Source organism: Callionymus lyra, chromosome 1, assembly GCF_982586985.1.
Source record: "Callionymus lyra chromosome 1, fCalLyr1.hap1.1, whole genome shotgun sequence".
Classification (NCBI taxonomy): Eukaryota; Metazoa; Chordata; class Actinopteri; order Syngnathiformes; family Callionymidae; genus Callionymus; species Callionymus lyra.
In genome coordinates, this window is record NC_141818.1 from 27155146 (window position 1) to 27299324 (window position 144179).

The window sequence follows — 144179 nt, forward strand, 5'->3', positions numbered from 1 at the left end:
AGCTAGGTATGTTGGACTGGAGCCAGGATGGCACAGATGAAACGTTAGATAAACCGTTAAAAGATAAGTCTCACTTTTCTTCACCACTCAGAATGATTCATGTGGTCAATGTTTGCACAACAACAATAACCTAAAAAAGGTTAAAAAAAAGATCAACACAAGTAAATTCAAATATTTATCCAAGTTCTTATTTCCATTTGGGTATAAAACAGTCTTCTGTTTTTAACCTTTTTGCTGTTTGTATATTACCTACTTTGTCTGGACATACACAGTCTTTGCAAATCTACTAAACTGCATTACAGGGGAGGGATTGTAGGCTTTTAGTTTTCACAATATCAACATTCAATGACCTTGCAAAGTTAGTTGAACTAAACTAAATATCTCGACTTAATGTAATCTGTTGCTTGAGACTGGCCAACACGTCCTCACACCCAAGTCGGACGTGTTGCATTGGCACTAACATGTATGTTGTCAACATGTTGAAGGATGGGGTTATTGTCACACATGTAATGGTTCAGTAGGTGTGCAATGTAACAGAGATCGGGATCTTTTTTCAACTAGTCCTCCTGGTCTCACTGCATTCTTTTTCAGCTCGGGATTCCTTTCTGACCTTTTCTTCGCTGTAAGAAATTCGAGTACGGCCCATCAGGACTCCTGACATCCATCACTTAATCTGTGAATAAGGCTGTGGACGGCCTATAATGATGATGAACCCAGTAGACCTTGAACTCACTTCAGCCACCACAATGTCTGACACAGTTTAGAAGAGGCAGATTGACTCCTGATGGTCTGACTGCTGCAGAAAGAAAGCAGTTGGGGAGGGGGATGGAGACGTCACGTTTTTTTTTCCAGGAGGAAACCAGTAGTCGTTTTCATTGAGGGGAACATTTTTAAACTTCTCTGGGTGGGGCTATGTGAAGGGAAGGAGAGGGAAAACAGAAAGTGTGTGTGTGTGTGTGAGTGTGTGTGAGTGTGAGTGTGTGTGTGTGTGTGTGTGTGTGTGTGTGTGTGTGTGTGTGTGTGTGTGTGTGTGTGTGTGTGTGTGTGTGTGTGTGTGTGTGTGTGTGTGTGTGTGTGTGTGTGTGTGTGTGTGTGTGTGTGTGTGTGTGTGTGCAGTGAATTCAGAGCTGGGTGGGTCTTCTGCGTTTCACATTTCCCAAATAACTCCCGGGCTGCGCGTCAAAGCATTCAGGTAACTTTTATTTGTTATTAAGTTCTTTATTTGATGGAATAAGCTTCTTCACTCTCAAACTCATGTGTGCACTTTTACTTGTAAGAAAGAAAAATAGTTTGGAAGTTCTCAAGTCATCGCCAAAACTTTGCACAAACCTGATGAAAAGCCGCGCTGTAAACTTTGATCTCGGACCTCAGACGATGTGTTTTGATGCGAAACGGCGAACATGTTTCTGTTATTACAAACATATGTCGCGATATGGCGCTCTTTTTCCGAGTCGACGCTTTTTTTTTGGAGGCCTGTGTTACGGTAACGGAGCGAATCCCATTTGGGAATAATATGTGTGTCTCAACAACACGTTTCTCTAGACGTTCATCGTTTGAAGGCGACGACGCTACGTGTTGAAGTTGCTTCTCTTCTCCAGTTTCCACCTATAAAACAGGCTTTTACGTGAACAGCGAGGTAAAAACTAATGAACTTGTGTTTAGGCGCGCGCGTCTGTGTGTGCGCGCGTGCGCGAGTTCCTCAAAAACCAAGGCTGTTGAATGAAAACAAATGTGGGAAAAAAAATATTGACATCCTTCCTTTTCCTCGCCTTATCTACTCTCAGAGGTGCACGATGTTGATCCTGGCTGGAATAGTTCTGCTGCACATCACCTCCATCATCCTGCTGCTGGTGGCCACCATAGACAATGTAAGCGCTCGTTTGCAGCAAACACACACACCAGAAGGAGAAACACCGACCCATGCCTGGGAATGAAGACGTTTTCATGTTTCTTTTGACGTGTCCAGGCCTGGTGGATCACTGACACCGTGTCCACGGACGTGTGGGGCAGGTGGGAGCTGACAAACGCAGCCTGGCACTACACCAACCTGAAGAACTTCCCAGAAGGTAATCGATCAGATTGATCATCTATTAAATAAGATTTGGGATCCATGTCAGTCCTACAGAGGCTTTGCAGAAGCCAAGGTCTCAAGCATGCAAGTTGCCACACAATTCCATGTCATTCATTTTTTCTCTTTGGTAGTTACAATGAAAACAATTTAAAGTGTAACATTAAAAAAACAAACAGCTACACCACTGCTGACGGTGTAACTGAGGTCTCGACTAGTTGTAATTTGATATTTGACAGACACTTGAAAACGAGAGCAAATAAGTTTTGTTGCCTTAGGTTAGGCCTGTGGCCCATTTTTGTCACGATCTGAAGCAGTTTTGCTACCTAGTTTTTATGAAAGACACACAACATTATAAGAGTCAAAATTCAAACAAGCTTGTTAATGCCTCAGCAAGTTCTTGTCAAACGCCAAAGTTTAGCTACTTATTCATTCAATGAATAAATGTTGTTTAAAAAAAAAAAAAAAAGATATATAACTAATAATACATTTGACAAAATGGAAAACATCTGGAAAATGAAACTGACTAATGGATCCATTCACATCTGTATCTAAATGTTGTGTTTATGACAACAAACTCTATTGAAGTGGCTGAAAATAAAGTTTAGAATATATGTCTCCTGCATGAAGAAACTGTTGTACATGTTGTGGATTACACAATGATTCAAACGAACTCATCCATGATAAACACCTTTTATATCTTTCTTCCTCTTTTGCAGATTACCTGCAGGCAGTTCAGGCCACTTCCGTTCTGGCCTGCATTTTTGCCATCCTGGCCTTGTTTGTGTTTGTGGCTCAGCTCTTCACACTCCCAAAAGGCCAGCGCTTCACGTTCACCGGCATCTTACAACTCATCGCCTGTGAGTACAGCATCTATGTTCAACTCGTACAAGAATGCAAGTTACTACACTAAAGAGAAATGCGAAATCTGGTTTGACTGAATTGGTTGACATAGCTTCCGAGAGTCAATACGGAGCTTGTTCCACTAGTTTGGCTTCAGGAAACCACCATATTGTTACCACACTAAATATAAAGTTTAAAAAAGCTTTTCTTTTCCTTTGAACAAGTTTATCAATAGCAAAAACATTCACAATCCTGTGATGCTGTTGTTGAGCATTCATCTGTTGGTGTCGCCCGCAGGTCTGTGTATAATGATCGCAGCCTCCATCTACACGGCCCAGTTTCACCTCAACGAGCAGGGAGGATACGGACATTCCTTCGTCCTGGCGTGGATCTCTTTTGTCTTCACCTTCATCTTAGCCATTACCTACCTCGTCCTGAGGAAGAAGAGCGAATAGGCCAGGAGGACAGTCGGGTTTTGTGTGGGGCACAAAAGTGGGGCATTAGAGTGTAGAAAATTTGGATTTGTTAATTGAATCGAATGCCAACAAGAGCCATGTGTGTTAGAAAGCGTAAGGTTCTATGAAGTGGACTAGATGGGGGTTTGTAACTTTTATTCATCTATTTTTGAAGACATTCGCTCATTCCTTTTGTGTAGCTAGAATTGTGTTTACTGGAGAAATGTTTGTCTTGCTATTTTTTGAGTAGAAAGTGTGAAGGCTGTTGAAGGGTGTTCCTGAACAGTTGTCAACTATTCTCTTGTCTATCTTTTTTTTTTTACAACACAGTATAGTTTGTTGTTTCTCCTACATGATCTTTATAACGTGTGTAGTCGGCTGCTATAACTAAGTTCAGACAATGTGTGAATCCATAGTGAACCTGAGGTGGAGGACTTTCATCCAAACATTTACTAGTTTTGTACAATTATCTGGGATTGAAGCCATATTACTGATTTAATAAATCCAAAACAAAATGACTTCTTTTATTGAGAACAGAGTTCCACACCGGTGAAGATAAGGAGCAAAGTCATCTAAGTAGACGCACATAAGTAGAGGCGTTTAAAACATGCATTTGAATCAAATAACCTTTTTTCTGATGATGATTATTTTGTTGCTCTAATCCAAATGGACACCTTGCTCATGCATCTTGGCACTTTCCTGGTCGGCAAACCATTTTAAACATACCATGCCAGAGAAGTACCACTCTCCTCATCTTCAGTAGAAAATGACCTTCCTTAAACTATAATATGTCATAGTCTTCCTCCACAAAACACACTTAAAACCATCGAAATACCACTGTACTGCTCGTTTGCAATGTTCATCTCGTATTGAAGCAGCGACATTATAACTTGTTACGAAAATAGTTAAGTCTTAGCAGGAGCTGGTAGGCAATCAGCCTATGGTAAATCTCACGCACGCGGAAGGCTAGACTTCTGGCACCATGAGAGATAACTTCCACTTCAAACAAACTTAAAATACACAGAATTATTTAATTTTTTTCCGAAAATTCCTCACTTTGAGGCTTCAGTTGCGAAAGGAAGTGACGACAACTGAGCCAGTTGCTTCATTAAAATGGATGTACATTTTTGCCTGTAACTCCAAAAAAAACCCCAGACAAATCTGAAAAAAAAAAACAATCCTTCGTTGACATGAGAGTGAGTAGAAATTGAGTGAAATTCGAATTTTGGGTGAACTCTCACTTTAATGTTGTATTGGTGCTATGTAAACATTAGTGCTGACATTTGGAAAGTAAATAAGTCCTAAAACAGACCAAGTTCCAGGGATAAGTTCATAAAGGAAGAACAAAACAACAGTTGTCTAAATGCCTTGTCCAGATGGTGTGATGCGCTCCTGAACCACCAGGTGAAGCAGGTGGTTCTGCTCAGCTGTCAGAAATGGCCTGAGTAGCAAAAGATAATAGTGTGAATAGTATTCGATGGTGAGGGTTAATAAAGACTGAATCAACATTAGAGAAATTAAAATTAAAAGAAAACAAAAGCTCACCACAGTTCAGTCTGCAGAGACTTAAGGGACTCTGTGTCCTTCTCCTGACACGCCATCTGCAAAACAGATCTACTGTAACACTCTTGAATAATAGCGCACAGCAGGTTTACGTGAAGAAATGCTTCATGGCTGCCACGGATCCAAAAAGCATTTCCTCAACTTTTGTCAAAACAAAGGAAACAATCTTGACGGGAAAAGTTGAAAATGGCTTCAAGTAAATCATCTGATCTCTGAAGAAAGTTTGCGCAGGTACAAGATCCCACTCACCACGACTGACTGAAGGAGCAGGAAGACATTTTCAGGCAGGAAGGACACTGATGGAAAGCAAAGTTACATTCAAGGAAACCACTCTTATTCCTTCAAAGCACATGTATGGTTCAGAGTCAAGTGTTGAAGTACCAACCCTGGCTGTGGGTGTCAAAAGACTCCCATGCGTATCTCTCCAGTGTTTGTGCGTGTTCAGGTAAAAGCTTCTGTGGGGGAGGCTGCGGTTGACATATTTACATTGTCAGAATGTATTCCAACTTACATACCATCAGTATAACGGAAGAATGCAAATAAACTTTAACTTAACTATTGTAAATAAAAATAAAAAAAACATTTTTCAATTCCATAGTGGGTCAGATGTGTGCTTTTAAACAATCAAAATACAAAAAACATAGTTAAAAAAACACTTAACCTCAAGGAGCATCAGAAGTAAAACTCTGGAGATCTCACTTTTTCCGACCATGTCAAGAAATGCACCTGGAAGGCCACAATAGAAAAAGGGGATTAAGTGGCACGACAAAAGCTTTTACAGATGTTTAGACAAAAGTGTCGCACCAACTGGAGTGCTGGTGCCTGGCAGCAGCAGTCCTTTCTCCTGACACATGACCTGCATGTCTGTAAACACAGACAATGCACCGTCATAGTCGCCTGCACACAAAGACATAAATTAGCTCAACGAGTGACAATCTGTAAGTCTTGTATAAAGCCAACAGGGACTTACGTGTGAGAATTTTACATGTTGCCATTTCTCCCAACGACATCAGGGCTTCAATTGGTGTCTGAGACTGCAACTCTGAAGCTCTCTGGAAATGAACTATTGCTTCACCAGGTCTATTCATCTCCTGCTCGAACCAGGTCAACAGCAGCATCAGAAATACCACAACAAATTTAAATCAATTAACATTTTACCTTCAGTGCGTTTCCTAGTTCTAGACACAGACTGGCTGCCATCACAGGCTGGTTCATCTCTATGTACACCTATGGGACAAATCATGAGATTCGTTTGGGGAATTACATTCCAACCAATCTTTCTGCACCTTAAAGGCAAAGCTGTAGCAGTTGAGCGCCGCCTGAAGATGCTCATCAAAACCTGGAGCCTGCAATGCCCAGTTCTCCTGCTCAGATGAAAGAAAGAGGCGGGCAGCATCGGTCAAAGCCAAGGCTTCTCCTGGAGCATTGAACAGAGTCTGCTCACATCTGCAGAAGAGAACCACATCAGATTATAGGAAATCCATTTGCCAACTGCATATATATAGTTTCTTAAATGGGAAGATTTAGGGATGTAACAAATTACCGATATGAATTGGAAATCAGTTTTGATTTAAAAGATGTGAGTGCACCGATACACAAGCCCCTGGACCGATCTAAATGTACCACGAATCGGTCTATGGCACGTTTACAAAGTATATACAGCTGGAAGCTCTGCTTATTCTCTTTCTTAAGATCAACATCAGTTCTTCACGATCATCAGCGCATAACTCTATCTCCTTGCTCCCTCCTCCGTCTCATTCTTAAAGCAACAGTAACACGTAAAACAACGGTATCGAATTTTACTTTAGTTTGTTCAAAAATGTTATTTAGAATTTGTGCAGACCTAAAAAAAAGAGAGACTGAACTATAATTTCTTTCTACTACATAGAAAATATTTTATATTTTTCAGCAAGTCAGTCAGTTATAGACCTGCACATTGTTATAAAATGGGTTAAGTTTAATAGCAAATCATTTCATTTTGAATGTCCAATTATTAAGTTTTCTGATTTGTTGAAATGATAATAAAAATAATAATGATACAATTTGTATGATGTACATAATCTTACATAAGAAAAGGGAAAAACAAACATAAGTCTGTTCATCAGGACAAACTGCAGTTAATATAAAGTACAAAACATTGTTACGATGAAGTCAAATACCAGCTGTTAAATGCAGAAGGAGTGGCAATAACTACAGAAATTGTATTATTTTGTGTATTTGTTATAATTTTCGACTTCGGTAGCATGCTCATTGTTCCCCGATTGTTTCACATCCTTGTTGAAATGTACTTGTTTAGTTCGCACTAATTTGTGTCAGTAGTGAAAATTGAATATTAAGTTTGTTTTTATTGTCAGAGAGGCTTTCCAAAGTTCTTAAAGCGTAATGTGTTAAGAGTAAAAAACACAGTGACATGGTTCTTTATTCACATGTCAAAAACAACAAAAATACTTGTTTGCTAGTCTTTTATTAAACTTATCACTTTGAAGGTAAACAATATCACATTTTTGGGATTGATTTAGGATCATTCATAATGTAAAATGTCTAATCTAAACAAGGAACTATATCGGATTACTCTCTAGGCAATTGAATCAGGTCAGCTGGACTTGGTTTTTGTCTGTGTCTGTGGGCTAGTCAGACTTGCCTGCTAGTCTCTCGAACTGATGAAGCCATTGGATAAGGAGGGAGACGTCTTTACAGAAACAAAACAAGTTCTGTTCACCCGATTCAATAGAGATGCCTTTGACTGGGACAAATGAGAATTTAATAGTTTAAAGAGCAAATAATGTGTAGATTTGAGTGTCTCTTAAATAAATCTTGGACTCATCTATTGTACTCATCAGATCATGTCTGTGCAAAACTCTCTTTTATTGTTTATTTACATTAGAAAATGTGATGGTGATAAATTGTTAACTTGCTGTGATTGGCCAAGCATCAATGTCTGTCACTGCGCATCATCAATCCCAGAAGTCTGGAAAGCTGGAGTTTGACATGAATTGCCCTTTCATTGAACAGTGTGCGGCTTGATATGTGTCATCCATGTTACTGGCATGATTAATAATAGCAACAGTGAAACGTGAATAAAATACATTGTGATAGTAGATACAATAAAAAGGAATATAACACATTGGTTTATCTTACCGAGCCATGGCCAGGTTACAGAAGGCAGCATACTGTAGACAGTCTTGTTGCTTCAACTCCTTGGCCAATTTTCCTGAGACATCCAGAAGAAGCAGGTTTAAAGAGGAGCGAGCTTCTGTGTTGTCATGCCGACGACGCACTTACCGAATTGTTCACTAGCTTCTGCTACATTTGGCTTGCGTAGAAAACGCCTGTCAACACACCATAACATACCATTAAACAGTACGATAAAGCTCTGAGCACCAGCATCATGTTCCATCAAATGACATCTGCTGAGACTCGTCATCATCTCACATCAACACTAGCCAAAACAGCAGCTAGCGGATGTAGCGTTAGCAAACATTACTATTCATTAACATATGGCAGCAACGTTGCTGTAGGTAGGCTTTATTCGAGCTGAAATTGTATAATATTGCCAAAATGTCAAAATAAAAAAACGAACACGCTTACTTTTTCAGTTTATTGGACACGGCGCGGTATCTGGCCAGGAAATCTCCTTCAGCAGCCATGACGATGACAAGCTAAACAACAAACTGCTCTACCCGGAAGTCAGTCGGGTAAGACGGCATGTGATTGGTGCGCGAGCTACGGGGCCAGTGATTGTATTTGCCAGGAGAGAATTGAGGCGGGACTAAAATAAACCTAGGAGAATTATTCGCTATTTATATTAGTTTCACTCAGTGGCCTTCTCTGCTGGCCTAAACATGATCAGAAAATAATTAAAACATTTTAATTTAAAAATAAATAAAATAAATAAATAATTTCATTTAATGTTACATAAATATGTATTCAATTATTTCTCATAGTCTTTTCTCTTCATTTAATTTCTTTCCTCTTGCTTGCACTGTTTCCAGGATTGTACGTTAATGTGATTCATCCAATCATATTTGAGCTGTCATGTGTTGCCAGAAGAAATCTAGCCGAGGCCTTCAGTCGTTTCAGAAGTGGCTCTTGTCCGTTGAAATCAACGGCAGCCAAAGGATTGTGTTAACCAATCAGATTCGAGTTGGCAACAAAATGTCAGCGCTTTCAAAGCTACCCTTCTCACAGCTTCCATGATGCTGAACGCACTGAACACGTGACAAGTTCATGTCCTCTGATTGGATAGCACTGAGACTCGTCACGTGGAGCTGAAACTATTATTTGAGTTAATTTAACTGTTTGTTTTTCAACACACAATGGCTGAAGAGCTTCTGGTCGCAGATATACTTGCAAAGCAATTTTTTAAGAAGGATATTTCAAGAAAAGCAGGACGTTGTTAAGAAAGTTATGCTAACTAAAGACGAGTCTTTCATGAGTTTCAAATTATTTATTTCCTTCATGAACTACGTGAGTAAATGCATTTTTTTCTAAATAATGTTTGTGCTTTATGAGATCAATAGTGGCGCTCGTGTGTGCCGCTTCAAAGCGTGTCTGTTTGCTTGCTGAAGCGCATAGTCTGTGTGTGTGTGGGGGGGGGGGGGGGGCGATGCAGAGCGTATGTTGTGGCCATGGAAACCACACAGACTGTAGTCGGAGTGATATTTTGATATAATGGACTAATGTTGTGTTCATTTGATGATGATCTAAACGTCTTATTGACCTATAACAGTACACGGTCAGATCCCTGATGTGTATGAATAACCTTAAAGTAGTTGTTGAGAGGTGGATTCATTCAAACGTGCGCGTGACGTGGGCCGAAATGCAGAGGACTCAAATGCGGACTTGTGCTCAAAATAAACTCTTCAATCAAGGGTCAGTGTCTTGCTTGAGGGGGGTGAGGTCCGGAGGACGCAGGAAATGCCGAAGTGCTGGTGGAGGGAGACAGGGCCGGTGCGCAGGTGGTGGTGGCCCGGGGCCGGAGTTCTGGTGGTCGAGGTTGGATAGTCTATTCGGTTATCCTGTGAGGAGAGGTCGGAATTACTATGTGGGCAGGCAGGCAAACAAGTTGATTGAGAAAGACTAAAACAGGCTAGAAGACCAACCATAACCCCTGAGTTATCTATCATAACCTCAGGTTCTATGAATTGGTGCAAAGCCCCCCTAACAGCTTCGCTATTGGTTTACCCCGAGGCACCGCCTCGTCTCTGAGAAAGCTCGCCACCCAGCAGGGGGCAGTCCACTTCCTATAAAGGCGGGAAACACCCGCCGCACTTCCTCCAACTGAAAACTCAGCGAGAAGGGCGGCCGCTGGGCGACGATGTTAGAGGGCTTCGCACCAATTCATAGAACCTGAGGTTATGATAGATAACTCAGGGGTTCTACTTCATTGGTGCTCCACCCTCTAACGGCTTCGCTATTGGTTTAGACCCAAGGCGAAGCCTGACGGGATAAATGTACCCCCAGCTGGACGCCGCTCCTGAAGCAGCATCGCTAGGGCCCTGCCAGCCCAGGATCCAAGTCTACTGGGGCCGTGGGCCTCGAGGGGGGCACGGCAGCGCTCAAAACCGTATGAGCTATTGATCCCGGCGTCACGTCGAGGAGATTAGGCGTTAGCAAGGTTGACGTGGACGCCCAAGAAGCAGCTGAGCAGATGACCTCTGCTGCCACACCCAGTGAAGAGCCACTGAGGCTGTCACACCACGGGTGGAATGTGCCCTCAGTCCGCTAGGAGCAGATCCACCCGCTGCTTGGTAGCCCCGGATAATGGCCGATCTCACCCAATGAGAAACCTCTGGGAGGAGATCGCCTCACCCCGTCGGCATCTACTGCGGCAGATGAATAGGGCATCAGAGCGCCTAACACAGCCACCCGCAGCAATGACACCGAAGACTCCTCGACGCCAAGAAAGACTCAGGGCTAGTGGAGAGAGCACAAGCTCACTCGCTCTCTGCGTGGTTGTTAGTGTCAGAAGGAGCGATACCTTGAAGACAAGATGTCCAGTGGGACTTGGTCAAGAGGCTCGAAGGTCGGGCCTGTGAGAGAGTCCATTGCAAACTGGAGATCCCACTGAGGGCTGGAAGGCCTTGCAGGAAGTCGAAGCCTGCAGGCACCCCGTAAGAAAAAGGCGCCACCAGAGGGTGGGCGCGAGCCGAAGCACCCTCAACCCGACATGCCTCGTTGCTATGACTGATGCGAACACTCTCAGTGTTGCCAAGTCCGTCTGCTATCCAGCAAAAGTTGCAGGAAGACAGGACAGCAGAGACCAAACAGGAGCTGGGGTCGAAGGACCGGTCTGCACACCAGCGGGATAAAATCCCCCACTTCGAGGCATAAAGCCTGCGCTGGAGAACGCCCGGGTCCAAAGTCCTGCTCAGCTCGTCCCGTGCAGGAGCCACGCTTGAGAGGCCGGCCCAGGGCAGCGGGGGCCCAAGGGATGGCAAGGAGCGATACCTTGAAGACAAGATATCCAGTGGGACTTGGTCAAGAGGTTCGAAGGTCGGGCCTGTGAGAGAGTCCAGTACAAACTGGAGATCCCACTGAGGGCTGGAAGGCCTTGCAGGAGGTCGAAGCCTGCAGGCACCTCGTAAGAAAAAAACACGCCACCAGAGGGTGGGCGCGAGCCGAAGCACCCTCAACCCGACATGCCTCGTAGCTATGGCTGATGCGAACATTCTCAGTGACGCCAAGTCCGTCCGCTATCCAGCAAAAGTTGCAGGAAAGACAGGACAGCAGAGACCAAACAGGAGCTGGGGTCCAAGGACCTGTCTGCACACCAGCGGGAGAAAATCCCCCACTTAGAGGCATAAGCCTGCGTGTCGACGGGTCCAAGTCCCTCTCAGCTCGTCCCGTGCAGGAGCCACACTTTGAGAGGCCGGCCCAGGGCAGCGGGGGCCTAAGTGATGGCCCACGGGTCCCCGAACCAAGAGCATATCTCGGCTCTCCACTGCCTCGGACAGACCCCATTCGTCGTGAACGGCCCCCACCCGACAGTCTGTCCACTACTGCGTTCAGCTCGCCCGTACATGCTGAGCTCTGAGAGAAAGCTAGCGGTCTGCCCACAGCCAACTTCTTTGCCACACTCAGAAGGGCTGGGGATCTGGCTCCACCTTGGCGATTAATGTACACCACGGCGGTGGAGCTGTCGGATAGCACTAGGACGTTGGACCGTGACAGTTGGGGAGAGAGGTGAAGCAGGACGTTGTAATTGCCTTTAGCTCTAGCCAGGTTGTGTGACTGTACACTGGTCTACCCGCTGGCGTAGGCCTGACCCGAGGTGCCTCCCCAACCTGTCAGAGAAGCGTCTGACACCTGAGTGTAAGAAGGACGCAACCCAATGGAACTCTCCGTCTGAGGTTGGCTAGAGAGTTCCAAAACTGGATGTCCTGCAAAACCCGAGCGGGAAGGCGCACTTTCCGACCTCGTTCCCGCTTGAGGTCTAGCTTGAGACGACAACCAGCAACTGTGTTGTCAGTCGGAGAATGGGCTGGATACGCACGTCCGGGAGGCGCGCGTATCCCTCCTCCGAGTTCAACAGTACCCCCAGGTAAACTAACTGTTGAACTGGAGTCAGAGCGCTCTTGCTGAGGTTCACCGTGAACCCCAGGGTGGCAATATGGCTCAACACCTTCTGTGTGTGAGCGTAACTTTCTGCCTCTGACCTGGCAAGGATCAACCAGTCGTCCAGATAGGTCAAGATCCTTACCCCACTCACTCTTAGTGGCTCCAGTGCCGCCTCCACACACTTGGTGAAGGTCCTGGGTGCCAGAGAGTAGCCGAACGGAAGTCGAGTGTATTGAAACACACGATCCTCGAGGGCGAAACGCAAGTACTTTCGATGTCTCTTGACTATCGGTATGGGAAAGTACGCGTCGGTCAGGTCGATAGATGTCATCCAATCTCCTGGACTTACACCTGAGAGCAGATTCTTGACCGTCAACATGCGAAACGGGCGGGTAGCTATGAATTTGTTCAAATAGCTGAGGTCCAGAATGGGCCTCGAACCCCCAGAGTAAAACCCTGTCATCATCTCGGCTGCAGGAACCAGTTTTATGACCTCCTTCTGCAGCAGAGTAGACACCTCGTTTCTCAAACAGGATAATTTCTCCTGCTCCGCCACACGAGTCCAGAGAATCCCTGAAAAATGCGGGGGTTGACGGGCAAATTGGAGCGCATAGCCCCGTCTGTTTACTCCCCCCAGCCATTTGGAATGAAGTAAAACCAGGCGACTCCAAGCCGAATAATGTTCTGTCAGAACCACAGCCCTGGCGAACTTTGGGTTGTCCTTCGGCCCGCCCCGTGAACGTCCAAGAGCGGGCCGTAGATGAAAGGGCATCACACAAGCCGCGTCTCTATCTCTTGAATCAACAGAGCATGCACTCGAGTTGGATTCACTAGAACCCCCACTCTCATACATAAAATCCGGCTCTGTGGGAGAAACGCGCAAGGGCGCGTGAGAAACCTCAGATGCGTGTCGTGCGTGTTCCCTTTCCCCCCCGGAAGTCTTCCCAGCTCCCTGAGCACTTCTTAGTGTCACCGGAGCTGACAAAACCCGCGATGTGGAGGAATGTGCTGGAGAATTAAACCGGAGCTGCTGTGAGTTCAGAATAGGTCGCGCGCGCGTCGCCACCGCATCACTCACCAAGTCCAGTACATTCTCAAGCTCCGCTGGCGGTCCTGACCTGCTCATCACTTGTGAGATCCGACCGCCACGCACCTCTCCAGTTGATCGGAAGGGGCGAAAGCTCCTTGCCCTTGCCTGGTCTCAGAACGGCGAGAAAACTTGCGCGTAAAAGCACCATGTTGCGTCAGTTCCATGGCATTTTCTCTTTTCCGCCGCGATACGTGACGTCCTCCACGGTGCCAGTGCTTGTTGACAGCGCTGTGGGGGAAGGAACAACCTCCGGTCAACAGACATGTCCGGACCAGTTCCACTCACCTCAGCTGTCAAGCTCTGTCGGGCACGAGCGCTGGTCGACGCGGAAGTAAACACAGCTGACTCAGCAGGTCTCGCGGACCTCTGCACTTCTGTAAATAAAACACATGTGGTTGAGTCTGCCCCTCATTCGTGTGGACAGACTCCGTTATTACAGTCTCGGCATGACCCGAAGGGGAGGGGTTTAAAACCTCCTTCGAACTGTGTTCTGAGAGGAAACTCACGAGAACGGCAGAGCGTGTTAGCTTAGCATTAGCGGCGAAAGTTTCTAATGACGCTTGTGAATACGTCACACTCACAGGCAGAAACACATGCACACTACTAACATCTCTCTCAGAACGAACCACAGAAACGTCATACGTTCTCTTGTTTTATTTCCGACACATGCCCTTGAATGAATAGGGGGGAGGAGCCCTCGGCCGACGACTCCGCTGCGGCTGCTGCCCCCCGGCTCACGCTGCGGATCTTGGTGACGCTCACTCGTCACCCGCCGACGCTGTTGCCGATGTTGTTGGTGCTGCTGGGGTGGCTGGTCTCTGGTGACGCTTCCCCCCCAGCACCAGATAATGAGGCAGAAGAACGGGATCTCCGTCTCCGAGCGCCGTATCCATGTCGCGCCTTGTCATCACGCCCATGCAGGTGATGGCGGAGCTGCGACTCCTGCTGCGCCGCCTCCTGCCGGGCCATTCCTCTCCATTGTGCGTTTGTTCCATGGCGTTTCTCCGCCAAACGTGACGTCATCCATGGCGCTTCTCAGCCAAACGTTACGTCATCCATGGCGCCGGGATTTTTTGACAACGCTCATCGGCGGTCAAACCCCGTCAGCGCATGTCAACACGGAAGTGAAGTAAACACAGCTGATCTAGCCAGTCTCGTGGACATTTGCTTGTCTGGAAACAAACACATGGTTGAGTCTGTCCTTCATTCGTGTGGACAGACTCCGTTATTACAGTCTCGGCATGACCCGGACGAAGGGGTTTAAAACCTCCTCCGAACTTTGTTCTGAGAGGAAACTCGCCGTCTATGAACGGCGGAGCATGTTAGCTTAGCATTAGCATGTTAGCTTAGCATTAGCGGCGAAAGTTTCTAATGACGCTTGTGACTACGTCACACTCACAGGCGGAAACACATGCACACTAACACCTCTCTCTCAGGTGAACCCGTCGAGTGCTGCTGGAGGGCCATGTGTCTGCAAGAGATACTTACCTGATCGCTCTCGCACACCTCATGGTCGACTCCATGCAGCGAGCCAGTCGTCCTCCTCGTCGCGGTCTGTTCATGATCGAGGGACGACTCAGCTCGACTCATCAGGGCCCAACACGTTGGAACGTGAGCTTGTCGAGTGCACCGCACAGGACTGCCATGTTGTTTGTTTTTCTTAAACAACATGGCATTAACCTGTCTTGATCATAACCATGACCTGAGGCGGCGTGGGTCGACAAGCCTCAAACGCTTCCCGTCACTGTCAAAAGCCGTGGGAAGCGCTCGGAAGGCCACATAATCATCACGTGTGATTTGGGCCCAGGCAAACGAGGCAGACGTGTGTCTCCCGTCTTCAGGGAGTCTTCGTGCACACATTGTTCACTTCAATATTCATCCCCATCATTACATTCCACTGTCAGGAGCTTTCTCGCTGAGTTGTAAAGGAGGAAGTGCGGCGGGTGTTTCCCGCCTTTATAGGAAGTGGACTGCCCACTGCTGGGTGGCGAGTTCATTAAGCTTTCTCAGTAATTGTACGTATGACGTGAAATTGTAATTTTCATATTTCAACTAAAGGTTCAAATTTAACGAAATTCATCTGTTATGTGTGACTGTACTTGATCTATGACTGTGCCCTGTGTGACATGGGACTGGGACTTTGGTCTGGCTTGGGTGGTCAGGGTGGGTCAATAGGTGGGTTGTGGAGTCGTGATGTGCGGGCATTCAGAAACTTTGGATCACCCATGAAAGACTATCGCCTCACAATGTCTACTGCTGGCACAAGAGCATGCTTCTGTCCTCTGGCTGCTTCGCTGGCAGGTCGGCTTTCCGGCTCCCTCTTCTTGATGCCTAGGTGCCTCCTCTGCTCACCACCTCACCTGTCTTCAGCTGGGCCTCATCTGTGTGTGTTGCTTAGGTCTTCCTGGGGTTGGCCTACCTGGGTGTCGAGGTACAGAGGCGAGGCCTTAGCTCATGGGTCCCTTTGTGGTGCGGTCTTGACCCTCTTGGTATTTATTTTTAGATTTTGTACATTTGTTTTGAATTCCTGGGCCACCATAGAGATCCCAGGCAAGGATACATTTCAAATAAGAAAGCTAAAGTGTTTTGTTAAATCGATATTTTTACTTGTTTATAGACTTGTTCAACATTACAAGAAAACTCAAGAAAACTTTTTCACATTCTCATAGACAGATTCAAGGTCACCTTCCCCATGGGCATCTGGAGACATCTGAAAATTAAACAGAAAGAAAACCATCAATGAGTCGATGCGAATGAATTTCCAGCAGCATCCAGATCCTCCCAGTGGCAGTTGCAGGTATTGTCTGGCCTATTTTCTTTATGTTCTCTGTGTATTCATAGTATATCAAATATATTATATAAATACATATTTAAATTGTCCAAAAGAGTAAATATGACTGTAAATTAGTTTATATATTGTACTATTCTCAGTGGCTTCTGATCCTGGGTGAACTAATGTAAAGTTTTAGCATGATCAATGTAGGAAAATACTAATAATAATAATTTTGGAACACGGACCGCTGATAGATAAACATATCTTTTGCTAAAACAAACCTTGAATTATGTAAAAGTCAGCATAGCTCACTGACTATGCACTTGCCACTTATACAAGTGCCAGGAGACGTCAGGGACAAGACACAGATTGCCACTGAGGGCCATATATGCCAGAGACATGCCAATACCTGCCACTGTCACTGGGACGATCTCACTGTCACTGACACTTACTGCTTTGGGGGTCTTCTTGGATTTAGGTGCAGTTTGCTCCTGGTCTGGCTCAGATTTGACATCCATCGGGTCAAGAACAGCATAAACAGACTGGGTGCAAGGATCTAGACTCTAGGAATAAATTTGCCAGGTTAAATATGAGAGAAGTGAACAGAAAACCATAAAAGATGATCATAAATATCTCACCGCATAGATGGACGATGAAGCTACAGCGTCATTGTTTTCTTCCACAACATGTCGATCAGGCCTGTTAGCACGTTTCTGCTCATAGGATATACAGACAAGGGGATATGTTTGAAGATAATCATGTGATTTCAAGTCAACATTTCCAATAGAAGCACTTCAAGTCTACTTAATCCAAACATGCTTTCTTTCTGAATATATACAGTATATATATATATATATATATATACATTTTTTATATTTAAATATTTAGTTTGAAAGGTAAGGAATTTCTTTCTGTATTTAAAAGACAGGTGTTTTCCTTCCCCCTACAATTAATAATCCTTCTTTTAACCTACAAAGCTTTGCATGGTCTAGCACCAACTTACATCACAGATCTAATCTAAACATATTCGACCTCTAGGATGTTATAATCCTTAAACCCAGATGTATTAGTAACACCTGGAACAAAAACTGTATCCTATTTATGCAATGCCATCAATTGGTACATCTTTGCGATTTCTTTTTAAATTTATTTGAAGAAGTCACAACTTACCCAACGTCCTCTGAAGACATACAACGAGCCAAGGACATTGAAGACCAACAACACGGAAACTACCAAAATGGTAATAATGCACTCAGTGAAGTCCTTCTGTGCCACTTCCTTGTAGCCGCTGTCTGTCGGAGCCGAGCAAAAGTTACAAGTGTCAGAATCCTTGCTGTCCTGAGTGGTGTGTTCTTAAATGTTGTTTTTGTGACAGATAGATAGGGACACAAATCACATTAGTTTTGAGATTATTTTGGGTGTATAGTCTGGATTAAATCAAATTGTGATTTAACATCACATCTCTGCATTGTGACCACATTCGGTGAGCAGTATATGATTACCCGTAGGTTTGGTTGAAGGCACATGCTATGTTGCCATGGTTATGGACTTGGTGTAACTGGCCTAACCAGTTTTGTAAAAATGAAAAGCCTGAGTTTTCCCTCACTTTCTCAAAGTAAGATTCTTTTTACATGTGCGTCACTGCTTGACAGTTTTGACCCACCAGTCTGAAGGTTTGTCCACTCTACTCATTTTCACAAAGTGTTTTTCAGTTTTAGTGTGATTTGACCAACAATCAGACAAATGTTGATGATAGAACTTCACAGTGTTTAATGGTGGGTAAAGAAAGGTGCCTCTTGACACCACAGTGGTTCAAGGAACTTAAACTTGAACTTCTGCTGTTGGTTGCCTTTTTAGGAGGAGGAAATAACCAGTGGTGGTTCTCTTTAATGACCCTTCTGAGCAACATCAGACAAGAAATCGTCTCATAAATATATATATGCAGTTATGGAAGTTGTTCATCTTGACCCGGAAGCAACACAATGGATAAAACAATAAAAAAAAATGTCTGGCCTTTGAGTCAACTTGACCCTGAGATAAAAACAAGGGTTAAACCATTAGGAACTATGCAGATGAATGTCTCACTATCAGGCTGTTGTCATCTCTTCTCTGCTCTCACCTTTAAGTCTCAGGAACCAGTATGCTTTGGCTGTCTGGTGCTGGCAGTAGTACTCTCCTGAGTGTACTGGCTTTTTCAGCTTCAAGATCCCCGGAAATTTCTTTGGCATAGCAGCAGTTGAACTCACTTTCGATTGATGGAATTGATAAGACTGCGGATCAAAACATTTGAGGATGGTTTCAGTTCTGTTGGGTGGCTTAGTGAGTTCATATGAAATAGATAGTTCTTCTGTAGTAAAAGCCACAAACACACGACTTTCCAGAATCAAATCTGCTTCAGAATCGGAAAGAAAACGCGTTGGCTCCTCTCCAGATTCATAAGACGCAATGTCAATTTGAGCTGTAATTCCACGCCAAAGGGCAGGAAAGGAAAACATGATAAAAAGCTTTAAGAATCCACGAAGAAACATGTCTGCCGTCTTCACTTGTCTCTTCAAATGTGCTCACTTACTTCAGCTTCCTCTTTATCACAACTCTTCCGCAAAATCAGAGGTTCCTGTATGTCAGGAAGCCAAACTGTCACTGCTGTCATGAGTCCACCTGCTTCCTCACATTAGCAGTTCATGATTGTTTTTTTTTCAGAATTATTTTGACTTACCCTAAAGTGTCTTTTCTTTCTGTTGCTGCTTCACTCTGAAGCAGAGGCCAGGCACATGGTTAAACAAGCAGGGAAGAAGAGAACATCTGGGCTTCAGCTAGTAGAAAATGAATTGGCTTTCATATCACTCCAAACCTTTCATTAACAAAGTCTCAATCTTAAAAAAGATGTTCATTGTACAGCAGGGATTTCAAACTCACACCTAAATTGGCCAACAACTGTTTTTATGGTCAAGTTCGCGGGCCGGGCAAAATGTATAGATACTGAACTGTAATAGGATATATGAGATTGGTCATGATCTTGTCTGTATTTGTCGATTGGTCTATCTTTTGTTATGACATGTATTCTTTTCTAATGTGAGTTATCTTTAACTGTTGACATTGAAACTATGCCCAACTTTTCTTTAATCCAGGAGTTTTGCATGTAAAAAAACCCAAACATTTACCTCGACGTTGAATTGATTTACTTTCAACCATCTGGGCCACATAAAATCACTTGGCAGGCTGTATTTTGCGCCTGAGCCATGAGTTATGAATGAATGTTTTTTTTCTCATCTGTGGCCATGGTGTTGTTGTTTGGATCTTAGTCATGTGACTTTAATGATCCACTTATGGAGATGAATACATTAACAGTGTGTTGGCACGTTGACTGGCTGTTATGCAAGGTTAAAGGTCAAAGTTTTAAAAGCCAAAACAGATGAAGAAGCCCATAATTCAAGTGTGGAGGAGCCGTCAGCAACTGATACAAACCTTATGCTGTGTGAGCTGAAAAGCAGACGAGACAAAAGAGTTGGCGTGCACGGCGAGCCGCACATCTGGAAGCAGCGGGATGAAATGATTTGAATTGTGATGATCTAACTTTAATCATAATCACACCGTAGCAGGAGGAGCAGACCGAATTAAGACGAGAGGGAATGAGAGAAGCCGAGCTCGACGTAAGACATCCAGCAACACTTTGGGGGAAAAGGTTTCAACTGTTGTGAGTATTTGCTTGTTTACTGACTTGTAACTCTGAAAGAAGTATTGCGGTGGCTGCAACAAAAAACAAAGAAGAGAGGTTGCCACAGGTCATCCAATACTACAACAATAGTAACTACAACCATTTCTATTTCAGTGGCAAAAGCAGGAGGACTGAAAAGTGTTTATAATCGCTAACACTGAGCTGAGATCTTTTCTCGTGCTTGATATTTACGATTACAAATGAAAACTACAAGAACGACATCAACTGCTAGCACCACCTCTAATAATCTCCACTTCTTTCTCACTTCTCCTGCAACATTTGCTCATAACCAATAATATTTAAGGAAAGAAAATGTCATTACCTCTACTTGCTAACATTTGTACTTAAGCAACAATATAAGTTATTGCCAATATAACTACTAAAACTATGAACTTTCTCAAAATTATCTCCACACAATGACATATACAGCTCACATATTTCCAAAAGTGCTACACACAAACATACCGACAACACAACACTGACAAACCAGTTAACTTCATGCACAAAAGATCACACAGCAAACCAGTGTCAAACAGAACCTCTTACAACTATGTTTATTTTAAATATGCCTAGAAATATACATTGTGTCTTTATCTCAAAACATTCAGAGGAAATGAGTGAAAGCCGTAATTTGTGTTGTAAATTATAGTGCGTTCTGTTCTGACATGCTATGTAAAAGTATTTATAATTACTCAGGTAAATTCAATTGTTTTTGCATTGGTACAGTGAATTTTATGCCATTTGTGTCAAACAAACAAAGAACATTTTGGTGTTGTGCAAAGTGTGTGAAAGGCTTTAAAACATGTGAGAACTATCGGACGAGTGAAAAAAACTGTAAAACAATGTCAACATCAACAAATTCAGTTACTTTGACTGGGTTTAACACTTAATACATTGATAAATGATTATAAACTGATTTCTAAATTGCTTTTTATTTTTTTTAATTCAACAAGCACAGCCAATTGATGTAAAACATTCAAAATAGTTAAGACAAAACACACAAACTGTTAAATCCAGTGGGTTTATTATTGAGCAGATAAATTACTTTACAATGAATTTGTTACATTATAGTAGGAATATAATCTAAAAATAAATATAAATCTAGAAATAATTAAGTATCATGTGTTCTCGGTGGTATGTTTCGGTATAACCTACTCTAACTATACCTAACCAAAAAGAACATATGAGATACATAGTTTGTGAAAATGCGTGGTGGGTTTAATGATGAAATGATGTGTTCTGCTGGTTAAATTGGCCAAAGTTCTAGATTGTTGTCTAAATGCCTTAGATGCTTACATTAGCACTGACTAACAGTCACACAACATCATCAGCCCGCTCTAAAGACAATCAACCGCAGCCTTTTTTTTTGTGGCTGCAAGACCTCCACCTAGGTGGTTGAAGTGGCAACCTGCCTGATGTTCTACCAGCCTGTGACTCTACCCACACAGGGAAGAACGGTCCACTGCCCCAAACCTCAACCTTTCTGACAACATCTTCATCTTGCTGTGGCCTATCTAGTATCCAGAGGCCAGGTCCATGTGTGGCCCCATGATTCTGTTTTTTCCTAAATATAACTTATGTCATAAAGTTGTATTTTTTTCTTTGTCTCTTTTAAGTAATCATGGCTGTTTCATCTCTGCTGCTGGTGCTGTTGACAGTCGTGATGGTTACCAGGGTCATGGTGTCTGCTGGGGAGAATGAACTGGATTACGGGTACTGGAACTACAGAGAAGGAGGTACATCCACACATGGCTGAGTGTTCCCTGATGTAGTACATTCCTCCAGGATTAGATGAACTGATGAAGTTACATGTGTCTCTATGAATAACCATAATTACATCATTGTGTTTTTAACAACAGTGGACAGAGTCAACGTGGCTTCGGTGAGAAGTGTGACTAGAGTGCTGGACGTCTGGGGAAAACGAATCTTCAACGAGATCAAGACTTTGCTGTACTCACAGCCGGCCGCACTGCTGCCGGACTACTCCAGGTGAACCAGCAACATTACATCTTCACATCGTTCATTCTTAGTTGAAGAAAAAAACGTTGCTACAGTCACGCAATCGCATCTCAGCAAGAACATCGCCGGTTACAGGCTGGGAGGAAGCCAACCTGTGACCTTTCTGTGGAGATTTTTAGTTCTCCCCGTGTTGCGTGGGTTTACTCCGGGCACCCAGGTTTCCTCCACAGTCCAAAAACATACAGAGGTTGATTGGGAACTTGGGGAAATTGTCCGTAGGTATGGGTGTGTGTGCGAATGGTTGTGTCTTTGTGTAACCTGTGTCCTGTTCAGGCTTTCCCCCGCCTCTCGCTCGACGAAACTGGGATAGGCTCCAGACTAAAGACTCCAGACTAAACTTTGTTTACTGTTTCCAAGAAACATGGTAATGTACAACATGTTTACTTTGAATCTGGAATACTTTAATTTAAGTTATTACAGCCTCAGTATTAAAGGCTATGGTTTAGTTGTTTTGGTTAATCTACTATAGTGTAGCTCTAAATTAAAATGCACTGCAGTGAAAATAACAGTTTGAAAGGACAAATTATAACGATAATGTATGTCGAAGGTTTAAAAAGAGGAACTTGAAATGAAACAACCTGTAATAAACCTTTTGTCCCGCAGGGTGCGCCCTCTGTCCGAGTCTGTCAACGACTTGTTCAGAGAAGTTTCTCTGCTGCATCGTCGCATCACTGAGCTCACTCGTCGCCTAGCAACCTTGGAACCCTTTCTCCGTCACCACGGCTACCGAGAGAGGGGAGAAGAGGGGGCGGAGGACGACCAGGCTCTGGTGTCGAGGAAAATGACTGGAGAGGGGGGCAGAAGAGACAAGGGTACCCAGGCTAGCCGGGTGGTGAGGAGGAGACGGGTGAGAATTATCAACCATGGGGGAGTCAGGGTGATTCAGAGTGAGAGGTAGAGAGTTGCTGAGTTTAAACGCGTTGAAAGTTTGTTAAACATGTTTTATTCATGAGGTTTCCCAACATATGAGGACAACTCACTGTAGATGATCATGTGCCATGTTACTTCTTGTTGTCAAGACAAAAGTTATTAATAATGATAATGATAATTATTATTATTATTATTATTATAATGAAATACATTAAAAGTCATTTATTTACTACGTTCACTTTTCTTTCTTTATTAATTTTCTTTTAATTATGTATTTAATATACTTATCAAGCAACATACTTTAACTTTCCGCTGACTACAAAGTGTGAATTATTTTGCACAGCTATTGGACCTAAACCTGTTTTTCCATTAGTATCATAATTTATAATATTTTATACAAACATACTTCTTATATATTTCTGAATTGTGAAGTTACACTAATAAGTGTGTGTCATTGAATAAAGCAAAAGAGGGATTCCTGGTGGCACAATGTCGAGTGTTGTTATGATTTACCTGGTTGAAGATGAAGATCATGATTATAGTTTAATAATATTAATGAATATGTAGAAAAGTTTCTGCGTCAAAAGGTTTCTTATTTTTTTCCGCTGCTCTTCCTGTTACACCATAATCAGCCTGAGTCTCTATATGAAGACAGTGTTGTAGTTTCAAGATTGGTCATTTGATACAGGGTCTTTAAGCATAATGGATTGTGATTCTCTTTCCTCTTTTTAATGACACAAATGTTGACGCGACTGCTTACCCAGAGATCAATGAACAGAGAATATGATGCTCATCCTCTTAACCTCCAGAGACCGATCATGTATATAATGTGTGTACAATTTTAGTTTTTTGTCTCAGTCTTGATCTGGATAAAGTCTTTGTCTTGACTTAGTCAACCACTGATTGATCACCCTGTGGAACGTCTCCCACTTCTTTTCATAACCATCCACTTGAAAATGTGATGAAGCTGAACGTTCAAGTCAGGTACGAAGGACATAAGGTTTGAGTTTAGCATCAATATACTCTCTCTTATGAGTCAACATGGGTCAGTTGTTGTTGTGGTAAAGTCCAACTTTTCCATATGTGCTATCTTCGGTGCAGTTCATGTCTGGGCCTCTAGAGTAGATTCAAACTTTGCTAATCAGTTCCAATCAACCTTTTTCTTAGCACAAATTTAACCTCTTTTTTTTTCTTCCATTTCCCCCTTAGATGTGAACACTTGCTGCTTGTAATCTTCTGCTTTTTCCAGTTCATCCTCCCTCTATGGAGTAAGCTGTACATCAGCCTCCTCCTCTTCCTCGCTGATCTTTTCCGCTCCTCTGAGTGGGCGATATGCCCAGGCTGTACTTTCCATTTTGGTTCTGTATTGTCGATGCATTGTTGCATTCAATCCAGTTAAGATGCTGTGGGAATACTGTATAAATCTCTGCGTGTTTCTACAACCCCCACCCCCAACCTCACCCGCCATTTGCTGCTATTCCATCACTGGAAAAAGAGCCAGTTGCTAGGTAACAGTTAATTGTCAAGTAGTAGTTAGATGAGATGATACGCGTCCTGTGGTTGATGCAGGACGTCGGCGTGTAAGTGGTGATGAGAAGCAAAGAAGAAAGTGTATTTTGGAACACAAGCAGAAGATGAAACTGATTAAAAGATTAGTGCTGTCAGTCAGAGCGTCGCCTCAGTTCCTCTCTCACTCTGGAAGGCAGATGAGATCATGCTCCGACTTTCTATACACATTAGTGCGTTTTTCACACCTGCTGGTTGCTTTAAATAACTCCTGTTGCTGGAGTCAACGCCAGCTTTGATCTCACTTGCTTGATGTAGTTTGCATCACTTCCTTCTTTCCTCCAGCATATTTTAGAATTTGTTTTTCTGCTCGCTCATCCAACATGCTGAGAGACCCTCACAGTTGTGGTTTAAAGCAGCACGGTGGTTCAACGCCTCCTCCACTGTCACAACAATTCTATTTGCATCCTCTTGAAGACGTTACATGTTTGTTTTTACCAGTAAATATTTTCATCCATGTGGAAGTTTCAGTTTCCTTGGTCGCTCATAGGAATGTCGCTGGATCCATTTGACTCTCACGCATGCTTCTGAGGGTTCGGTGGCAACATACAAAGACTCTTTGTGTGAGTAAACAAAAAAAGTTTGATGATACATAAAACTTTAAACAAGAAACAAACAACATAATAACATAGCGATTACACCTTTGGAGGAGTAGAATACTTTCAAGTCCCTAATAGTTGTTTTCACTCTTATCTGTGAACTTGGGAAAATGGTGCTGCTAGATTTATCAGGAAAAAGACAGTATTTTGTCTTCAATCCTGATATTAACTCTTGAACCGCTGCAACTTGATAAACATTCACAGCAAAATACTCAAAGTTTGATTCCATCTGACATCATGTTGTAAGAACTCACAGCAATTCATATCACCACCACCAGGACTATAATAACTCCCTCCTCCAGCAGTCGTGTCTAAAATAAGGCATGAGGGCCATTTGTGGACCTTGATAAGATATCATGGCTATATCAATAGGGGGAAATTCCACCTACAATCATTAAATTATGACCCACGCATCAAAAAAAAACAACACATTTAAACCGTAGGTTGTAGATATTGAGATAGATTGTATGGAACTGATTGACATACAGACAGACAGATAGAACTTTATTTAACAAACTCTAAATCCAGCAAGTCATAAGCTGGAGTCAAACCTAGGCCCTTCTATGAGCAGCACTGAAGACAAACACATTTTACATTTGAATTAACAAAGTAACAATTCCCAACAAACAAATAAACCAATCGATAACTTCTCTCTGTATGACTTTTCTAACTTTTCCAAACGAATAACAATGTTTCAAAGATACAACGGAAGAAAAGGGAAGCCATCACTCCTGTTTAAATAAAGTTGAAGGTGATGCACATACTTAACAGTGATTTATTGCTGTAAAACAAAACTGTACAATAAATCCTCCATGACTGTTGCCATAAAAACATGATGAATTGAGACAGACAGCATGGAAGCTCTTGTGTGCACAAACAGGATGGCTTTCCTTTATCATCTACTGACAGGGAATTGTTGTGTTTTGCATGTCACTGTACTTTCCTGATGTGAGGCAGTACTAGATTATCTTATTTTAATACTTTATTTGGTTCATCGATACATGAACCCACTCAAATATATGTTTAATTGAGTATTAAACAGTAGCATGGTTACCCTTTGGAGCTAAAAGCTCCTGCAAAAGTTAACGATAATTCAATGACTGACACACACCGTGTTTTTCGTTGTATTTTTAGTTTTCACAGAAATAAATAATATAAAATAAAATATATATAATATAAAATATAATAAATAATTAACACAGATTAATCATGTGCAAAACAAGTCTGTACTTTTTCAAATATCAGTGGCATCGAACAAATGAAATCAGTTGGTTAATAATTAATTTCAACTTGGAATGTTCATAACCTGTGTCAACTGCTACAGGCCCGGTCAGCAGATTCTTCTGAAGCCCAGACTGAGCAGCTAAATGCTTTGACTGAGGACACATCAGACTAGACACAACCCATAATAGGCTCTCGACATAAGCTTGAAATTCTCATAAGAACTTGCAGTGTGAGCAGTCGAGTGTTCACCAGACGTGTGTGAGCAAATTCCTGGTGATTTTGTTTCCCCTGCAATAAAATATTGAATCAGAATCAACGTGTTTCAGACAACAATATACCTGGAAGTGGCACACAGACACAAAAAAACATTGTAGGATTTCTCATTATTTATTAATACTCAACACTTTTATTCCAAAGACAGAATAATAATATACTTCAGCACTTTTCACATCGACTGTGTTCGAATCTCTCTCTTTTTATTTGATTTATTTTTAAATATTACTAAATATTCAAACCGTAAATGGTCCCTCCACACAAGTAGTTTCTCTCCATACAAAACAGTCAGAGGATGAACTAGATCTCTGTCATATGTACATTTTACACAATCTGTACAGTTGTGCGATGGCATTGAGTTTCATGTCGTCAAAAACACAACCCCCCCCCCAAAAATACTATGTTGTAAAAAGGTATCAGATCATCTGTTGTGCTTTCAGTCTAGCGGTTTGTTCTCCCGTTCAGGGAATAAATTAAAAAAAGGAGATAAAAAACAAATCAATTCATCTACACCTGCACTTTTGTGTGTATTCATAAAGGGACACACACACGAACGTGCACAGACGTGTCCCAAAGTCAATAGAAAACAATTTAGCAAAGGGGATCTACCAATCAAAGATTTATCCCGGAAATCCCAACTCTGCCATTTTGTGCAGTTTATATCAAAAGTCCATGAGTGGGTCGTTGAATTTTTACATGACACGTGTACGAGTTTCTTCTCTCACACACTCACATGTGTGCACGTACAGAGGTAATCAAGCGAAGTGTATTTAGGCACGTACAATGACACAAATAATGAAGTGCAAAGTTGAAATAAAGATTCTTAAATTAACATAAATTGAATCATTTTCACAAACTATCAAGATTTCTTTTGTGATTTTCAACACTTCACACACACACACACCTAGAGAACTGTACGGACCAGAACCAATGAACTGTTTAAACTATGAAGATCCTTGGAAAAACTCCCACATTTGGGGATAGAAGTCTAGATTAATAACAGAATGAAAAGAAAAGATAATTCATGCAAATCCTCAAAAACACTTGAGACCCTCATATCATTCGCACTGACTTGTCAACCGTCAACTCTTTGAACCTCATTCCAGGTGTGAAATGAACGAATGTGTGTCTTGATGATTCAGATCCAGACATTTTTGTCTTTAAATCTAAATGCTAATACGATGCTTAAGTTGGCACAAGTGATTTGATATTGGAAGATGTTTCAGCATTAGCTTTTGTGACAAACAACATTAACACATTAACTTGAGATATGTCATTGTTTGTATTCATGTGTTTAAATAAGTTTATGTGGAGCATCAGGGGGATGAGAGGACTAGCGTCAAAATGTTTGTTGGGCTTTTCTTTCATTTAGAGGACTGTATTAGCTACATAATGTTTTGCTTGCTTGTTTATAATGTCAATTTTCACCATTCAATCGCTGCTTTACTCATTTCAAAATAAGTTATTGTTGATGTGCTATGTCATTACATTCTTCAATCCTTCGAAGAATAGAGAAATACTTTGTCGCCACTTTTTGTGTCATATTAGATCTAACATATATACATATATTATGTTCTTTGTAGACTAAGGAGACTTGTGTTAGAGTCTAACATTTAAAGTATATAAAGGTTCAGACACAACTACCCTGAATTACTCTCTAGTTCTCTTTATTATCATGGTGTTTCATTGCTTATGTATCCTGTCACTCACTCCAAATAAATGTTCATTAGCATGTGCTCATAATTATGTTGAGGCAGAGCAGTGTACATTACAAATTTCCCTCGCTGATCCAACGATGCACTGCAGTTGAAACTATGTTGACTGTGGTTTCTATGACACGTCTGATTGAGTGGCGTCAGTCTTACTCTCTTCCTGCATGTGTGTTTAATTCATCACATTCCATTCTTCTCATAGCAGATTCAGTTAATTCCTGCCTTTATCAAATCATATATTATATTAAATCCCACATAAAATCAAACCCTTGCCTCCAACTGGTCCAAAAACTCTGAGGCTAGGCTGTTGACTAATTTTAACATCCGCCCAGTTTTAGCATCATTGCACTGGCTCATGTGGGTTTAAGGATATATTTAACCCTTTGACTTATTACTTTTAAAGGTCATAGTTTTACTATTGTGCTGTTTTTAATGTACTGTGCCATTTTTAAATGACACTAAAAGGGTAAATAATGTGTTGATTTAAGTGTCTCCTAAACTGATCTTGGACCCCTATTGTTCTCATCAATATGTGTCTGTTTGCAAAAAGCTCTCTTTTAATTTAAATATTTACAATATAAAATGTGCTTAAGCCCTGCCCACAGAAAACACCTTTATGAATATCTGGAGTTAAAATCTTTTTTAACATAACCACAACGACTGTACTGTGATTGGTCAGGCATCAAAGTTTGTTACCGCATCTCCACCGCCAAGGGACTTGTGGTATAAACAAAGCGGGGTGTGATTACAGGTGGCTGGAGGAGCAAACCTCTTGTAACCTCTTGTTTGCTGAGATTTCAGACGGAAGATAATATAAAGTAATAAGTTCTAAACATGATCATGATGAGGGACTTACTGCATCTTGGAGAGGAAGACTTCAACGTTCAAAACATGTGAGTCAGTCAGGAGAGTTGAGTTTAATTAAAGCACCTTGTGACACTCTTAGTCTGAAATGTGCTGTATAAATAATAATAATAATTATTATTAAATAGGTTGATGGACAGGTATTGAGGAAATGAAGAGGATAATGAAGGTATTGGTCAAGGCTGACTTGCTGTGGCAACGCCTGAGTGGAAGGACTGCATGACAGAGAGGAAGATGATTGGCTGTGTTTGTAATCTGTGTGCCAGTGCTATGGCCTTAAACACTGTGGACGTCATTAAAGCTAATATTTTCATCAAGATGACGACCAGTACAATGAAACCTTCAGTTAATCTATAAGATCTGAACTGTCTAGGTCCCTCTCAAAGTCCAGCCTTAGAATTTGTTTACCTGTTGTGTCAATCAGCCTACTGTTTGTTATAAGCGAGATTAATGTTGCACCAGAATCTCATGATTGCATTGGAACCCAGAGGTCACTGTTAAGGCACATTAGCTGGAACTGAAACAATGAGAGGAGGTTCAGAGGAGGTGACAAGTCAGTCTGGTGATACGGATCATAACAATCTTCTCTTTTTGTTACCAGGATGTACTTGAGTCATGCCTGTCACTTACACGTCACAGCACTCAGAAATAAGAAAATAAAGAAATCAATCATGGAGGATAGAATTAATAGCAAAGAAGAATCCAAATCACAGGAATAAAAAAAAAGAAAAAGATTTGAAACCACAACTCGTGTCCTGTGATGTTGGCAAGCTAGCAAACGATCAACATCTTACAAATATGTAACATGAAGAATTTAAATAAATGTAAAATCCATCAGTGTTGAACCATTGAAACAAAATTCAGTCAAATTGTTAACAATATCAGCACAATTATTATAGTTACCCTGTGATTTCTCTCTCAATGTATTGTATTGTAAATGTTGCTGAGTTTGTTTTGGTTGTTAAGGAGCAGCAGAAGGAGCCACAGGTTGAAGCGAGACTGTTGGTCTCAAATTGTCAGTCAATCCTTCCTTCCTACCATCTTTCCCTAGATTTTTTTCTTTTTTTTTGTTGCCGGTGAGGATTGTCCTCTGTTTGTCAACAGCAAGATTTCTGGTTCTAAGTTAGGGTCAACTCTACTTACACTCTTCTCTCTTTCCTCGTCACTCTCAGACATCAGACTCGATACTGGACAGCTTTTCATAAACGTGTCCATTGCTGGCACCATTGAAGGGTCTCTGCCCCTGCCCCAGAACTATTGTGTCCCTGCCACCAGGATGTAACTTGCCACTGAGGCAAAGCTCTTTGGGGAACCGTGGTGCCACATTGGACATCACCCCAGCTGTGGCTGATGCAGGCAAATAAGAAGCTGCTCCAATTGAGCTTCGGAAATCCCCTCCAGCTCTGCTGTTGTTGAGAAGTTGTTGCTGCTGCGTCTGTGGCTTTTTGATGTAGTATGGTTTGGCACCGTGTAAAAGACACTGGTCGTCGCCGAAGGTTGGGATGAAAGGGTTCTGGTTCACCTTATCTGGGTAGAGAGATTTAGACAAGGAGTAAGTCCCGGCCCCTCTTCCACCACTGCCACCACCACCTCCTATCATAGCTCTATCTCTGTCCCTTAGGTCTCGCTCTCCAAATGACCGTCGATGGAAGCTCCCCTCACCTGCACGAGCTAAGCTAAAAGAGGAGCCTGATTTTGCTCGATCTCCACCTATCCCTCTGAACATCGAAGGCTCTCTCTCTCCTGAATATCTCTCAAACATGTGTGCATAGGGGCTTGGGCCCTCCATATAGCGATCTTTTTCTTTCAAACTCACACTTCTTGGCTGAACAAATTGCCCACCAACCCCCTCTCCAACCCTGCGTCCCGCCCCCTCCCTCTGCATGTCTACAAATGTGTCATAGGAGTGTTGCCTTTGTAAGACCTTGCCCCCAGGCCCTGTCTTTCTGCGTTGAGCTTGGGTTTGTGGAACGACCGGGGCTATGTTGAATTTTCCACCTGAGAACATCATGTTGTCCTCACTGATGTTATAAAGGTTGCTAGGAATCTTGCAGGAATCACTTCGTTTGCAGCTAGCAGAGCTGGGGCGACTGTTTGTCCCCACAACTCCACCAGCCAAACATACAGCACCTCCAGCACCGCCACTGTGGTGACACACACTGTGGCAGTTGCGACACTCCCAATCTCCTCCAGCAATACCTCCACCTCCTAAACCTGATGTCCCTTTCTCCCAGCAGGTGTGGGCCTGCTGTCCTGCAGTAACTGGTACAAGCCCAGCCTTAGAATCCTGCTTCTTGTTTTTACCTTTGAGAAAGTCATCCGCTGGCACTTTGCTTTTACAGATACCACCACCACTACCACCACCCACACCACTTCCTCCACTCTCACCCTCTTGCTCCCACTTGGCCTTGTCTTCCTTAGAGTGGAACTGCTCTGCATAGAAATCCCTCAATTTCTCCCTGTCTTTGCGAAACAAATAAGGTGAAGAATTACCCCCTCCAACTCGCTTCCTCTCCAGGGGAGGTGAGACCGTGCAGTGTGCCATGGGCCCATGTGGGAAGTGGTGGTGGACGGTGTAGTGGTGTGGTCTTCTCCTGAAGCTGCTCAGCTCTATCTCGTCATGCTCCCGTCTGACCTTCGCCGAGGCTGGCCTTTTTTTCAGGCTGTCCCTGTACTGTTTACGCCTCTTGGCGTTGCCTTCCAGGTTGCCATAGGTGACAGTGTGTGTGGAGATATCCGATACATCAGAACGAATATTTCCATCATCTCCCCCACTCCCACCACCGAACCTTTCATGACCACTAACGAGCCCTGTGCTGGATGCACCTCCTTTAAATGAAAACCTGCCATACACATTGCTGCCCTTGAACCCGCCCTGGTTGGACTCCGCAGTGGTGTGGCCAGCAATCAGGTCAAATTTATTGGTATTCCTGTGAGTCATTGATGGACGGGGCTGTGTGGTGAAAATGGGCGTCACGCCTCCCCCTAAACTGTCGCATTCAAACATGCCCCCATCCAAAGAGCTAGTGCTACCCAAGCTATGTGGCCTATTAGGTGGGGGGCCGGACATACCGAGAGCAGGGGCCGGATGATGATGCCGGTAATGGTCCTGGTACAAGTTGTTGTCCTTCAGGGGCAAGTTTCCAAAAGTTCTCTCCACATCACTGATGTAGTCACTGAACATGTTGTCCTCCTGTATGTACGGTGGAGCTGACTTGCAGTCTGAAGGGTGACCCACCAAACTGCGCCGATGCTCTGGAATAGCGGACTCACGGCCGCTGTGGCTATATTCCAGGGCAGCATGTGGAGAACCATTCACCCCCGGGACAGCAGTCATGTCCTTCGCAGTGCGTAGCAACCGTAAGATGTTGGAATGGGTGTTGTTCATGTTCTTCTTAATGGACAGCGAGGGTGATTCTATTGTTGATTTGTTTTCCTCAATTTGAACCCCATGGATGCAGCTGTAGATGCCCTGTAGTGGGAAAATTGGAGAAGAACAAAAAGGTGGAGAGACAAAAGAGAGGGTGAGACAGGCCATGGGTAGAGGAAAGGGAAAGTGTGAGAAAAGTACGACCAGCGAGAGGGATTCAACAGTTAGACATTTGTCAGTCGCACAGAAACACTCGTAGACCAGAAGGTTTTCATGTGGGTGGAGAAAGAGATCACGGATGACATAAATAAAGGACAGACAGAAAGAGGACGAGAAACAGAAAAACAGACACAGGCAGAGAGGTTAATGCATTGCCCTGTTCTTCTTGACCACCCTCTTGTTTACACACTATTAAACAGTAATAAGTGCTGAGTTCATAAATGATTTGCCTCTGGGGAGTGACAAGAGTGCTCCAGGCTTGTGAGAACTGCAGGAGAAGTGAGAGGCAGGATCGGAGCCAATCTGACAACTCGACCAGCCGACTCATGGGTTGTAACAGTGATCGATACCCAAAACCAATCTGAAAATTGACTTTTCTTAATTGACTAACCACTTCTGTGGTCGGCCTTTCTGTTTCTTTATCATCCAACTCACATCTGCAAATAACAAGAAAGTGTTGTTCATGTGGTTCAGTAATTATTCTTGATTAATAAGTGATTTGGGAGTCAATTAAATAAAGCTAAACCTCTCAAAACCTAAAGAATTTTTGTTGGCTCCACCAAAGACTAAAGACTTCTAATCACATCACATTGAAATTAATAGAAATCTGAATTTTAAGTTATTGAAAAGATTAAGAAAACATATATTTTTAGTTTTTTGTATGTCTTCACAAATAAATGGCATGGTCTTATTCAGTAATTTCTACTCAAGTTGTTTGGCTACACTTGGACAGTGACGTCAATCTGGGGGTAACCGATTGCAGCGACAGTCAAACTGAAAATGTCCAGCTCAGCAGACAAGATTTGGCATGAGTGGCAACATTACTAGACTTGTCAGAAACACTTTGTTAAGGTCACAGTTGCATTCTTGACGGAAGGTGTCCTTTGGAGCTTCTATTAAAGCTTTGTGACGGTCTGACTTCATTGTTAATGGCTGCTGTAGGGTAACAGCAGGGATATTTTTAGCTCACCTTCACGTCTATTCTCCCCTCACCTTTAGAAATACAATTTTCAGGATTGTCACTGCATTTGAGTATTTAGCAAGTTGTCACAAACAAGCCCCTCCCACCATCATCGCTGGAGGACCTGATTGTTTAGGTGCAGTTGCAGAGGAACATACACTAGGCTGCTTTAGGATTTATAAACCTCCCAAATGAAAGATCATCTAAGGGTTGGGTCTGTTGCAGTAAACTACTAGCCACTGATTAGCTTGACTATAAAACCTTTTTTTATTTACAAGCATTGGATCTTGAATCTTGTTGGCATCAACACAGTTAAATACATGACATTATAAAAAAGGATTCTAATACAAACTAAACAATTTGTGTTGAATTTGCTTATATAATAATATTTAATATAATGATACTATGAATTGTGGAAATGTGCCAATTTTTCCATTTAACAATCATATTGGGCTGCTCAATGAAAATGATTGCTATATATAAATATAAAAAAGGAATGAATGCATAAAATGAAAATTGATAGTTAATAACAAATTCGATTTGCAGCTGTTTGTAGGAATCATTTTTCTAGGAAGTAGGAATTGTTAGGAATTCTGTTTCATTATAATAATTGATTGAAACAATTATGAAACCATGTTACTTCTGCAACAGAGGATCTAGTTCATACATTTGTATCTGCTGTGGTTACAAAGAGAAACAGCTCCACTGAGTAACAGACGGGGCTGCGGTGCATTGTCGGCGGTTGCATTTGTGGTAAGTTCTCTGTGGCAGGAGTATGTGTGGGAGTGAATTGTATCACATTAGAGGCGAGTCAGAAGGACTGGTGTCCTTTTCTTTGTTGCGTAACTTTGAATGAACCATTTACAGGTAATGACAGGGACTCTGGTTAGACTGAACGAGAAGCAAACAGGTTACACCTCTACTGATGATTGTCACGGAGCTTAAGAGTCTGATTGTGGCCTCTCGTTCCGTCTCACCTCTGCTGCTTCAATTAGATGAGTCATCTGACTGTCGAAGCACCACACGATAAATAGAGTCAATTTGATCTGCTGCACATCAATTGTGCCACTTCAAAAGCTGTTTATCTCACCTGTGCAAGTAAACCAATGAAGCCAGTTTAAAGTTTAAGGTCAATTCAGTCAAACAGTGTGGGAGGAACTTTCTTCTGTCCTCTTTTTGATACACTTTAGGATAGAGAGTAGACAGTTTCATTATTGCAAAAATTGTTGCTCTATGCCAAGAGGATGGCGTTTCAAGTGCACATGATGGTCATATTTGCCTGTGGACCTGCTGTGTTTATATCTGCTTAGCACTGAGCTTCTCATCACAGCAGCTGAACACAACTGCAGGTTGATGCAAGCACATGAAGCGGCGGTCCAAGGATTTAAAAATGGCCAAACATGTCAGCATAGGGAGAATTTGGATCTCAGTGAACGCATGAGCCTTGGAATTCTGCAATGGCAATTTATCGGAAGATAAGTTGATAAAAAATTACTAACACAATTGAAGTCTTTGTAACAGTTCCTTTTTTTCTATATTCATTTTTTTTTAGAAACATTTTTAATATAGCATATATTATATTTCTATATGTTTTATCTTTTAAAGGTATTTTTTTCAATAGTATTTTACTAAACTTATGCCAAGACTGTACAATAAAACTGCACTTTTACTTGAGTATTACACATTTAGTCAAATTCAATTGTCTCCAGATCGGTCCTAAATTAATTTTCAGGAAACATTTTATAATTATAATTATTTTTTTCATCACCAAAAGTTATTGTGACTGAAACACAGCTAGTGGTTGGATAACAAACCAGAGCATTATCTTTGTCACTCACTCTGCTAATGGAGAAGGTGGCCCCGGGCTTGCCGGAGCACACGCCCATGAAGCAGAAGCGCAGCTGCCAGTAGAACCAGTGTTCACAGATGAAGGTGATCAATGACAGGATCATTGCCGCCCCAAGCATGTAGAAGACGCCCGCCATGTTGTCCACGTCCAGCTGGCTGCTCATCACCTCGTTCTTCTCATTATGGCAGATGCCCGTCAGCCAGAGAGCCTCCAGCTCCTCCATCTCACCTGCGTGAAGCCGACACAGGAGCGAGGGTTGGTGAGTGTCACACATTAAGATGTGCAGCAAATGTCACATTGCATCACTCTGAGTTGTCCTGGGCCAGCACAGGCTCCTTGTCATGCTTTATTTGTTGTGGGAGACCACGCTGCCTATTAGGCCTTCTCCATCTCCGTTGATGGTCATGTGATGAACATTTTCGCCCTCAAACATGTCGGCCTGAGCACCCGCTAGGATTCAGTCATGCAGAGATATTTGTACTGATGGTTGTTATTTTGTTCTTTGTGCTGCGGTCATATTTTCATGATGTAAATCAGTCTAAGCACAAATTCTCTGAATAAAAGTGAGTGACACGAAACCCCAACACTTTTCCTTCCGAAACTATCATCTACTTCATGTTGATTGACAAGTCGACACTTGACATGTAGCGTGTGCAGTTCTGGTGATTGTTGTTCAGGAGAGACAGGAAACATAGAAGACACCAAGCGTATGGGTATAAGCATGAGTTCGTCCTGATGTTTTCTGGGCTTCACAGTTACCTAATTCCCTCCCTACCTCATAATCCCGCACGACTTAGAGGACAGAGATTTCAGGCAGCACTCATCCCTGATTTGTCAAAACACCGGAGGTGATTCCAGGAAGCAAATTCCCTGCTGGAAGCCTGAGGCTGCAGTTGGTGATGCAGCCGTGGAATTCAATTGATTCACTGGAATCTCAGTCTCTTTTACAATGGAACACTTTGTCAAAACTGTTAAAACAATCTAGTTAAACTCTACTATTAAGTCATTTAAGAATGTTTTTTCACCTTTTTATTCTTTTCCATTTGTCCATTATGTGAGTATACAAATCATTAAAACATTTTCAAGTGCATCATTTTAAGCCTCTTTTCCTTCATCCCTTCTTTCTTCTGGTGGAACCTGCCCAGACAACTGTTGAGAATTATAAAAAGGTGTTGCCCATTAAAAAAAAGTGAAATCAAATCATACAATAATATTTATCAATCATTTTATCAACATTTTTTTCATTTTGTAATTTCATAATTTGTGTACATTTTACAAATTCTTTAAAATTAGTTTCTGTGAAATGTTCCTGAAATGTTCGATTAGATTTCAGAAGGTTTTGTAGTTCCAGGCTCTCCGGAGGTCTCCATGTTAGAAAGATTAAATATTTGGATATTAGAAATAGAGCTAATTGGAAACTGAGTCGGCTGAATAACAGTGAATGAATGATGGGAAATGCAAATACTTAATTCTCCGCTGTATTAACCTGGAAATGTTTTATAATCCTCATCAGATGCAGTTATTGATCATAGAAATGAGGCCAAGTGAAAAAACATTCAGAGGATATTAATGTCTATCGTAGCAGCTCCACATACACACATTGAACAAGAGGAATATCAACATCTGAGTCTCTACACAGGCTTAGGTCTAAATCAAATCAAAATCAATTTTGTTTTCTTAACAAGTCATGAGTTCTCACAATCAAGCCTTTATTTGTGTGAGTGTGTGTCAAGAGCCCTGGTGTGTTATTTCATAGTGAGCGCTGGTCTCATGCTTACGTCTGAAGGTGAAGTGTTATGATTTAAATGTCAACCCTGCAGTTTTAAATGTCACATGAAGTAACTTATAGTCTTTACTAAATATCGGAGCTATAATGTATACACTAGTACGCAGTCAGATGTCAAAGGTGCAAACATGCATGCAGACATACATTTAGATTAATAATCAATGACCCTCACACACAACAGCAAACCACAAACGCAAACGCATACTTAACACACACAGCACAAATGTAACACACAAAGAACAATTTGGATGAAGAACATTTAGGATGAAGAACAAAACTAAGCCAAAGGTAATGATGGAGTCAAAAAGGGAGGCAGAGAAGAAGACGAAGAGAAAGATGAAAGCAAAGAGAAGGACGAAGAAGGAGAGAAAGATGAAAGCAAAGAGAAGGACGAAGAAGGAGAGAAAGATGAAGGCAAAGAGAAGGACGAAGACATTTGTGTCGTCTCACAACAGAGTCCAGAGTCACGTTCAGTCCTCGCACCGACACAAGATGACCTGTCCCTGCCGTGAACAAAGTGTGTCTCCTGCTACTGTGGCAGCTCCAGAGTGTGTCCTCGCTCTGAGTTCTGCTCTCGGAGGCAGTGGTGCTACTGAAGTTCTGTGGCCTTCACCATGACAAGCAGCAGGAGGCGCTGCCTTCTGATGATAGAGGTTCAATAATGGTGACAGCATCTTACAGAGCAAAACTAACTGGACACTTGCAGGTCTGCAAGCCTTGTGGTGTTCCACTGCAGAGATATGTGTGAAGAGAAATGAAAGTCCATTTGTGTGTCCAGATGGAAGAGTGTGAAATGCTGTGATTCATGTGGTGTCATCTGAGGCAGCAGGGCTGGCACTGCTGAGAAAAAGGTAGAAAATGAAAAGAAAAATCTGGGGGTGTGAAGTTTAAGTGGCTTTATTTTATCAGGGATTAAGACGCTGCCCTCGGCCCATCTCATCACTCGTACAGTAATGAAGGAAGGCTCACTAAACTCTGGTGACTCATATCAGTGGCTGGGAGGCCCAGTGAGTCCACTTGCATCGTATTATGTGATCAAATTATTAATTGGATTAGAACGTCACATGAGTGAAGAAATTGCTGCAAATCCTCAAGACTTGGAGAGAAACTATTAAAAAAGCAGTTGGGGCTCTCATTGGGTTGGTGTGTGGTTCTGTCGGACTGAGGTGGATTTCGTAGCTTTGTGTTTGCGGATCTCTTGGAGGCCTTTTATAGGTTTTACATATCAGGAGTCACAGCTTGAATGTCTCGACAGAAATGTACTTTAAGGCAAAAAAGATCAGTTGAAGACATAACCCAGATGTCAATATTCGTATTATTTATTTGCCTCACTTATTGTACCACTTAACAAGAACTGACACACACATGATCATTTTGACCACCTGTATTTACCAGCCAAGAAAAACATCCACTCATATTCGATACGTTTAGAAGCTGTTGTAAACCTCGGTGCCAGAGAGAAGAGCTCAGAACAATCGATAACAATATTAGCACAGCTGTTTAAATAAAGTCTGTCCTCCATGGCGACTCATGTAAACCATGTAAACAAGCAGGACTTACCATCTCCAAACAACATGAGGATGGCCAGATCCACGGCTCGTTTCCAGCCAGAGTCCTTCTGGATGGCAATGCCGTAACCAGTGGAGGCGAACACTTTGCCACTTCCGATGGTGACCAGCTTACAGCCCTCATCTCTGCCCGCCATGTAGTTGAGCACCGCTGCGTCATAAATGAATGCATCTAGTTTTCTGTGGATAGAGCAAACACACAGTTAAACTTATGTATTTGTTCCATGAGATTTCAGACGGAGGAGAACTTTATAAAGTAATAACTTCAAAGGGTCGCTCCCTGGATGTCAAAGATAGATTTGGAAGAAGGTGCTTTAGAGCATCTATAAATAAATTCCAGAGGTGCTAAGGTGTTGGTGTATTTTGTGATTGTAACATTGTCAATTGGGAAGAACAATTGAAACTTGAGAAAAAAACAGAATTCGGGATCATCTTACAGCATGTTTACAGTTATTATGACCTTTTCCATGGACGGCTGCAACACAAAAGGTTCTTAATATGTATTTACGTTTCAGGGAATATTGATGATGGGAAGAGAAAAAAGATGACATATAAGAATGTTCTGAAGAATAATTGGGATTGTTTTAATTGGCTTTCAACAAACCTGTTCTATTTAGAACCAAAAAAGAGAAAATTGAAACCTTTATTGAATAAAACGCAAATAAATTAACATTTCTGTGACTGTGGTGACACATGTGTTGCTTGGAATTATAATACTTATACTTAATATCAATATATTATTTTCACAATAATGTATCAACAGTATAATTATTTTAATAAATAACAAAATGTTTCTTTTTTTCATTCACTAATTTGTTTGGCTTTCATATCATATATTTTTCAATAGTGGTCTAAATTTTTTATATTTCAGTTAATTTGTCTAAATTTAAAATACGGTTTAAAAAAAATTAAATCACGCAAATATTAGCAAATATCTTTGTGTTGCAATTAAACCTCCAGCTGCTAGGTCTCCACAGCTAAAGGAAATTAAATCCCTAGAGATCTTGGCTATGACTGGTCTTGAAAAGAAATGAAACCAGTAACAACTTTTTCATTTGGTCTGTAAATTCTGCAATGCTAGAGTCAACTACTCGAGCAATACTCAAAATGCATCATTGTTCATTCAGTCTCGTAATACATGATATTGTTTCCCCTGTATTGTGAAACATGGATTCTTATCAATACTATTGGCAGTACATGCAGTCTTTTTGTTGCATTATCCAAGATTTTTATTAACATTTTATGCACATCTACAAATATATATATACCGCATTAGCATTAACTTTATTTATTGGATATTGATATTATATTTTAGGTGTATTTCTATTCAGTTGTAGCTGCTGTGATGTTTGATATGCATGATATAAAACAATTGATCTTGAAAGACAGTCATAGTAGTGGACAGAGCACAGCAAAGCGATAAAGGGCTGTGAGCAGTGGCATTATTGAGAGTGTCGGTCCTCATCAATGTTTAATTGATCCGACACCATGAGTCACCTTCTGTAAGTGGATCTGTTTCCTCTTATCAATGTCAAGATGGGATTTAATAGACACATGAACATGACACTTGTCAACTTGGTGACAATCACAGACTTCCCGACTTGTCTGCACTTTTATCAGAGCTTTGACAGGAGAATGGAGAGAGATTTTCTAGTCAAGGGAAGTGGGTTGAATATTAGCTTTTGCTGCAGCAGCAGGCTCTGCTGCTATTCTGGGTGCCAATAAGAAGCAGATCCACTGGCTGCCCACCCACATCGCCCAGAATGTTCTCTCTTTTCCTGTCTCTCTCCTTTTATTCCTTCATCATCTTCTCTGTGTATTGCATCAGAGGACCTCACAGCTCCATAACACCCTCTCATTTCTCCCCGTGGAGATCCTTTCATCTCTTCTTCATATCCCCCGTCCCTCTGCTCACCCGTTCTTCAGACTGTACAGCGCCTCGTCTACGTTCTTCTGGTGGAAGCTGGTCATATACGCATGCATGTCCCTGTAGTTGTTGCGGATGTTGCGCTCCGTGCTGCCATTGGGCACTGTGCCGAAGCGGAAGGGCGGCGAGAACTCGTTGGGCTTCTGGAACTGTTTTTGTTCGGCGGGCAGACATTGTGGAGAGAAAATGACAGAAGAGTGCTCGTTAGCTTGGAAAAGGCACTGAGTCGCACCAAATAGCCTTTAATGCACTGCTGAGCACACACCACACTTTTGGAGGCGCAAACTTGACTAAATGCTCTGAGTGTGATCCACGGAAGCAACATCCAACACACAAAATGCCCAAGACCCATTTAGACAAACACTTTCTGTAGCACTGAATTAGGTCAAAATCCAAACCACTCTTAGTGAGAATATGAATGTTACAAGAGATTAAGATTAAGTCAGGACGCACACAGGAAGAAAACATCCGACACAGCGATCACTCATCTTACCCTTAAGTTTCTTTAAAAACAAGAAGACACATGTATGACCTGGATTCGTACCTTCTTGTCCGAGAGACCCGACACCTGGTCCACATACTCCTCCTGGATCATGAAGGCAGCTAGGTTGGCGGTGTAGGAGGCCAGGAAGATGACAGCGAAGAAGGCCCATACTGACACCATGATCTTACTGGTGGTGCCTTTAGGATTCTGAACCGGGACAGAATTGTTGAACACCAGACCCCACAGTAGCCAGACGGCCTTTCCAATGGTGAAGGATGGTCCTCCGGGTTCTGGAAGACACAAGCCACAAGTTCTTTGTTTTAGGGATAGAGTTTAAAAAGAGTTTTGATCTGGCGAACAAAGAGCTGAGCCAAAAGACCAGCCTGGTGCTTAAATCAGATAAAGTGATTATTGTTGGTGACTTTAACATCCATGTTGATATGGTTCATGATAGCTTAGCTAACAGGTTAAACTCTATCCTGGAGTCATTTGGTTTCTCTCAGTATGTACATGAACCGACTCACTGCTTTAAGCACACATTAGACCTTGTCCTAGCATACGGACTTGAAATTAAAAATGTTATTGTCTCTCCTCAGAATTCAGTTCTTTCCGACCATCAATTAATAACCTTTGACTTCATTTTAAATGAGCCAAGTCTACAGAGCAGGAGCACTCTCAAAAGATGTCTGTCTGAAAGTGTCGTTACCAAGTCTATGGAAATAATTCCCTCTGTGCTCAGTAAAACGCCTAGCCTCAGTGTGTCAAGAAACTCTACCCATAGTCACCCAGACATTGATAACTTTGTGGGCAGTTTTACACACTCGTTGCACAATACGCTTGACTTAATCGCACCACTAACTCAAAAGACTGTTAACAGAAGTAGTCTTGCTCCCTGGTATACTCAGGAAACACGTAAATTAAAACAGGATTCTAGACAACTAGAGAAGAAATGGCGTTCATCAAAACATAATGAATTCTACCAGGACTGGCAGGATAAGTTAAAAATATACAAGGCATCTCTTCGGAAAGCCAGAGCCAGCTACTACTCATCACTTATAGAAGCAAATAAAAATAACCCCAAGTTCTTATTCAGTACTGTAGCCAGGCTGACACGGAGCCATCAGTCCATTGAGCAGTCCATCCCTTCTCATCTTAGTAGCAGTGACTTCATGAACTTTTTTAATGAAAAAATTGTAACTATTAGAGGAAAGATTCAAGACCTCCTAGATTCTTCTAATACAACCAGTGCAGCCTCACCGGTCACAGACACTATGACTGATACATATTTTGACTCCTTTCTACCAGTGAGTCCTCGACAGCTGTCCCAGGTTGTTTCCTCCTCAAAGTCCACAACATGTCTTCTTGATCCTATTCCCACATGGCTACTTAAAGAACTGTTCCCCTTACTTAGCACTTTCATACTTGACATTATTAACTTGTCAATAACATCAGGCTATGTGCCTCAGATTTTTAAAGTTGCAGTAATTAAACCTCTGCTTAAAAAACCCACTCTCGATCCAGAGGTCCTCACTAACTATAGGCCTATCTCTAATCTAGTATTCATTTCAAAACTTCTGGAGAAAGTGGTAACGAGTCAGCTCTGTGATTATCTCCAGGACAATGATCAATTTAAGGTGTTTCAGTCTGGTTTTAGGGAACACCACAGCACAGAGACCGCCCTGGTAAAAGTAAGTAACGACCTACTGATGGCCTCTGATCAGGGCCATGTTTCAGTTCTTGTTCTTCTAGATCTCAGTGCTGCATTTGAAACTGTCGACCACCAAATCCTTCTACAGAGGCTAAAAAACCATATAGGCATTCGTGGAACTGCTCTTAACTGGTTTAAATCTTACCTGTCGGATAGAACGCACTATGTACATGTCAACCACCTCTCATCGACACACACTAAGGTCAGCTATGGTGTCCCACAAGGTTCTGTTCTTGGTCCAATATTATTCACAATCTATATGCTCCCACTAGGGGACTTGATTAGAAGACACTCTATAAACTTTCACTGTTATGCTGATGACACCCAACTTTACTTGTCCATGAAGCCAGATGAAAGAAATCAGCTAACACAACTACAGTCCTGTATTACAGATATCAAGTCATGGATGACCAAAAACTTCCTCCTACTGAACTCGGAAAAGACTGAGGTTTTACTAGTTGGTCCGCAACATCTCAGACAATCATTAACTAATGATCTAGCTTTACAAAATGGACTTGCTCCTGCTACTAGCACCACTGTAAAGAATCTGGGTGTATGCTTTGACGAGGACTTATCATTTAACTCACACATAAAACAAATCTCACGGACTGCTTACTTCCACCTTCGTAACATTTCAAAAATTAGGCACTTCCTTCCTTTAGATGCTGCTGAGAAGCTCATCCATGCTTTTGTAACCTCCAGGCTGGACTATTGTAACTCTCTTCTCTCAGGATGTTCTAAAAAATCTCTCAGAACTCTTCAGCTCATTCAGAACTCTGCAGCTCGTGTCCTGACTAAGACTAAGAGGCGCGAACACATTTCCCCTGTACTGTCTTCCCTACATTGGCTTCCTGTAGAATTTAGAATACAATTTAAAATCCTTCTCCTAACCTATAAAGCCTTACATGGTCTAGCACCAACATACATTAAAGATTTAATCCAAACTTACCAACCCTCAAGGACCTTACGATCCTTAAACTCTGATCTATTAGTTATACCACAAATCTCTAAATGTAGATTCGGAGCCAGGGCCTTCAGTTTTCAAGCCCCTCTGCTGTGGAACAAACTACCGGCTTCAGTCCGGAGGGCAGACACCCTCTCCAGGTTTAAAAACAATCTTAAAACCTTACTTTTCGATAAAGCCTATAACTAACTTGACTGTTTATCTTTAGCTGTCATAACTAACAAAACTGTTTATCTTAGCTGCTATAGGCTGAGAATGCTGGAGGAGTTTTAGACACCGAGCTCTGTATATCCTTCTTTTCTCGCCGGGGCCGTTCTGGCTTGGCCGATTCGGTTGTGAGGCGCCCGGTGGGTGGGGCCTGTGGGGCCTTGGGCCTGGTGGTGGTGACCGCTGGTGCCGCGATGGCCCCGTGTGCCGGCGGGGGGGTGGCCTGCTTCCGGGGGGTCTTTGGTGGTGTGTGGGGGTTGGTGCTGGCGGGGGTGGTTGGGGCGGTGGATGGGGGGTTGCGTTGGGGGCGGTGCTGGGGCTGGGGGGTTGCTGGTCCGGCTGACGGGGTTGGCGGGTGAACCGTATAGGGGTGGGGCTGGGGCTGGCCGGGTGTTCTGGATGGCCATCCGGCCCCGATGGCTTCACCTGGTCTGTGGTGGGGGGCTGTGGGGGCCTGTCTTGGGGTGGGTGTCTGCTGCAGCGGTGGCTGTGGTCCTCTACCCGCCCTGTGTGGCATGTGCTGTGGTCGGGGAGTTTGTCACCCTTGGTCCTGGGGGTTCTTGGCCGGGTTGGTCGGTCTTTCGGGGGCTTCCCGGGTGGGGGGGGCCACACTGGGCGGGGCCACGTTGGGGGGACGGCGGAGGCATTGGGCGGACCCATGTTAGCGTAGAGACCATGTACCGCCCATGCAAGTGATGCTGTCCCCCTGGGTGCTGCATGGTGGGTGGGGGCGGGGTCTGGGGGTCAGTACGTGTGATGGGTGGGGCCTCTGCACCTTAGAGACCGTGGACCGCCCATGAAATACTGCTGGCCCCCCAAACTTCCCTCATGACATGGGGGAGGTGGGCTGTGGCTGTTGGGGACGGTCTACAGTTTGAAGATTGGGGGCCGTTCCCGGACGGCTCCAGCCCCATTACCCCCGCCCTGCCCGCACAACCGTGGCCCCCCTGTGACCCGGGGGACTCTCACCGGAGGACCTGAGCCGGTGCCTGGCCATTGTTCCCCCGGACTCATGCGGTGGCACTCGACCGGGCTACTGGCCGTGTCCGCAGGGTATTGGGGGGGGCTCCGCTGCCGCTGCTGTGGTGGATCCCTATCTCCTTGGCTCGGTCCCCTGCTATGGACTTGGTGGCGGCCTGACGGTCTGGGGGTCTTCCGTGGCCCGGCCTGGCCCCGGGGCTCTATCCCCTGACTGGTTTTTCTGGCTGTCCCTCTGCCTCCGTGCCTGCGCCTGGTGCCTCCCCCTCTTTGCTTCCTCGGTCGTCCTCGCCTGTGCTTGCCCTCTCGCGCCCCCGGTGGTGGTCCGCCTTCTCGCTGGTGTTTGGGGTCGGCTCTGGTGGTTATCTTGCCTGCCGGGTCCTGGTCTCCCGCGGGTTCCTGCCGCGGCTTGGGCCCCCGTGTCTGGATCCTGCTGTGCTAGGTATGTGCCCTCTGGCCTGGCTATTTCAAACCCCCCCCCCCTTCCCTCTATATATCTTCATCCGTCACCGGAGTCTGTATACCTGTGTATTGTATACATTTGTCCCAAACCCACACCTTTTTATTTCTCTCCCGGAGCCCCAGGGATCCACCTCCAGAGCTGCTGCTGATCCAGGGATCCACCTCCAGAGCTGCTGCTGATCCAGGATCTTCACCACGTCATCAGATCCCGAGTTCTCTCCAGCACCCACATGGACTCTCCTACACTCTCCTCTTTTCTCTCACTATATCCTCCCTCACTCCTCTCCTTATCCATCTGTCTACCCCCCCATCCTTCCTCCCAGCCGGTCAAAGCGGCAGGCCGTCAACAATGAGTCTGGTTCCGCTCGAGGTTTCTGCCTTCTAAAAGGAAGTTTTTCCTCGACATTGCTCACTGTACAGCTCACTGTACAGTGTTTTGTTTCTTGCTCTTTGTTGAATTGCTGGGATCTATTTTTCCTTAATCAACTGTAGTCTTATTTCAACTGTATAGTGTCTTGAGATAACTTTGTTATGATAAGACACTTTAAATAAAATTGAATTGAATTGAATTGAAAAGAAAGCTCTTGATGAACTGGTTCGTACTTTACATCGTGCTCATGAACTTTGAGAGTAAAGAGCATATTTTACGAAGTGTGGCTGGATAAAGTGAGGAGCTCAGTCATCCAAGAGTGGCTGAAAGTCTTTTTCATATTGGCAGAGGAAAGTTAAGGTGCTTTGGAATCATATACAGATAACTACTTCCCTCTGGAATAAGTACACTGGGAAGTGGCCATTAGGCAGTCCTAGGACTTGCTAGAGAAGTTTTCCTGGGAACGCCTCAGTATTTCCATTCCAATAGATGGATGACCGATGAAAAAACAACAGGTAATCTTTTGAATATTTGATGGTTAGAAAGTGTAAGAGAAGAAGATGGTTCCACTGTCTTAAACAATCTTAATAAGTAGTTCAAGAAGTTTTGTTTGCGTTTCAAGCTTCTCGTACAACTGCACACTTACAACACCTTGTGTAAGTTCTCCCATCACTATATACAAACATGACTTCAAGGACAAGCTGAGTAAAACACCCTCAAATTTAATTTAACTTAATTTAGTGTTTAAGCCAGAATTCTGTGACTGTCCTTGTATTCATTACATCATTTCTCTGCCCGTGACACAAGCTTGTGATACGCCGTATGTCACACCATGTGAATATGAAGACAAATCTGCATTGTGTGTTTGTTTCTCGTTTGGCTCAATGTCTATGAATACAAGTCAAACTCAAATTGTTCCAATTTGTTCAAGCATACATGGAAAAAAGGATGTCTGCAGTGTATTTGCTTCAAATAGGCTGAAATGAACATTTATGGTTCTTGAGCAGCTTAAGGCAGAGGAACAAAAGCTTTTTCTGAAGCAGAAGTCACACAAATGGAAGAGGATCACCTTTAATTTGCAGTACGAACCAGTTTAACGTAGACATTAACTTATAGACCCGACTTTAGGGCTTCAAATAGTCAATTATGAGTTAGTGTTTCAAATGGAAAATAAATAGACGATGGTACAGCATCAATAATAGGTTGGTAATCAAATAACATCCAAGTCTCTCATTATTTATTTTTGATAAACATTTCATGATATTCATGATCATGTTGGCGTAAATACAATGAAATAAAAAAGAACAAGACAGTAGTTGAGTAAAAATCGGTTTAAAGATTTAAAGGTTGAATTAAGTACAATCTTGTTTAAATTTGATGCTGCCAGCGGTGATGACGGTCTTCTTTCTAAGGTACTTCTTTTTCTAAGAACTTTAATCACAAATAAACCAAGTTGAACTGCTACTACTGCTTATATTATTGAAAACACACAATTCAGGGCTAACCGGCTCTGTTGCTTAGTCTTTGTAATGTCAATGGTTAAATATAAAACAAAACTCTACTTTTGTTCGTCAGAAAGATGTTGGACGTGAGAAGGAAGTCAGTGCAGACCTGATGAAAGTTGGCTCATGGATGCAGGAGGCTGGGAACATGTCACTAATTACACGTTGTACAGTCCACACATGTGGTGACAGCCGTGTGTTCAATCATACTCTCCCACCTACTGCTGTGGCAGCTTGACAAGGTAGTCGGATGAAAACAACACCTACTGTAACTGTGAGGCAGAAAGAAAGCGAGGGGAGGAGTGGCGCTCAGCAGGCTGTAATTATGCAACAGCTGGAGCAGAAGAGGACAACCGCCTGCACCTGAAGACCAACACTATAGAAGAGCATTCACAGTCAAGTTACTGAGCGGCAAACAGCTGCTTGTTTGTCAACAGCTGACTTACCGAGAAAACACTGGGTCCTTCTTAGGCCAGTGCCTTTTAAGTGACAATAGCTTTAGCAGTAGTGAGGACTAGTAATATAGACTGAACACTAAAGTTATATTTGCTCTTGTCCCAATCCGAGAAATCTGCTCGGTACGTCAACATGTGACCACGAGCCTCGAATCGCTATCTATTTAGTCAACACTAGTAAAGCATATGAGTGTCAGTAAACAACCTGGGAAAGCAACAATCAATTTATCCATCTGCGTTGAATACAGAATGGAATTTATCTTCAATCAATTTTAGGAAAGATGAAGAGGAAAATAAATCATCCCGTCTGTGTACATTTCCTTCAAATATCAGGATGTTTTGTCTGTTTGCAATTAGTTGAAACGTGACACAAGTATTGGCCATGTGATTATACTGGCAGCTTCAAAGAGGAACCATTGTTTTGCAGGGACAAGCTGATTTATTAACAAACTCACAAATACGGAGCTCATGGCATGTTTTCTTCTAAACTAACTGGTCAACAAAAACCTTTTCTTTCCCTAGTCTACCTTGGCTTTATCCACTAATTTTATGATCTTTCATAAAATGTATGCTTTGACGCTTGAAAGGACATCAGATAAGGGTTTATAAATAAAGTTGTGTTTTTGAATCAACACACATCAATCATGCACCGACAACTGCCTTTATTGAAAACACCTAAAGTGGCGGCCTTCTTGGCATTAAAGGCTATTATTTGTGATTTCCATATTGGAGGAAAAATTAGTTTGAGACATGAAATTACACACATTTCAAGTTTTAAGAATGGCGTTGTTTATGACATTTCTATAGTCCTATTGCTCATTCACATTTGAGCGTACTTCTATACACATAACAATCTATTCTATACAAACAATTTCCTGAAGGAGACCTCCTGAGGGATCAATAAAGTTTTACCTTACCTTATAATGCCTCTTCTGTCTATATGTCATTTCTAGTCCTTAAACCAGTTCCTTTTAGTGAAGTAAAATGACTTCAAAATATCACTTAAAACATTTGAGTAATTCAGGAAAGTTGAAGTTTGACATTAGTTTCCCTTTAGCATAATATTGTGACCAGATGAACTCCAAGTTGCTTCCAAGTATGTGTGTGTATGAGTTTGTGAGTGTGTGTGTGTGTGTGTGTTTGCTCACCTCTTCCATCTGCCAGACAACGGTTGTATCCCACCGGGCTGAAGTACTCAAACACAAACACGGACACTGCTGACACCATCAGCAACATCACAAACATCATGACCCAGACGTCAGCGCTGAAGGGTTCTAGATAGAAGGGGAGAGGAAATGTCTGAGTGTGCAAGTTAATTTTCTCTCAAAAGGTGGTGAAATCAGCGCCAACAACCTATAGGGACAACAAACAAATATTGGACAAAAGGGAAGGTTGTTTACTTATGTTAAAACACTCCTTGACTTTACAATGCAACTAATGTGTTGATTTAAGTGTCTCTTAAATTCATCTTTGACCTCTTCTGTACTCACCAGTATATGTTTGTTTGTACAAAACTCTTTCTTAACTGAAACATTTAAATTAGAAAATTCCACACCCACACCCACTCTGCTGAGGTTGGTCAAATATCCAGGTTTGTCAGTGCACTTCATCAATCCCAGGAATGTGAGTTTACCACATGCACTCAAAAGTTTTGTATTTATGTAATGTATTGGTTTTATAAGCAAATTGATCAAAAATCTCACTTGGGCATTTGATCTTACCTAAAAAAGCCGATGGGGAGACAGTCCCATTGCTTCGGGAGACCATGACACTGATTCCTGTTTCTATGAAGGGAACAGAGAAGTCGATTACCTCCGACCTCTCCTCGTTGATGGTAAGTGAACCAACGGCCATGTGAGCATTCTTTAGAACTACCTGAGGATGGATTGAGAAGACACAAGAGGTAGAGGTCAGAGACCACATTGTGGGTTAAAAGTTGCCAGATAAAACAAAGGATAACTGTGTGGAGATGAAGGAAACAGCTTTGTCAGATCATTCAATCAGATTCTCATGGCACGTAGGTATATTTAGCCTGGAGTTCCTGAGACCTCGGGCCATGAATAAATTGGAGCGGACACACTGTGATGATCAGGGATAGGTATGCCAAAGTGAGCTCATTTCCTGTCTTACAACTCGACTTCTACTTCTTCATACTCTCCTCATGTCAGTAGTCATGTTTGGCCCAGCTCAAGTCATTAGCTGCTCGCTTAGGGCGTTTAAAAGTGTGAGGTCATTTACATGTGCAGGCAAAAGTGCCTCGGCGCTCAGTGATACACTTTTTAGGATTCAACAGTATGTTGAGCAATTGCACAGTCTTCCTTCCTTATCATGCAAATCTTATCTTTATTCATACAGAAACATAAAAGTAAATTTGTCTATGCTGTAATCAATTAAGCTGAACACAACATTGTTTTGTTAAGTGTGCAGGAAGAAGTAGGTCTCTCCCTCCAGCTGCGTTTCCTCCTCCACTCGCTCTTTCTTGCACTCCAGCTCTGATTAAGAGTCTCAGCACAGGTTTACTGGATCTGATCTACGCTCTCCTCGAGGCTGGTTTGAGGAGAACAAGTGTTTCCGAGAGGGACAATATCATTATTATCAATATTACAAACTCTGTTGCAGCGTAAGAATCTGACTCAAGTAAAAAGACTAGATATATTGTTCAACAGATGCACATATATATATATATATACACACGCACAAAGACGTCCTCTCTTTCTCTTGTGAAGTATATAAAACATCTATTTGAAGAAAATTATATTTCAAGATCAAAGTGAAGCAGTGTGATGTCATCAATTATTTAGGAAGCTGCAGGACTAACCTCAATGCCACAGTAGAGCTCATGACATCAACTTGCTCATTAACGTGGCAAAAATGTAGAACATTCATTTTGAAGAAGATACTTGAATCTCAATAAAAAATATATTTCCTCTAATGCCCTAAAATAAACCCTAAGTTGACGGGAGAATAGTTCAACAGTCATCTGACCACACTGGAAATAGTGCAGTTTATTCCATGGTCGCCTTCTAGTTTGCTGTACAGTTTGTTTTCTTCTGTGTCTCTCTGTTTTATAACAAATATCTTTCTCAGAAAAACAGGTTCAATAACTTAATCATTTTAAAGGTAAATCTTTAAATCAACAAACTCACCTCCCCCACCATGCCGTTCCACGTCCCGTTAATTTTCTTGCCGTGTTTTCCGTTGGTGACCAGGTATAGGTCGTAGGAAAACTTGACGTTCTTGGCGATTTTCTTGAGTATGTCGATGCAGAATCCCTTGCAACAGCGCTTGATGTAAATCCCTGAATCACCAGTCTGGTTGCTGAGTTGAAGCAGAAGATGGAATAAGTTGACTTGAGGTGAACAAAAAGAAATCATGTTTTTGACTGAGGCAAACATTTGAGTCATTGAATCTTTTTCTGGCAGCTTTAGGTCACACAAGTAACTAATTATCAAATTATAAAGGTCTTTGAAAGTTTTTCAATATTTTTGGTGCATTTTTTACAAACTCTTCTTTCTCTAAACCAACTCTTTTATTGTCCAACCATTGTGGTGCATGAAGGAGCTTGTTGTTTGTGTAGTCAACATTTAAACAAGGAAGTTGCAATTTAAAATAACTGCATTCAACTGCTGAGTTGAATAAATAAATATATTCTTGTTTAAAATGATGAGCAGGTTTATTCTTAAAGGACATTGAGCGCAGCAAGGAGAAAACAGGTCAATATGACATCATCAACTGGAAATTAGGAATGCAATATGAGGGAATAGAAGCTCAATATCTGGACCACGCCGCAGCACTCACGTAAGTTTGAGCTGTTTCCGACAAGGCACGGTGTTTCTCATGCAGGTACCACTGAGTGGGTCGACGTCTTCCACGATGACAAATGGCGCCTCCTCCAGGGTGACGATGGACAGGTGGTCCTCCTGCTGCTCGGCTGCTGAGTACAACTCAAAGCGCGGCCACACGTGGTAGCGCATCGTCAAAGACCCTCGCTCCCACTTACCGACCTGCACGAGTGGGTGCATGTGTAATTGGCACAGATCAGGAAATACATGAAAACTGGAAGGAAAGTTCAAAACAAACTGATATGTATTTACCCTGTCCCACTGTCTGTCCTTGTCGAGGAGCAGGATGACCAGTTTTGGGAAAATCTGATGTCCTTCTTCACTAAAGGACAAATTCCTGCCCTCAAACGTCACATTCATGATGTACCTGTGCGACAGAAACATCCGATTAAAACCTCTTGGAATCCAGGTTACGGTGCTGTTGATACAGATGAGTATGTCTTTAAATACTGTAAACAAAAAAAAAACATTATGTTTTAGTGAATACAACGATAGTATTTGTTTTTAATTTAGGAGAGGAACATTTGCTTTTTATTTTTCACATATTGAAAGACTTTAAGACACAGATATACTGAAGATAAATGTACCCCTCTTTATTCATGCTATAAAAAATGCCAAAAAGAATAAATGCCTTAAAAATATAAAAAACATTCCAAATTTCAGGTCCCTTAAGACCAAGTGAACACGAAGAAATGTTATTACATTTGAAAAAGTTATCTCTTTTTTTTAATGCTGCAAAAAGTTTAGGTCATGGCTGACCCAGTGAACACGTTACTAAATGTTACTAAAAAATATCCCATAAATGCCAAAAGGTACAGAATAAAAATGTGTGCTAGCAGCAGAGAACCGGGCATATAAGTACAATTTTTTTTTGTGGAGGAGAAATTGTTTGCCGTGTGTAACATGGGAATGATTTTGTACGTATTTTTCAGGGGAAACAAAAATGTATTTATGCACGCATGGCTGCAGAGTAGAATGTAGTGAGCAGAATAATAAACACCACCTTCAGTCGAATATACTGCATGTAAGTATGACTGCAAGTAGAGATAAATAATGTTTGTTCTGTAGCCTCACCTGGTTAAGTTCATGGCCGAATGAAAATATGCTGCAGCAATGAGGTGAACACTGGAGAGCTCAACGACATCTTCGACACATGGACCCACAAATGTCAATTTGGAAAATGCAGTTGCACAAAAACAAAATAATCGATACACAAGATCTATACATGGAGCTGAAGGATCAATGCATGGATGGAGGTGTCATTGTAAGAAGTGGACGAAGCATGGTGGTGACACAAGTGTATATTAGAAACTATTAACTGAGGATGGCTTCATATCAGCATTCATGTCAACCGGTGTAAAGAAGATAAGCTGGATTTATCTTTTTTAAGCTTCTGCCTTCTTCACTCACCCCGTCATATCTGTGGGTTGCTATCACCATGGAGACATTTCGCCTCAGAAACAATTCTCTGGAGAAATTCTTAGCTTTTCTACTGCTAGCAGTGATGGAGTGATGTGTTTTTCAGTGTTTTTGAGACAATTAATTTACTCAATAAACAATAAATAGAATATATCCGGGACCATATCGGAAACTAACTTTTTCTATTCTTATTTTTTAAACTCAGACTCTTGTTAGGGGCGATGAGAACCAATCTTATGAAGTTTTCTAGTCATAGCCAGATACAGTGTTAATTGAATATTTGTAATTGTGTATGGACATCAGTACTTTTGACAAAAACAACTGTGAAAAACACACTTTAAAATCATCTGTTGAGAGTGATGAGTAGGATCATGTTATGTTCTAATATAAGCTAATATAAGATAAGAAAGGTGTTAAAAGTTTAGTTAACTTATTTCATGAGGCGTGAGTAAACCCCTGCCCAGAGTTTCCACTACAAGAAACCTACTCCGGAATTTTTAACCAGGTGGGACTTTCAGATCTGACCGTAAACACATGAGTATTTGATGAATCCAAAAAGTGAGAGAACTCATGGTAATATATAGTTAGCATAAATCTTCACCACAACTGAAGCGGATATCAAAATAGTTTTGGGTGAAGTGGAGCTTAGAAATACTTTTCATTTTAAGTAGACTTGTTAAAAATATATATATATATATATATATATATATATATATATATATATATATTTTAGGTGAAACCTCCATGTTTTACATAAAACTGGAGGTAAATAAACGCACACAAGTAACACTTGAGTCACAGGAGGATTGATCTCACAGTCCAAAATATTGCCTGCTGACGAGAACATTATTGAGGAACCTCTCAGGAAATATACCAGACGATTGTTAACATGTAACCAATTATGAGCCAATATTCTCATGTTTATTATTCATATTTTAATAAACATTCATGATATAGAAAGAATGTTTTATAAATTAAGTCTATTTCATCGATAGTTCACATTCATGAAGAGAATCTGGATTTCATTGTCTGCTAATTTAACTAAATGTGATATATTTCATCTTATTTTGTTATGTCCAAATCACGTTTTCAAAGGCATATTGTTGACATAACAAAGCACAATATAAATGAAACTGTCAATTTCCAATTGTAACACATATCATTTTAATGCATTCTTAAATGCAAACTACAAACACTCTACACGTGCTCAAGAGAAAAATGTGAATGAAAGAAACTTCAGACTGAAAGTATTAAATTCTCATTTAAACTGATCTTGTTTCACTGCAATGCTTTATTTTTTAGAACAAATCCTGGCAGAGGTCTAGTTCTGAATGAAGTAAGAAAAAAGTTTGTTAAAGAGCGTCATAGTTCAACTCATGAGGACCATACAAAAAAGGCAAAGGGACGCATGCAGCTTCTTGTCCAGACTTTGTGCAGGTCTGATCCAAGGTGGTGTGTGTTCAGTCGTTTAGCCTCTGTTGCATAATCTGTGTGAAAGACTGTTGAGATCCAACTTGTGACTGCTGAAGAACTGGGACATATGCGGAGGAGATAGCTTCATCTACAGAGAGCAATCCATCCCAGTGTTGTGTTGTGAAATGTGTTGCTATGGATCCTACAACAGAGCAACTGTCGTAGATAAATTGTGTTGCCATGGTAACAGCGGTCACACAAGAAAGAGATGGTGGAATTTTTATTAAATTTTATACCATGGCTTTTTTTAATTGACCTAAATCGACCTCTTTTCGTTGCAGTAAAGAGTAAAACAAGACTCAGCCGCACATTCTGTCACATGGAGGCGACACAAGACACGCTGTGACATGACAGCAGGACGCGGCTCTGTTGACTATTTCAGTGTTATATTGATTTGGCCTTTTTGTGCAGTTTGATGTCTTTATGTTTGGTTTCTGACTCTCACTGAGCAGCACATCACCACTCGAACTGTTCCCTAAATAATGACATTTTCAGCTCCACAGACACGGATCAATTGATGCAAAGGACACAATCTGTCTGTTCACACTCAGGTTCCAATCTCTCAAACGTACATCTCTCAAATCAAATCTCTCATCATCCCCAATTCTTTTATCTTCAGCGGGGTTGCACATTCTGTCACTGCAATGCAGAGATGGAAAAAATGTACATCCAAGTTGTGCACACGTGCAGTAAGCACACACATACACATATGAGGTTTGGCTGCATGACTCATAATCTGGGATGACTGCAAAAGACCTGCCTCTGAGGAGCTACCAAACACTGGTGAAATGTCGACTTCACATTATAAATCTAGCAGGGTATAAGCAGACGGAATATGGCAAATTATGTTAATGCTTTGATCACGTGACTCAGACACTGTGTTAACCTCTCTAAAACAAATGTAACAAGGTCCTGAAAGCTTTGCTCAGCAGGGATGGGATGTAATTTCATTCAATTATAAGAATCTATTGATGAACAAAGAGATGCAAATAAGTCGGCACATGAAGAACCAAAGACATCATGATGTGTGATAATATCACTTAATATGTAATCATTGTCTGAATAAAGACCCTCAGAACTGTAAATAATAGCTTAATGTTCAACAACATACTGACAGCACAGTGTTCAGTGTTTCTCCTTCTGCACCAGCGTCTAACCCTCTGAAAAATGACAATTCAACTTTACTGTTGATCTTTATGTTTGTGGAATTTAAACATTAAATTTGACACGTTTGATTTAGGATAAGGAAACCTGAGCAGGTTTTTTCCTTTCTTCAAAGATTTTTGGAGAATCAAGTATTGGAGTTGGAGTATTGTATTATGAACCTAAGTTAGTGTGTGCAGCATGGTTTAGAGAGAGACTTTCCATATTTTTCATGAATAAATAAACAACCATTGGTTAACACAGCACATCTTAATGTTGAATTCAGATTATTCAAAACTCGTAGCATCCCCCACTCCCAGATTAGACCTTTAGTCGTCCTCTAACCTGCATCCATGGCCAGACAAAGTCAGGTGTCACAGATTCATCGAAACGCTGCAGGCAAAGCTCAGTGCAATGTTAAAAAAAATTGTGGGTAAAACACAGGATAGTTTTCTTTTGGAACTCTGACATCTATTTGTTATACCACAGAACTCTAAATGTAGATATGGAGCAGGGGCCTTCAGATTTCAACCTTCTCTGCTGTGGAATCAACAACTGGCTTCAGTCCCGAGGGCAGAGACCCTCTCTATGTTTAAGAGTAATCTCAAAACTTAACTTTTTGATAAAGCCTATAGTTACGACTGGCTCTGCCGGAAACAGCACTTTTTCCTTTGCTGCTATAGGCTTAGATTGTTGGAGGAGGAGTTTTAGACACCAAGCTCTCTCTCTGTATGCTTCTTTTCTGCATTAAATTCATCACCTGTTCACTTTTAACTCACACTTTTCTTCTCCATGTCTCCTGGAGCTCCAGGGCTCCACCTTCATCTCTGTAGCTGCTGCTGGAACCTCCTCCACCCTCCCATAGGGTCACTGCAGGAGAGTCTGGTTCTGCTCGAGGTTTCTGGCATCTATGATTCTGTCAAACTATGATTTACTCATTTTTGATTCGCTGGGACCTGTTTTATTTTCTGTCTTACTTGAATACTTGAAAATTGAAGTTGAGTGTATCTTAAACTTTTTTTTTTTAAATGTCAGAGAAGTGGATTAAGGTGAACATACAAAAGAAAAGAACTGGGACGCTGCATCGCTCCACCAAGGAGGTCACGTGTCACATACGATCAAATTAATCAAATAACTTCAATGAATAAGGCACTTTGTTGTGTCAGAACGTATACTGACAGATTACAACTCGCCATTTTGTGATCAGACTTCTTCTGGTTTATGCTAGTTCTGCACCGAGTTGGTAACGTTAGTATCAGCTGTGAAAAGCCATACAAGTGACAAAACTTTCAAAGCTTTCCTAAGAACCAACGCAGGAACAAACATTGTGAATATTTCAGCAAGCGTTGGATTGTTTACCCACTAATAGGGAAGTGAGCTGGGATTAGACCATCGTGGGACAGGTACATTTTACCCTAATACTACTGTGGTCGCAATAACTTGTGGGGTTTTTTACATTATGGGCTTTGGGGGATATTTTTTTTTAGTTTATGACACGTCACAATAATTTGAACAGCTCAACATGGCATCATGATATCACACAAGACTGGACCAAATTCCTATTTAATTGACTTTTCCATAATACAATAAAATGTATTCTCTTCCATACACAATCATTGTTGTGCAGAAATGCAAACACGATAGAGAAAATTGAAGAAGAATTAAAAAGATAGCTATGAGATAACATTAAGTCAGTAATAAGACTGCAACAAGATAATAATAAGGCAGTAATAAAACAGCTTAAAGATAAAAATAAGACAGAAGTAAAATAGCAATATACTAATAATAAAACATTAATAAGATAATAATGAGAAAATTATGAGAAAGATACAATTACAGAGTAATGAAACAGTAACAAGATAAAGTTAAGAAAGATACAGAGCGATGGCGGCCATAATCACAGCCGCATCTTGAAGAAAGTAAGAAGAAGATTACAAGATAGTAATAAGAAGGTTACAAGATAACAATAAGAAAGTAACAAGATAATAATGAGATAGTAATACAAATGAATATTAAGAAAGTAAGAAGATAAAAAAAAAAGAAAAAAATAAGTAAGTAAGAAAGTAATACGATAATAATAATATATGAATAAGAAAGTAACCATATAATCACAAGAGTAATAAGAAAGTAACACAATAATAATAATACGTTTTATAATACAGTAACAACACAATATTAAGACAGTAACAAGATAAGAACAAGACACTTACTAGACAGTAACATTTATCCTGCTTACGATTAAAAGTGGTCACAATGTAAACACTGAGTGTAGATGTAGCACAGATTTGCATCACTAGCACAAATGTGCAGAAGGTATGAATTCTCCATCCCTAAATGGGGATATGGCCAAGGTTTATATTGCGACCTTCAGGACAAGCTTTGAGAATCTGAGAGAGATTTGGAAGGACTTTACCAATAGTTGCAAGACGGACAGCACAAAGTATGGATGAGCTCCCTGAGACTTTACATGTTGGACTATTTGTGTAATAGCTGCAGCGTACATGCAACGATGTTGTTTACCTCATGCTTCCTGTAAGCTGTGTTAGAGGGTTGATGGACACACACTCTTTGTTTCTGACTCTATATTTATTTACAGCAAACAAATAAAAATACATTGCAATTGGATTTTTAGAAATGGTGAAAACATAGTAACATAGTGGACTGGAAGTTGAAATAGGATTCTTCAGAGCAATTTACTTTATCAAAAGAGATCGGAAGATAAATTTCAGGCTTATCACTTTCCGGCTCTGGACTCCCTCCAAGTGTGCAGCAACACAATCCTAGTCTCACTTTTACAATATGAAGAAGCTTCAGTCAGAAGGTTCTCCATCATCTCCGACATTAAGATGTACCTCACGGCCTAACGATTATTTGAAAAAAAAATCTTTGCAAAGTGGATGGTGCAAGTCTATTTTCGGCCATGAGGGATTTTAAGCACTCAGCAGTTATTTGAAATAGTTTCATGAATCCATGTTGTCCTCAAGCATGCAATTATATGTGGAACCTCTGATCAATGTAGAGGCTTAGCCTGGACTATGAAGTCAAACACAGATGAATAATTGAAGAGCGATGCGGCTTTGCTTCTGTAATTTGCCAGAAAGTAAAACAAGGAGGTTCAAACGACAACAAAAAGGAGGAAGTTTTGCTGTTGTAGGTTAAACCAAAGAGGGTGTTAGTCTGCTCTCGTGTTTTGTCTTCTTCCAAATGTAGGGTTTCCTCAGGCAGAATGTTCACTGCTAATGACTGCTTACTGTACACGTGTTCACATTTTAGCCGATGTAATGTAGCACTGGAAGGGTAATGAAAACATTTTCCAGCAGGAAACAGAACTGAACCTCAATAGAAGGTTTGATGCTGTGTGACAGTTTCTACTAATAAGACTCATTGTTAGTCTGCAGGTCTGTAAAGTAAGACGTCAGCTTTGTGAAGTGTTTTTGACGTCTATTTCAATACCCTTGTGAGACAGCTGTGATTCAATCACCGCTGGAAGACAATGACTTCTTCTGTGTTCTATTTATGAAAGAGAAAAGGCTTCTGACATGTTTAAGTTTGGTGTGTAGTTAACGGAGTAATTGTTATAATGCGCAAAATAAAATACAAATGATTTAATTGAGACATGCTAGTGAAAGCTTAAGATCACGTATGGAGAAACACCATCAGAGGAAAATATATACATACAATTCATATACTAATTTATTCACATGCATTATTTGGCTAATCTATAGAGTTTTGGTGGTTAACTGTCTCCTGAAGTACAAGCATGAAGCAAGACGGGGAGGCAGAAGAGATAATGTGCAAAGGAAGACGATTAACTGGGCATTGATAACTTGATCATGACACATTAGACAATGACTCAAAGCAAAAAGCTTTCAGAGAGGTAAAAAAAACAAAAGCAGATGGCCAAACTTCACAATGACTATTCATGTAGTTTTTTTTTTTTAATCTAGCTGTTTTACTCCTGTAGTAAAAGGCGCCACTGAAGAAAAAGGTTTTCTTTTAAAAAATATCTTACATAACAAATACAGCTGAAACTGTACAACAGCTGAAACGTTATTTTCTATTTTGTCATCATTGGTGTCGATATTTTAATGACGTGTCCATCCATTTGTGTACTCACTTCAGTATTTCTTTGGAGTGGCCAATGTTGGCGGTCTTTTTGTCCGGGGTGCCCATGCAGCTGGACTTCAGGAGGGTGTGTGGCCCGCGGTCCAGCAACATGGTGGAGGTAGCAGTGGCGATGACGGCAACTGCATCCCGAACTCTGGCCTCAATGTTGTAATCCCACTCATCGTAGGACACGGAGATCAGCCCTGGAGCGATGACAAGTCACACATGGAGAAATTAAAGATCTGATATGAGGTGCGGCTCTCTGAAAGTGAATCAATCAATCTCAATCAGCTTCTTCACACTAATACTATTGTTTTTCAATGTGAGACATTACTCTGCACCATATCACTGTCTGTCCGTCTGTCTGTCTGTCTAAAAACCATTACCTATCGGGAAAACAGAAGGGACATAGTCAGCATCTCCGGCCACCAGCGACGGCACGATCCAGGTGAAGCCGTAACCTGTCAGGCCCACAGAATGAGCCACCTCGAAGATGGTGGCGGCCTCTTCTTTCGTGCAGTAGAGCAGGATGACTGGACTCTGTAGCTTCTTCAGCTGGTTTTGGATCTTGGAGTCTCCGTCGTCAACAGACATGTCCAGCAAGAGCACTTCCTCCAACTCCCAGCCAACAAAACTGTTCTCTATGGTGCTGCGAAGCTACAAGACACATGCAATAATGAAGGAAAATAAACGCAATTATCCCCATCACACTTGAATCAGAGCAATGATTGATTAGTGAATCATTTATTTGGGAAAAGTATCTCAAGCGTGTGTTCAGTGAGTAGCAAACTCTCTGTGACATTTTTACTGAAACATCAATCTGGCTGTGCTTGTTTTCTGCTTTTTATTTCAGCGTCAGAGAGCAACTGTGACTGGAGGGCATGTGATATCTTGATGTAATTTGAAATGGCGGATCAAAGGTATCATTAAGGGCAAGCTCAAAAACACAAACTCGATGCATAGCAAATAAGTCACCGTTATTATTCATCATTAGAATTTGTTAACAAATAAATGTATCCATCAAATACAATCAAAACGAGTTGAAAATGAAAAGTAATGCTTATAACAGTGATTGGTAAAATTTAATATATATTTGATTGATTAGCAGAGCTGTGATGACCATGTGTGTCGTCTGGAATGGAACATTCTTCATTTACTGTACCTTTGTGACAAAGTCTTCATAGCCTGGATAGTATGTTGTGACGATAGAGAAGATGTTCCAGTCATACTCCTCCATGATATTCAACATCACAGTGGCCTGCTGCTCAATGGATGGACCAAACTGGAAAAACATTGAGTGGTCATCCTAGAATAGAGAGACAGACGCACACGGCAAACAAGGTCATGAGTCACACAGCGAGAGGGAGATGCTGAAGTAACAAGGCTGATCATGGAGCATGTCCAGCAGTTGGCAACAGCCTCAGGAAAAAAACTTGTTTGTGCTTCACAACTTACAAGGGCTCAAAATAAACCCAATTTCCGTGTGTAGCAATGTGAATGTGGAAAAAACATTTCATCGGTTTATAAATCATATTTTCACAAGCATTTTGTTCATAGGTAATTTGTTCATTAGTAATTTGTTCATTAGTAATTTGTTCATTACAAATCATCACAAAGTTAGTTACCAAAGTGTTTTATGTTGTTGTTATTTCTTTAACAAGCCGAAACCCTCAAGCAGAAGCAGACTGTGTGTAAATGGTCTTCTGTTTTGACCAGCTGAGAGGGAGAGGAGAGAAAAGGGTGATGGAGAGAGGAGAGGGAATGCACATTATAACAGCTCTATTACTCATTCCACTTAAGCTAATCACCTACAATCTTTACTAACCAATCCTCCTCGTACTCTACTTTTTCTTCTCCTTCATCTCAAAACCTTCTTGTGAGAGCAAACCTGCTATTAAGTGTTAAGATTTGTCAAGGGGGCAGCACTTATTGTCATCTTATCTTGTTCTCATCACATTCTTCATATCATAACATCCCATTCTCCCTATCATAAGTGCCTGAACAGCCTCTGAATCTGTTCAGGCACTACTGCTAAAGTCCTTCATCCCTCTGCTCAACCCCCTTCATTCTTACACATACAGTAAGTACGTCTATCACAGCAGGTGAAGGACGGAAAATTCAAGAAACAAACTTAGTTGCAGACATTAGTTTCGGTCCAGAGTTCAATCACTTGATAATGTTGCCCATGCTTGTATTGTTTACAGACAGGTTCACACGCATAGATATATATAGCTGGGATGGCACACTGGCAACACGAGTAATATTGTTGAAGTGCATGAACGTGCACAAAGTCATTTTAAGAGTAGACTGTTGCTTTGTGTTGGATTGCATGAAGAGTTTCTCCACCACCTCCTATTTCCGTGAGAGTACCAAATATAGCGCTATGTATGAATATTAACAGATAAATGTTATTAATTTAAATGCAACTTCATATGTGCCCTGCAGGTCGGGTTGGACAGGAATCAATGTGCTTTAATTTATTTTATGTTTTTTGAGGTTGGCCTTATGTTTGCTGTTTCTTCATTACAGAAGCTTCTGACTGTCATGTGAGGGGAACAGTGTCAGCCGGTGTGAATCCAGTGGGATGCTATCAAATTAAGCAACCAGCTACAGTGCCTTGCGAAAGTATTCGGCCCCCTTGAACCTTTCAACATTTCGCCACATTTCAGGCTTCAAACATAAAGATATAAAATTTTAATTTTTTGTCAAGAATCAACAACAAGAGGGACACAATCGTGAAGTGGAACGAAATTTATTGGATCATTTAAACTTTTTTAACAAATAAAAAACTGAAAAGTGGGGCGTGCAATATTATTCGGCCCCCTTGCGCTAATACTTTGTAGCGCCACCTTTTGCTGCAATTACAGCTGCAAGTCGCTTGGGGTATGTCTCTATCAGTTTTGCACATCGAGAGACTGGAATTCTTGCCCATTCTTCCTTGCAAAACAGCTCGAGCTCAGTGAGGTTGGATGGAGAGCGTTTGTGAACAGCAGTCTTCAGCTCTTTCCACAGATTCTCGATTGAATTCAGGTCTGGACTTTGACTTGGCCATTCTAACACCTGGATACGTCTATTTGTGAACCATTCCATTGTAGATTTGGCTTTATGTTTTGGATCATTGTCCTGTTGGAAGATAAATCTCCGTCCCAGTCTCAGGTCTTTTGCAGACTCCAACCGGTTTTCTTCCAGAATGGTCCTGTATTTGGCTCCATCCATCTTCCCATCAATTTTAGCCATCTTCCCTGTCCCTGCTGAAGAAAAGCAGGCCCAAACCATGATGCTGCCACCACCATGTTTGACAGTGGGGATGGTGTGTTCAGGGTGATGAGCTGTGTTGCTTTTACGCCAAACATATCGTTTTGCATTGTGGCCAAAAAGTTCGATTTTGGTTTCATCTGACCAGAGCACCTTCTTCCACATGTTTGGTGTGTCTCCCAGGTGGCAAACTTTAAACGAGACTTTTTATGGATATCTTTGAGAAATGGCTTTCTTCTTGCCACTCTTCCATAAAGGCCAGATTTGTGCAGTGCACGACTGATGTAGTACTATGGACAGACTCTCCCACCTCAGCTGTAGTTATCTGCAGTTCATCCAGAGTGATCATGGGCCTCTTGGCTGCATCTCTGATCAGTCTTCTCCTTGTTTGAGATGAAAGTTTGGAGGGACGGCCGGGTCTTGGTAGATTTGCAGTGGTCTGATACTACTTCCATTTCAATATAATTGCTTGCACAGTGCTCCTTGAGATGTTTAAAGCTTGGGAAATCTTTTTGTATCCAAATCCGGCTTTAAACTTCTCCACAACAGTATCTCGGACCTGCCTGGTGTGTTCCTTTGTCTTCATGGTTCTCTCTGCGCTTTAAACAGAACCCTGAGACTATCAAAGAGCAGGTGCATTTATACGGAGACTTGATTACACACAGGTGCATTCTATTTATCATCATCAGTCATTTAGGACAACATTGGATCATTCAAAGATCCTCACTGAACTTCTGGAGTGAGTTTGCTGCACTGAAAGTAAAGGGGCCGAATAATATTGCACGCCCCACTTTTCAGTTTTTTATTTGTTAAAAAAGTTTAAATTATCCAATAAATCTCGTTCCACTTCACGATTGTGTCCCACTTGTTGTTGATTCATGACAAAAAATTAAAATTGTATATCTTTATGTTTGAAGCCTGAAATGTGGCGAAATGTTGAAAGGTTCAAGGGGGCCGAATACTTTCGCAAGGCACTGTATCTCTGTTCATCATCCTCATCCTCGGACCTACTTTTTCCACTGCTAGAGACACCATCAGCCAGGAGGAGGCTTTTCTGTGTCCCGAGAAAACAGACATGCTAATTGATCTAAAGAACAACTGCTTATTTTCAAAGCATTGAATATTAGATTGTTTTGTTACTTGTTTTCAAGCTTTATGCATTCAAAGACAAAGGGTATCATTAAAGGTATTGAAAATATCAAGTGTCAATATTTTTCTTCCATAAAAAATAGGTAAGGAAGCCCAGACATGCAGTTTTCACGGTGGATTAATGAAGTAAAATAATGTCAACGAAGAGACATACTTTCTCCAGTAGAATCTGGGTCTCTCCCAACTCCTTTCCCAATTGCACATCCCCAGAAAATCTCAACCAAGGAGGAGATCAAGAGAAATGCTGACAAGGATCCTGACTGAAATATTTCTTTCTGTTTGTAAATGTTGTTCCTCATTGCATCACAATATTATGTAGCGCACAAGTGATAGTAACCCAAATAACTAGAGTGTGGACAACAATGTGTTACCAGACCATTGAGCGCAGCCACATTTAAAGACAACTTTTTTTTCAAACGCGTGTCGATACACAGATCGACGGATAGTTGAGAGCCTAGTTGCTCAGCACAACAGAACAATACACAGTGTGTTGATCGCTTCCTGCCTCATGATGAAAACTCAAGGCATTGTAACTTATTCATCGGGCTCAATTGATCACAAATATATATTATAAAGGACATAACTTCCTTGGAAATAGTAAATTGACACATCAGCGATGTGTAAATACACATGGTCAAAGGTTACAAGCACCGTATCTAACACTGGTAGACAGTGTGTTTTTCCACTACTTTCATTTGTGTCTTCCTATAACTGCAGTGCTGCTCATGTTGTCCTGTTGAATGATTCACAAGCTGTAGTTCCAGCTGCTCTCAGAACAATGAAAATTATCATCGAGCAGCGAACAGATGACTGGAAGGAGAGGAAAAGGAAGGTATGGACCAAGTATATGCAATTCACAGGTGAAGCGCCTCAAACCAAATGTGCTTTTATTTCTAACAATGGTTGTTAGGGTGAGGAGTGAAAAAAAAAATAGCTTGAAAGACAAAATATCTTCACATTCTCATTCACACTGCACTGTAATGATCACCACTTCTACCTTCACTATCTCAGTTTCAAACCAACTTGATGTTTTATTGTTTTGATGAAGTGTGTGTGACAAATGTGTGTGCGTCAAAGGAGCATGCATGTGAGTCAAAGGCTGCTAAAAGCCTGAGTAAACACATCATGTCATTTAGTAATTTAGTCTAAGGCCCCTAGCTGACAATAATACACTATCAATGTCCTTTTTTTTCTCACCCTATGAAAAGTGAAAAAAGAAAGTCAAAGAAAAGTGTTCTATAAAATATAGAACATCTTTAAACAATTGCTCATGTCCAGACTTCAATACACATTACAGACGCGCAGTATTTAAGTATTTGGATGTTTTCTTTTTACCTGTCTTTTTGGATGAAGAAAAGTGAGCCCCGGTTGTGGCCATCATCTGGACCCCCTGTAACTCCAAAAAGACACGGATGACTCTAAACTTCTCTCAACCCTTTACGACATGTGGGTGAGTAGAAAATGAATCGATTATCCCTTTAATTAATTAACTAATTAGTGCCCTTATACATGATGCTTTGAGTTGTGTTACTAGATGCATTGTGTTGTTTGTTCATCAGGGTTTAGATGATGTCATGCTTGGGATTTGTGAATGGAAAAAAGGAGCTTCATAAGATTGAACATTGATTCGTAAAAAACTCTTGAAGGAGCTGAATGTCCTTGAGAATGTAGTTATAATACGGTGATGTGACTGTAAAATTGGAATGATACCTTTCCATGGAGGCTTGGATCTCCACGATGATATCATTGCTAACTATTTTATTTTACTACTGATACCCTAACTATGACCACCAGAGAACTCAAACTAGGTCTGTTAAAAAAGAGCATGGAAAAACAACATGAAGACATAATAGTTAAGAAATCAAATAGAGAACAGAGATTGAAAGTCAAACAAATAAATGTTGTTTAATGATCAGTCAGAATATTTCATGACAGGTCAGAGCCATGTCATACTGACCTCAGAGACCTCACACTGAAGATACAAATATTGTCTCAGTGTTTGGTAACTAGAGCTCACCATCACTTAAAATGAAATAAAAACTGTTGTCTCATCCCAGAAAAGGGAATATATCACACAAGATAAGAGAAACAACAGAAGCATCCGAGAATGACGAAAAATAAGTCACATGGGGGGTTATTTATCGAGAGTCTTAACAGTGTTGACAAGAAACAAGGTAAAAATGAATCAAAATACATTGTGAGAGAAATACAATGAAACTTCTTAAGCTGCATGGAAAGACTTTTTGCTTGATACTTGTGAAGTCAGTCTCTGGACTGAATGCCTCTTTGTTTCCTCCATCTGTGTATTCACTGTGTGATGTGTAGCGTGTTTGACTGGCCTGTTCTCTCACCAGTCTCCATGGTGATGATGGCTTAGAGGCAAGTTTACAGCACAAATCAAGTTTCTGACATTGATTTAATTATATTGTATTAGTGTTACACTGCCTCATCTTCTCTTTTATCCTCCACAAATGCACTCACAGACAGTTAACATACTATTCATGCTGGCAGAGAGATCCTCAAAAAATGGGTTTGGGTTTGTGTGTATAGCTGCATTTATATGACTTCATGAATGATCCTCTGAATATGATTCCTTTTCAGATTATTATTGGAATAATGAAGCGTACAGACAGGAAACAAAAGTTTGAAGAATGACAATGTTAACACTGAATCATCAATTTATGCCAAGGTGTTTTATTTCTTGAATATGAAGTCGACTGTCGATGTTTTTATAGACATGAAGGGGCAGTTGTTCATAAAATATAATCTGGATAAAAATGAGACAGATTAGGAAATCCCATTTTTCGCTATCAGGGTCAGGTAAACTGTTTTTCTTTAAAATGTCAGACTAAGATTAAAAGGCACCCAGGCCAAACAAACTAGCTAGCAAGGTTTATCTTGAGACACATAGACAACATTTAGAATATTATTACAAATATACCAGCGTTAACTTGCAGTGTTTCAAAAGACGTCACAGGCAAGGAAACAAAAAAGTAGTAGCATCCCCAGTGACTATTAGTGACTCATTTTTAACAGGTGTGTATACATCAGCAGTGTCCCCCAATCACAGTGTGGATAGGCGCTGGAAGGCAGGAACCATGGCACTGCTACACACCTATTTGCATACTGAAAGACATAGATGAAAACTGGGGACAATTTTGAACAGCACAAACTGAAGGTTTGATCCAGATTTACATTAGGATATGATTACATGATCTTTCTTTCCCTTTTGAAAAGCACATTTTTAAGATTAACGCCGATTTGATAACCAAAGTCCAATCAGATTACCTTTGAACAATCACTTCTTTACCCACTTTTTGACTCTTCTTGACTCGTACCAGTCTGAGCTGGATTGTCTGAGAGACGTGTGCATCTGTTCTGTCAGTGTGAAGTGCAGGCGGTGCACAGAGGGGAGAGAGACTCAAGCTGGAGGGCTGAAAGGATTTGGCAACTCATCTACATGTCACGCCAATGAAAGCCTATCGCCAATTAGATTTGCAGAGGAAAAGCAGCATATCTGCTCCACAAGCCCTGGTGGGAGAGGATTGTCTGCTGGAGAAAGGGAAATCCACGAGTGAGAGAGGCGGTGGCGATTTAGAGATGGAATGTCTCGCTCCAGAAAACAGAAACACTTTTAAAACTATCAAACATTAAGAAGAACACATGTTGTTGTGAACACACTCAAAGTTCATGCTCGTCTTCATCCTCTATTCATCTCACTCATCCCGCCTATCGCTGCTCGCGCAGCTTGCTGTCAATCTTCCAGTTAGAGCTCGCTGTGCTTCATCAGCGTGTTTCTAATCAGACCCACACTGAGAATGAATTAATATCAAACTCTACTCTTTAATTATATATGACCCTGTTCACAGTGCCAGCTACAAGATTCGAAGAAGAAGAGTTCTTCTGCTGTTTGGTACAGAACCTTCACATGGACTGTCAGATTGCACTTTGAAGTGAGATCTTTTTAGGTCGCATCTTTATACTCAATCATAAGTTATTGATTATCCTCGACGACAACAAAGTTCATCACTGGAAAACACTAGAATTAATCACAGGTATCCTTAACACCAATGTGAAATCCGAACTCCCCTGACAAGTGACAACTCATATGTTTTAAATGTTGAATTGAAAGATCATAATGATTCTCCGTTTTGAACTTATAAAGTTCTCCTTCATCTGAAATCTTAGCAAACAAGAGGTAAAAAGGTCCATTATGACATAATAATGGGTTTCACTTCTTCAGCCGGCTGTAATCCTGCTCCGCTTTGTTTATACAACAATTTCCTTGCATTGTTTCAGCCAAACTGTTTTCAGCCCAATTTAAAATATGATCATATTCTTGCTGCCTGTGAAGTCATATTTTAATTGTTGCATGTATGGTGAGGATTTATTGAATGTGTTGAAAAGTGCAACAGCTAACTAAATATGAAATACAAATTCTATGTAATACACACGTGATCACACACACTTCCCTTGAATCACATCAGTATCAACAGTGATGGATCAGGATATCACACCAGAACACTGCTGACAGTCTAAAGAAGAGGTTGAGCCAATTAACCCCTGACCTTCGGCCTTCCAACTTCATATATGATTGTTAATGGGGATCTGACTACTCTTGTTGCCGCAGCAGAAATCGCAGGTAATTTATCATTGACCAGAGAGTACAATTGAAGAGTAATGAAGAGAAAGTAAATAGTGGATTAATAAACAGTTTGTCCTCAACATTGTTATCTTTGTTTTTCTTTCACATTGATATTCTGATGTGGGGCTAAAGCTGCACTGTTGTAAGGAGATGGAAAAGTTTGTTTTATTATTTCTGAATAATGTTTTCCCTGTGTGTCATCCAACCTATACAAGAAGTGATTTGTGGTTTCTTAAGAAAGTGTCACACTTGCACACATCCAGCTTAAAACCTAACACTAAAAGACATCTGCCACTACAGCAAAGCTACTCTTTTAGATAGAGGAACAATTTGAACAACATGAAGATTATTCAAAGATTGCACTGTGTACCTTCTAGATGTCTGTCACTTGTTCATTCCCGTCTTCATCACAGAGACTCACCATGACGTATGAGCATGTTTTACTATGTTCCAGAAATCAGTTCTACATTTATAACACACTGAAGTTGATAATGCCATCTTGACATATGTCAGCTTCCTCTCACTCGAAATATTATTGTTTCAAGGCAGAATAAATATTGTAGAACATCTGGAAACCAATGACGCTGTTCGAAGTTGGAAAACACCTCATGATAAAGTAAGCAGCCTTATCACCTGTCAGAGAGTAGATATGCATGTCTATTTGGTTTTGTTTTTAACTCATAAAATAGGGCTTGAAACCTGGGGCCTCCGTGTTCCAATTCAATGAACTTAAATACTGAAGTACATTTAAGGATAACATTTTTTTGAATGCCTGTTGACGTTGAATCAGCAGCAGACCTGAGCTTGTTTCTCCACCACTAGATGTATCCAAATAGAAACATGATGGGAATATGTTGGCGATTTGTAAGAGTCAAAATAAAATTCCTTTTTATTCTCTGTCAATACACGGAAATTCAATAAATGAATAAAAAATAAAAATTTTGTGCAGCGGGACATGACCCTGATCCATTGAACTAACATTGCCTAAACTGCCCTTTTTAATCAAAAGAGGAAGAATGGAATTACCTACTTAAGTATTTTAGTGACTGTGGTCTCTTACTTGGATTCATTTTAGAAACTGTGTCTTTTAATTCTTCATTATTTATGTTCAGAGAGTAAAGTTATGTCCTCTCAAGGATTGATGCAGAAATCGATGTCCTAGTTCTTCGTCACAGCGTTGCGTCGTCTGCTCCTCATACGTTCTCCCCCCAGTTCTCTGCTGCCTCTCTAACAAGTGCATGAGGTGACAGAGCAAAATGGAGTCAAGCACAACTGAGATGTGAGAGGCAGGGTTCAAAACCTTGTCATACAGACTTCCATGTCTGTGTCTGGTCGTTTGTCTGCCTCTGAGTGTGTTTTAAGCTGGCGATCCTAATAATATTGTTTTTAAACCGTCCATTAAAACATCCTCTTCATCTGAGCTGTGAGGACTGGTCTTCTTTTTTTTGCCTTTCTGGTGTGCACTCCTGGTACCGCTGTTACACTGCAACAGAGAAGAAATCATTCACTCTTGTTGTCCTTTAACAGCCTCCTCTCTTCCTGTGCCTTTTAACACCTTCTTCTTTAATCTTATATTTCCTCTTCATCATGTTTTGCATGTCACTCACCATATCCTATCTCTTTGAAACTGTTGCTTTGAACTCAAAACACTCTTACACCTCCGCCCCCTCCACCACGCTTGGTTTGCAAACCTGCCCAAGATTCTTTTCAGGGAATGAGAGATGTGGAAGAAGGAGGTTAAAAAAAGACACATGGAGCAGAAAGGTTGGGAAATAGAGGAAGATGTTTCCAATTCAAAAAGACATGCAGTGTTTCCTTGGCAACCCGGTTTCCATGGAAACCATCCTGCTAAAGATGCCATTAGTGTGAAAAATGCCAACTTACGCTTTTCTTGGTTCGTAAGAAGCGCATCATGAATTCATCCGCGACAGGGAGCACCTACTTCAGACCATCAACAGAAAACACCTTATGACACCTGGAGCAACTTTTGTGTGAGGATGGGTCGTAAACGTGGCTTCTATAATTTTGTCAAACAGTGTTTAAATGTTTAAACGACACGCTCCTTTTGACTTAACAGGTGGACCACAAAAACTGTGCCTTGCTGCACAGCTGAGGACACACGAGTGAACTCTGTTTTCATTTCAGGATCAAACCTCTGTTTATCCCTTCATTCATTGATTATTTCATTAAAGGACTCACATTTTTACTTTAAACCTCTGAAGGAAAAATTATCAATAATGATGCCATTGTTTAAGATAATTTAAGGAACATAGCTTACCTGTATCATATAGAGTCGTTTAATAACAGTAAAACTTGTATAAAAGGAAATAAATGTGTTTGGTTAATGTATTGAAGAAAAAACACAGCAATTTTTAAGATATATTGAGCCACCAAGAATAAAAATATTACATCGGGATCACACTCATATTGGCTAGGTTTCTCAGATTTTATCGTTTTAAGGACCTGAAAAGGTTGTAGATAATGGCATTTCTTATTACTGTCCCCTCACACTTATATTTCTCCTTCTCCCCATATCACTCCTAGCAGTAGTCACCATCCTGCTGTTCTGTTCTACGATGCCTCTCCTGATGTTACTACACACACTGACAGTCTTTACACAAAAATACATGTTTATGCCTGTGAGAACAACAGCTCCACCAGTAACAACATGCCTATAAGTTCAAGTTGTCACATTTCGTTCATCCACAGCAGCAAACTGAGGGCATGGGTCACACACAAACACACAGAAAATTTAAATAATAACTAAGAGTCACATTAACACAAGTGGACTGTATACAAACTTCTGTATACAAATTGATAGACAGTTAAAGGATATCATCTGCAATTAAGCTTTAAAAACATTTGGGGGAAATTTCACCGTCTAGATCAGGGTTTGGCAAATGAATGGACATTCAAAAACAAGCTTTAAAATATTCTAGTGAAAGAAACATTGCATATTTCATATATTTTACAATTTTGAATGAAATACATAAATGAAAAAGTGTTTTTATACCATAATGTAAATACATGTGCAAAATATGATACAAAAGCACTACAAAAAATAAATACCCATAAAAGGACAAATATAATGAATATAGGATAAAAGGATAAAAATATGTAAGGTCAGAGGGTCTTGTGTGGCTCTAGGGTTAAGGAGAGGCATGCTCTCATCAACCCACATTCACTGTCAGTGATCCTTTTGAGAATATTAGATTTGAAAAATCTGTAATATCACAATATACAACCAGTATACATATCAATTGAGGAGTACAATAATAAAGGTTTTCTAAGTAAATCAAATAAACAAACTGATACAATAAGAGCAAATCAACGGTTGAAATACAGTTAATATCATTAAATATTTCACCTTTTTATTGTTACAAAGCCACCTAAAGGTGAACTTCACCAATCCATATGCAGCTATAATGCATTTTAAAATGTATTTGATTGGTCTGAACAATTTGATAATTAAATGAAGAAGGTAATGATGATTAGATATATATCAACACAACAACCATTTAACAACCATTAACCACCAAAGAAGACATTCAGTCATTAATGGATACATCTTCATGTCAACACAACGGATGCTGAACAACAATCGTTTCAACTACGTCACACTATAGGCGAGGTTTGCTCTCACCATGAAATAATCATCTTGGTCAACATTGGTCATAGATTAAGTGCTGCTGGAACTTTTATCAAAGTAAGTCTAGATATACATTTCATAAGTGAGCTTTAACTTATTGTGATTTATTGGAATTCATTTCAGTTTCTATGGTATGGCTTGTCGGGTTGGGTGGGTCTGTAGAGCTAGAGGCTGGGGACACCCTGCAACGGTCTCAGGCTACCAGGACACACAGAGACAAACTAACACTTAACGACGCGTACAATTTAGAACCATTTGACCTCAGTTGGTTCTTAGATTATGGGGTTGTCGGGTCAGCCCCAAACAGGGAAAATACTCACTTTCTAATTATGGCAGAAATGTATATATATAACAACCGACACATGTAGCACAATACTGACACACTTTCTACAGTCAATGTTCAAAATCTGACATTAAAATAAATTACTGTTGACATTGATCTTTTTGTTTTTAACTCCTCAACGTAATCTTTCGGGTCGCTAAATGTCTTAAATAGTTAATAAGAATGTTCCACCTTCACTAATATCATTCTTCTCCTCTGACACGTGCCACCTTCAAGCCTGATAAAAAAGTCTAAATAATTTAACTCTAAATACTTTTCCAGCTCATCAGGGATATAAGGGTGAGAAAAGCTGGGAGCCGCACCATGTCTCAGAGAATAAGCTTACTTTGATGCTGAACAGGAGAGAGAAATCAAAGAGAAGATTAGTGTAGGGCTGAGAGAGAGATGTAGCAAGTAAGCAAAGAATCAAGTGAAAGAACACTGGAGAGAAATTGGAGGGAAAATATCAGCATGAGAACATTTGGGTGCACAAATACAAAGACTTGTTGGCAAAAGAAGCCTTCACTAATGCTCTGTCATTAAATGAAGACAATGTTTTCTGATGCTTTGTGTCACCCTTTCCTGCTCCTGAATTCAAAATCCCATATTCTAAATATAGAATGCAGCCTCGGGGGGAGAAAGCACAGATATTAGGTGTATGGGATTATGTGGGAGAGTCTCTCTAGAACCCAGCCAGCGTTCGGCTGTGTTGCTGTCACACACACAAGAAACCACTTCTGGTCACACAGAAGTTGAGTGAGCAGAGACAAAGTTGAGCTTGATAAGGAAAAACAAACTGAATCAGCCATCTTCTTTTCAGTGTGAGTCAGTGTGAGAGTGTGTTAGGAGTGTCTCTTGCTGCAAAGAAGCAGCTGCTCTGCTCTGAGCCTTTCATGGATGACGGAGCATCTCATCCAACCTCTGGAAATTATCTAGAAACCTGCAATAGAACACTAATTACAACCACTTTTAATTGCAGTTACACCTCAAAGCTCATGAGCAGAAAGAAAAGACTGACAAAGTGCAGCCCAGGGGCCACATGCGTCCAATGTCTGTATTCATCTGGCCCCTTGAGGTAAAAAAAATGAATAAATGAAACGGATGTTACTGTGAGCAAACTCATAGCCATCATCTCCGTTTGGAATTTTTTTGTTTTTGTTCCCTTTTGGTTTAAATGTATTTATTTCAACGCGGCTATTAGGAGTCCTGTCCAAAAGTTTCGTAAATTGTATTTATTTATTTTTGACAATTAAATAATACAAAACTTTAAGCATACAAGACTATAGGCATTGAAATTGTGCTGGGACAAGAACATTCTTGTTATTTCTGCCTGTATTCATGATTTCATTATTCAACAGTTCATAGTTAATTGACTTTGCGGTTGCTGTTATGGTATGCATCGGTGTTGTAATTATGTGGTTATTGTTGTGATATTTCTATTGTTTTTCACATTAATAATAAAGAGGATTTCAGTGAATCTCATTAAAGTAGAACTGCTTAGCAGCATCTTGGGTGAAAGGCTGCATAACTACAAACTTAAACACTAAATAATATTAGAAAGGTTGTCGTATAGTTGTCCTCTTCTAGCCACTAGATTTTTATTCAGTGGTTGTAGGGTTGAATATTGAACAGTAACTCGTTAGGAGAGAAGAAGTGTCGAGTGAACAAGTGAATGTCATTCTCTGCTACTGGAAATACTGAAACTGTCACAAATAGATGACACTCCTCTCTACACAAGCACATACGGTCAGGATCTCCAAGAATCCTGACGTATGGGAGGTTTAAATATTTATGAAGCTGAATCTCAAGTGGTGGAAAATGCCAGTCATTAGTTCGAGTAAGGGTCTCTTACACAGAAAGAGAAACACATTCTTACTTTGAGATAAGAGTTGTTCTGAAAAACGGCTGCCGTTCCCACTTCACGTTCAGAACATTAGAAAGCATCTCAGATTTTTAAAACATCCTCATATTCCTACCTCTGGCATAGATCCCTGTTACTGTTTTTTTTTCACCCAATAAATGATTTTTCCAGGTGCTCCCTTCAGGCAGGAGATCGATCGATCTATCTATTTGTTGAAATCATTTTTTTTAACCAAATTGTTTTACATTTCTTTATTGTACAGTTAATGATTCGATCAAAGAATATATTTTTTTTTTCTTCGCACATGTTCAAATTGATGTGGATAATTGGCCATGTTTAAAGAAAAAAAATGTAGATTTATATTATCATTGAAACATGTATTTTAACATGTTTTTTTAACCTCCCTGGCTTCCAGAAATACATGTGCAGTAGTGGAGGATGTTCACCTTAACCCAGAGACAACACAAGGGTTAATAGCTCAAGAAATAGAGTGGGAACAAGAGGCAGTGGTTTTGCAGAATTAACTAAATATATTCAACCATTATTATCTTTTAAGTAAGTGGAGATTTATAGATCACACAGACAGAATTCTGGAAGTCAAAGTGAAATGAGCTGAAGATAAGCATTTGCACTGTCAAGCCCATCTTATATACAAGCAGTTGAACTCAGATTACCTAACATTCCTCATTTAGAAAGCATATGAACTCCCTCTTTTTTATAAATCCAAAAATTCAGATTAAACTGTGACTCATGCTCTGCCAAGAGAAGCAGCCAGGCCTCAAAGGGGGTTAGCAGGAAAGCTGTTGTATATCTGCTAGAGTGGCTTCAACCTAGCAGCGCAACTAAGAGTAGCCTCCTGAAAAAGGAACACTGCTGAAGTTTAGATGACTTGGGTACATTATTTGTTTTTCATTTTAAGTGCACATTTTCTGTTCAGGCTCTCATTTCTACTCCTTTTTTTTTAGTTGTTGCATTTTACAACTAGAAGAAAAGCATCTGTTAAGGTGCCTGTCAATAGTTTATCATGTCTTTTGACACTGTATTGGCCACCAAATGTACACATACACGCACGTATGATAATTTGTGGGATGGTAGTTCACATCCTCTAGAAGATGGCATCAATGGCAGTCATTGATAGAAAAGCATTGATTTATTGCATCTTAAATGTAACATTTTAAATTAAGTGGGTGGAAATCTAAATCATGATTTGTTTTAAACAATCAAAAGATATTTCAAAAAATAATTGATGATAGCAAAAACTAAATAAATCAAAAAAAACGTGCAGAGTACCAATATAATCGTGACAATAAAGGCTTTGCACCGATGAGCTGCTTTCAATTTAAATGCCGGAAGTTTCTTTCTTTCCTCTGAATGGCAATTTAACGTAAAGTTCAAGTGCGAGTGAGTGAGTGAGTGATTTTTCCGACCTACTTTTTGGATAATTTATTGGTTCAGAAAAATATTTAATATATTTTTGTGGGCTTTTTGCGGAAAAATATGTTATATTCGAGTTTTAGTACATTTTTAAACATTAATTTTTCAGCCACCCCCTCAGGTCCGACAAAAAGATGGGAGTGGTTATGTGTGATGTCAATGGGTGAAGTTGCCAGCTTTATCTCATAGATTTCCATTGTAAACATTAGTAGATATACGCATAAATCTGAAAGGTTGAACTGAGGATAATGAAATAAATCACGATGATCAGAGAGATTTGCAGCTAAACTGAAATTAACTTCATATAGATTAGAATCTGACGAACTCTGAAGCAGAAATGTATGACTATGTTTTGTATTTGTCATAAATGACCATGATGGAATCCTTAACACACTCTCAGGAGGTGACAACACATTGCGATTTGTTTAAATACAACCAAATTAAGTTTAGTGCTGCGTAATATTTTTACATTCTCCAGCTCGCACTTTTTTTTATACTCCATGGATATGCTTGACATGTTTGAGGTTATTACATAAAGTTCTACCCTTTCTGAAGTCTCTGCGACGAGAGCTTATATATTTTATTTTATTTATTTATTATTGATTCTTTTATGCCACTTAATGTAATACAGCTTGTTTGATCGTGTTTAATTCATATCTTTATTTTTTATTCTGTACTGTAATTATCATCTGATTCTGATGATTCAATTCAAGACTTGCACAATTTTGATATTTATCTTAATATAAGAGCAGAGTCCAGCATTATTTAATAATTTATGTCACTCCCCCTCCAGCGAGCTGTAATCATGCCCGCTAAGTTTTTACGATGAGTATCTTGGAGCTGGAGACTTCAGGGATTGATGACCGACGGTGACAAACCTTGATGCTTCTCACAGCCCTCACAACAGAGTGGGTGTGGTTATGGTAAACAAGTTTAATCTTCAGAAAAAAAGAACCCTTTTGAGTGGGCAGGCCTGGAGCGCGTTTTCTAAATATTTCAATAAAAGATAGTTTTGTAAAAACAGACACATAATAAAGAACGCTATAGAGGTACAAAATTAATTTAAGAGACACTTAAATCCAAACATTAGGTTTGCCCTTTAAAATGCAGCTTGTGACTGAAGAACACCAATGAGTAATAGCTTGACCGAAGTCTGATGTAAGCCGGTTTTGTTTAAATGTTATGTTAAGATGACGCGATGACATGCGCATCATAGATTATCATAATTTGAAAAAATGGAGAGAGAGAATTGAAAGGGTGATTATAAGCGTGAGAAAAGTGTGGTGTGTGGTGTGAGAATGGGTCAAATTGCGTGACTGTCACATAAAGCGCGACACTTGGCAGCTCTGTAATATGCAGCTGATTTTGTAACAGTCCATGGAAGCTATTTTCAAGCACTTGTGAGTATGAAAGACTTCTATTATAAATCACAGGATCTCCTGTACAGCAATCAGTGTGCTTGTAATTTGGTCCCACTCAACACTGTTGACAAATTTCATCACATATATTCTCTCTATCGCTCAGGTTTTATCACACACCTCGGCCACTTTGAAGAGCTGATCATTTTTGCCTCATTAATGCCCCTCCTTTTTTATACACCTGGTCAATGAGATATAGATATGTTAAACAGATGTTAAACAAGCTCATATTTGTCCATCTGGATAACTTTGTTTTCTCCAAGTAACAAGCTGAACATTTTCTCAATGTACGCGAGGTGCTGCTACGTCTCCTGGAGGACCAAACTCTCTAAAGGCAGCTTTCACAGCCAAAGGGTCTCCTTTCTTGGTTACATACTTGCAGGTGCCCAAGTTCAGTTAGACCCTGATAAAGTCAAGGTGGTCCAAGACTGGCAAAGCCCTTCTTACCTGAAACAACTACAACAGCATTAAAGGACCTCAAGGAAAGTTTCACCTCATTTAGAGAAAAATCTCTAAACTTAGGAAAATGTTGTCGGAACATGATCTGGAGCTTGTAATCCATGCGTTTGTTTCTTCTCGTCTGGACTATTGTAACAGTTTGTTTTCATGTCTTAACAAGAAGGAGCTGTCTCGCCTGCAGTTGATTCAGAACCGTGCAGCGAGAATTCTGACCCGCTCTGGTAGAAGAACTCACATTTCTCCGATCCTTAAAACTCTTCACTGGCTTCCAGTTTCTTTCAGGATCAACTTTAAAATTCTGGTTCTTACTTTCAGAGCTATTCATGGTCAGGCTCCTCCTTACATCACTGATCTGATCCAGCCTTACACCCCAGCTCGGGCTCTGAGGTCTGTGGATCAGAATCTACTTATGGTTCCTTGCACACGGTTCAGGACCAGAGGAGAGAAATCTTTTCAGGCTGTTGCTCCTAGGCTTTGGAACAATCTTCCTCTCTCTTTGCGCTTGATGGAGTCTACTGACTCCTTTAAGAAACATCTTTAGACGTTTCTATTTGTTCAGGCTTTTCCTTGATTTTCTGGAACTTCTGTTGTGTTCTCAGTTTTATCTTGATCTTTAAAATATATACTTTATTGAATATTGTTTTGATTGTTTAAGCGCTTTGTGACCCTGGTCTGGAAAAGCGCTATACAAACTTACTTACTTACTCATTTCCCATACTCTGACAACCTGATCCTGCTGCTTAGTTTGTGGTCAACGTGAACACTTCTTGCATTGGAGTTGGAGTGGTGCTGTTGCAACAGTACGCTAGGGTTGGTAAGCCTCCCCCATGTGCTTTCTTTTACCACAGTTTGTCTCCTGAACGAGGAGATTGTGAACTTTTAGCAGTCAAAATGGACCTAGAAGAAAGGAGCCATTGGCTGGTGGTAATGGTTTTGCCTTTTGGACTGGCCACAAGAACCTTGCCTATATTCAAATCACTAAGTGGGTAAACTCATGCAAGGCAAGGTGGGCCTTGTGTTTGCCCAGAATCAGCCCAGCTCTGGCCTCTTTCGTCTTTTTACGTCGTCCTTGGTCCCAAGGCCTGATCTGGATGTATTAAAGTTGGGATGACATGTTCTATTCTAGATGCTAACACCTTACTAAAGATCTTGATGCCTGCGTTGATGAGTGAGAGGGGGCGGTTAGACTTCAGTTGAGGTTTAATATTTAGACCAAGTGTGACTGGTGCGTTGTCGCTTAATATTATGGGCTGGATTTTTGTTTCTGATATGATTGATTGTAGATGCTTACTTGTAAAGAACTAATCTATTCTAGATGAAGTGTGATGTACCTGTGAGAAGTACGTAAATCCTCTCATCCTCACGTTTCAGTCTCAAGTTTCAAACTCCTCCATGTACTGTTTTAGAACTGCCGATGATAGCGAAGGTCTGGTATTTGCACTTGAAGTGGACCTGTCCTGGACTGGATCAAGCACAGTATTAAAGTCACCTCCTATAATCAGATCAGAACTGAGTAAGTCAATTAGATTTGAGAATAAGGTGTGGAAGAAATCTGGTTGCCTTGTTTGGCCCATACACACTAACTATGGTCATATTTTCTTTGTTATCTAGGGAGATATTAATTATGACATTACTACCTTCTGGCTGTGAGATTGAAGTTTTGAATTAAAAAATGTGTTCATTAAGATTGCAGTCCCTCTTTGTCTGGAGTTGAAATTTGCTACAAAGATGTGCCTGACCATGAATAGCTCTGAAATCAGGAACCAGAATTTTAAAATTGATCCTGAAAGAAACTGGCAGCCAATGTAGAGTTTTAAGGATCGGGGAATTGTGAGTTCTTCTACTAGAGTGGGTCAGAATTCTTGTTGCAGAGTTTTGTATTACCTGCAGGCGAGACAGCTCCTTATTGTTTGTTGACTTGGAAATGGCCAAAACCTCAGCCTGAACTCCGGCCCTGTACTCCACTGCCTGAACAGCTGGCTACCCCTGTTCCTCACCCCCAACAGGCAGGACCCTAAAGCACTTCTCAAAGACACCTTTAATTTCACAAGAGTATTTTCTTCAGTTTAGTCCTTTGCCTCGTCACCTCGTCACAGATTCTTAGGTACTATTTCTGGTTGTAATTTTATGTGTTACACGGTGCTCAAATATCTGTCAAAATGTCTCAGTACAACGTTGGTAAATTACAAAATCTCTGAAGTATTGATTGACTACAACACGATCATCAACCCGGTTTAACTTGAGGAAAGTGGCTGAAAAAAGTGACATAACACGTATATTATCCTTCATTTAAAGAGATATGAGGAATAGGAAGAGTTGGCAGAACGAAGGCAAACGAGATTCCCAGTGCGGCCTGACAACCTGTTGTAAATCAGTGCAATGAAGAGACCTTTTACTGTGATCTTCAGAATTAGTCATCCTGTCCCCGAACCTCGTCACCACGAATAAAATGAACTAATTAAAGGCTGGGAAAGACAAAGGGGCCTGACTCTTTCCAATTTGAATGGGGGAGGAAAAGAGTACGCTTAGGGATGACAGGTTATGTGAGGTAGTTTTAGGCACTGCAGAGGTTCACTGTTCCCTTGGTCTACCTAATCATTCTGAACACTGAAGCACAGTAATGATATAAAATATCTATTTTTTAGTTGTTTTTTTTTTTGTGGCAGATTTTAACCTGAGGCGATAGACCATAATTTCTGTGTGATATGATAAATATTGAGCCACAAACCAAACTCATCCATCCGTCTGGGTTGTAGCCAAAACAAACAGACTCAGTCTTCTCTTTCTCCAGAAACTTTGTTTCCATCTCTTCAAGCTCTACACTTGTGTCTGTGATCTGGTTTTCTTCGATATACTTAAAGCTCACAGTTGAAAGTAGGACCGTAATTCACTAGTAAAATAATGAATCATTCCTGTCGACTAAGCTCTTTTTAGAAAATGTACCCTCATCCTGGTTGCTTCACAGTCAGTTGCAAATTTTTGAGGAAGAAACTGAATTATAAGTGAAGAGATCTTGAGGCTACCCATCTGGTAACAACCTATAACTGTGAATGCAGACTAAACTCTGGCACTGGGCGTGCACAGATCAAATAGCCCCAACAGAATGGATGTCTTGATCCAGTTGTGGGATTTGAGACCTGTTGACGCCCCGGCAAAGAAAAGTAATTGCATTTCCTCCATGCTGTATGTTTTCATCTTGATAGATTTGTCGTTTTTTTTTTGTTTTAATAGTTTGTCCATGGAGTTCAAGAATGTCACAATCCCTTCAAGCAGCGGGTCTTATATGAGCCCACTCCCCATCCCTTGGACCCTTTCAGTCACAGAAATGTCTTGCCAAACTAGTATGAAATACTGTTCTTGAAGGCATGATGTGTGTTTTACTTTAGTGTTCTCTCTTTTTGACTAAACTTGAACACGTAATTCAGTAACGTTAGCATCTCTTGTGTGTTTTGTGATATGAATTAGTAGTCAACAACAGAGAAGCCTGTCATCATTTTTGCATGTATTATGTTGGTACAGTGCAGATAACATGTAGCGTTGCATTGTGGTTGTAAACACATGTTCAATGCAATGTGAATGAGCAAATCTGATACCTCACTTGATACCACCTTTTAAGTCACAGTATAAATGATTATGATAAATGAGTATGTTGACATGTCTACACAGATTAAGTCCAACAATATACCGGAAAACAACTCATTAGTCTTTCGAGCCGCGGCAGTGTAGCACTACATTTGATCCTAACTAACCCAGAACCATCCACAGTAAGACACACTCAACATAAAACATCTCGAAGGTTGAACTTGTTAGAAAAAAAAAAGGACACAGCAACTACGCTGAGACTAGGATCAAGTGGTTACAGATTGAATCCAGTAAACAGAGATGTGTGTTTAATACAGTGTGAATGAGGCTGTAATTGTTCACTCACTGCATATGGATATGTAAACAGCCACATATGGACTCACAGAAAGAACAAATGGACTATGTAGAGCAAGGTTCTCCGGGATAGTAAACCACAAAAAAGCTTTACCAGGAGATCAGGAAGATAGAAAAACATGTTTTATTATAACTGAGATGTTTATGAGCCAAACTGTTGACCTTCAACCCTGTTTATGAAACTTGTAGCTAAACATCATTTTGGTCATCCATCATTTCACATTTCATTTTGTCATTGTCTTGACCTTACACATTCTTCTAGTATCATTATGAAGACATGTCATTTTTGATGATTGATTTATCAGATGTCAGCTGCAGAATCAGAAGCTACTCTCCACTCTCCCCAATACACTTTTTTTTACAGTAAGAAACACATAAGGAAGTGGTTGCCATGACAACTTCTTCTACCACCACATCTAAACTCACGATGAGGATACCTAAACCCAACGGAAGGTTCAGGACAACAAGGAAAGCTGGTATTGAAAATGAGGTAGATGAGCACACAAGGCGTTACCAACTCACACAAATACACACACTAACTCTTGTGGCGTTGAGTTTGAAGCCCCCCATCTTTTTGACAGCTGAGAAATGTTTTAATTATATGTTGAGCCAACATTTCTGCCTCCTTCCCTCTAACCACCATGAACAATCTTAGAACCCCCTGCCATTCAAACTCTCTTCAGTCAACACTGTGTTTTATGAACACCAGAATTTTACATCAGACATTTACCTTAGGAACTAACAGGTGCACAACACAGTCTGGTGACTGACACTTAGGCTGAATTATGGTTTTGAGTGTTTTGAGCACTGTCCGAGCACTTTCACATCTGCATCTGCATTGTTCTAATGAGAACTGCTTTCAGGCATTCCATGTTTACATACACATATATTTATTCATTTATATGTATCATTATATATAAAATAAAAATAAAATAAATTGAAATAAATTGAATTACAATGGGCTAAGAAATTTAAATAGTACGTTTTTTATTATAATTCAAATGTATTCTGAAAAGCAATAGCAATGAAACAAATTGTTAGCAAACTGTCCCATGAAAACATTAAAAAATGTTTTGCTTTTAACATTATTGTTGACTCATTTATACTTTGCTCAAGGACACTAATTCAGGCAACCCTAAAATCAACCAATTTCTTTTTATACTGCAGTACTTTAGAAACTACTGAGATACTGCAACAGAACAAAACACAAGGTTGTCCCCCTGTGTGCCAAATAAACAACAACAATTATAATCATTTACTTAGAATTCTGTGAAAGAAACTGCATCATTCCCCAAAAGACCTCAGTGAGATGTTGTTTATTAAAATGATTTTAACATTCTGCTTGTCACTAATGGAATTAATTTTGACTGATCACGCAGCAATTACATTCTGTTAGCAGTTTAATGAACTAATTACGATTCTTCAATCAGAGCAGTGAGACCGAATGTTTCATGGTAGAACAGCATGATGAATTTATTTTGTGATCATTGTTATTACAACCACTTAACAGAAAGTCATGAACATTTGAAAAGAGATCCAAAAAATCAACATGACGCGCTTACCTTGGCAGCCATGACCATGGAGGAGCCTCCTCTGATTCCCAGGATAGGAATGTGAGTCTGGGCAGAGATGAAGTCCAGGATCTGAGCGATTGCCTCCTTGTCTGTGTCGTCACCAAATACTACTCCTTGAAGCGAACTGCGTGTCATCTGTGAACAGATCCGGTTGATGATGCTCTTGGGGTCAGTCTCGTTCATGGTCACGACCTCAACTTTGGGAGGGTATGGTATGTGCAGGAAGTCTTCTTTCTCAAGCCCCGCCCCCAGAGTTACTTCACTAGAGTTGCCCACCAAGATGACAGAAATGCTGAGGGAGTTGATCAGTTTGGGATTGATAGGGAGAATTGGTGGTGAGCCCGGGGAGAACGGAGGGGGGATGACAACACCCCTTTGGTTGCCGCCTCCTCTTTGACCACCTTGTCCACCGGGAGGCCCTCCAGGTCCTTGACCTCCACCCCTTCGCGACTCGCAAACTGGCAGGATTATACAGGTGAGTAGGAGCAGAGAGAAGGAGAGGACGGGCAGAGTCGGCCAAGGCTGAGAGTAGAAGTGGGGGGGAGGTTGGTTCGCTGCTGTGGAAGGAGACGGATTTGGAATTGAGCAGCGGGAAAAGAGACGCTTTTCCTGAAGACAGGAGGGAGAGACGTGGAGGCTGACAAGCATTGCGGAGGAGGGTAAATGACGTCCCTGGAGAGAGAGAGAGTAGAGATGTAGTATGTTGGTCTTCCAAAAACATTTTTAACACAATTTTACATTAACTGTGATTCATCCCAAACTTTACACTATCTGCTTGTAAGTTGCCTTTTTCTAAAAATAATTTTAGTTTTCCCATCTAGAATGGACCACCCACCATGACATCTCCCTGAAAGTTACGTTTGACCTTTTCTGACACTATTTGCCAGAAACACTTGTGTGAAGTCCACCACTGCTCTCATATTGACTCCTTCCTGTCTGCCATTCACACACATGTTCTGACACACACCTCTATCCTGCCCACGCCTCCACCTTGCGCTCACCACGGACCACTATATTAGAATCTCAATCACAAACGTCGTAACCAGCACTTGGACAACGTTCAGTTTTAGAATTGGCATCTACTCCCTATGTATCTTGTGACACAGAAGATAAATAATAATAAGCGCTTATTTAATACAAGTGGCAGTTTGTTCTGCCAACATTACATTTTTTTCAATTATTGTTTACATTCTTTGTGAACTAATGAAAAAAATAAGAGCAAGAATGACTCCAAAGAAGACTGAGGACACAAACAGAAAGATGAGATATTGGGGAAGTAAAGATTCAAAAGCTTAATTGCAAATCCAGGTATTAGGTGTGTTTGTAATGATTATTAGAGTGAGATGAATCCTTGAGAACACACTGAGTGGAAGAAGAAGAAGGAGGAGGACACGAGTGGGAGGACAGCAGAGAAAAGAGAGGGGCGAGAATATCAGAGACGTACACAAAAGACACGGAGGTGGGAGAATGAACGTTGGAAGAAGAGGTGGAGGTTTGGTGATGAAAGGAAGGCATGATTATCAGAAGAAGAAGAGTGTCACAATAGTGATGTCTGCAAAAACACTTGAAGAAGAAATAATGGAATTAAAGTGTTGATCGACAGCTATCAAAACTAATGTTGACCAATCAGAGCGTCCGTTTCCTTGCAATAGCAGAACGCAGTTTCCATGGTTACAAATTAAATTGTGGTCCTTGTAGCACGCTGGAAGAAGACACACACAACTGGACCAATTTAAAAGTACACACATGGTGCGTGCTTAACTCACAAAGTAAAAAAAAAGCCTGGCTCATGGACACACAGGACGTGATTGCACTTCTGCAGACAGAGACGTCGTCTTTAGCAACACTCACATTAAAAATACATTTCCAAAAGTGCTACTGGTTAATGAATGGAGATAACAAGAGACCAAGTGGAGAGTCAGTGAGGGTTTTATTATTTCCACAAACTTAACCCCAAATCAATGGGGTCGCAGTGCTTGGCCGTCGAGAACTGGGTCCAGCTCGGAACTTAAGACGTTAGCAAAGGCCTAACGTTGAGGATGTTTCAATCAGCACAACTATTTTGTTTTTGTAAAAGACAGAAAACGTTAATAAACTAGACGTGTCTTGTTCATTGTATGTGTATTCTGTTAACAGTTTCACAGAACTCATTTTAAACTCCCAATACCGTGGTACAAAATTATTTCACACATACTTTAAAGAATAATTGAAGATGATCAATACAGAGTCTAAAAACAGCATTAAATCTAAACAATGCCTGAGTGTGCTCCCTTGGCTGTGCCCATAAACTTTTTCTAAGGCCACAGAAGAGATATGGTCAATATGGTCTTCATGGGTTAAACTTTGGAAGGTAGTTGACTAAACTCTTGCACATTTATCTCACAATGACATGTATGTGGGTCACTACATTAACAAAGTGGGCACAAGTGCACAACTCAAGCATCCTGCAGCACTTTCATAAAAACAATGTGTGCACTGACTTGAAGAGGGGCACAGGTGGGCGATGCAATAAAACATCTACATGTGTGCCTGCTTGTGTGGCATAGTTTACGATCAACATAATTTACTAACTCACACTATGAAAGCATACATGCAACAACAAACACAGCAGGTCAAGCGATGCATGAAAAAGTGGAATTCTCAGGTAGTGGCGCAAACTTTGTTACGGAGGCCCAGTAGAGACAGAGATACAAACAAAACATGAATCATAATAATATTAAGGTTATAACATACAATAACCCTTGGGGATAGGCAAAAATACAAAAAAACACTAGCAATAAATGTTGTCTAAAGAGCAGCACCATCAGTCTGGTTCTACACTGGACGCTCTTCCCACAAGGAATAGTTTGAAAGAGAGTCAGAGACCAAGACAAATGACGGGTCTCAGTCTGGAGAACTGCAGAACTTATTGTTATCTATGAAAAAGTATCATGTCTTGCACACTGTCGCATTCCACCTGAGATTTTTCTTTCTATCACAATCCAGCTGCCATCAAGAAGATAATCATTATCATACATAGATATACGCTGAACCTTTAGTTGGCAGCTGGGAAATGTAAAAGTGAACGACTAGTTTTACCTGTCAATCAAACAGTGTGTACGTTGAGTTCAGACATGCAATCAGACGTCAAGCAGCTAAAAGCAGCATTATCTCAAGCCCATACACCCTCTATTTACACCTTATTTCATTATTCAATTCACTCTACGCAATCTACAGCTACATTCTTTCAGCTCGCTACAGTCAAGAGATGTGTCATTACGGATGTAAACGCTTTACTCTGGGCCTGCAGGTTACCTCTTTCTCTTGTTTGAGATCAACCATTCCAATGAGAGAACAGAGCTTGTGCAAAAAGAAAATGAGAAACAAAGAAGTCTGGGAAATGTTTCAAATTATATCTAACTTTTATATATTCACAAGTGGTGAAAATCCTTTTTTGTGCATTAAATAACAGGTAAAATGTATTATTGTCAACAACTATATACAGACTAATTTTCTTAAAAAGTGCAGCATATATACATATACACATACAAAATTTACAACAAAACTTCAATGAAAACTTTTTTAATCAAACACATGTTTTCATCTAAATCAGGCAAAGGGGAACCCTCGTGTCCTGGGTAATCTTGTGCCAGTTGGTGCTTTCCGTGGAGGACTTTACATCTACATATTTGGATTTGTGATAACTGAATTTCTGCTTTTTGGAGCTAGTGGATATCTGGTGTATCGCAAAGCTCGAGAAGTGATTGGAATCGTGAATGCATTATGTTGCAAGTGGATGGGATTCTGATTGAGGTGCTGACTCAGCATCGTCATAAACTGGACGTCATTCTCGTTCAGAATGGCTGACTGCCTGCGGTTCATGACCTCGTCCGTACATCAGGTACCCTCTTGAAGAGAATGTCTGCCCGACTTGATGCATAATTCGGACATTTGGAATCGACGGAAAGGCGACTGAAAAGACTCAAGAGTGTTTGGAAAACTCCAGCCAACTCCCAAGGCCGCCTACCACCTGCAGGCAGAGACTGGGACAATGACGTGGAAGTTCATGGACACGTGCTCCTACAACTCAGTTTTGTTTTGTCTCTGTCTGTGTTTGTGCTTCTGTGTTTGAGGTGTGTTTTCTTTGTATCCCAGCACTGCTCCCCCTTCAGGAACAGAGTAAAGGTGCATGTTTTATCTCCACCATCCCGCCCCACCTTCCCTCATGTGATTCAAGTGCAAGAGTTTTTTGGTGCTGTCAGGGGATTAGCTGCCTTGGTGATTGTCTCACGTGTTTCCACTACACCACATGTTGAATTTCTCTGTGAGATTTCCCTATGGAGATCAATAAAGTATATTGAATTGAATTAAAGGTATCTCTTTATCAGTACCTAACCTTTTTATTTGTCACCTTTTCTGAATTCATTAGTTTTTATTTTAAAGAAAAAACTAGACCCATATTACAAACATACAATCACTTGCCGTGGAATACGATGTGCTAAACGTTGAAGTACAAGCTGCGATGCAAGCTGTGGTACACGCTGCACTATGCGCTTTAATACACACTGGAATACACAATGTAGTACACAATGTAGGACATGCTGTAGTTCACACTGAAGTACATGCTGTAGTACACACTATAGTATATATTAATGTTGTACCTGCTGTATGTAAGTAAGTAATATTTGTAGAGCGCTTTTCTAGACCATGTTCACAAAGCACTTGAACAATTGAGTAGATTCTGATCCACAGACCTCAGAGCCCGAGCTGGGATGTAATGCTGGATCAGATCACTGATGTAAAGAGGAGCCTGACCATGAATAGCTCTGAAAGTAAGAACCAGAATTTTAAAGTTGATCCTGAAAGAAACTGGCAGCCAGTGAAAAGTTTTAAGGATTGGAGAAATGTGAGTTCTTCTACTAGAGCAGGTGAGAATTCTTCCTGCCAAGTTTTGTATCAGCTGCAGGCGAGACAGCTCCTTCTTGTTAAGACATGAAAACAAACTGTTTCTATAGTCTAAACGAGAAGACACAAACGCGTGGATTATAAACTCCAGATTATGCTGTGACAACTTTTTCCCAAGTGTTATACACTGTAGAACAAAACACTGAAAAAAAACATTGTAGTACACACGGATGTGATACACACTGAAGAAACAACTGTAAATATAAACTTTAGTGTAAACTCTAGTACACACTGTAGGAAACCCACTGTAGAAGACCCTTTAGTAAACACTGGTGTACACACTGTAGTAAAACATGTAAGACACTTTAGAAAACACTGTCGTACACACTGTAGAAACCACTGTAAAAACACTTAAGTGCAAACTCTAGTATACACTATAGAAAACACGCTGTAGAACACACTCTAGCACACACTGTTGAACACACTGTATTACACAATATAGATCACACACTTTAGTATACACTGTAGAACACACTGCAATACACAATGTAGAACACACTGTAGAAGACAATATACAGTAGAAGACAATGTGAAAGACACTGTAGAACACACTTTACAACACATTGTAGCACAAACCCCTGAACATACTAGAACACTTCAGTACACATTTTAGTATACATACACTGTAGGAAACAGTGCAATACACACTGTAGGACAATTTGTGGTACACCCTGTAGTACACACTGTAGTGCACACTATATAACACACTGCAGAAGACACTTACGAACACACACAAGTACACGCTTAAGAGCACAGTATTGTACACACTTTAGATCACATTGCATAACACACTAAAGTACACACTGTAGAAAAAACTTGTAGTATACATTCAGAACATACTGTAGTACACCTGGTCAAGAAAAGCGCTCTATAAATACTAATTACTTACTTACTTACCTTATAGAACACACTGTAGAACAAACTTTAGTACAAACTGCAGAGCACCTTGTAGTACGAACTTTAGAATACACTGCAGTACACACTTGAAAACACGCTGAAGAACACCTTGCAGTACATGCTGAAGTACACACTGTAGAATAAACTAAAAGTAGTAAACACTGTAATATGCACTGTAAAACACAATGTAGAACACACTAGAACACACTGTAGCAAAAAATTTAAAACACAAATTATAACACATTTTAGAAGACATTGTAGTACACACTTAGGAACACACTTAAGAACACACTGTAGTATACACCATAGAATACACTTTGGAACACACTGTAGTCACTATAAAACACTCTTTAGATAACACTGGTACACACGATAGAACACACTGTAGTACAACTGTAGAACAAACCTTAGAACACTGTAATTACACACTTTAGTGCACAATGTAGAGGGTAATTTAGAACATAATGTAGTACACACTGTAAAAAACACTTTGGAACACACTGCAGTACACACTGTAGAATACACTTTAGAACACCCTATAGTACACACTGTAAAAAAAATCAACACTTTGAAACACACTGTAGAATACCTTGTAGTACAGGCTGTACTACACACTCTAGAATATTTTGTAGAACCCACTGTACTACACACTTTGGTACACACTGTAGAACATAATTTAAAACACACTGTAGTACACACTGTAGAACGCCTTGTAGTACACACTGCAGTACAGACTGTAGAAAAAAATCTTTGGAACACACTGTAGAAAACACTTTGGAACACACTGTAGTACACACTGTAGAAAACACATTGGTGAGACTGTAGTACACACTGTAGAACACATGGTAGAACACACTTTAGAACAGACTGTAGTACACACTAAGAAACACACTGTAGTACATACTGTAGAAAACTATTTGGAACATACTATAGTACTCACTGTAGAACACTTTAGAACACATCGTAGAACAAACTGTAGAACACTTCAGAACATACATTGGGACAAACTGTAGTACATAATGTAGAACACTCATCAGTACACACTGTAGAACACACATCAGTACACACTGTAATACACACTGTAGAAAACACATTGGAACAAACTGTAGTACACACTGTATAACACAAATACTTTTTTTTTATCTGACTGGTTGTATTTCTTTGTTGGACTAATGTCCACTGAACCAATTGTGTATTTCAGCGGCTGCGAAATATGAGTCTTAAATGGCATCAACTCCCAGGAGGCAGCCCCTAACTGTGGCTGCTCTGACCCATGGGACTCGTTGCACCGACACGACTATCCAGCGAGAGTTCTCTGGTGTCTGTTTAATTACCGGAAGGCTCGTGTCGCTTCCTTGTCATGTCCAATCACCTACAAGCATTCCTGAGCTCAACCTCAAAGCCTAAGATCTCATCTGGACCAAATATAACCACTTCAACTTTTCCAGTATCCCAGCAGACAAGAAATACAACAGAATTGTATTTTTGAAATACAAATAAATGCCTGTAAGTAAGTAAGTAATATTTGTCAAATGTCCATATTGTCCACCTTAAAGATCAAACACTTTAAATGGGAGAAAAGTATAATTGTAAGTAAGTAAGTAAGTAAGTAATTAGTATTTATAGAGTGCTTTTCAAGACCAGGCTCACAAAGCGCTTAAACAATCAAAAAAATACCCAATAAAATAAAAACTTAAAAGGTCAAGATAACACCGAGACAAACCCAAGACTCCCAGAAAATCAAGGAAAAGGCTGCACAATGCAATAAAATAGTGTTTTCATCACATACAGCATCAATTCCCAACCTGTGGGCCACGCCGAGGTATTGCAAGTGGGCAGCAAAATCGTTTCCAAAATGGTATCTTTTTTTTGTGGGTGGGTGGATGTAATTATATTAAAAGAAAAATTCACATAATATTGTTCAAAAGGTTGGGGACCACTGACATACAGTATCGTAGTACTATTTATTATTTTAACAACATTTCCTGTACAATGTAACCAAAAGTTAAATAAATGTCACAAGCCAGTCATGTGCACATAGACAGAGGTAAGGGAAAGTAAAAAGAAAAATGGTAAAGACGTTTTAACACAATATAGAAAAAATTATGTAAATAAAAAACACATTTCAGTTACCTCGGTTAATATGGGTCAATATGAAAAAAAAACAACATAATATCATGAAGGAAATTTTCTATTTGCATATTAATTAAAAATAATATAAATAATGGATGAAAAGCATTGATGGAGTGATAACTTTGTGATAGTGTGAACAGTACAATGACAGCTGGTTACGTAAATAAAGAGAACAAGTAAATAATCACTAAGCCATAAAACAGAGATTTTTGACTAATTTAGATCCAGCCTGATTTTGTCGTATATTAAACTTCACATTAGCTTTGTCGACTAACTCGCAAGAGAATGAAGATAGGTCCCGCCTGTTGAAAATGAAAGAAGAAGAAGGGATGTGTTGCAGATTCTATCTCAAGTATCTTCCATCTATGCAGATTTTGTCTCTCGCTGATCTAGACATCAAAGACACCACAGATGCTCCGACTCAGGGCGCTGTTTTAATGGTCATGCAAAGACAAGCAAGTTTATGACATGTTGCTATTCCTGGTACCTTCAAACCTTCCTGCACACCTCCCTTTTGGACTGGCGACAAGATGGATTCACTGCACCAAACAAGAAGATATAAATAATCCCACTACTCAAGTGTTTGTGAACTGAAATTTAAAGAATCATGAACGGACAAATATAAAACTGGAGAAGCACCATGAGAGTGTAAACAACTACTAAGGAGCTCATTTGACTTCATAAAAACGCTGCAAAACAAGAGGACTCTGGAAATACAGCTGAAACTTCATCCAGACCTGACCTTTAACCTGGCTTACTGAGATGAGAGACCACATGACTATAAATCATGTTAGTTTATGCTGCCAAATGGACAATAACAACAAATTGTTTGGAAAAAATACATATTTAAATAGTGAAGTGCCTTTGTGTTCCCTGTGACTAGCTGGTGACCTGTTCATAGTGTCCCCGCCACTCACCCAAGTAATTGACCTGGATTATCATAGCATAGAAGATACATGAATGGATGTATTTAATGCTGATAATAATAATGGCATAATATTAAAAATAATAATATTTATTTTGGTTTTATTATGCTGTCTATATGCAGCATAACAGGTTTATTTTCAGCGATTAAAACTATGTAGTTAAAATAGAAAATGAAGTAAATGTCGTAAAATTATTTAAATTGTATGTCAAAATGTTGGATAGCATTAAACTTATTTGAACAGAAGGTTGAAAAATGTCTACTCACTTTCACACTGAGCCTGTGACTCAAAGAAGGCCACTGGGGGCCACACCCTACCCGGGTCTACTCTGACAAGCATCTCACGTGCAGTTCAATAAATTTAACTGTCACTTTTTCATCGGTTTGAAAATGTTTCAAAAGCAACAGTGTTCAGCTCAGACACAGACAGAGGAATCTGGACGTCTGAGACGAACAGAAGACTGACTCGGTGGAAGAGGCCAGATGGTGAATCAAACAGTTTTCTTTTTAATATCTCCTCCTGTTGTTTGTTGTGAAAACAGTTTTCTAATGAACAAAGTGCTGATAAATGACATCATTATTATAAATGTTGATTTTGTCACTATTAGGTAAAAGAAGAGTAATAACGTAAAATATCTTTGACCACACAACAGCGACAACTGCTCACAACTTCTGATGGTAGAATGATGACAGACAGACGAAGAAGCATCAACTCTAAACGTGCTGTTGCTGTGAAAGGAGTTTTCATCGAAGCTCAAACACAGCGCAAACACACACAAGCAGAAGGGTTGCAGAACAATAAAAATGTCAGCAGACAGAGTTAATAACATCTTACTTCAGTCTGGAGTTGGACATATTTCATTAATCCAACAAAGAGTTTCAATCTTTGTGTCCTTCATCAAAATCACTAACACTGTGTCGCAAGTCTAACACAACTGTGTCTTGATTCCATGTCAGGTTCAAACACACACATCCGAGGCAAGATATTAAATCAAGAGTTGAGTTTATTGTCTATAAATCATCACAGTGGAAACCATGCTGGCGTTTGCAGAGATACCACCACACTTGCTAATATGTTACTGGCACAAAAGGTTCAAACTTATCTCTGATCAGTAGCAGAAATGTTACATTTTACAACAGTTATTTCATGTTTAAAATGATACATTATTACACATATATATAGGACCAGATCTATGAACCTCATCTGTATGCCTGGAAATTTATACATATATAATTTTTCATCTTTTTAGTTTTTTATCTAGGTTCAACCACAATGTTTTCTATGATCACACATCATGTTTTAGGAAAAAATGGCTTGACTTCCATTCAAAGACTGACTCACTGTATTTGGGCTATGTTTTTTCTTGTGTTCCTTCAGCTTAAGGAATGAGTTGGCTTCCCATGTTCCCGGACAACGTTTCTGACTTTGGGTTGGCATCTACTGCCGGGACAATTCCGCAGTTGAGGAGCAGCAAAGCAGCCTTGTATGAAATTGTGCTCGCTTGAGTCTCCATCTCAACATTCTGGACCTGCTAGCCATCTACGAGGTGTTAAAACACTTTGTTGCTCGACTGATACACATGCATGCTCTGGTTTATTCAAAAATGTCATTGCTGTCGTGTAAATAAACCAACAAGACCGTGTCAGGTTTCTTGCAGCCCACAGTATTGCCAGGCAGGTGTGGACCTGGACGAACAGTCACCTTTCGCTGCTCCTGGCACGTCACCCTCTAGGGGTGTTAGTAACGGCGTGTGGGCAGTCCTAATGTGGGGCAGGTAAGTGTGACCAGTTGTGGACTTGTTGACAAGTAAGAATGTCATTCAGTGTCCCCCTGTGTCAAACATACAACAAGCTCCTCTACACCTCTGTGTAAACCAGCTAAAAAAAGGCAACAAAAAGTGTTTACCAAGCTAGACCTGCGGAACACTTATCACCTGATAAGAATTAGAGAAGGAGATGAACGGAAGACATGATTTAACACACAGAGCAGCCATTATGAATACTTGGTTATGCCGTTCGGTCTCACCAACACCACAGCAGTTTTTTAGGCTATGATCAATAAGGTTCTTAGAGATTTTCTAGATCATTTTGTGTATGTCTACCTAGACAATATTCTCATATATTCAAAAGACTTAGTCACACACAGGAAACATGGAACTCTGGTCTTACAGCGACTATTAGAGAACAAACTTACCTAAAGTACTACGTAAAAGCAGACAAGAGTGAGTTTCATGCCAATAGCATCTCCTTCCTGGGCTTCATTGTAGCCCCTTGAGGGGTGCAGATGGACCCGGCAAAAGTGAGCGCTGTGGCCGATTGGCCCACGCCAGACAACCACAAAATGGTCCAACAGTTTGTTTGGTTTGCTAACTTTTATAGGCGTTTCATCAGAGGCTTCAGCACAGCTCCACTCCAAGCGTTCACCTCCACGAAAGTGCAGTTCCATTGGACCCCGGAGTCGGAGGCTGCCTTCCAGGAACAACACATCCTCGAGGGCACGCATGGCCACTGCTTCAGCCGCTCCCTATCCCCTCCAGACCGTGGGCAGATATCTCAATGGACTTTGTCAGTGGGCTCCCGGTCTCACAAGGTAATACCACGGTCCTCACTGTTGTGGACAGGTTCCCCAAGATGGCCAGGTTCATAGCCTTGCCTGAGCTGCCGTCAGCCAAATAAACAGCTGATTGTTTAACCACGTTTTCAGAGTTCATGGTTTTCCGAAATACATTGTCTCAGACCGGGGGCCCCAATTTGTGTCTCGCTTCTGAAGGAGGTTCTGCCGACTCATCGGAGTGATGACCTCTGGATATGAGGCCAGACCAAACACCTCAACCAACAATTGGAATACGGCCTCCGGTGCCTGGTTTCACAGAATCCTTCAACATGGATAAGACGCCTCGTTTAGGTAGAGTATGCTTATAATTCTTTGCCCACCTCAGCCACAAGGTTCTCACCATTTAAATATGTGTATGGCTGCGAGCCGCCTGTATTCGCAGACCAAGAACAAGAAGTGTCTCTACCCTCCGCTCATGCCATGATCAGTCGCTGCCAACGCACGTGGGCAGCCACCCGGAAGGTCCAAATATGCCAAGGGGACCAGGTTAAAAGAACAGCTGACTGCAGGAGAGGACACGCCCCCGTCTACAAGCCAGAGTCTTAAACCATTACTAAGATCATAGGCCCAGCCACTGTTCGCCTGCGTCTTCCCCGGTCCCTCTGTGTCCACCCTACGTTCCATGTGAGCCAAGTAAAGGCTACCAAGGTGAGCCCCATAATCCCCCCTCCTTCTGAAGTGGTTGATGGAGGACCAGTCTACAAAGTCAAGAAACTTCTGGCTGTTCACAACCAGGGCAAGGGAAAGCAATACCTGGGAGACTGGGAAGGTTATGGGCCGGAAGCGAGGCAGTGAGTTCCCTGAAGATTCATCCTGGATCAGAGACTTTGACCCTGACTACCCTGAAAAGCCTGGACCGTCTCGTATCTGGTCCTAAAAGGGGGGGTTCTGTCACACAGTGGTGAGCTCACTTGCCCCTCCTTCACCTGTCTCTTCCCTGATTACCGATTATTTCCGACTGTTCCCCTTTTGTGTTTAAATAGTCTCTGTCTCCCTAGTCATGAGCCAGAGTGTTTCGGCTTTTTTTTTCACCCCAGCCTTGTCACAGCCACAGCTCTGTCCAATTATGTAAGACTGTTTTTTTTCCGAGAGGTAAACTGTTAAAAATGTTTGACACTCAGACTCACACCTGATCCAAAATGAAAAATCAGGTATAAAAAAAAACAACGCATGTTTCAGAGCTGCCTTCTGATTTTCATAATACAAAATTCAAAGATGTGGTCTCATTTAAGTTTGAAAAATAAATATATATTCTATATACATGCACAGACGATTCAATGGATGGATAGACAGAAGAGTTAATGGATGGATGGATGGATGGATGGATGGATCACATGACTTATAGCGATAGTAATATCTGCTCATTTAAATAATTATCTCAGCTTCTATCTTATGGAGGATGTGATAGTTATTATTGGGACATTACACAGAGTTAGACTGAAGGTAAACTAGAGCTGATATTTTTGTCTAAAAACTATCTTCTACCTGCTGCCCTCTCTCTGCTGCGGCTCGACATGGTTGGAGCTCACATTGTGTTTCAAGTGGTGTGTGCCTGCCTGAAAGTGTTTGATACCTGCAAGAGCTTTGTCATCTCTACAAGGTCTGGATGTGTGTGTGACAGCCTGTCTGCTTAAATAAATGTTTTCTTATATAAAAGAAACAAGCTCTCTTAGTAAACAAGTCGATAGTTTGTTATCTAACATGAAGTACATCAGCTGTTAACAAAATAATTTGGTCCTGTTTATTTCAAAACTCATCCAGACTCATTTTGCACTTTACAAATCAGATTGATTTTCAAAGGCATACTGATTACATTGAAACAATTATTTCTGTCCTAATTGAAACACTTTCTGGCGATTAAATCTCATTCACCCCAACCACACCCACTCTGCTGTGATTGGTCAAGCATTGGGTCACATGTTTCAACATTTAAAATGAGTAAGTATGGGAAAGTTGGAGTTTAAAAGTGCCTGGGTCATTACTTTAGCAGCAATTAACTTGTGTTATTTAGTCTGCTTTTTTCTCTGAATGATTTTAGTTTCATGTTTATTATGTTTAGGGATCCCCTGGGGGGAAAGTCTGTGCACCTAAAGTTTAGTGGACTTTCAGAGACGCTAAGTCTTTCGGCAAAGTCTCTTCAGACTCAGGAGATCTTCATTTGTCCAAGGGCACCGTTTTTTCTGAACTTCGATTTAACAGGTTTCACCTGATCCAGTATTTCAACACAATGAGTGGTGAAACAGTGAATCAAATGGTCGACCTTAAGGGAATTATTGAAGAAAAGAGGGTCAAAAATAGCAGAAAAACTGTCTGCTGTATCGGCTGAGATAACACGCCTCTGAGACCTAACTTTCAAGGTCTGAGACTCATGGATGAATTCCAGGTTAAACAAAACAAGAGAATGATCACTCAGATGGACATCATGTACATATATATAAAAAATGTCCAGACCAAGAGTACAAACTAAGTCTAAAATGTGGCCTTTTTGGTGAGTGGGTTCAGAAACATACTATTAAACAAATTAAAATGAAACAAATTAAAGGCCTCAGACAAAGTTAAAAGTGCTTTAGCAGAGGAAGATGTGATGTCATCAACATGAAGATCTCCAAGAATAAGAACAGATTCCATTTGAATAATGGAAGATAAAATGTCACTAAAGTCCTTCGAGAACACTGCCGCAGGACCAGGCAGACGGTAGACTGAAACACAATAGAAAGGTCTTGTAGAACCAACCAAGATCATCTGGGACTCAAAAGAAGTTAATTCCTGTGTCTGAATCACTTTGCATTAACAGCTATTTCTATAAACAACAACCAAACCACCCCCGCGACGACAGGGACGGGGCTTCCCTTTGACAGAGGAGGACTGAGTTCATTAAGATGATCAAACTCTTCCTCTCTCTGCCATGTCTCTGAAAGACACAATTAATCCAACTATTCTCTTGTGAAGAGATCATTAAGAGAAAAGGATTTATTTGCAATGGCAACGACAGCGGAGCACAGCGGGACCTTTCGAAGGCTACTCCAGCGATCACGTGGGTTACATCTGCAACTTGAGGGCAGCTACGGAGTAAACACCGAAGTGAAAAGAGGAAATAAAAACATCTGAACACCAGTCCTGCACTGTGTAGGCTCCAGGATCTCCATTGAGTTCCAGGCAAACAAAGGCGCTGATCGCTGTCACACATATCACAGGGAGGAATGTAGCGCAGACATCGAGCATGTCCGATGACGTCAGTTTCCAGGCAAGCGGAAGCGTGACTTCTGGGCATTTCAGTGTGTATCTCATGGAAATGTCCAGGACATTACTTGAAAAAACGTAAAAAGGTCAGGTGGTACAGAGTTCCAGAGTTTGGGAGAAGAGCAAATCTGTGCTCACAATGGTGCTGGGGTGGGCAGAAGGCAAAGAGAGGTGGGTGGAAGAGGACGAACAGAGAGAGTGAGCTGGGATGTTGATGCTTATGAGGTCAGAAATAAAAATAAATAAATGATGAGCTGATCAATGGGAGCCAGTTAAGGTGCTGGAGGACCGAGCTTATATAGTGGGATGAGGGGGTCTTGATGATGCAGGCGGATGGATTCTGGACCAGTTAGAGTTTATAGAGGGACTTTTGAGGGGGGCCAAAGGGGAGGGAGTTACAATAGCCAAGATGGGAGGTTACATGTTTTTGACAAGAATGTCCAATGTCTTTCATGATCAACTTTAAAATTCTGGTTCTTACTTTCAGAGCTATTCATGGTCAGGCTCCTCCTTACATCACTGATCTGATCCAGCCTTACACCCCGGCTCGGGCTCTGAGGTCTGTGGATCAGAATCTACTGATGGTTCCTCGCACATTGTTCAGGACCAGAGGAGAGAAATCCTTCCAGGCTGTTGCTCCTAAACGATTTTCCTCTCTTCTCTGTGTTCGATGGAGTCTACTGACTCCTTCAAGAAACATCTTAAGACATTCTTATTTGTGCAGGCTTTTCCCTGATTTTCTCAGACTAATGTGTTTGTCTTATGTGTCTTGATCTTTTAAAGCATGTATTTTTTACTGTATATTGTTTTTGATTGTTAAAGCGCTTTGTGACCCTGGTCTAGAAAGTTGCTTTACAAAAAACCTTTACTTACTTACTTATTTACTTACAAGAAACGATAGCAGTGAGGGAGGGCAGAGTATGTTGATGTTGCAGAGATGGGAATATGCAGTTCTGTATGATATTGTTTATGTGGGATTTAAATGAAAGGATAACGGATATCGATGAGGAGTAACGTTTGCATGAAATATAAGACCGGGTGTCATCCATGAAGCAGGACAGAGCCCTGGGGAGGGGTTGGATCTGAATGATTCAAGTTGTATGAACTGGGTGCCATTAGAGAGGTAGGCGTAGAACCCCTTGATGGGAGTGTGGAGTTGCCGAAGGAGGAGAGCCTATGGAAGAGGATGGGTTAGGAGATAGTATCAAGGTCTGGGAGGATGAGGATGGAGAGAACCAGAATCAGCAGCAGTGAAGAGGTCATTAGTAATTTGTATTAAGGAACTTTCTGTGCAGTGAAAGGGGCAGAAAAATGACTAAAAGAGTTTGTAGAAATTGTTTTGTGAAAAATTAGAGTGAAGGAAGCAGGATAGAACTATTGTTTTCGAGTTGGCAGGTGGTGGGCTTGGATTAATGGGGTTGAAGATTTTTAGAGGAAGATGGAAGTTTAAAACTTGGGAGGAGAAGACATTCAAATTCAATTTTTACAAAATGCCTCGTAGCTGTATGGCCGTGGAACCACGTGGAACATAAACCACAACCACAACAACATAAACAGACCATAAACTTCACTGTTTGGATGAACAAAGGATGAAGGGTGGACTCTTGTGTGACTTCACATTGCTGGCATTGACATTTGTTTTAATGAAGTCACGATTATGAAATATTAACTAATAAAAATATTGCCAAAAGAAGCCCTAATCTACACCATAAACAATATGCTAATTATTCCTTTCAGTGGATAATGCCAGGATATGAACATGGTATGATATTTGAATGAGACTAGTGACGCAACAAAGTTGTTGAGAATCTCTCTCTCCATTGTGGCTCACACTTGACATCATCTCCACTGCGTAATATCATGAAATTAGCAGTTAGCAACAATTTGACTGCTACATCTCCTTCTATAAATATATATATATATATAAATATATATACTGTATATATATTTGCTTAATATCTCATCAGCTCATTTATGTTGTTGTTGTTAGTGTTGACGGCTGCAGGAGATGCTCTAATTTATAATACTCACTATAATCAATTTGATAATCACCACAAAATTCTGTGAAAGTGTGCTTTAAGTTTTAATTGAGCTTTTATAAAAATCCACTCATGTTTCATTGTCATTTTATTAGAGAAGATGTTTATTTCATCTGTTTATTTTCTGTTATATTATGCGTTTTCTATTGGTGTGACAGATGATCTGTATTCTTATTCTTAACTCTGATGAGACGAATATCTGACACCGAGTCCTTAATTTTGATTGAATTTCATGTTAACTGCATCTACATATTTAGGATTTGGGTTGTTGAATGTGTAAAACACATCAGGAGTCATTATTTGTGATGAGCTTATTATTGGAGTCAGAACAGCTTCTCTTACAATTAAATGATTTTTTTTTTATAATATACTGTATATATATATTATATAATGCATTTGTTATCAGCATATATTTATAAATTAGTCTTAATAATAATATAATGAATGCTCATATATGCATATTAAATCAGTGGCGCATCATTAAATTAAATTCAAGATTAAGACGATTTAAAAAATGGTTGAGAGACGTGGATCAAACATTTCTGCTGTAGAATCAAAAGATTTAATTGTTAAAGGGTTCATATCAGTTTAGCTGCAAATCTCTCACATCATTATCACATTTTGCTTCATCACACTTACTTCACAAACTCATACAAATTAGAAAAAAAGCTCAGATTCACGCTTATTTCAGAGTAATGTCATTTGTATCTACAATGGAGGTCAATGAGATGAGGCTGGAAACTTTACACAAGACACCCAAAAGCTGAGGGGCGGCTGAAAACACATCCTTTAATGATACAAAATTCGAAATTTAGGTTTATTTAAAATATGTTCTGATCAAATATTTTCTGAACCATTGAATTATTCCCTATATCACTTCATCTGCAAAAAGGTGAAAGGTCATAATTCTGGACATTTCTGTCTATAGTATCATATTGCTTGACAGAGGGTGAAAATTGTTCAAAGCCAAGGTTTGGTGTTTAGTATTGGTTTTTCCAAAAAACTGGTCAAATGACTGGTAGTGTAAGAGATGTTATTTTTACTATATTAAAAATTAAACATTTAAGTCACAGGTGAAACCATCATTTGGAACCTTTTATGAATATCAATAAGTATTTTGCAGGATTACATGTATATATTGTTTATCTGTAACAGTGAGAAAAATCCCAGGCCTACCTTGATCATTGCCAGCCCGGATCTCCTGTCTGCTCTTCAGAATTGGCATGATGGAGTGATGCGGTACCCGACTCCTCCTCTCATATCCTCGGATGAAGCGTAGTTTTATGGCACAGACTGAAGACTGGAGAGCTCTCAATAGGCGTCGGCAGAAGGATTTATTTTTTGGTTGAGGGCGATGAAGGAGCACAGCTACGTGTTATGTAAAGACGAGCGACTGGTGGGAGGATTCTGGTCCAGCAACAGGCGACAACTTCTTAGTGTTGGTGACTAATGACGACAATAGAAATTCTTCCTAAACCTATCAACCTTAGATAATGTCAACTAAACCAAACTGAAAGTTGATTGTTGGACGATGCTTTGCTTCTTTGCATGTGATATTTTTCCACTTCTTCAGGAAGCTGAATCTTGCAGAGGTCGTCTCCCCTTTAGAGTGCGTGTGAAGATGGTTGCTGTGGAGATGGTTGGCAGGTTTCTCAACTTCTATCTCTCCTCCTTTTTTGGCACTGATCAGTTTGTTCCTTCGCCTATCCAGTCATGAGTTTCTGTGTATCCGAACACCAAGTGATCTTCTCATTGTCAGCCTGAAGGACAGAAGAAATGAAGACAATAACTAACTTAGTAAAGACTAGTAAAGACTTGCTGACTGCTTGAATAATTATCGTAGAAATTGCCAATATTTGCATCTAAACTGTTTAATGCCGCTTATTATATTTAGTTAAAATATTATATTTAATATCAATATATGTTCCACTACATCCTAAAATACTATTCTATACCTATAATACTAATACTTATTTTGAGTCACCTCATCATAAAACAAAGTTTTAAATGGCCAAATGATTTTCAACAATTAGTACAATTTTCAAGTTTTTCTTAATGTTTAGTGCAATGTTACTGCAATGCATGATGGTTTAATGTTCAACAGTCAGAATTCTCTAGTTATTATTTTAATGATGCTCTTCACAGCATGACTTTGTGTGGAGTGTCATGTGACCACCAAAGTGTTTTACAGCAGTGTGTCAAACATTCTGTTTTCATATAAGTACTGAAAGACTTTTCACCTACTAGAAGATAAAACTAGAACTTATGGGGCATTTATCTTAATTTGTAAACAGAACATTGAGTTTGGCCTATTAATAAGTTTACAACATTGAAGTTACACGTTTCTGATACTTGGTTTGGAAACAATATTTTTAAACATACATATTGGTGCTTTTCTTTTTATCATATAACATATAAACTTTTATTTGGACACAATTTGCAAAACATCACCTAATATGTCAAAGTCACACAATGACAAAGCCCAACAAACCCAACAAATATGACCACATATAGGATTTACCCCCACAAAAAAAGAATAAAAAGCCTCTTGCAATGCATGCTGAGTAACTAGTCCATGCTTTTTAATTCCTTATTGAATAAATCATCATTTGTACTTTTTCCAAATAAACAAACGAGACAGTATTAACCAGCCGTGGTCTATTTTTAATCTCAATACCTTATATATTGTTTAGATTATATATATATTATATATATAGTATTTATTGTTGTTGCCACTTTTTCAAAAGGTACGACGAAATTGAAAGTGCTGTTGAATCAAATAAATAGTCAAAAAAATATATAAATATAAAGTATAAAAGAGAGAAACAGATTGCAATGATAAATTACTCTACACACGAAAAAAGCACAACAAAGTGGTTTTAAGGCCAATTAAACCTGTTAACAGTGAAAACAACAAAGATAAGGGTTTAATTTAAACAAAATATCTACATAAAAATTGATATTAAAATGGAACAGATGTCACAGGAAATGTTTTCACAAATCAATATTAAGGTTTTTATATATTTTTCTTTTTGAGAAGTCATGGGTGGAGGGGGTTAGGTGCCTATCCTAGCAACTTCGGGGGCCTCTGTGCATTTTGTTCGAGAGGAAAGCCACGCAGGAGCTTCCTGCTGAGAGGCTGCGGCACTAACCACTGTACCACAGTGCTACAAGAATACATTAACACATCTAGAAATACCTTCAGAAGACTCCGAGTTTTTTCAGGCAAAGTGAATAAACTTTCTTATCTAAGTCCTAAATGTTCCACTTGTGAGCGTAAATCCTTCATTAGAAGGACCCAGGAGGTGTTCAAGTAATTAAAGTCTTTACATTTAAAGCCTGTGTGCTCACTGCATGGCAAGTCGTTCACAAAAACACATGCTCTGAATAATTCATGCTCTTACTGCATCAACTTTTGAGTCAACTTTGCAGGTGTTAGCAATTGAAACCTGTATGCATGTTTCAAATACTGAGTGACACACAAAGTTCCAATGCGTCATTGATGAACTGTCTGAGACAGTAAAGTATAATTAGGTCTAATCTCAAAGTATATGTTATGCAAACAATGATAATGTTTTATCGGCAACTAGTAAGTATTGCATATAATAGACGACCCGTATATAAGATCCTCAGAAAATGTTAACTATGTCAAACTTGCACATTATATATATATATATATATATATATATATATATATATATATATAATGAATATATATATATGTATATATAACATTTATATATATATATATATATATATATATATATATATACAGTATATATATGATGGTTTTTCCAAATAAACTATCCTGAGCTAATATATGTAAAATAAGAAACATATATGAATTGGACCACCATCAGAAAACAGTTATCTGAGTGTCTGCACTGTCGCATACAGGATATATAAAAGTAAAGACCAACATAATCTTAAACAAAATCACATGGAAATGCCCAGGAGATTCCTTTAAAAAAATAAAAGGGGGGGTAAATTATTATTGTTTTTTTTTTTTTTAAGATATCATTTTCCTTTTCTCAAAACCAGATAGCTCATTCTCTCTCAGGGTATTCATTTTTCTGAAATCATTACATGGGTAATATATAACAAACAAACCAGCTCAATTATTCCTTTATTTTCCTTCATACAGCAAATATTCACAATGTAATGTCAAAGAGATGTAGAAGACAATTTATTGACCTCATGCTTGTAGTAGATATTTTGCTTAGATGAGATAACATGAACTGCATTTCAAAGTAAAGTGAATTGTATGATCTCTTACATGACAAAAAAAAAAAAGTATATTTGGTCTTCATTCTGATATGTGCAGTTTCAGTTGATTTACAAAGGTAATAGTTTGGACATTACTATTTCCTTTTAAGCGACCATCTTAAATTATGTTTTCTATGTTATAGGTTCTAATGTTGCTTATGTAAATGGGGTAAAATGGCCTGCAAACAAACTATTGCTACCTGGTTTTAGCTTCAGACAACGTTGTGTCCATGAGGTAAAGGCCACAATAACAGTAATTATAACATTGATTACATATAAAGAGCATATATAAAGCATAGCATTCCCAGCACAGCATAAAATCCCAAAATATTATATACACTTTACATGCAGAAAACCTACAGTATATATCATGGTATATATTTACATATGAAAATAATATAGTAAAAAACGACAAGTCTTAAATGAATGTATAAAGAGGATTTTCTACACACTTCACTTATATATCACACGTGTTTCTAACTTAAGAAAAGTACATGACTTACAAGCACACAAAAACACGTATAACACTACACAAATAAAACATGAATATTTATTACTGGAATAAATTACAATTTTTTTCTATTTATTTTTTCACATGGGAACACAACGTTTTAAATTCTCACTTTCTGTCCCAACCAACTTTAGCTTTCATGTTGAAACATGTTTTTTTCAGATTAAAAACTAAAGTAGATGTTGTTATGTTATAAAGTAACATTGTTTATTCCTATAAAATCCGGCAAAAATTCTGGGGTTTTTTCATGTTGAGTACACCAGAACGATCTTGAATCTTCAATGAGATTCTTTCAATTCAACAAACATGTCTATCATGGCATGATTACACTTTAGATCATTTGACATGTTCTATTGACCTAGTTTATTCTTGCTCTTCTTTCTCTTCACACAACACACTTGCTCATAAAAATGATAATTTACCTCCTTTAACTATAATTTGTTTCGACTCTCTTAAGCTGAATTTTGTGATAGACATTTTGGAAGGAACAGCCTTCTGACAAAGCTGCATATGTGATCATGTGGACAAGGACGTTGGAGAAGGTTCATGTTTTACTGTTAATGTGGTCTTTAGCGCAACCCCTGAACTTTTAGATAAATCAGAGAGAAAGAAAAATAAAGTTATCTCCTTTAACTTCTCCAAACTCATATCAACAATGACAACATCAAGCTTCTGCCTGGATCTATTTGAATGCAAGGTCATTTGAAGGTCAAGTTGGTCGACTGACAATTGCTGCTAATGCATAGTCATCATTTTTAGTCATGCACAAGCGTGCCCAGCACTCCAGGTTCAACCACACAATGGATCCATGCAAGTGTATTAAGGTCGCAGGTCTCTACTCACCGATTTAATCTTTTGTAACACATATTCTAGCAATTGGTGCAACGTTTCCAGAGGAGCAGGAGAAAGACGGTCGACCCATCTCAGACCATTAAAATAGGACACACAAACGTGTCCCTAAACGCATCAAGTTAAAAAAAAAACTTGCCTCAAGGCCCAATTGTGAAAAGGTGTGGCAGCAGAAACAAAAGACTGTGACAAAATTAAGGATGGAAGGAGAGGGAGGCATTCTTTCATCTAGCGGTCTGTCTCTCAGCAACACTTGAATGGTTTGATTGATGGACGTGGACGCACCTGAGAGATCGGTAGTCGTGGCATTAACACCATCATGCCAACGGCTATAATGACCATCTGTTCAATCTTAACTTAAGATAAGCTTCACACGGAAAGAATGTTTCACTGTCAACCATTCTTAACATTTGAAAAGACAGCATAGCTGCTCACAAGGATGAACTCCATCTTAGCAGGTTTACTTTGAATATTAACCAACACCAAAGAAGAAACCGTGAAGACGAAGTGAGAGCAGAATCTACTGCTACTACTGTTAATGTGTGTTTTATGAATACTTAAAGCACACACAAATAAACACAGACAGACAGACAGTTAACCTACCTAGATGTACTATTTTTTTTAAATCCCGCAAGTGAGATGAAAGAAAAAAGGTGTGCACGGACCAGAAGAGAAGGAGAAGGGGGAAAAAAGTCATTCATGAAGATTTTGTTAAGTTGCCTTTTGAAGAAATATCATCCAAGTTCATTAGAAATCAGATGTTGGGGACAAAGAATGGAGAAGAGTGAACTGAGAGTTGGAGATGGAATTACACGGCAGGGAAGCAACGACGAGGGAAGAAATTATGAAAAGTTTTTCCACCTTTCTTTTTGCGCGCACTCATAGATAGAAGAAATTGTAGAGCAGGTAGATGAAGAAGTAGATGAGGAGGCAGATGACAGAGAGAGAGACTATATGAAAAGAGGAAGCACCTCCCAGCAGCGCGATGAGGAATAAGAAAAATATAAAACGAAAGAAAAAATTGAATACTCCAAAGCCTTCCGTTGTTGCTGTTTAAAGTAAGAGCAGAGGGGACTTTCAATTGGATCCCGCTCGTCTTCCGTTATCTTGGTTCCTCCTCAATGCAAGATGCTACCTTCCCTGCGGACGAGACGCGAGCTTCTGCCAGCACAGCTGCGAGACATGCTTGTCAGACTGACTGCACGCTGAGCTGCTGCTTCCTCGAGACACTGAGAGCTGAGCAACAAGCTCTGCTGGCACGAGCCTTCAATGAGGGAGTGAGGGAGAAAAGTGGAGGTAGTTCCCTCCATCAGGAATGTGTAAGCAGCTGCAACAATTGTCAAGGAAACGAGCTTTCTAAAGTAGGCAACAGCCTCATCTATTGACAGAAAGTGGCGTTGCATGGGAGCGGATCATACAGGAATTTATATTTCTCTTTAAGAAGAAAAATCATGTAATAAAGTTTAAAGGGACATGTAATACGCAAATTCCCCGCTTCAGGCATTAATTCCAAATACAATCAAAATCCCTTATATTGTGACTTTGTTTATGTTGTCTTTTATGTAGAGCAGCTAAATTCATCTCTATGAAACCTTACATTTTATTTTAAAAATAATGCATTTATAAACTTCAAAACTTGCAGTGTTGTCAATAAATTCCCTAAATTCAATATAATGAATTACAGGTTGATTTGACTATAGGTTTAAAGAATTCCAACAAAATCTCATCATCTTGCATCATTATTATACATCTACTTTCAACTTGAATATAAGAAAGTCATGATATTTGTGAAAGTTTTGCCAATTTTTCCTCCTTATTTCGGTTCGAAGAACATGAGTTAGTATGACCCGAGGCTCTATCTCGAGTCCTTCCCCCTCTATTAAAGTCAAACACGGCGTCTGCGCAAACCAGTCACTCCCCTCCCGGGTCTTATACTTTGATTTGTAGAGGAAAGGAACAATCCAGAGTATGTTCGGGTCATTTATTTTACAACTTCCAAGCAAAAGAAATGCAAGCTTCCTTCACTATCAACCGGGCGTCCTTCTTTCTGCGACTCAACAAATTGACAGTTCAGAACTGAATAGCGTCAAGCTGGAGAAAGCTTGCGCTATTTACATCCATTTCTTCCTACCATTTCTTCCGGTCAAATTGTTCTTTCAAGTTTTCTGATTTCCCAGTGTCCCGCTGCAAGAGCTAGCCTGTTGTCTCCTGTAATCTTATAATTCAAATGTTCCCGGGGGGAGGTCACACTCGTTATGGGCGTTGGGGGGTCTCGCCGGATCCATTTCTCTTTGTCCTTTTGTAAACATCTTCATGTGTGGTTACCATGCAGACAGAAATGTTTATTCTTTCGGTGATTTGACTCTAACCTAACCTGAGTTGAACTCAGTAATCAGTATGCATCTATGTTGATTGTGTGTGTGTGTGTGTGCATATCACTTCTTGCTGTAGCAGGCAAGGTCCTGGCCAAGGTGATGCTTCAAAGGCTAGTAAACAACATCACTGAGCCAATGCTTCCTGAGTCGCAGTGCGCGTTTAGGAAGAACAGTAACACAGTCAACATAATAAAGCTTTTCTATTTCTATTCTAACATGGTTTTTACAACTCGACAACTGTAAGAAAAGTGCAGGAAGCAACATCAAGACCTGTTCATGGCTTTTGTCGACCTCTCCAAAGCCTTCGACACTGTGAAGCGAGATCTCTTGTGGGACGTCCTACTCCGAGTTGGCTGCCCCATCAAGTTTATAAACATCATCCGTCAATTCCATGATGGAATGACAGCTAGGGTGTCAATAAGAGGAGCCCCTTCCCAGTGCGTACAGGGGTCAGACAAGGGTGTGTACTGGCACCAGTTATTTTAAACATCTTCCTCTTATACTTCACCCAACTTCTCCACAAGGACATTGAAGACAAAAGTGGGGTAACAGTAGCATATAGGCTGGATGGTAACCTCTTTAATATAAGGAGGCTGCAGGCAACAACCAAACTACACAACTTGAGTTGCAGTATGCGGATGACTGTGCTCTTTTATCTCACTCTCCACAAGATCTCCAGTCTGTACTAGATGCACTAGCTAGGGCATACAGCAGGATGGGACTGACTATCAACACTGCCAAGACAGAGGTAATCTGCCAGTAGAGCAGCAACATCCCACCCACACCCCCTGTCTTCACTGTATCAGAGAAAAACACACTAGTGGTTCCATCTTTCAAATCCCTGGGGAGCATTCTGTCTGAAGACAACAGCGTTGACATGGAGATCCAGAACAGAATTAGTCAAGCATCAGCGGCCTATGGGAGACTCAGACGCCGGGTTTTCCAGAACAAAAACCTTAATTTAAGAACAAAAATCTCTGTCTACCAAGCAGTCTGCATCACCACCCTCCTCTACAGCTGTGAAGCCTGGGTTACCTACAGCTATCACATCAAGTCCCTGGAACAGTTCAACGTCCACTGTCTGCAGCGTTTCCTTGGAATCACTTGGCGTGATGAACAGCGCTCTGCTGGAGGCAGAAGAAACGCTATAAGGACCAACTGAAAATGGTCAAAAAAAGGAACATAAAACCTGGAGACCTGGAGACTACAGCTGCTGACCGCAACACCTGGCGGCAGTTGTGTCTAGAGTGGATCAATACACTGGAGGAAGAAAGATCTGCCTGGAGGGATCAAAGAAGGCTCAGGAGAAACACACCCACACCTATGCCTGCCAGCAACATCAACATCATATATACATGCCCCACCTGTAATAGAACCTGTAGATCCAGAATCTGGCTATTCAGCCATCAACGAACTCCCCGGTAGAGGGAAGAAGTGGACGTCATCATCGGACTCGATAGACACCCGCAAGCAAGCAAAGCAAGTATGCTTGTTGGGACAAAAGTTCCCCCGCTCTTAGAATCAAGCAGGGTATATTTTATTATTCTCTAACCTTATATTTAACTATCCTTTAGCATTAAGTATGGTGTAAATTTATATAACAATTTTAATCTAACAAACCCAAAAGGGAAGCTTATTCATGCTACTGGTTATTTCATATCTCATCAGCATTCTTCAAATGAAGTTTAAAAAATATATGATTTCAATCAATGATCAATCATTTCTTAACAAGTCTATATTGATTTGTTGTGATATGTTGTGGGATGATAGTCTACATCCTCTAGATCTAAAGCAGTCATCGATTGTGGATAAATATTGATTTACAGCTTCATACACCTGTCATCTTTGACATTCAATTTATTTAAAGTTATATAATTAAGATATTTAACCTGCCATATTTAATGATCTGAGACCTTTCAATTGGCTGAAAAATCTAAATTATTTTTAAACAATCAACGGATATAGAAAAAAATGAATGATCAAATAAATAATTAAAAAAGGATTAGCAAACGTGGATTAGAGTATGACCGTGACAGGAAAGGATTACAAGGAAGACCCAACTGATTAAATGCTCTTAATTTGAAAGCCAAGCTTTTTTTTCCTCCTACAGTATTATATGGCGTTTGGGGAATTTACCGTAAAGTTTAGTGAGAACTCTCCAGATTTAGGTTTGGCTCAAGAGTGAAGAATCCCAAGCTACTTCATTAGAAAAGTGGTGCTGTAATGACAGATGATAGACCCGCCTTTCGTTGCTTCTGATTGGTTAATATTGCGTCAGGCCTTCCGTGATTGGCTAGATTCACGCAAACTGAATGTATATCATGGTGAGACGATAAATATTAATGGGTCAATTATACGCATGAGAAAAACGTCTTCTTTTTTTTATTAAAGGCCAAATTTAGTTATTACATTTTCAATTGTCTTTTTTAAACAATTGAAATTAAGGCCGTTTTGGTCTTAATTTTATCTGTAGATAAAGTCTATGCGCCTGTCATTCGCCACACAAACGCTACTTTGATGTAAAGTCCACCTTATATTCTTAAGTTTTATAAGTCTCTCCGCCTCAATGCAGATGTGACGTTGTTTGATGAGGCTCATTAGTGTGTGCCTCAAGCTTTGCCTTTTCACTGCGGTTGTATTTCCGATCAGCTAAACTGAACAAGATCCTTACAAACATTAAACGTTATTTGTTAAAGACATCAACCAGACTGTTAAAACAAGGCAAATAACCGTATCTGTGAGCATTATATTAGCCATATTCAGAGATACAGCAACCGGCGTGCATCAATTGCATGTATCAGCGCAGTTTCTAATGGATTGTGCATTGAATTCTATTCAGTGAAAAATATTCTGCTTCACCTGCCAACCCTGACAGCACTTCCCTGCTGCAGATGGAAAAAGTACTCTGGTAACAGACGTTTATTACCTTCACTTCGACGAACAAGCTCAACCTTGAAAATGAGCTCTAAAGCGTCCAAATCCAAGAAGGACGATGCTAGTGTGAGCAACCCTTATTTTTAATGCAACTGCACATTGTCCTTTTAAATAAACTGAAAACTGAAACCCTTCCTAGGCCATACCATCAGGATTGTGGAAGACTACAGCCCAGAGATCCATCCATCCATCCATCCATCCATCCATTGTTTACTTTATTAAGAACAGACTACTCTAACACTGATTTAATTGTTTATCAACTAAAATGTTACTTTGAAATTTCTGTGGGGCGTTCATAGTTATGTCTGCAGGTATTGGGTTTTAAAATGCTTAACACCAGATGCACAGTTCATACATGGTTAGTAGGTAAAGAAGTAGAAGTTGTTATAAGATGTATGTAATAGAAGAGCTTGCTGTCTTCTTTTTTTGCAGCCTTCTGTGTGGGAGGGGAGGGGGGTTGATATCACTTCTAATCCTAGCATCACCAACTTAACAAACTCACCTTGCTTTTTACTGCACTCTGGAACCAGTTCCCATTATTCATCACACCTCAGACATATTAGTCAAAGAACATGACTGGTAATTTAAAAATGTTATGCTGAAATGTGAAGGGTCTAAATCACCCCATCAAAATAAAAAAGTTTCTTACTCATGTAAATCAAATCAAAACAGGTATCACCTTTCTACAAGATACACATATCAAAAGCTCTGACAGTAAACACCTCTTTTCGAGATGGGCGGGTCAGTGTTTCCATTCTCTCTCTTACCGGACCTCAGGACATATTCATACTTGGACGTTCCTTCAAAACATGGCTTGACTTGACCCTGGACAGATTTACATCTAAAGTCTCCCCTATAAGTAAATTGGCCTTTTGTATCCAGTCCTTTCTTTCCGATTATGGTATCTGTGATATCTCTAATAATCCAAAGGAAGAATTTTACTTTTTTTCTCATGTTCTCACATACAGTGGGGCAAAAAAGTATTTAGTCAGCCACCGATTGTGCAAGTTCTCCCACTTAAAATGATGATAGAGGTCTGTAATTTTCATCATAGGTACACTTCAACTATGAGATACAGAATGAAAATCCAGAAAAAATCCAGGAATCCACATTGTATGATTTTAAAAGAATTTATTTGTAAATTGACACCAGGAAAAGAATTGTAGACCTGCACCAGACTGGGAAGAGTGAATCTACAATAGGCAAGCAGCTTTGTGTGAAAAAATCAACTGTGGGAGCAATTATCAGAAAATGGAAGACATACAAGACCACTGATAATCTCCCTCGATCTGGGGCTCCACGCAAGATCTCATCCTGTGGGGTCAAAATGATCATGAGAACGGTGAGCAAAAATCCCAGAACCACACGGGGGGACCTGGTGAATGACCTGCAGAGAGCTGGGACCAAAGTAACAAAGGTTACCATCACTAACACACTACAACGACAGGGAATCAAATCCTGCAGTGCCAGACGTGTCCCCCTGCTTAAGCCAGTGCATGTCCAGGCCCGTCTGAAGTTTGCCAGAGGGCACATGGATGATACAGCAGAGGATTGGGAGAATGTCATGTGGTCAGATAAAACCAAAGTAGAACTTTTTGGTATAAACTCAACTCGTCGTGTTTGGAGGATGAAGAATACTGAGTTGCATCCCAAGAACACCATACCTACTGTGAAGCATGGGGGTGGAAACATCATGCTTTGGGGCTGTTTTTCTGCTAAGGGGACAGGACGACTGATCCGTGTTAAGGAAAGAATGAATGGGGCCATGTATCGTGAGATTTTGAGCCAAAACCTCCTTCCATCAGTGAGAGCTTTGAAGATGAAACGTGGCTGGGTCTTCCAGCATGACAATGATCCCAAACACACCGCCCGGGCAACGAAGGAGTGGCTCCGTAAGAAGCATTTGAAAGTCCTGGAGTGGCCTAGCCAGTCTCCAGACCTCAACCCCATAGAAAATCTGTGGAGGGAGTTGAAAGTCCGTGTTGCTCGACGACAGCCCCAAAACATCACTGCTCTCGAGAAGATCTGCATGGAGGAATGGGCCAAAATACCAGCTACTGTGTGTGCAAACCTGGTAAAGACCTATAGTAATCGTTTGACCTCTGTTATTGCCAACAAAGGTTATATTACAAAGTATTGAGTTGAATTTTTGTTATTGACCAAATACTTATTTTCCACCATAATTTACAAATAAATTCTTTAAAAATCCTACAATGTGAATTCCTGGATTTTTTTTCACATTCTGTCTCTCACATTTAAAGTGTACCTATGATGAAAATTACAGACCTCTGTCATTATTTTAAGTGGGAGAACTTGCACAATTGGTGGCTGACTAAATACTTTTTTGCCCCACTGTACTCATGCTTGATCACATATTCAAGAATCGAGTACTTATTTATTGACAACCAATTTATCCCTCCAGTGAAATAATGCTCCTATCAAAGTATTGTTATCTCTTTTCTTGCCTTCTAAAAGGAAGTTTTTCCTCGCCATAGCTCACTGCACAGTGTTTCGCTTATTGCTCATGGTTGAATTGCTGGGATCTGTTTTTCCTTCAACTATAGTCTTACTTCAACGGTAAAGTGTCTTGAGATAACTTTGTTATGATAAGACACTTTAAATAAAATTGAATTTAATTATCTCTGACCACGCCCCTTTATAACTAACCATATCACTCCCAGACTTACCACACAAAGAAATCAATGGCGTTCTAATTCAACCCTTCTCTCAGACAACTGCTTTGTTGACTTCATGGAAGAAGAAATCCGTTCCTTCTTCTTGACCAACTCATCAACTTAAGTCTCCAGTCTGATTATGGAGGACACTCTGAAGGCCTACCTTAGAGGTCAGATTATCTTATTCACTGCATGGTTAAAACAGAGGTCATGGCAAGAGAAATCTTATCGACCAACAATATTATACAGATAAGAATCCAGACATTTATAAAAAAAATTATTGAAGCAAAAACCAAATTTGACTAGACTAACAACACATTCATATTACAACAAATACATATATTTATTTTTATATATATAAAATACATATTACTGAAAATAAAATGTTTTACATGCACAGAGACAAATTGGATAAAATACTGGCCAACCAATTCAAAGGACTAAAAGCAAGACAAAATATTCCTAGGATCCAAACTGCAACAGGTAATCTAACACCTGATGAAACACAATTTAACAAAGAATTTAAAGATTACTATTCCTAACTGTACTCTTTGGAACAACAGACAGACCATAACCAAATTCAAGACTTCTTAAATGGCGTTAGCATGCTACTGAATTTCTGTATAAAACATGGAGATACTGGACCAGACTTGATTTATTGGAGGCAAGAATTCCTACTTCAACATCAGAAGACTGGTTGACATCCTGTACTCCAGGGGGGGACCCTGAGTGTGTCGTCTCGTTAGATTAAAAAAAATTCTTTGACCGCGTACAGTGGGACTACCTATATGCAGTTCTAGAAAAATTTGGTTTTGGACACAACTTTATTTCAATGATTAAATTCACGTATAAGCGACCCACAGCTTCCATTCGCACAATCTCACAACAGTCCACGCAGTTTGAGCTTGGCGGAGGAACTCATCAGCCCTCTGCTATTTGACCTGGCAATAAAACCTTGGCTACAGCCCTCCATGATTGTGATTTGGTGGCTTGGATCCGAAGAGGAAACACCGAACACACATTTTCACTATATGCAGTCTACCTCCTACTGTACATCTCGAACCCTTCCAACACTCTCCCTCAGAACTATTTTCTTATTAAGTTTATTTGGCAAACTCTCCGGTTATACATTGAATTTTCAAAAAAGTTAGCTATTTCTATTCAGTCAAAACTATTCTGACCTATCCAATTTGCTCTTCAGGATCACAGAAAATCATATTAGGTGTCACAAGACTTATTTAAAGAGAACTTTTTACCTTTGATTACAGAAATTAAACAGACAAGACAGGCCAAGTGGTCCCCACTCTCCCTGTCACTTATCGGAGTTAATTCGATGAAAATGACAGTTTGACCCAAATTCTTATACCTTTTCCAGAATCTTCAGAAACTCTTACCAGCCTTAATGTTATTTAATCATACATATGGAATGGTAAACATGCCCGTCTAAATAAGACCCAACTTCCGTCTCTACTATTGAGCACTCTCTGACCTCCTGGACCTATTACCATAAACAACGTAAACATCCAGAAACAAAATATTACTGCCAGCTATTTTGGGGTCCAATTTACCTACACCTTCTTATAAATCCATTTCAAATCCTATAGTGAAACATTCCCTCAGGATTTGGTCTCAATTAAGAAAATACTTAATAGTCTTTCTCTTCTCAGCCAAATATCTTCAAACCATCAATTCAAACCCTCCATGCAGGACAAGGAGTGGCATGAGAAGGGATTCATTTATTTTAAAGACATTGTACTCTCTTTTGCAGCTCAGTAAAATATTTCATCTTCACAGGTCACACTTTTAAGGTACCTACAAGCAAGACACTACGTTTTTTCCAAATTATCGGCTCAAACTGTGAAAGAAATGAAAGTATTAGACGAGATTCTTTCTATGGACCCAACAAACTAATTCATCTCAGATATATATGCTGGCCTCTCTGAATTTAAGCAGAAACCTACAGATAAACTAAATCTGGCATGGAAAGAAGACCTGCACATCTATTTATCTGAAAATAATTGGAATTCTATTTAAAAATTAGTGAATAAATCATATTTTTGTGCATGCCAAATCTGCTCAAATTCAAAATTGTACATAGAACTAATTTATCGAATTCTGCGACACATGTAAGGTCCAAGAAGGCTCCATTGGCCACATCTACTGGATGTGTCCGAACCTACGCACATTCTGGAAAGACATTTCAAATTACAATGATAAACAATCTGAATAAAGCAGTGATACAAGAGGGGTTTATTTGTCTTTACTTTTAATTGTTATAATTATTATTGAGAACAATAACAATAGTTGTTCTTTGTATCGTATTTGATTCATTTTCCCACTTGACTGTGTCTCCTTTTTGTCATGTTTGTTTACCCGGAAGAACTCGCCAGAGTATTGAGTTTCCAGACCAGGTTGGCTATCCCTCTGATCTCGCTCCTCGCTTTTTTGAATCTGAACTTTGTAAATCCTGTGGAGACTCCTGACGTTGTCAGCGCTTTATTTTACTCACGTGAGTCCTTTTGTCTTTTTGTTTTTAGTTGCTGTGAGACCCCGATCTCCAGCCGTGCCCTGCCTTCGTCCCGAGCGCCTATTTTGTTTTTTGTTCCTGTTCCTTCCTATTACGGACCGCTTTGGAGTTATTAAAGACTTTCATTCTGAGTTTTTCCTCCGTGGATTATTGACTCTTCCGCATCTGGGTCCCCTGCCCTGATCGGTTCATGACACTTTTCATTCATGTATTTATTGAAAAAAAAGGAAAAGAGCATTTATGTGACATTGTTGCTATAACTTGTGTGCTTACTTATGCTCAATAAAAATATTTAGAATTTAAATATGTATTTTTCTTTCAAAGAGTATCTTGAAAAACAAAATTCCAAAACAATTCAAAACTAATTTCAAAGAAAATTCTAAAAGTTCCTTCTGCTGGGAGGACAACTCCGCACCACAGCTGGGTCAGCGTTACGTGTGGCTGGCCTTGTCATCCCTGTCATCCAGGTTTGTTTCTTGTGGGCCTCTGGTGAATAAGAAGGCATCGTCTTCAACCTGTTAAGGTTGTTTCAGATCAGTCATCTGCACACAAACGCTGCTTCCGTGTGTGTGTCTTCTCTTCTGTTAAAATTGTGAGCATGGCAGCAGAAACTGTAGTTTCTGGGGTTTGTGTGTCATGTTTTCACCAGAAAAACACCAGGCTCAGGATTCTGGGAGTAAACGTGTCAGGTATCATAATGTTGGCAGTGCAGATCCCCTTTGACCTGTTTTATCTGCTGTAAAGACACATAGCAGGTTGCAGCATGACAGCTGTCAGGTTTTGCTGGTCAGAGTCTGTCTGGAGCCCCACCCCTGTGCTGCAGCTGTCTCTTCCTTCGATTGCTTGTAACACAGGAGTCCCGGCTAATGCTAGCAGTGACGTGCACATCAGGATCCAGATTTCTTGCATTTAGTCCCCTATGTGTTCTCAAGCTGTTACTTCAAGCCTGCTGCCATTTCGGGTGATATCTCCTTCAGGGTTGAATAGCATTTTTTTCCCCAATTATTGGACGATATAGGAAGTTCCTTAGATTAGCTTTAAACAGAATTAAAATACTCAGCTGTCGTTTGGGTACGCTGAGCTTTCTCAAAATGTGTGTGAGCACCATTGAGACAGCTGAGGGAGAGCGGAGTGAGGGTTTCTATTTGTTCATGCTTTTCCTTGAATTTCTCGAACTCCTGTGTTGTTCTCAGTATTATCTTGATCTTTAAAGTATGTACTTTTTTGAGTATTGTTTTGATTGTTTAAGCGCTTTGTGACCCTGGTCTCGAAAAGCGCTATATAAATAAATATTACTTACTTACTTACTTACTTACCTGGACGACTGGAGGTGATGAGATGCAATGTTCGTTGGATGCATGTGAAAGGACCAGATAACCATGTCTGCGCTGCATTGATCTGCTTTATTCACATGATAATATTGGTGTGAAGTTTTCGATAAAAGTGTGATTTCATCCATGCCATGTGTTTACAATAGTCACTTCAATTTCATTGTCCTGTGCTGATTCGTTAGCTAAACCTAGCACTCGACCAGTCAGATTGACCATTGAGCCCGACTGTGACGTAAAGACTGAATGCGTGAACCCGCCTCTTTTTTCGTCCAACTATGACGCCAACTCCCGACTGGGGGAGACAAACCACAGGGACTCGGGGCGCCGACCACACAGGACTGCCAGACAGTGCCAGACACCCGATAATTGGCGTGATGTGTAAAGAGCCAACAGTTTATAAATGCTATAAATATAGGCCTGCACTACATCACCCAGGACAGTGTTTGAACTGCTGCTCTCAGGCAGAAGACTACGATCGCACCAGACCAGAACAACATGGTTCTAGATCTGTTAGGATATTAAACACTTTAGTTTTATAATTAACTTGTATTTTATTTAATTGTGTTTAATTCATTTAGTAATTATATCATTCTTTTCCCCCAGTTTTAATAACATTTCTCTTGTTTTATTTTATTCAACAAATTTGATTTATATTTATTACATTTATTCTGTTCTTTACTGTCAACACCACAAACAATCCCTGCCTTGTGTTTATAATACTGGCAATAAATGTTTTCTGATTTCTTCAAAATACAGTTCAGAATGATTGTATAAATCCAGATCAACACATTTTTAGTTAATTGGTTATTATAAAGAAAAATGGGGTTAGCTAAATAAGTCTTTATTGTGGGATAAGAGTGGATTTAAAAAATAATTATTCTTAGTGCAAAGAGTTGCTCCTTCTCGCCAAATTCCAAGAATTATTTTAGAATCATGATGTTTTCTCAGAAAAGAACTCCAAAGGTGAGATCTTTTTAGTAGCAGGGAAGACTACTTTTAAGAGGCTTTTGTGTTCCCTAAGCGGAGGACAAAATGTCCAGAAGAGGCAAAAGAGATATTCTTCAAACAAAGGCCCAAGTTTCCACATAGAAATGACAATAGCTTACTATTCATTTAACACAGATTTTTTTTTCGTGAAAGATTGTGTATAATTACAGCATTGGTGGGCCGTTAGAGTCTCCCCACCCTTTGATTGGCTAATCAGAGGGCATGCTAGCTAGAGCAAGAAAATTGTAACTGTTGTTAGCTGAATGAACAGAAATATAGCGTACTTGTGTTGATTTACAACCCACAATGGCTGAAGGGGGAGAAGAAATTCAGTCCAGTGTCCATCAGAGGCGACGAGGTGGAGATAGTGGACAACTATAAGTACCTCGGTGTGTGGATGGACAGTAAACTGGACTGGTCCTGCAACACAGACCATGTGTATAAGAAGGTTCAGAGTAGACTGTACTTTCTGAGGAGGCTTCGATCATTTAACATCTGCAAGAAGCTCCTCTGCATGTTCTACCAGTCTGTGGTGGCCAGTGTCCTGTTCTATGCTGTGGTGTGTTGGGGTGGAAATGTGTCCAAGAGGAGTGTCAACAGGTTGGACAGGTTGATCAGGAGGGCTGGTTCTGTGGTTGGAATGAAGCTGGACTCACTGGTGACAGTTGCTGAGAGGATATCATTGAACAAACTACTGTCCATCATGGATGATGACAGTCATCCTCTGAACACTGTCATCAGTGAGCAGAGAAGCAGAATGAGTGCACGAATGCTCCTACCCAGGTGCAAAACAAATAGACTCAGGGACTCATTCATCCCTCGGGCTATTAAATTGTACAATTCTGAGTTCGGGGGCAGGAGTGGAGTGAAAGTATCTGGATGTTCTGTTCCATGTTAGTCTTTGTATCTTTGTCTTTGTTGTTTTTCTTTCCTTGACCTATGTCCTTTGTCTTTGTCTTTAGACTTAGATTGTGTCATCTTGTTCTTCCTCTTTATGTTCTTCTTATTTTATTTTTTATGTATTATTTTTTATTGTTTATGAAAAATTGCTGGCTATTGGTAAAAAACAATTTCCCAAAGGAGACCTCCTGAGGGATCAATAAAGTTTTACCTTACCTTACCTTACCTTAAATGAACTTGGTTGCGGATTTATTATCGCAGCCATTTTCAAGAAGGACATTTTGAGAAAAGCTGGAGATAGTAAAGAAAGTTATGGCTACTCCGAGGCTAGTCTCTCACAAGCTGGCAAAGGATGTTATTCCATGAGTAAGTCCATGCTTCTACGTAAGTAAAATGTTTCTTTCCTCAATAATGTTGTGTTTTTATGAGGCTTATTATTGTTTCCTCACTGGCCACAAGAGTTATCCGTCTGAGATGCAACAGCTCTTGATACTAACTTTCTGTATAATGGTTTGTTTAAATCGGCAATATGTAATTCTGGAAGAATGATTGACTCCACACGTTCTTATTCCTTGGAGTCAAATAGCCTGCTGACGTATATTTTTATCTAGCTTTCAGGATCAACTAATCACAGCTTTTAAAATAAACTTAGGTCAATCACACCTCATCAATTAGATTGTATAGAAAATACATTTTCAGAAAACGTTGCGCAAATAATGGACAGAAACAGAGTCCTTCCTAGGATTTTTTAGAATTAGTTCACAGGTCTCTGAAGGGCTTCACAGCATCATTAATTCCTAACAGGCCCTGGCCTTGGATTTATACGATCGATTGACTTTCAAATCTAACCACAACTTACTCTAGCCTTTGAGGATAATTTGTTTGTAAATATGCTTTTCTCAGAATCTTTTTTATTTAACTGAGCCAACTATCTTTAGTTGTGATTCTTTGTCATGAAGTGGTACATGGCAAGCAAGTATAAATAATATGAAAGGCTGACTCAATCACAACCACAGGTGGTCATACTTTGCTCAAACTGTGTTGCCCTACCGATATAGACATATAAATGTAAAGAAATGTAATGGTTTGTTGTTTATCAAACACAATGAGGAAAACTACGTTCAGCATTAATTTCTATTGGTGTATTGTTGCTAACTCTCACGTCGGTAGGAAATGAAATCTGAGCATTGTGTAATTACTTTCTGAGATACAGTACATACAGTTGAGACCATACATTTACATACACTGTATAAAAAGACATACACATTTTTTTTGTCATTGTTTGACATTAAGTCAAAATAAACGTTTCCTGTTATAGGTCAATTAGGATAACCAAAATTATTTCTATTTGCTAAATGCCAGAATAATGACAAAGATATATATTTTTTAGACAATTTTGTATTATTTTCTTGAAAGTCATAAGTTTACATACACTAAGCTAACTGTGCCATTAAACAATTTGGGAAAGCCAGAATTATGATGTCATGTCATTGGAAGCTTCTGATCTTAATTTTTGGAGACATGTCCTGTGGTCGAAACAAAAATTGAACTGTTTGGCCATAATGACCATCTTTACGTTTGGAGAAAAAAGAGGGAAGCTTGCAAGCCTTAGAACACCATTCCAACTGTGAAATACGGGGATGGCAGCATCATGTTGTAAGTAAGTAAGTCATTTTTATTTATATAGGGCTTTTCCAGACCAGGGTCACAAAGCGCTTAAACCATCAAAACAATATTCAATAAGGTATATACTTTAAAGGGCAAGATAAAACGAATAACACAACAGGAGTTCCAGAAAATCAAGGAAAAGCCTGAACAAATAAATAAGTCTTTGATGTTTCTTGAAGGAGTCAGTAGATCCATCAAGCACAAAGAGAGAGGAAGATCGTTCCAAAGCTAAGGAGCAACAGCCTGGAAGGATTTCTCTCCTCTGTTCCTGAACCGTGTGCGTGGAACCATCAGTAGATTATGATCCACAGAGCCCGAGCTGGGGTGTAAGGCTGGATCAGATCAGTGATTTAAAGAGGAGCTTGACCATGAATAGCTCTGAAAGTAAGAACCAGAATTGTAAAGTTGATCCTGAAAGTAACTGGAAGCCAGTGAAGAGTTTTAAGGATCGGAGAAATGGGAGTTCTTCTACTAGAGCAGTCAGAATTCTTGCTGCAGAGTTCTGAATCAACTGCAGTTGTGGGGTTGTTTTACTGTAGGAGGGACTCGTGCACTTCACAAAATAGATGGCATCATGAGAAAAGAACACTGTGGAAATATTGAAGCAACATCTCAAGACATCAGCCAGGAAGTTGAAGCTTGGGCACAAATGGGTCTTCCAAATGGACAATTATCCGAAGCATACTGCCAAACTGGATACAGAGTGGCTTAAGGATAACAAAGTCAGTGTTTTGGAGTGGCCATCACAAAGCCCTTACCTTAACCCTATTGAAAATACGTTTGACCCAAGTCATACAGTTTAAAGGCAATGGTACCAAATGCTTATGTATGTAAATGTATTACTTTCAAGAAAATTATAAAAAATTGTATAAAAATTAATCTTTGTCATTATTCTGGCATTAAGTAAAAATAAATATTATTTTTTGATCCTAATTGACCTAAAACAGGAAACATTTATTTTGATTTCATTTAAAAATGACAAAAAAAAAGTCTGTATGTAAACTTCTGTTTTCAACTGTATGTCAGAAAAAAGATGAAAATGTATTTCAAAAAAAGCTTTATCATATTTGTCAAAAACTTAAAAGTAAATCTCACACACACAGTTCTCTTATATTGGAAAATCTTGTGAACAACCGTTGAATCTAAAAGTCAACATGTGGAAAAGTCATTTAACTAGCTATTTAACTTCAGCATGGTGAAGTATTTGTGCTCTGTGGTTCACAGAAAGGTCCGAACCTTGGCTCGCACAGCAAAGTGATACATGGAGCTGGACTTGAACTGAGTCAGAGTGCAGGCCATGGGTAGAGGAAGGGCCTTGACTTCGCCGATCTTCTTCCAATGTGGCTGACCCACAGCACTGTTAGGGTTTTCTTGATGATAGGCATAGAAGTGGTAGCTTTGAACCGCCGCACACGTCAGTTAAGTTTTTGACACGCACCATGACGGCACGATATCAGAAGTTTCACATGGCCCGAGTTTCAGCTGAGGCTGCTGAGGAGGGGAGGTCTGGTTTCTGGCTGTTGTTACAGATACTCCAGCACGAGTGACAATCGCATCAGCTGAAGTTACTGCAAGAAAAAAGGTGACAGTTTTAGTACTTCAGATATAATTTTTATGACAACAATATGCCTGTATAACCATTTAGTCATCAGTTATATTACAAAACTTCTGAATGAAGCGGAATAAAGAAAACTTGGTTTTGGGAGGCAGGGACAGTTCTGATAGCACATAAGTAGGCGACATAAGGAACATTTTGTTCATTGTTTCAGCAGTTGTGTCTGACTTAGTCATATTCTTTCTTGTGTGGTGGTTAATAATTACACTGCTGAACATTTTAGTTTTGTTTCGTGCAAGTTCCTTTCAACTTCTCAGTGGTCTATGGTCTCACTTTGCTTATATATATACACAGATATAAAAAAAATCCAGTTAAATATATATTATAGGAGACAAACATAGTGATATTTGAGAAGTGAAATAAAGTTTATATGATTTACAGAAAGTGTGCAAGAATTATTTTTTTAAAAATTAGGCAAGTGAATACATTTAGGCATCACAAAAGAAAAATTACTCAATATTTTGTGCATCCTCCTTCTTCAGAAATAACAGCCTCTAAACGCTTCCTATAACTTCCAATTAGGGTCTGGATTCTGGTGGAAGGTATTTTGGACCATTCTTCTTCACAGATCCTCTCCAGTTCAGTCAGGTTTGATGGTTTCCGATCATGGACCGCCCGCTTTAAATCACACCATAAATTTCCAATAATATTCAGGTCTGGGGACTGAGATGGCCATTCCAGAACGTTATACTTGTTCCTCTGCATGAACTTCTTAGTAGATTTTGAGCAGTGTTTAGGATCATTGTCTTGTTGAAAGATCCAGCCCGGCGCAACTTCAACTTTGTTACTGATTCCTGGACATTGTTCTCCAGAATCTGCTGATATTGATAGGAATCCATGCACCCCTCAACTTTAACAAGATTCCCCATCCCTGCACTGGCCACACAGCCCCACAGCATGATGGAACCACCACCAAATGTTACTGTAGGCAGCAAGTTCTTTTCTTGGAATGCTGTGTTCTTTTTCCACCATGTATAACGCCCCTGGTTATGCCCAAATAACTCTATTTTAGTTTTATCAGTCCACAGCACCTTATTCCAAAATGAAGCTGGCTTGTCCAAATGTGCTTTAGCATACCTCAAGCGACCCAGTTTGTGGCCGCATTACTCTTCCATAAAGCATCTTATTGTGTAAAGTGCGCTGAATAGTTGAATGATGCACAGTGACACCATCTGCAGCAAGTTGATGTTGCAGGTCTTTGGAGCTGGTCTGTGGGTTGACTGTGACTGTTCTCACCATCCTGTGGCTCTGTTTTTCTGAGATTTTGTTGGTCTGCCACTCCGGGCCTTAACTAGAACTGTGCCTGTGGTCTTCCATTTCCTCACAATGTTCCTTACATTTGAAACTGAGAGCTTAAATCTCTGAGATAGCTTTCTATATCCTTCCCCTAAACCATGATGTTGAACAATCATTGTTTTCAGGTCATTTGAGGGTTGTTTTGAGGCTCCCATGTTGCCACTCTTCAGAGAAGATGCAAAGAGGAGAAACACTTACAATTGGCCTCCTTAAATACCCTTTCTCATGATTGTACACACCTGTGTATGGAGGTCAAGGGTCACTGAGGTTACCAAACCAATTTTGAATTCCAATAATTAATGCTAAAGGTATTGAATCAATAAGATATAAGGGTGCCTAAATTTATGCACATGCCTAATTTTGTTTAAATAATTCTTGCACAGTTTTTGTTAATCATATAAACTTTATTTCACTTCTCAAATATCACTGTGTTTGTATCCTATAAGATATATTTAACTGGAGTTTTTTATCCAAACAACCAATGATTTATAAAGGAAAATCATGAAAATGTACAGGGGTGCCCAAACTTTTTCATACCAATGTATGTATATATATATATATCTATATATATCTATATTTGTTGCTTATGCTTCTGTTGCTAATAACATTGACAACTCACATTTTGTTTGTCCTCTCCCATCAAACAATCAGCCTCTGTGGATGTGACCCAGGTACCTGCACCCCAATTTGTCCGCTTTCTGACCCTTTAGCAATGCCTACCAAGAAAATGGCTGGAGCAGTGGAAGTTTCACTACTACCTCTGACGAATCTACAACAACAAAAATGAAATCCCAACAATAGTTCAAGATATCAAGATTGGCCAAAATGGAAAACATGATTAAAGAGATTAGCCTGTTTAAATGTATACAATGCTCATAACATGAATCAGTAGCTATAGCTATTGTTCTTTATGAAGATTAAACATGTGCCTTTGAGTGGAAGAGATGGAAAACAAAAAAAGTGACAATATAAATGCACATAATGGATTTACAGTTAAACACTTACCATTGCTTGCTGCGAAAGAAACACTCGGACTCTGCTTTAGGCCAATGGAAGCCTGGAGTAGCCTGTTTAAAAAGATGCTTCGGTTTAGAGTCTTTGCCATACACTTTAACAAGTTTAGATGACGTTTAAATCAGAACAATGACCACTAGGGCTGCAAAGATTAGTCAATACATATTGATAAATAAATCAGTTGACGACAAATGTCATTGACAACTATTGTCTCCTTGAGTCATGCGCATGCATTAGCGTCTCTGCCAAGTAGCAGAGAATGTAAATATGGTAGCATCCAGCAGTTAACCTATCAGAAACTTGAAAAGTTTGTGAGCAATTCGCCTCGGACATGTATAAGAGGTTATATAAGGGTTAAGCAGAACTGGCACATCATGGTAGCACTGATTTAAAGAACAAAAACGTCTGACTTACTCAGAGACAAGCAGACTGAGATGTAACAAACAAGTATTTAATTGAATGTACATGTATGTAAGTCTATCACTGCTTAAAATACCGTTTAAACGTTAAGCCTGACACAAGTATTTTAAATGTAATGCATGAAGACTGTCTAAGAGAGCCTATTTAGAAGGCCCCGTACTACAGATACTCTGTCCATGTACGTAGCGACAATGTACAAGGTAGGCATGGTATACCAGTTAAAATGCCATACCATAAACGGGTTATAAGTTTAACTTTAAAGGGCAACTAATGTCAATGCCCTGTTTGATACAGTTATTTCGTTTAAATGTTCTCCCCTGTCTGAAATCTCTGCGAACAAGATTAAATACCATTATGAAGTAAAAATGGACTTCAATCCTCCTCCGCTTTATTTATACAACGAGTCTGTTGGAGGTGAAAACTTCCATCATTGATGACACACAGATGAGTACTACATAGTACAATACAGTCCAAGATAAATGGAAGAGATTAAACCTTTTTTTTTTTAATTACTAAGGTACCTTCACCAGTTACAAACACATTTCTGGTAATGACCTCTTAACACGTGGTCTTGAACGCATACCAGTGAAAGATGATAATGACTCACCGCTTTGGTGGAGAAATGTTTGCACTAGCAGTGGCCAAGGACGTAGCAGCAGATGGTCAACTATTGCCTACAGAAACAAATCAGTGTTTATTCAGGAGTAATTACTAAAGAAACCAGACACAGAAATAATTGACTCAACTAACCTCTTGTTTCCCTTTTTTTCTCAGAAGCTTGATTATTCTCTCCAAACTTTTTAGATAGACAGGTTAATTTGGCCTGTGAGAGAGAAAGGCACATATATTTAGATCAATTAATTAAAAGAAAACCAGCAAACTTCTCTTAAACATACTATGAGTTGGTTTATGTTCCAATCAATTTTGTGCAATTTCCCTTTAAGCTCTTTAAAGTGTTTTTTAAAGAAGGTCTGCTGCAGGCTCTCCAGCTGTTCATTCACAGGTTCGATCTGAAGAGTAAGGAATAAAGTTTATTAGCAAGAATAGAAGTATGTAGAAAATAATATTAAGAATAGTTGTGCACAAACCTTTTGAAGTTTAAGCTGATCCCTAGAGTTTGCTGTCATTTTAACTACCAGTTCAGCCTTCAATGTGTGATCCACCTTTGGCTTCTTTAACTCTCGTTTCACAGTTGACTCATTTTCATGGTCCACAGATAAAGTGCGCTTGATTCCTGAAGAAGGGCTCTTGGCATCATCCGTCACTGGAATGAAGGTACAAAAATGTTTTACACAATCATAGATGCACCATAAAGGCCCAATTTATCATACATATAGACATCTTTTTTGTAATAAATGGAAATACTATGAATGCTGATCTGTATCTCTTACTTTGTTCTACTGTAGCTAGAAAAAAATTAAATGAATACATTTTTAAAACATTTATGTCACAGAGGTTATTTCTTGTTTATCAAGTCTCTACATCACAAAAAGATTTTAAAAACAGTCACATAAAAATGACAATAACTAGACAGGTCTGTAATCCGGAATCTTGAGGTGAAGTGCCATTTGCTTTAGTCTTGAGCTATACTAGCTGATGACGTGGATCATCAAAGGATAAACTGCTATTCATGAATTAAAAGATTTCAATTAATTTCATGGCCATGAGATAATTATTATTATTGGGCTCCGTACATTACTGACCTGGACTTGCTGAAAGAGAGAATGGTTTTGTTTCTTCAGTTATTAGCTCCATTTTAGAGGGTCCATCACCATGTTTTCTTCCAGCTATTGTTGCTTCACATATTGTTGGTCACCTTCTTCTTTCACCTTACAAGCACAGTACGAGTTTCCATTGACAGACTTTATAATTGGTGTGCCATAGGAAGTATTGGAAGTGGTGGATTCAGCGAAACAACTTTTTGCTATAGAGACTCTTGAGTCCTTGTGGGTTTTTGTCTCCATTGTGCAGTCAGCCACTGCACTTGATTGAGGCGACGGTGGGTCAACTCCATTTAAAGTATCTGAATCCAAAGTTTGGGCATTGCTTGGAGTCTGGATACATAGATTTAGAAACCCATCAGTGAAGTTCCTCCTGAACAGCTTTCTTTCAGAGTATTAAATAATTCAACTGTGAGTTCACCTTGGAGATATCACTCTTATTATCCTCGAATTCAGTTGATGTTGGTGAAGGAGTCAGTTTCTCTGTAATCTCATCCTCTTCCTCCATCTTTTTTAATTCAAGGTTTAGGAAATTAAACTGAGACGTCGGAGAAAAAACAGAATCTTCTTTGTCTTTTGGGTTTTGTGATGACACTGAGGATGGGGACAGCTTACAGGGCAGGAATGGAGCTGGGGAGCCTAGTGATATGGGCGATATAGGGAAATCAGGGGAGAGCGAGTTAACAGCCTTGACCAGGTTTCCTAGGACATCAAGGAATCCCTGGTTGAACAATCTGTTTTGGGCAATCTCCTCCCGTCTGAGGTCAACTTCCTCTCGCCTCAATATTGCCTCCCGCTCCCTTGCCTCCCGAGCTTCTTGAAGCATCAAGTGAACATTCAGCTCTCTTTGTGAGCGCTGTTCTTCATTCTTCTGTTCTTTCATTCTTTCCTATATTAATGTGGATGTTTCCAATGAGCTGTGGGTGCTCCTGATCTTCCCTGGGCAAAAGACAGAAATATGTATGGAAGTGTTAAAGAATTTATGTTGCTTTTATAGTCTTATCAAAATAAACATGTGGAAGGAATGTGCCCCGTTAGAGTTTTGTTTCTCGAGAAATGACAGTTTGTGCATTAAGATACAGTGACCTCACCAAGATATGCGAGCTGGTCTCCCCGTGCAGGCTGTTTCGCCGCGCTCACTGACTCATACAGAAAACCGTTTTTTGCTGGCTGTGTCCTGCAACAAATGAACAAACTGTTTGTATTTAAGTGTGTCATGCTCTGAGCTTTTAAATAAAAAGGCAAGCACGGTCCAAAGACCTTGAGTGGTTTGGGACGAGCTGTAAGAAGCGCATCCACTCCTTGCTGGTACTGAAAGGTTTCTGACACGTCTCTGTTTTCATTCCAATTGTCCGGGAGAAAATCCCTGACAGGAAGTATATCAGTGCCGTCAGAATATTGAATGGTTGAATTAAATATTTAAAATATTGAAAGGTTGAATATTTTAATTTCAATTATTCTTTTTTATTTTATTCGTAGCCTTTCAAATTAAATACGATGATGTTTTGGGTGCTGCAGTATGGCTGCCTTGGTACTTGGTTCTGTTTTTCTATTGCTTATGTTTTCTTTATTTCTTAATTCCTACGTTGTGTAAACAACACTGGCAGATGATGATCCCAGTGTTGCTGTACTAGTCTGACACTGACCATTCCTGCAAAAATTTCCATGTCTCTGTACAGGATCCCGACAGCCTACAGAATCCAGGCTGCTTGGAAGTGCCGAGCACCTTATGAAGTCACAATGGTTCTATTGTATAGTGGTCATTAGGTTCCACTACAATATCATAGGGACTAAAACCCTGGAAAGCGGTTTAGAACTCTCGTCAATCGCCAAAAATTATTTAAAACATTAACATGCAGTATTAACATGTAATGAACAGAAGATCATTGTTTCCTTAATCAGTATTTTGGTACACAAATACATGATACTAATTAATATTATTCCCAAATTGTTTGCTTATTTTCTATTCTTCTAGAGTTTTAACACTAAAAAACAAACACTTTGGCATAATATGAATGACAATTAGGTATTATTTATTTGTTGTGAGCTAAAACAGATATTAATTTATGGAAGTTGTTTTATTCATTTATTTGTATGGTGTGTTTTTAAGAATAAATGTTTTATGGCAGAGTTGTGTTCTTCTACACACTCATTCTGTTTTTTTCATGTTTGTTTATGGTAATAGAGTATAGTGGTAATAATCCAACTGCATCAATGCTACTTTAGAAATCGCTAAATACAAATAAAGTTCTAAAAGACTACAATTAGCCAAAGTCACCACTTGGAGTCTATTATTCTCTGTCCCACTAAACATTTATTTAAGATGTATGCTTTAATAATAGTGATGTGTACTGTAAGGAAATGACAACTTTACTGTAATCAATCATCTAGATTTAACACACATTTCAAATAGTCACTTGATTAACTGATAATCATTCATATTTAATTCATATTAAATAATCATTGTCTTGCATTGCATTCACTTAAACTAAACTCAGGTTCACAACTCAAAGGCCGAGGTCACAAAGCCTCACACACAGAAAGATTAAACAATCCCAGATTCCAGGAATTCAGTGTGAACCTGTTTGAGAACTCACACTGAAAGACACAACAGTCCAGTAAGTTGCTGGGAACAAACTCTCTCTACAAAACAACAACCTTCAGTAAATTTCCACTACGATCACGTGCGACCGGCCATCTTAGAATCAAGTGTTTACAGTTACTGACCAATCCTACATGTACATTTGACTAGAGGCGTTAACCTGAATATTCTACTATAAAGAGCCTTTTCGATTCCGAGACGAACTCTGAGCTGATTGTTCTCCAGCCAACCAGGCCATGGCAACTATACCTTACTTCAAGAATCAGGTGAGAAAGATTTTATCTTATTTTCTACATAGATTTTATAATCTATAATCTAAAATTAAGTTTATATTTGGTTAGGAAAAGATTACATATATATTTTATATTAGTTTTGGTTGCCTGGAAGAATAAACGTAAGTCTCTGGTTCTGTCACAAATTGAGATTATATATTTAAATTGCTTTTATAAGCTGACGCTCGTTTTTTGGGGTATTGCATGGTCAGTTGTTGTTTGTTGTTGTATTAAGTGTATACGACAATTTCGTGTCCCGGGTTTAGGTTTTGAAGAAAAAAACGTTGTGAAGTTTGAAGAAAAAACGTTGTGAAGTTTTGAAGAAAAAACGCTGATTAGAATTTAAGTTGAATTGATAGGCAGAGGAGATGGTTACACGACCTGGTAACCCTTGGGAATTCAGAGTAGGGGTGGAGTGTAGCTGGCTCCCTCTACGGGGCGTCTGACATTTTTAATTTCAGATTCCTAAACTAGTTAGGATACTTGGCCTATGGTTGATTATGGTAGACGTACCTTTTCGGTAAGCCGAGTAGCTATCATAAATTTGGGGATATGTGGGATTTGAGAGGCTCTCCCAGTATCCTGGTCTGAAGACTCTGCCAGCTGTGGGTGTGTAGGCCAGTTAGATCTCATTGTGTTCTGTGTTGAGAGGCTCCACAAAAATTTGGCAGTATAGTTAGGGCTAGTTAATTTTTCCGAACAATCACGGTGATGGATAAAGTCTCATTGGTGATTAGTTTAGAGTTAGTTCGACGGGGGTTGAAATAGAATGGAATAGTTGAGAGGCTCCTATCCAGGGTGTTTGGAAGCTAATTGAGCGGTTTGAGAGGCGCCATTATGACTTCAACACTTTAGACATGACAGGCTGGTAAGAGTCTCGTTCCACGTAGCATAGTGTGTCTCTCTGACCTGTTTTGGTAAAATACTGTTGTCGTCGTATTGTCATGACATATTGTTTTTTTAAATTGTCTGTGTCTGTATATTTTCTGTATCTTTTGAATATTTTTTCTCGCTGCGGTACTTGTAAAAATGAGCATTCATTTGTGTGAGATCTCTGACTTTCTGTGACTCAGCTGAGAGTCCAGGTTTGTGTGTCTTTGAACACTATCTCTTGCTGATAAGAACACTGCTTCTTGGCAGACGTTGTCTCTTCAGCTGCTGAAAGGCAACTGAGCTCCAAATCCTAGTTTCCTTGTTGGTGGGAGTGGTTTCGCTTGGAGGTTGAACTTTTAAGACTACTTCCTACTTTTCCTCACCGACCCTCCCGTTGTATTCATGTGTTCTCTAGACACACACACATTCTTACGTCATCTTGAATTCTATTCACTATTGGGTTTGATATAATTATCTTTTCTCTTTATTAAGAAACATTCTTTGTTGACTTTTACTATTAATCCTGTTTCTTAATTGAGGTATATACGAATATATACAGTTAATTAGTGGTATAATTGGTTTAAGAAGAAAAACAACTCACACTTCAATTTTCTCCTTCTTATTCAGTGTTCAATAACAATAACACAATTAACATTGATTGTTGACATCCTTGTTTCGGCATGTATTAATTACCTTTTGACCCTATTATGTTGACCATCCTTTCTTCCTATTTCACATTGTCAATTGATCAACTCACAATTGGTCACATTGCGTGTAACTTTTGGTGTTTTGTCTAACTAATACTGCTTTTCTAAAACAAGTGTGTCACTGACTGCTTGCACGTGTGTACGTTTGTTGATATCCAGTTCCTGTTTTCTCTTCTTCTCTCAATTTCTGATCTTTGGTGTTGTATTTGCTATCCTGCCCCCTGCTGGTTTTCCCTTTGCTTACTTCTTAATTGAATATTCTTCTGACTCAATTGGTGTAATTATTTAATTATTGATTAATTGAATCAATTGCAGTTTATTCTGTTTTCTTAGTTTTTCAATTATTACTTTAAATACATTTTATTATTTTAACAATTAGTCATAAATTTACTATTTTATTATTTTTAGTAAATTAGGGATTGGATTGGAAGAAAAATAAGAAACGTTACTCTGTTTTTTAATTTAATGGTAAATCTTATGAGTGGGTTACTCACATCAATGATTTCTGAGAATTCATAATAAAATTAAATAAAACTAAATAAAATAGTTAAACAAAGTGCTCTTAGCGAGCTCTTGAGCTAGCTTGATACAGCTAATTAAGATTCAAATTAAAGACTTGAAAGAGCTTCTCTAAAAAATAGAGATGATGATAGTTGATGATAGTTCTAGGGTCCTATCATATCTCCCTATTGGCCACTGACTGGAGTGCATGGGTGTGGCAGGAGAAGAGGACGAGGGTATGGAAACAAACAAACAAAGAATTTTGGTCAACAATGGCGCATTTTTGGCTTTTAGTCCAGGAACTTTGGTCCAGTTCCCTATTGGTGACACCTACGATTGAAGCATTTTTTCTGAGCTGAACAAACAAGAACTCAACCTCGCCCAACTCTCCACCAAGAATGAACTTCTGCTCCAGAGAAGGAGGCAGCTGTACTGGTTCAACGTGATTGAACATCATCTGATTTCCCTGATCTTGAAAAGACTTTTGAGACTTCATTCCTATGATCCACCTTTGGATCCCCCACACTGCACTATGAACTATATCTGGGATGATGATGAACGTGATGATGAAGGCAAATGGCACGATCTGTTCGCAAACATGAACTTGATTCTTGTCTGCAGTGACATTTTTGTGGTCCTGATGGTGTGGCTGCTGAACTAACAAACAAACAAGGTGTTCTCTATGCTCTCTCTGACACTTCTGTCCCTCGCGTTGCTCTTGCTGTGGTTGCTGGTGGAGAAGCTAGGGCCCTGAGACACATGATTAAGCAATGCAAAGTTGTTTGCGATTTGACGAAAAAAGCATACAAATCTAGCCTGTTAGAGACATGATATCTTAAGATGTAACAGTAAAAAGTTAATCCCAGAATAACATACTCTGATTGCTCCACTCAGAGCTATGATGAAAGCAGCCATAAGAAAACTAAACAAAAACTTGTGTGGTCGACTGATGCAGAATTTTATTTAAACTAATTAAAAGTGACTCTGTCTAGAGCTGCTGACTTGTCACCTCCAGAAACTAGACTATAGAGACTAGACTATACTATACTAAACCACTCCATCTTGATGTGAGTGAAATGTATGATATTGTTCTTTTGGAATTAGACTTAAATAGTGAAAATGGTAAAAATAGAGACTAAAATACTGTAGGAGGAAAGGTCAAAGAAAAAATAATAGATTAAAACATAAATTAAAGGAAACACTGAAAAATATAAATATGACATTCTTCTTTCTAGTTGAATAAACCAAACACCTAGATGTGAATATTAATTTTAAAAAATAGTTAAGATAAGCAAAATAGTAATCTAGAATAGATACTGTATTTCTGTTGTGGGTACATAATCAAAGAGGTCTGACTGACACCTGATCAACTATTACATTCATAAAACACATTTGAACTCACACAACAAACTCAGACATTCACATAGATATTACAAATAACACACTGAGCTCAGAGATAAACAAACAAACACATGATGTCTTCAATTTAAATTGAATAAGGTAAAAAAGTGTCTCTGCTACAACCTGCTCCCTGTGTGTGTGAGAGAGTGAAAGAATTCCCTCGAACCTCCGCCTCTGTTTCTCTCTTCACCATGAAGTCAAAACATACTGATAATTTGAACTCTCTGCTAACTTCAAGGTTTATTCAAATAAAACACATGACAAACTTTAACTGACATCCACAGATCTACAAAGTTTTGAATACACAACTCATGACACACACACAATATCCTCATCACCACCTGAATAGATTCATAACTGACCTTCTTATTACAATATGATCATTCTTATCCAGTTAGAGGTGGTGTTGAGAAGCCCTCCAGTGAGGGAGAAATAAGAAGCCACTGTCCACTGCAGACTTTTAAATATATCAAAATATCTCCTTGTTAGCAGGTGAACAAGAAGCATGAACCAACATGAGTAAAGCTAAAAACTTGACTAGCATACCTTTAGATATTAAAAAAAAAAAAAAAAGGAGTTTTAGGAAACTACTCTTTGGACATGTGGTGAAATAGTTAAGATGTGTAAATTACCAAACACAAGAAATCATGATTTGAGATAAATACAACTTCCCTCAAACTAATAAGACTTTACTTAATGCTAAAAGAAGGTACATATTGGTATTATATATTTAAAAGGACAATCAAATGGGCTGGAAATTGTCCAAACATTGAGGAAGTTTCAAAGAACAGAAAACATATTGTTATGATTAAACATATTTTCGAATTAATCATTTTAAGAACATATATTTTTTAAATAAATTAAAATAGAATACTTTTATTTACATCAATATCAGACAATAATACAATAGACAATATGAAAAGTGAAACGTGGAATTAAAAATTAAATTGATTAATAAAAAGTTCAATAAAAAATGGAAATATGTTTCTAAAGCTGCTTCTAATGTTCTAACGCAACTATAAATATTAAACAAAATATAAAGCAGGGAAAGAATTTACTCTTTAAAAAATGTAAGAAAAAGATAAAATAAATAATAAATGATGCCTTCAAGAAAGAAAATAGTAAATAATCTATTTAGAAACGACAGAATCATATCAATCCCTAAATTAACTTTGTTAAGGATAAATCTACATTAAATCTAAGTTGATCAAAAAAAAATAAGAACTAGAGCAAGAGATTGATGTAAAATAAACAAGTTGGGTTCTAAATTGAAAACATATGGACTTGCAAGTGTAATTTATTGAAGGAATTAAATTATATAAGCATTGAAAATTACTAGTCTTCATCCACATTTACAAAATTATTTGATTGAAGTCTTAAAAGGTGTTAACCTAAAATAAATACCAAATTAATGCTAGAGTTTAACCGTTCTTTGGGGAACTTTAAAATAAAGATAATAAATTGGTTGTTATGATAAGACACTTAAAATAAAATTGAATTGAATTGGTTAATAATGGAAAATAAGGTTAAACATTTTAGTGGAGTGCTACATCTAACAAAGGACAAGAAAATAAAAGAATGAATCATTATAATTATAATTGAAAAAATATTTAATAGAGTATATTTTTACTTTTTACTTTTTACTTTTTTATTTTTTTTCTATTCATAAATTAATTCTTAGTTAGTCTTTTATTAATTGGTTAAACTTAAGTCAAGAAATCCAACAATAGATTGATAGAGAGCGTTAATACCAAGAGTATTATGATTAATTAAACGATTTGACAATATATTTGGATATAAAGTTATTCAAGATAACATTTTTTAAATAAAAATAAATAAGGTTGTTTATTTGTCCCTCAGGGGGAGGACTTAGATAGAGACTTAGCTGGATAACAGGTTTGTTACATGTTTGGTGATTCTTGTTGTACGGTTCTGCCGATCAACTCTGCTGAAGGGAGCTCTGTCCAGATTGCATTCAATTAGTTAAATTGTTCATGTAGAAAACAGCTCGAGAATAAGGTATGACTGTGTTTGACTATCTCTTTGACTTAGGTAGTAAATAGGAAGGGGTTAATTTTGTCTGCATGAAGTAGTATGAGTAAATTATAAATAAAAAGCATGATTTAAAGATGTATTGTTTCTCATTTGTCCAAAGAATGCGATGCTGTTAATTTCTTTCCTATGTTGCAGGACGAGCTCAATGATGCACTGTTGACGGGGGAGTACGTCAACAACACCTCACACGAAGAGCCCACATCCAAGTCGCCGACAACGGGGCTGCTACTTTCTTTTTACCTCGTTAAAGAGGTTTTTCAAAGCAGTGGATACTGGCTCCATATCAATATATATTTTATCAAAATCTCTACTTCAAAATAGACTTATTAGATTTGAGTTAGTTAGTGTGAATATGTTTGTTTTGATGATTTGGCATTAAATTACTTCAGTTTTAATTCATAGCATAATTTGGAATTATTATTATTATTAATTTTTTTGGGGGATTTTTTCTTTTTTTTTGTGATTTGAGAGAAATGCTCATAATGTATAATTGTATTCATTAAATTAATCTGTGTTTCCTCTGTTGCTTTCTCACCATATGTAATCTTTGTGTGGCACTATACGGACGATAGTTCAGCATGTTTAGTTTATAATCAGATTCGCGATTATTTTGAAATCAGACTTGTCTTTGTTTTATTGCATCATTAGTTCATGATGCAATCAGGGGGAATGTAAGGAAATGACAACTTTACTGTAATCAATCATCTAGATTTAACACACATTTCAAATAGTCACTTGATTAACTGATAATCATTCATATTTAATTCATATTAAATAATCATTGTCTTGCATTGCATTCACTTAAACTAAACTCAGGTTCACAACTCAAAGGCCGAGGTCACAAAGCCTCACACACAGAAAGATTAAACAATCCCAGATTCCAGGAATTCAGTGTGAACCTGTTTGAGAACTCACACTGAAAGACACAACAGTCCAGTAAGTTGCTGGGAACAAACTCTCTCTACAAAACAACAACCTTCAGTAAATTTCCACTACGATCACGTGCGACTGGCCATCTTAGAATCAAGTGTTTACAGTTACTGACCAATCCTACATGTACATTTGACTAGAGGCGTTAACCTGAATATTCTACTATAAAGTAAGTAAGTAAGTAAGTAATATTTATTTATATAGCGCTTTTCGAGACCAGGGTCACAAAGCGCTTAAACAATCAAAACAATACTCAAAAAAGTACATACTTTAAAGATCCACCATTTTGTCTGATCTTTGCGTTCTGGCATTCGAAGGCGTCTGCGATAGATCTCTCTGCTTGCTAGCGCCCGTGTTCACATAAGTTTGTCTCTGACTTTTGCATAATTCACTAAACAAGCATTTTTCTTAAACTCATCCATGTGTCTGTCCTTCATTCCACCACCACATACGAGGCTGGGGAGGGGTCGGTTCATCGGAACACAAAACCCCTAACAGTACGATGCGAGGCACTGGCTGAGTCAGCCTAACTAAGTCATTAACTAGACAGAGACAAACAAGCGCATTCATTACAGAACAAACTCCAGTGGAGTCAGATTTACACTAGTAAGAATTGAAAAAATGTCATTATTTATCCAACATGCAACTCACAATGCTTAATATCCACTGGGATATTATTTGTTCTACAAAGAATGTTTATTTTATATAAATTTAGATATCAACTTTTTTTTGTGTATCGTTGATATTTACTGTAAATAAATTACAAGTATAAAGATGTGTTTAGTGCCCTGCGACAGACTGGCGTCCTGTCCAGGGTTTCCCTTGCCTCTCGCCCCATGATACTGGGATAGGCTCCAGTTTCCTCGCGACCCCGACCACCGGATAAAACGCTTGTCAATGAATGAAGATGTGTTTAGCACACATTTAATTCTGACCTTCGGTAAAACTTGAGTTATTTTTCAAACTTTAAATTCTGGAGGTTTAAATCATATTAATCCCCGTTTTTTTCCCTCAACAATTATAATTCTAGATCGCTAGAAGGGACCTGTTTGTGTCGGTGATTAAAACGATCAATCAAGTTTGGTTTTGTTAGTATCACGTCTTGATATTGAACAGAACCACACATACAGTATACCAATGACAACACTGACACCCAGTGGTAACAAAACGTCACTGGACAGTGATCGATTGACACTGATAGACACCGTGCACCGAGTACTTGCTTGGCTCGCATTTATGACTTCAACTCATACCCGTGTAGCGGTTTTAGGTACGGGCGAACGGGACAGCCGCCCGGGGCGGCATTTTTTCATGACATACGGGGGGCGGCACGAGCGCTTGATAACAAAAATTAAAATGCGCCTCTGCAACACGGTTTTGTATGAGGCGATCTGGCGCCCCCTGCAGTAGCTGCTCGCTGACAAGGTGCAGCTGTGAGTGAGAGAAGAAAGGAGGGGGGGCACTTCACCTCTGGGTCTCTCCAAATGATCGGACGGGGGGTGGCGTGGGGGGATAATATAAAGTCAGTCACACGATGAATTTCTTCCATATAACGCACGTTTCATTCATAATATTATATATACATGTTTATAATTCCTGCACGTTTTCTTTTTTATGAATCGGTCGAAAATAAGTAATAAAAAACGATTAAGTTGTCACCAAGGTGAAATGGTTTGGTCTTGATTTCTGAACGTGAGTGACAGCGTTGGGGGATGGGGTCTCTGATAATTGTTGAGTGCCAAATAAACAGAGAGAGATGGACAGAAAAAGGTCAAAGCCATCAGGTGCACAATTTAGGAAAAAAAGAAAAGAAGAAGAGGAGAAACGAGCCAAAGATAAAGGTATGCTATGTTTTCTCTATCAAGGTAATGAATGAAGGGCTAATTAATATTAAAGGTTATATTTGTTTGTTAGCCTTCTTGTTATGATGCTGGCTATGCTTATATACCAGTAATTGAAATCTGTAGATATGCCCAAATATGCACAAATAGCTAATTTGGAAATTCTGCCTAGAAATTACCCTACTTAAATCTCAATAGTTTTGATGTGCTTACTTTATTAGTATCAATATTGAAACATGTAATGTTTAGATGTTGTTGCATGGCAGGGCAGAGGGATTTGCCTAGCCTTCCATAATTACAAAGTGATATTCACTCTGAAAATGCAAAGTTTTGTTAAGAGTAAGGAAATGTGTTTATTTTTGATGTCTTTATTTACTCATAGCCAACAGCATATACACTGATGCTAATTTTTTAAGAGTTACATATTGTAGTCTACAGTCTTTTAATGTCAGTTTCAATTTCAATTTCAGGGGCACTATTAAAATACTTTGGAGCATCCTCAGCCAATGGTCAGGATGAGACACCCACCTCCCCTGAAGACCTGCCATCTACCCCATCTGCCTCTTCTGCAATGGTCTTCACCTGTCAGGGTGGGCTACCATCAGCATCGTCAGTTCCAAAAAATTCAGATATTGACGATGAAGACATTGTTGCTACAACTTCTACCCAGCATGAGCCTTCAGGTGAGTTTTTGTATGTTTGTGTGTGTGTGTTTGTATAGAGGGAGTAGGCTATAAGACAACTGGGCAACCGCAATTTATTGTCACTTTAATATTTCTGATAATTTCTGAGTAGGCCTATGTGTTATGTTCTACTGCCATTTACTTTGAGTTATGTGTTGATAGTATCCTTCTATCAATTTGTTGATAGGAATGCCTGGAGTTGGATCCCCACTCAGCCCCACTGAGGATGAGCCTCTGTCAACAGACCCTGCTAACTGGCCCTCACCACTGACCGAATCGGTCCATGGTGAGGACTCAGCTGACTCGGACTCAGAGAGAGGACCAAGTCAGGTGCCACAGGACTTTGTTTTTCCCAGAAATGAGAGTGATGGAAGGAGTTGCCATCACCAATATTTTAAGAAAATATAAGTAAGTGGGGAAAAGATGGCAAGAACTTGGTTGATTTATTCCATGGGTAACAACAGCCTCTTTTGCTTCTGCTGCAAATTGCTTTCCCAGAAGAAAATTAATTTAACAAGTTCAGGAATGGCCAATTGGAAACATGCAAGCACTTACCTCATATCTCATGAAAACAGTCCAGAACACCTAAATTGCATGAAAGCATGGAAGGAACTAGCAGTCAGGCTAAGAAGTGGGGAATCCATTGATAAGATGGAGATGACACTTCTGGAGGCTGAGAGGGTTAGATGGAGAGAAGTGCTGACACGTCTCACTGCTATTGCGCAGTACTGGCAGTTCGAAATTTGGCTCTCAGGGGACACACAGAAACACTGTTCGCCCCATCAAATGGGAATTTTCTAAAAGAGGTTGAACTTATGGCTAGGTTTGATCCCATAATGAAAGATCACCTCAGCCGTGTTCAAAGAGGAACGGCAAGTCACAATAGCTACCTGGGCCAACATGTGCAGAACGAACTAATTGATTTGTTGAGCAGCAAAATCATATGGTGGATGACATCAAGCGGGCAAAAGTTTTTGTTCAATAATTCTGGACTGCACCCAGGATGTAAGCCACACAGAACAGTTGTATGTGATCATAAGAGTGGTGTCACTGATGGATAAGCCCCACATCAGGGAACATTTTATAGGATTTTTGGAGGCTGAGGAGTCAACAGGCCAGCACTTGGCATCAATGATCTTATTGAGACTTGAGGAGTTGGGAATTCCTTTTGAAGACTGCCGAAGTCAGTCATATGACAACGGGGCAAACATGAAAGGAAAAAATAAGGGGGTTCAATCCCGACTCTTAGAAAAGAATCCCCGAGCTCTGTTTGTGCCATGTGGGGCGCATACATTGAATTTAGTTGTGTGTGATGCTGCTAAGGGCTCTGTTAATGCTATGAGCTACTTTGGTGTTCTGCAAAAGCTTTACACTTTATTTTCAGCCTCTATCCAAAGATGGGCCATATTGAAGAATCATGTGGACATCACCTTAAAGATGTGGACGGAAACAATGTGGGAGAGCAAGGTCAAGAGCGTTGAACCCATGAGGTACCAGGGGGCTGCTGTGAGAGAGGCATTGATTGAGGTGAGGGACAAGACCAAAGACCCTGCTATAAGGGCTGAGGCCCAGTCTTTGTCTGAGGAGGTGGGGTCATACCGCTTCAGCATCTGCACGGTTGTTTGGCATGACATCCTATCGGCAATACAGCACGTCAGCAAACTCATGCAATCTCCTAATATGCATGTGGACCTAGCTGTGAGTCTTTTGAAGAAGACTGAGCAAAACCTCCAGAACTACAGGGCAAGTGGTTTTGTGACAGCACAGATGGCAGCCAAATACATTTGTGAAGAAATGAACATGGAAGCTGTTTTATACCCAAAAGGTTGAGGTCCACAAAGTGCCACTTCTCTTATGAATCCCACGATGAGCCTTTCAGTGATGCACTAAGAAAGTTGGAGGTTGAATTTTTCAATGTTGTTTCTGATGCAGCCACGTCAGCCATCAAAGAGAGGTTTTCTACACTGGAAATTGTGCAAAACAAATTTGGGATTTTGACAAATTTCCCAAATCTTGCAGATAAGGAGCTACAAGTTCAATGCGAGGCACTGGGCACCACTCTGCACTTTAAAGGGCACTTTGATTTGGACAGTAGAATGCTCATCCAGGAAATCAAGAACTTCCCTAAATTGCCATCAACAACAATGAGCCTTCTTGATCTTATCACTTTCTTGCACGATAAGGATCTATCAGAGATCTATCCCAACTTTTGGACTGCTCTCAGGATAGCACTTACTCTGCCAGTCACTGTAGCTCAAGCAGAGAGAAGCTTTTCAAAGTTGAAGTTGATTAAGTCACACCTGAGGTCAACCATGTCTCAGGAACGTCTCACTAGCCTTGCTGTTATCAGCATCAATCACACAGTAGGGGAGCAGACCTCCTATGATGACATCATTGATGATTTTGCATCAAGGAAGGCCAGAAAGGTCAACTTTTAGGATGCGTGTTCTGGTCTCATTGGAACAGTGTAATATACATGTATATATATTTTTTTGAGTGTGTTATTTGTGTGATGAAGGATTTGTGCTATTAAGAATATTGTTCCTATATTTTATTTGTATATTATTTTTTATATTATTTTTTTTATTTCATACATCTGATATATTTAGCAATATTTATGTACTGTATATAGAATACATTCAGAAAGTTTATACTGTTTTGTGTAATAGAACTCATCGTTACTGTAAGATATTGTGGCATGTCTGATATCTGTCGTGGTCGGGGGGGCACAAACAGTGCCTGGTATTTTGGTTGTATTTTAATACTATGTTCACCCGCCATGAGTCTTGAAATAATAATGAAGTAAAAACACTTTATAGTTATAACACTCACCGTCCACTGGTGCGTTCAATAAAATAGAGTCCGCAAATCTGTGGCCAAAGATGTCGTCCATCACGCCATACCACCGCAACTGTTCCCCTACGGCAACTTGGCTGCTGCCATCTTCATTGTGTAAAGAAGAGAGATGTTGTTCATAGTTTACTGCTGTGAGCTCACGGAGGTCTCACTCACTGAAACTGCATTAGCCAATCGGATTCAATGTGACGTCACGAGCCACTTCGGTCTGCATTCCATAACCAAGAGAAAAAGTTTTTATTTGTATTATTATTGGGTATTTATAATTAAAACACAAATCAATGATACAGAAAAAATTAATTTATGATAAAAAATAAAAAAAAAAAAAATAGAAACATCATGTTACCGTTCCAGCCAAGGGCGGACTGGGACGGTGAAGTTGCCCGGGAGTAAAAAAAAAAGACCGGCCCACTGTACATTGATGAAAAGCATTTATAGTTGTTTTGGACATTAACCATAAAGCAGCATGCAGTTAAGTTATTACAGTAGCATGGTGAGTTTAAAGAACATCAAGGTTTTAATGAGGTCATTGATACAATGAGTAGACCACTAGACTGCAACACAATTTCAACACTAATGTTATATACATATGTTATTTAACAATAGATGGAAAAACAAAGCTAACTATGTAGTACATGAAAACTAAACTCACAACATTTATGAAAATGAGAACTAAAGTGAAAACAGAAAAATAATATAAAAAAAAAAAAAAAAGGGGGAAAACTTGATATTTGAAGAAGTTTGTTTTGGTCTGAGTCCTCTCTGGAGTCCCCTCTGAAAGATATAAATGAGAAACAAAAATATTACTTAAATCACAAAATACAATATGTCATGAGCTTATGCACTAAAGATGCTGAATTACCATTTCCATTTCATTTTTGTACAAGTGTATGTGCCATTTACTAGATAAGACCCCTGACAATTTATTTTTTGCATAGGCAGGTTGATAAAAACAGGAAACATCCAGTCAGTGAGTGTCCAGAGATAAAACGTTATCCAAAGCTTAATTATGTTTGCTAATTTTCACCTGAAATTTCAACAAGTTCTAATATAACTTACCATCATGAGGTCGTTCGCCACCTGAGTAAGGTCTGTCCCGTCCTCTGTCATCTCAGAGTCAACAGTAAAATACTGCTATCACGTTAGCCCGCACTGAAGAAATCTTGCGCGTCTATTGCTAAGCTTACGGTAAAGACGCTGAACGCTATCAGATAGCTTGAGACAACTTGAAAATTGTTTTTGTCACGCAATAAATTAACAGTAATAATGTTTTATGTTGTATTTATTCAACCTGATGCAATCCTGTTCTATTTTCTTTGGACTAAATGATTATATCATTTATTTATATTTATTATGTTTCCATTTATTTGTTTTAACCAACAATATGAATGAACAAATTTAAATTGTGTTAATAGCGCTATTGCGGAAATCTATCTTTTATAGGGTGAATTCAAAGTTATATCATATATATATATAATCTGTCAATTACTACACATTTATTTTAAATATGATAGAATGAAACTCTTAAAAGCTTATTGAAAATTTCCACTGTATTATGATTCATGAAGACCTTGACTATTATCCTGGTAAATTTGGAGAGATTTTACTGTAGAAATTTGAAATAAATGATCCTTAAATATAGTCATTATATGTTAATGATGACATATTCAAAATTTAATAAAAATAAATGCTTAAAAGTTTAGTGAAAAATTCCACTGGATTCTGCTTCATGAATACCTTGACTACTATCCTGGTAAATTTGGAGAGATTTTACTGTAGAAATTTGAAGTAAATTATCCTTAAATATAGTCATTATAAGATAATGACGACATTTTCAAAATTGAATTTAAAAAAAATCCTTAAAAGCTTAGTGAAGAATTCCACTGT

The 144179-nt window shown here is 39.7% G+C and overlaps 5 protein-coding genes across 5 annotated transcripts; 2 read left to right on the forward strand and 3 right to left on the reverse strand.

Moving 5' to 3' along the window:
* The first annotated feature begins 975 nt into the window (after positions 1 to 975).
* On the forward strand, positions 976 to 3881 carry emp1a (epithelial membrane protein 1a). Its single transcript, XM_087798737.1, has 5 exons — positions 976 to 1192; positions 1785 to 1868; positions 1967 to 2066; positions 2788 to 2928; positions 3209 to 3881. The coding sequence occupies exons 2-5, from the start codon at positions 1794 to 1796 to the stop codon at positions 3364 to 3366; spliced, it is 474 nt and encodes a 157-aa protein (XP_087654863.1). The 5' UTR covers positions 976 to 1192; positions 1785 to 1793; the 3' UTR covers positions 3367 to 3881.
* Positions 3882 to 3927: 46 nt separating this feature from the next.
* On the reverse strand, positions 3928 to 8606 carry f8a (coagulation factor VIII associated). The gene is made up of 12 exons (XM_087798725.1): positions 8518 to 8606; positions 8212 to 8258; positions 8068 to 8140; positions 6216 to 6375; positions 6088 to 6156; positions 5900 to 6020; positions 5734 to 5826; positions 5591 to 5655; positions 5315 to 5396; positions 5179 to 5225; positions 4912 to 4967; positions 3928 to 4807 (listed from the first exon to the last, which is right to left on the reverse strand). The coding sequence occupies exons 1-12, from the start codon at positions 8574 to 8576 to the stop codon at positions 4726 to 4728; spliced, it is 954 nt and encodes a 317-aa protein (XP_087654851.1). The 5' UTR covers positions 8577 to 8606; the 3' UTR covers positions 3928 to 4725.
* A 7563-nt stretch (positions 8607 to 16169) lies between these two features.
* Positions 16170 to 18902, reverse strand: nfam1 (NFAT activating protein with ITAM motif 1). Its single transcript, XM_087812476.1, has 5 exons — positions 18472 to 18902; positions 17523 to 17644; positions 16991 to 17065; positions 16805 to 16915; positions 16170 to 16289 (listed from the first exon to the last, which is right to left on the reverse strand). The coding sequence occupies exons 1-5, from the start codon at positions 18878 to 18880 to the stop codon at positions 16221 to 16223; spliced, it is 786 nt and encodes a 261-aa protein (XP_087668602.1). The 5' UTR covers positions 18881 to 18902; the 3' UTR covers positions 16170 to 16220.
* Positions 18903 to 19915: 1013 nt separating this feature from the next.
* LOC148088696 (uncharacterized) lies at positions 19916 to 22984 on the forward strand. The gene is made up of 4 exons (XM_087812601.1): positions 19916 to 20046; positions 21684 to 21803; positions 21927 to 22056; positions 22690 to 22984. The coding sequence occupies exons 2-4, from the start codon at positions 21689 to 21691 to the stop codon at positions 22982 to 22984; spliced, it is 540 nt and encodes a 179-aa protein (XP_087668727.1). The 5' UTR covers positions 19916 to 20046; positions 21684 to 21688.
* Positions 22985 to 26833: 3849 nt separating this feature from the next.
* Positions 26834 to 107343, reverse strand: grin2bb (glutamate receptor, ionotropic, N-methyl D-aspartate 2B, genome duplicate b). Its single transcript, XM_087798798.1, has 16 exons — positions 106712 to 107343; positions 101659 to 102242; positions 83679 to 84362; positions 61151 to 61294; positions 60375 to 60645; positions 59999 to 60191; positions 52099 to 52213; positions 51803 to 52008; positions 51151 to 51322; positions 49726 to 49879; positions 49153 to 49278; positions 41419 to 41648; positions 40863 to 41023; positions 38940 to 39127; positions 35583 to 35821; positions 26834 to 32666 (listed from the first exon to the last, which is right to left on the reverse strand). Exons 2-16 carry the CDS (start codon positions 101665 to 101667, stop codon positions 30363 to 30365), a joined length of 5196 nt encoding a protein of 1731 aa, XP_087654924.1. The 5' UTR covers positions 101668 to 102242; positions 106712 to 107343; the 3' UTR covers positions 26834 to 30362.
* Between the last annotated feature and the right edge of the window lie 36836 nt (positions 107344 to 144179).

Coding starts and splice junctions, on each gene's coding strand:
- emp1a (XM_087798737.1), top strand. CDS start 1,794: ATGTTGATCCTGGCTGGAATAGTTCTGCTGCACATCACCTCCATCATC. Junction 1,869..1,966: donor TGGTGGCCACCATAGACAAT/GTAAGCGCTCGT, acceptor TGACGTGTCCAG/GCCTGGTGGATCACTGACAC. Junction 2,067..2,787: donor CCTGAAGAACTTCCCAGAAG/GTAATCGATCAG, acceptor CCTCTTTTGCAG/ATTACCTGCAGGCAGTTCAG.
- f8a (XM_087798725.1), bottom strand. CDS start 8,576: ATGGCTGCTGAAGGAGATTTCCTGGCCAGATACCGCGCCGTGTCCAAT. Junction 8,259..8,517: donor GTGTCCAATAAACTGAAAAA/GTAAGCGTGTTC, acceptor GTGTGTTGACAG/GCGTTTTCTACGCAAGCCAA. Junction 4,968..5,178: donor TGCTCCTTCAGTCAGTCGTG/GTGAGTGGGATC, acceptor TCTGTTTTGCAG/ATGGCGTGTCAGGAGAAGGA.
- nfam1 (XM_087812476.1), bottom strand. CDS start 18,880: ATGTTTCTTCGTGGATTCTTAAAGCTTTTTATCATGTTTTCCTTTCCT. Junction 17,066..17,522: donor ATGTCTTCAGAGGACGTTGG/GTAAGTTGTGAC, acceptor TCCTATGAGCAG/AAACGTGCTAACAGGCCTGA. Junction 16,290..16,804: donor CCAAGAAGACCCCCAAAGCA/GTAAGTGTCAGT, acceptor TTTAATTTTCAG/ATGTCTCCAGATGCCCATGG.
- LOC148088696 (XM_087812601.1), top strand. CDS start 21,689: ATGGCTGTTTCATCTCTGCTGCTGGTGCTGTTGACAGTCGTGATGGTT. Junction 21,804..21,926: donor CTGGAACTACAGAGAAGGAG/GTACATCCACAC, acceptor TTTTAACAACAG/TGGACAGAGTCAACGTGGCT. Junction 22,057..22,689: donor CTGCTGCCGGACTACTCCAG/GTGAACCAGCAA, acceptor TTTGTCCCGCAG/GGTGCGCCCTCTGTCCGAGT.
- grin2bb (XM_087798798.1), bottom strand. Junction 60,646..61,150: donor ATGAAGACTTTGTCACAAAG/GTACAGTAAATG, acceptor TGTGTCTTGTAG/CTTCGCAGCACCATAGAGAA. Junction 52,214..59,998: donor CACTCCAAAGAAATACTGAA/GTGAGTACACAA, acceptor TCTGTCGCACAG/GTACATCATGAATGTGACGT.